Source organism: Martes martes (assembly GCF_963455335.1).
Source record: "Martes martes genome assembly, chromosome: X".
In the NCBI taxonomy this organism is placed as follows: Eukaryota; Metazoa; Chordata; class Mammalia; order Carnivora; family Mustelidae; genus Martes; species Martes martes.
Window position 1 is genome coordinate 13,852,070 of NC_137897.1, and position 124,087 is coordinate 13,976,156.

The 124,087-nt window shown below is 46.4% G+C and overlaps 2 protein-coding genes across 3 annotated transcripts in view; both read right to left on the reverse strand.

Annotated features, from left to right (window-relative positions):
• Positions 1-4,457: 4,457 nt before the first annotated feature.
• On the reverse strand, positions 4,458-80,536 carry PHKA2 (phosphorylase kinase regulatory subunit alpha 2). Of its 2 annotated transcripts, none has more exons than XM_080794724.1 (33): positions 80,008-80,536; positions 55,665-55,823; positions 52,643-52,690; positions 51,573-51,741; positions 49,569-49,651; positions 47,086-47,166; positions 45,857-45,955; positions 43,712-43,858; positions 42,160-42,213; positions 41,438-41,560; positions 38,299-38,394; positions 36,127-36,234; positions 34,267-34,345; positions 30,965-31,099; positions 30,200-30,309; positions 28,912-29,056; positions 28,576-28,654; positions 24,410-24,573; positions 23,448-23,627; positions 19,409-19,497; positions 18,292-18,425; positions 17,723-17,879; positions 16,867-16,946; positions 16,360-16,438; positions 16,124-16,253; positions 15,484-15,585; positions 13,191-13,309; positions 12,181-12,210; positions 10,543-10,596; positions 8,552-8,722; positions 6,433-6,486; positions 5,673-5,873; positions 4,458-5,112 (listed from the first exon to the last, which is right to left on the reverse strand). In XM_080794724.1, the coding sequence occupies exons 1-33, from the start codon at positions 80,083-80,085 to the stop codon at positions 4,942-4,944; spliced, it is 3,708 nt and encodes a 1,235-aa protein (XP_080650850.1). In that variant the 5' UTR covers positions 80,086-80,536; the 3' UTR covers positions 4,458-4,941. The 2 variants fall into 2 exon arrangements, with proteins under 2 accessions (XP_080650850.1, XP_080650851.1); XM_080794725.1 differs by having other exon boundaries at positions 10,503-10,596.
• A 6,354-nt stretch (positions 80,537-86,890) lies between these two features.
• The window catches only part of ADGRG2 (adhesion G protein-coupled receptor G2), a gene marked incomplete at both ends in the record, with an annotated part of 89,068 nt that continues 51,871 nt past the window's right edge, over positions 86,891-124,087 (reverse strand). The window contains 20 exons of the mRNA XM_080794914.1: positions 86,891-87,075; positions 90,597-90,749; positions 92,351-92,452; positions 95,057-95,340; positions 95,892-95,991; positions 99,646-99,914; positions 101,732-101,853; positions 103,550-103,653; positions 103,774-103,819; positions 104,468-104,590; positions 105,384-105,527; positions 106,402-106,558; positions 106,758-106,929; positions 108,652-109,040; positions 115,577-115,643; positions 116,198-116,292; positions 117,576-117,613; positions 118,069-118,108; positions 121,023-121,078; positions 121,926-121,978. Of these exons, the coding sequence (XP_080651040.1) occupies positions 86,891-87,075; positions 90,597-90,749; positions 92,351-92,452; positions 95,057-95,340; positions 95,892-95,991; positions 99,646-99,914; positions 101,732-101,853; positions 103,550-103,653; positions 103,774-103,819; positions 104,468-104,590; positions 105,384-105,527; positions 106,402-106,558; positions 106,758-106,929; positions 108,652-109,040; positions 115,577-115,643; positions 116,198-116,292; positions 117,576-117,613; positions 118,069-118,108; positions 121,023-121,078; positions 121,926-121,978 (2,699 nt within the window). The remainder of the gene's footprint in view (positions 87,076-90,596; positions 90,750-92,350; positions 92,453-95,056; positions 95,341-95,891; positions 95,992-99,645; positions 99,915-101,731; positions 101,854-103,549; positions 103,654-103,773; positions 103,820-104,467; positions 104,591-105,383; positions 105,528-106,401; positions 106,559-106,757; positions 106,930-108,651; positions 109,041-115,576; positions 115,644-116,197; positions 116,293-117,575; positions 117,614-118,068; positions 118,109-121,022; positions 121,079-121,925; positions 121,979-124,087) is intronic.

The following is a 124,087-nucleotide window of genomic DNA, read 5'->3' on the forward strand; positions in this document are numbered from 1 at the left end:
ACCCTCAGAAGACCGTTACTCTAGGGACCCCTCAGAGCCCGTCCTGTGGGCCTCACCTGTTCCCAGTGTATTTCCACGCTCTCCCCTTTACGGTGCACACCCCTGGGCAGCCTCCTGGACTGTTCCCCTGACCACTGCTTCTCATCAGGGAGCTCTTCCCTTCCTCCCCGGGATGAGTCACTACGTTGCCTGCTTGCTTTCCATTGTGCTTTTTTTAAGTTCAAAAAAAGAAATGTGTCAAATTTAAAACTCCGCACAGCACATCTATTTAAAGTGCAGAGGAAGAAGCCTTCGAGCGAGTGCAGAACCCGAAAGCCTCGGCCCTAGTCTTCCCCGAGCTTTCGAAGGTCCCGACTTGAAAGGCGGGACATGCGTGCGGTCCCCTCTGGGCTGGGGACGGGAGCAGCGTCTCTGCAGGGGCAGACAAGGGCAGGCCAAGACTTGCCTGAAGGCGAGCCCCAGGGCAGTTGGACGGTTTGCCGCCTCCGCACCCCTGCCACCCGGTGGACGCGGGGCTGGCGTTCCCCGGGGCGGGAAGCGGCGCAGGCTGAGGCCGGCCAACAGTTGTGGGCGCGCCGGGTGTGTTTGCTGGAAGACGGCCTGGGGCCCGAGATGGGGCAGCGGTCCGAGGGGGCGACAGGAATGGCCCCCGCTCAGTCATCGGATGGCCCCTCCTTTGCCGCTACCCAACTCTTGCCCCTGAACCGCCGCAGAGCAGGGGTGCGCGGAGCAGGGGAGCCCGCTGGCGTCTCAGGAGCAGCGGAGGAAGGGCTGGCACCTTCGGCACTTGCTTCCTTCCCTCTGCTTTCCAGACACAGTCCTGCCAGAGCTGCTGTCTGATAAAACCCTTCCCTCCTCTGCCCTGAGCTACGGCCCCCGTGGCCCTGCTTCCCTCTCCAGCGAACCTCTCCGGGAGACACATTCCCGAGACAGAACTGACAACTGGGGGGCGGTGGGGGCAGAACGGGTAGGTCTGCGCCGGGACTGCCTCCCAGGAGCCGGGCCGGGTCCTTCCGCAGAGGCCTTCACGACTAAGAGGCGTTTCTTCTCATCCCACCCCGCTTGGCCATATTCCTGTGGGCCGAGCCCCGCCGGGCCTGAAGCGGGCCACAAAAACTGCTTTCTGAGCAATTCATGTCTCCGAACAGCTGACATATTGCGATAAGGCAGAGGGAGGCGTCACGTGACTTCAGAGTTCATTGGTTCCGATTATCCCACTCCGTCTGAGAAGGCGTTTTTGCCAAAATTGCACATATGTTCCTTAAAAACACACAGTTGTTTTCTGGTGGAATTATTCCCTCTCCCAAACCGTCAAACACTCGGAGTGTTAGACTCCAGAATAGTCTCTTGCGGTTTCAGTTCTTCTCACGCCTCTGAGAACTCTCCTGGTAACTCAAAGAAGTGGCTTTTCCTAAATGGCTTTGAGGAAGGCAAGGGGGCGCCGGGCTCTAAGAGGCGACAACGTGGCTTTACCGTCCCCTCCCAAGCGGTGGAATCAGTGGCCAAGTCCGGGTGAACAGAAGGCATTCTGGGACTACGCAAAGTGCAGAGACGCACACAACAGATGGCAGGGACTTCAAAAGCATAAGAGTCACCTTGAAAGATAATGGCACCGAGGGAAGGGGTGGGAGGCTTTTGTACCCTCTGACAACAGGGAAGCAGGGAAGACAAAAGCTATTTGCCAGACTTGCGCGTGTGTGTACAGAACTGAGCGATGGTTCTGCTATATCAAGGGAGGCTGAGCCTCCTGTCGTCCTGTCCAGAAATAAATGGCATCACTAAGCTGACAAACTGTTTCTCTGGCCTCCTGATCTTCTGGGTTTTTTTGTTTGTTTTTTAAAAACACAGGGAGCGTTTAAGTTCTATTTAGGCAGCTAATGTATAACAGTCTCCTTCCATTCACTAGGCCCCAGAAAAGTGGCAGAAGCTCTAACGGACCTTTTGACAGATGCCCACCCTGTGAGACACGGGCATGACCTGGAGACCTGTCTGCCTCTGGCCCTTGGCCTGGCTGGGGGCCAAGGCCTGCAGGCCTTGGTGTACCTTTGACGATGGGCAAACTGGGGTGCACAGAGGCTACATCACCCACCCCCAGGTCACAGAGCTGGGCTGGAAGGCCAGTCTGACTCCGAGACAGAACCTTCGTCCTTGCTGCTGGCCTCACCTGGGTCAAAGCCAGGGTGAGCAGCAGGTGGGGCGGCCAACAGATTTTCAAAGGATGTTAAAAGAAATGTTTGTTCCTGGCTCCGAAAAAGAACATGCTACCTCCCAGGCCCAGTAAAGGTCAAAACTGGCCTTTCTGCTCTGTGAAGGACAGAGGGACGAGCAGCAGGGGCCGTGGGCCACGCTCACCTGGCGTGGAAGCCCAGTGGGCCGTGGCTGGGATGGTGGCCGCACGGGGCCTCTGCCATCCCCAAGCATCTGTTCCTCTCTGCGGCGTGGGCCTCAGCTGCTCAGGAAAGGCAGCAAGCCTCCGAAGCCTGTTCTCCTTCTTTGAAGCTGACAGCTTGATGCCTGTGGAAATGCGATACTATTTCAGGATTTCATTTGAAAGAGGCTTCAAAAGAGGGAACCGAAGGCACCGCTGAATTGCTTATTATGGCTCTGCCCCCCGGCCCGCACCTCGGCTGGTGAGCCCCGCCACGGCGTCTGTGGTTTGTGTACCATCCACGGGCAGGTGATGTTCTAAATTAGCATCTGGCTCAATCGGGAGGGCTGTAACTCTTCGGGAGCTTTCTCTCCCAAGAAGCCAGCAGGACTTTCACAGCTTGTGCCTTTGTTACGTTGCCTGCCTTGGAAATGACCCTCCACGAAGTCTAGCCGGTGAAGTGCGTGAGCCTCGTGCCCTGTTAGGCATGTCTTTCGAGACCCCAAAACAAAGGTTATGAAAATGCTACTCTGAAACCAGGCTGGCCGTGCCCACCTCCCTGCCCTGGACCCTCAGAGGCACACGGGCCCAAACATGCCTCCCCGGAAAGACGGGGCACGGACAGGGAGCACTACAGGAGCGCGGGGGAGCGTGGCACCAGGCCAGGCCATGGGCCACGTGGGCAGGAGCCGTGGGCCAGGCCACCCACACGGTCACTGAGCTCCGCGCTGCTGCCCGGGCTCCGGGCGGGCCCCGCCTTCCGGTCCCCGCGACGGCTGGGTCTCTGCTACCGAGTGCGCACAGCTTTTCTCACCAGCCTTCCTGCTGGGCTGAGGCCCTTGAGCGCCGAGTCACACCTCCTGTAGCTTTGTGCTCCCGCCCCTGGCACGGCAAGTGTGCAGCATGTGCTGACATTAATAGGGAAGGGGGAGGGGGGCAGGGAGAAGTCCGTGGGAGCGGAACGGACAGATTCCGGGGTGGCTCTGTATGTAACCACCCCGGGCCTCAGCAAAGAAAGAACTGCGCTTTCAAGAATTACAAACGAGGTCCCCAAGTCGCACGTGCATGGGGCGTGCGCACCACCGAGCCCAGGTTAGGAGCGCTGGGCCGTGTGTTTCTCGACTCTCTCTCCCTGGGGCCCAGCTGAAGAGCGGCTCTCCCACGTCGAGAATAGGGATCAGTACTACGTTTGGACTCTGAGGGGCTCTGGGCACCTCTGTGTCCCCTCAAAGCAGCGATAGTATCAGCTTTCTCCCCCTTCACATAAACCTCTGAGCCAACGATCCCGGGGCCATGTTCCCCACCTCAGAGGCAGTCGTCACAAATCTAACCCGTCACCCTCCAGCAGCTGGAGCTCACCATTTAACCACTGGGGGTGGCTTGTCCCCCAAAGTCTGCCACCGATAGAGACTGGTCCCTGGTGTTGCCCCCCCCCGATCCCCAAAAGGTAAGAATGCCTAGAGAGAAAATTCTGTTCACCAAATACCAGCCAAAGACAGGGAGGCCCTCTCCTACGAGGATCTGCCCTTGCTTGACATTCCAGGCCCCCAGGCACGCCTGCCTTCCAGGGGAAGGGCTCAAGTGGCCAACCCGGCTCTGTGCTAAGACGGAAACCTTGTCTGTGCAACGGCGCGCCACTCGGCTCCCGGGCATCTGGCACCGAGCGCTCCTCATGGAGCCCCCCCACCCCGCCCCAGGTGCGGGAGGAGGTAACGCCCACCCGCAGGTTTGGTCACCGCATGTGGGGGTAGGGGGCCCAGGCCTTCCAGAGAAACTTCCTGCTCCAGTCCCCAAACAACAGTTGGCCCAGCTATAAGGAGAGTTGGCATCTCCCCTGCCTGTGTGTGTGTGTGTGTGTGTGTGTGTGTGTGTGTGCTACATCCAGAAGATGTGGGGGTTTTTTTCTATATAAGGCAGAAGAAATCTCTAATTCATAAGGAGCCAGGATAAAAGCCTTGAGACCACAAGCCAGAGTTAACTGCAAGCAGTTTTCTCAACCTCGGCAAGAGCGGATGCTGTCACACAAAGGTAGCTCTGCCAACAAAACAATAAGAGCCCTAGAAAGCAACAAGGCGCAAGGAAACCAAACTTCCGCAGAAAGACAGAGTTGTTCTATTTGGTAAACAGTTTGGTCCACAGACAGACTATCTCCCGGTAAGACGTTCCCCTCGTCAAGGTCCGTTCCTGCTGCGGGAAGGCTCTTCCCATCTTTAGATGTGTCACTAGCACAGCCGACTGATTGCAGGAACTCTCAGCGAGAGCCAGTTGAAGCTGGCTTCTCCGTTCACGCTGCACTCAAAAGGGACCAGTTTCCAATTCCTCTTCAGACTCCGAGACCAGATGTTGCAGCAAATGTTACAGCGAAGCGAACCTAGACGGTGATCCTGTGGCGCTCCCAGGGGGAGCACAGGACTCCTGCTCGGACAGACACTGGTTTCAGGTCCATTGCTGCCGCCTCCTCCCGGCCAGGGTTTCTGATGGGACATGCTTCTGCATCAACACAGGGGACCCTGGGGAACAGAAGGTTCCCAACGAGGCTAGGGGGCAAGCGACAGTTTCAGGGCACCAAGGCCCTACTGCATCTGGCAGCCTGAATTGGGCAGCAGTTCCTGCAAATGAGAAGCTACTGCCTTCGTTAGGTAGGTCATTGTCCCATAGGCCCCACTTGGAGCACTGTCATAAAAGAAGTGGCAAATGCCTGTGGCTTGGTCTTTGTCCAGGGTGTCCACGGCTCCAATCGACATCTGCAGCAGGAAGACCAAGGCAAAGAATGAACAGACTTCCCTCTCTGGCCCTGGGAGGACCGTATGTGCTAGAAGCCAGCGGGCTTCAGAGAAGGGCTCTAAGCCCAAGGGCAGGAGCCACGAGTGCCCGGAAAGGGACATCCAGCCTCTCCTCTGGGTACTACACTGTGCTCCCGCGTGCCCTCGTCTGCAGCGCATCTCTGACTCCGTAACGAGAGGGCGGCTCCTCCCACCTCAACTCCGGGTGCAGGGTAAGCAGTTGGTTTACCCAGGGCCCCACCCATAGCAAGTCATGTCTGCGCCAAAACCTAGGCCCAAATGAGTCTCTCCATTTCCAAAGATCTTTAGACTTCCCCAGTGGGCACTGTGCCATTTTCTAACCAACCGGTTGACGGTTTTTTTCCCACCATCTGTGATGACATTTTCTTTGAGAATATTCTTTCCTACTGGACACAGAAGCCTCAGCCTTGACAGAGATAGATAGCAGCCCGGCTGCTACCTTGCCTCTGTCCCCACCTCAGCTGGGGGGGCGGTGACAGGGCAGGCCTGGGCATACCCACCTGGTCCTGCAGGAACAGCTGGTTGGCCATCCGCACGATCTGGTCCACGTGGATGATGCCCCCGATGCTGTTCATGTCGGTGTCCGAGAGCAGCGTCAGCACCATGATGGCCTCCACCAGCAGCTGCCGGTACTCGGGCTGCGGCACGCGGTTCAGCACCGACTCCACGTGCACGGCAAACTTGATCTCCTGGGGGGTCATCTGCCAGAGGGACCAATGGAGGGGTCAGGAGGGAGCTGAGGACAGCCGGCCCTGCCCCCAGCATGGGCCGCAGCACCCGCGGCCTCCAGGGCTCGGCCCAAACGCTGCCTCCTTTCTGGCCACATTCTTGATGCCAGCAGCCAGAACCCTCTGGAGCGGGAGGCCGACAACTTCGCGGTGGGGGTGAGTTGGCCTTGTCCTCACTCGATTTACCTACCCCACTAGGCTGGGATATCCAGGGGACAGGGCCCTCTGCTTATTCCTTTCTTCCTCCTCACTCCTGGTGGCATATAGCACCAGGTCTCGGGCGCGGTTAAAAACTCAGTTTGTGAAAGAATGAACGGGGGAAAGGCAAGCGGGAGGCTGACCGCTCTCGGCAGAAGGGGCTGGAGAAGGCTGCATGGGGCTGCAGTGTGTGGGGCGCACAGCTTGGCTCTTAATGGTGCTTTCAAGGGCAAAGGTAAAGCTCTTGACAGTCAGATCTGTGGTGTGGGAAGCGCGCCCTTGCGCACCGCGGGGAGACCCGCCGCAGGTGGGCACCGGGCTTTCCCCATCCTACCTCTCTCGTCGTTGACGACGGCAGCACGTATCCATCGATGGACAGACCGTGGCACTGGAGGCAGAACACAGCACGGTTCGGTCAGACTCCGGAGCCGGGTAAGTGTGCACGCGCGTTCACACACACTCCAGTCACTCGGCCCTGGAAACCTACGCGCGGGCCGCACACGCCAGACTGCTCGCGTTATTTTTAGAGCGCTTGTTCTCACTGCCCACAGGCTGTGTTTTCGATGGAGCGATTCTAGGGAAGCAGCAGGCGGCTTTCAGCTCGCACGCGAACAACGCCCCAGGGAGCTGCTGGGTCCTCTGAAAGCTCCGCATTGCACTTGGCAACCGGGCCCTGGCGGCGGCAAGGCCCCCTTCAGGGCCATATAAAGGGAGATTTTCATGGCTCCTGCTGGCGCAGGGATACTTCTGTGCCTTTGCAGGCGTCTATTTTTGAGATTACTATAATAAGCACCAATCACAAAAGACTCGAGCACATGCACAGACATGCACACGCACACCCTCGTATATAAATATCCAGCGCCGGCTCAACACAAAATGCTGCTTTTTCATAATAAAAGTGTCTTGGTATTGAACCAGGAAAGGTCTGGATGGAAGCGTATGATGCCCCAGGAAGAGTGGGGAGCTTTTCTAGCAAGTCTGTTCTAGTCTAATTCGAATTGGCTGCCTTCTAAATCCCAGCGGTTGGCAGGCCCAGGACAGGGGGGCAGCAAATGCCCACGCCTCCGGAGCAGAGGCGGAGGAAGGAGAAACCGAGGCCCTTGTGGGCTCTGAGGGGGTTGCTGCTCTGTGTGCGCGGACCAGCTGCCTGAGGACAGGGCCCACTCTGACCTCCCTGTCAGCTCAGCGCCGTGAAGGCCTCCGTCCCCACGAAGCGGAGACGCTAAAGCTCCCTAGTGGCCCAGGGGCCACTGCCCCAGCAACCGAGCAGCTGAAACGTGCTGTGCCTTTGGGAAGGGGGTTGTAGTATGTGCTCATTTGGGATGACTTTCCTCTCCTCGCCTATGGTGTAATGAGCTAACAAAAATAGTTTAAAAAAAGAAAAAAACAAACAACAAAACACCAGTCCTCCCCGTGGTTCTTAATTTGCACCGAAGCTTTTAACTGAGCTTTTAACTTTTAACTTTTAACGTGCCTAGGTGCAAGGAAAGACGAGCTGGGGCAGGACCCTGGGGGACACACAAGTGCCCTGGGCGGGGGTGGTGTGCAGAGCAAAGGGGCGTGGCTCCCACCACTGCCCCCTCCTTGGTCATGCACGCGTGCAGCCTCCGCTGTGTTCTGGTGTGTGCAGGGCAGGCTGTGGCTTCTGATGACCTCCACTGATATTTTCATGGCTTCAGGCAGTCCGAGAACTGCAGCCCTGTCAGCTGGCCATAGGCATGGGGGCAGCTGGTGCAATGGAGTGGGGCTGGGGTCCCCATCCTCTAGGAACAGAGGCAGCCCCGGGGAGGTGGGTGTGTGGTTCAGGATACCCGGGGCCTGACATGGGGCCCTGCAGCCCCAGGAGATGTGTGTATCACATTGCTGAATGGTACAGATGCCACCACCAGGCACACGTGGGAGGCTAAGGCCTGGGGGCGCCACTGCAGGTCACCTATGTTGTCATCATAAAGCCTTCCCCGCCTTATCCCATTTTTGTCTATCTTGACTTTTCTATGTTCCTGAAATAGGTCAAAGGTGGTCCCACAGAGCTTGCGCTGCCCCCTGATCTGACATGCTGTGGTTTCAGCTGGCCAGTCTCAGGTGGGACAATCTGCTGCCCAGGGGACACTTGGCAATGTCCAGAGATAGTTTTGGTTGTCACAACTGGGGGGTGAGTGTGGGGGGGCATCCAGTGCATGGAGGCCAGGGATGTTGCCTAATGTCCCACGATGCACAGAAGAGCTCCCACAAAAAAAGAATTACCCGGCCCTGAGTGTCAGCAGGGCCAAATGTCAGAGGGGAAGGAACCCTGCTCTAGGCTGGGGGGCTCCCCAAGCTCAGGGGCCAGGTCCGCTCACTCTGCAGGGGCCACCGTACTTCACAAAGGAAGTAGGGGGGGGTGCCTCATTCCCCTGGGAGGGTGTGTCCCCAGCGACAAGGCTGGTGGAACGCAGTCCAGTGGCCAAGCTTACCTTCTGAAGGATCTTCCACACCTTCTGGTAGAATCCCACAGGGACCCTGTTGATGGCTCCGTCCAGCCTTCTCCTGCGGAGCCACTGGCCCTGGCGCTCCCCCCAGCCAATGTGGTGTCCGCCCGAGTCTGATGATGACGTGCCAGTGGGTGAGGATGGGGTGCTGGACCTCTGCAAGACACAGGGAGCGTGGCCTTCAGAATCCGCAGAGCCGGAACCCCACGGGACTACTGGCCCTCTGGAGGGAGGACTCTGCTGATTCTTCAGAACAGAGACCATAGGCCCAGAAGGAACACAGTTCCTTGACTGGACTCTGGCCATTTCCTACAGCTGGATTCACTCTTTCCTGTACAGGCTGGCTGCTGATCTCCTTTCGTGTACTCCTCCCAGCCCCTAAGAGGTGGTACAACACCAAAGGACCCTGACCTGACCACGGGGAGGCCAAGCAGGCCAGAGTGCAGCCCCTGGGGTCAGACTGTGACTCCCAAGTCAACGCTGCCACATCCACCCAGTCGCTCCAGGCCTCGGCCTCCCCTGTCCAATGGGTCACAGTCATACCTGCTGCGGGGAGCCGTGAGCACTCACTGCAGGAAGACACAGAAAACCCTGAAAGCGCACCTGCCTTGAGGTAAGGGCACACGGGACTCGGCTGTCCCTGCCAAGGCCCTCTGGCATCACCGCACGAGGGAGGCGAGAGCGAGCCCAGGCCAGTAAAGGCCAAAGTGGCCACTTTACTTGCAGGGTGCCCCACAGAGGCAGTGGTCATCTCCCTGTCCTGCAGGTGCCGCAGACAAGGCAACACAGCATATGGGGGGAGGGGGAGCGGGTGGCTTTGGAGGCAAAGAGAAAGAGTAAAGGCTGGGAATCCTTATTTAGTAGCGAGGCCCCTGAGATGACAGTATATTCTCCCCCACCCCCCCCACCCCATCCCTTTGAATCCCTTTGTTTGCCTGTTCTTGGCCCGGGGCTCCACCCTAACCGGCGAGCATGGCAGCCGCTGAGCTGGAACACAGGCTTTGCTGAAGCAGAGGGAGCATGTCATCCCATTCCCTCCTCCTGGCCGGAGGCTGGCCTTATTCTGGCCTTCGGGAGCCAAGCGCTGGGGCAGGGCCAGCACTTCCGCTTCTGGCCTCAGAAGCCAGCAGGCCCGCCCACGACTGCAGATGCAGCGCCCAGAGGCGCCCAGTGGGGGCCTGGAGCTCGGGCCTGAAAGCCGTGCTGGCTTCTGGGGGTGGGGGGGGCGGGGCGGGAGTATGGCAAGGCTCACAGCCTGCTTTCTGCCAGAGGATGGGTTCTTACTTGCCCATCTACAGGGCAGCAGAGGGTAACTGTCATCCTCCTGTGTCATCTTGCCCCGACCTAGCTGGTACCTTCATTTCTCAATGCACAACCTCGAACTTAAAGGTTTAAAAATGAAATCCAAATGGCGAGCACGCTAGCAGGCCGGGAGGCAGTGTTCCCTATGTACTCATTTTGATTTCATCGGATCTTATTTTGAAAAGGCTGTTAGGCTGGGTTATTCCATGGGGCTCATTACTGCCATTTAAATACGGCAACAATTAGATACAAATAAAAGTAATTACAGCAGCACTCATCAATGACTCAGCTGGTTTTCTCCTTCTAGTTTCAAGAGGAAGATTAAGACTCGCTTCTGCAATTAGAATATTTCCTACTCCTCAGGCCAAGCCAGGGTGTCGTGAGTACAAGGTGCTCATCAACACGCGCAGGCCCTGGCTCACCACCACAGCTCAGAAGAAAGGCATAGAACCAGTACCCCGAAGGTTCCAGAAGCTCCTGGACAAAGCTCAAATCAAGAATGTCTCGGCTTTCCTTCTAGACCCTCTTCGTAATGACATTCAAATGAAAACTCTTAAACCTGTTCAAAGCTGTGGGAGTTAGGGATGAGGTGGGTGTACGAGAAGGACAACAAAAGCATTCAGACACCACGAACGCAGAGGCGGTGAGGAGCACGGTCGGGATGCGTGGTTTACCGCGGACTTGGAGGAATGCGCACTGCTGGACATGGCCTGGCTCACAGAAAACAGCTATAAAACAAAGAGAGTCTGCTCAGTCATGTGCAGTGACACCGAAGGACGCACGCAGACAGGAGGAACACAGAACAGCATCAAGAACCCCCGCGGAAAGAAGGCGCAGAGGCGGGCAGGCAGGCAGAAGTTTCCACTCACCATCCAGGCCAAGAGCCCGAGATGCCAGCCAGCGCAGAGCTCAGGGCTCCATGCCACGGGGGACTTTGGAAATTATCTTTCTCGGGAGGATGAAATGTTACCCATTCTAGTCCTAGCAGGAGATGCCTTATCAAGTTAGGACACAATTTATTTTCCAAAGTCCCAGCGACAAAGCATTAATCTTTAAGAGTTGTGAAAATCAGGGCGCCTGGGTGGCTCAGTGGGTTAAAGCCTCTGCCTTCGGCTCAGGTCATGACCCCAGGGTTCTGGGATCGAGCCCCGCATCGGGCTCTGTGCTCAGCGGTGAGCCTGCTTCCCCCGCTCTCTTTCTGCCTGCCTCTCTGCCTGCTTGTGACCTCTGTCAAATAAAAAAATCTTAAAAAAAAAAAAAGTTGTGAAAATCTATAGAAATCAATAAAATACCTGCCCATAACCAGCACTTAGCATCTGGCCCTACTGACATTTAAATAGATATTTATTAAATGAACAGGTAAGAGCAGGCTGATGACCTTTGCCCAAACAAATATTTCCTCATCTAAAAATCTATAACATATCCTTAACTTGCATGGGGATGGTGTCTGGGCACAAACCATGCACCCGTGGGGTTCTCGCAAAAGTGAGTCAAAATGTAAAATGTTAAGGCATCTATAAAATTTTGGAGAGAGAATAATGTATTTCCTTGATGTAAGGGGCCAAATAGAAAACGTGTACTGGCGGAATCTAAACCTAGCAACGTTGATCATTCTGTCCCAGAAGATACAAGGACAGTACTAAATGGAGGCGGGAGCCAGCCATATTCACCCACAGGGAGCCACAGTCGGGGTCTGGTGCCACCGAGTGGCTAGCAAAGGAAGATGTTTGCAAAGTTGGTTCCTGACTTGGAAAGAACCTAAGGTAGCAGCAGAGACAACATGGAGAATGTGCATGTCACTCTCCAAGTCCTCGACGCTCGCTCGCTCAGTCCCAGGGCACTGAATCATGGGGAATGTGCTTCCGACTTTCTGGAGGGAAGCGGAGGAAATGGGTCCCAAAGGTGCCTGGAAAGAACGGTATCCGCACACTGTTTTCCTTCCAGGGTTAAATTCCCCCAGGCAGTGTGGGGACAGGGATAGCGGTATTCTTTCTAGTCATATAATCAATGACCATGTTTTACTTTTCTCTACTTTTCTTTACTTCCCTTCTTTTGCATCGAAACTCCTGGCAAGGCAGAGCCCAGAACCACATCTCACGAAGGCTCTTATTAAACCCCAGAGCTTGATACATGGATTTATGGTAAGGCCACCTCGCCTGCTCTGCCTGCCCGCCACAGCCCGAGAAGTCACCTCCACCCAAGCGGATTTGATGAGCAAAATCACTCTCCATTTTCGCGGCCTTGCTTTCCACATTCAAGCCAGAAAGAAGACAAAGCACACGTGTGAAAGACGGGACAAGACAATGTTTCACCTGGTCATCAGCACTAAATCGCCTAGTCATCTGAAAGTAAAAATACGTCAGGACATAAACAAAAGCCAGTTTCAAATCAAGGATGCCCTATTCCTATCAACCTCTTGGAAATCCAGGAGTGTGCTGGCCCAGCTGCTGGGTATGACCCACGAGCACCTCAGGGACTCAATCTACTGAGTCATCATCTGACACGGCGAAGAGAATCTGAGTACACTCCTCACTCGGGCCTGGTCAGAAGGAAACTCTGCTTCCTCTTACAGACCATGTAAGTTCTAGCCCCGTCCCTGGCAACGAGGACTGAAGAGCTATGGCCTTGAGGTCCTAGGGGGTCACTTCAGAAGGAATTTCTGGGGGCACCTGGGTGGCTCAGTGGGGTGAGCCTCTGCCTTTGGATCAGGTCATGATCCCAGGGTCCTGGGATCGAGCCTCGCATCTGGTTCTCTGCTCAGCAGGGAGCCTGATTCCTCCTCTCTCTCTGCCTGCCTCTCTACCTGCTTGTGATCTCTGTCTGTCAAATAAATAAATAAAATCTTAAAAAAAAAAAAAAAAGAAGGAATTTCTGGTGAGGTAAAAAGTGAACCGAGAAGAGAGACACCAGTGGATGGTGGCCAACCCAGGTATCATGAGCATCCCGTTCTATTTCTACCTTCTTCGTGCTATGTCATCTGAAGGACACGTTTCACAGCGAGATGATTCAGTTACATTTTGCACGACTCTACTTTTGTAATAGCTGTGGCCCTCCACTGAGAAAATGTGGTTCTCGGCAACAGAGACCAACACGGGTAAGGGTGTTTTCTGGAATGTGACCAACACGGGTAAGGGTGTTTTCTGGAATGTTCACAGAATTCTTAGATATCTGGGTAGAGTGTGTTCAGATTTCAGGACAGCAGGGATCGCACATCCTCTACAAAGAGCACCGTGCAGGCCCTGGGTTTCTAGCACTTTCTGAGGTGAGCCCAGGTATGAAAACCACTTCTTTCCCAGCACTGCCACCAAGGGTCCTGTCTTACCTGTTTCATCTCGCTTCTCAGCCTGTTAATGCCACTCCTCTCAGTTTTGGTGACCCCAGTGTGTCCCACTTCATGGATGGAGATGGCGGGGCTGGATGTGGAGGAATGGATAGGTCGCACTGGAGGGGAAACATACACATGGCTCTTAGAAACTACTAGCGTCCACCCTGAGGGAGGAATACATGCCCTGTGCATATTTTTATCCACCTCTAGCTCTCCCACTTGATGAGAAACTCCAGAAGACAGCCTCCTCCACCCCAGCCAGTGCTCTCTTTCCAGCCCCTGGCCCGGCACCTGCTATACAGCCCCAGCCCCAAGGGTGTCGGAGTCAAGGGCTGAAAAGGTGAACATCACTTAATTAAGCAGGACGCAAAAAAACAACAGAGTGGCCATAAAACCCTTTAATGAATTAGTTTTGTTTTTTTTTTATTTCTTCTCCAAAAGCACACCTTCCTTGTAGAAAAGTAAGACCACCCCACTATGGGACCTTGGGGCTGGAGAGGAAGTCCTCGGAGAAGAAGCCAACGGAGGGCTGCAGGCGGAGGAGACCTGGCTGCCCCAGGCCTGGCACGCTCCTGCCGGCACATGAGGGGCGGGGTGGCTCCCGTCAATCACCTCACTTTCAACCTGCTGTGGCAGCCTCCGGACTCGGGGCTGTGTGCGCCCCGCCACTCCCCGCGCACCACTTCTCTGTGCTTGGGCCGTAGCAATCATTCTGAAGGCAGGTGTGATCATGTCACTACACACTTGGAGTCCTTCCAGGCCTACCTCTGCCTTCGGGAGGAAGCCCTCCTGCCGAGTCCCACCTGCCACTCCCGCCCCAGTGCCCCGAGCCCTGCACTCCTGGGCAGCTACACGGGGCTGGTCCCACCTGCCCCCCACCCCCCAGCTCCGCACTCCTGGCCAGCTACACGGTGCTGCACATTGGCACACGCTGCCCCCTCCCAGCCCACCCGCTCCTCTGCAAACCCAGCTCAACGGTCACGTCCTTCAGAGTGGCTTCCCCTGAGTGCCCAGCCTTCCCACCCGGCCCCCACTGAAGCCGCAGAGTGAAGGGTGCCGTCTAGGACAGCGGAGATGACTAAGGAGCCAGCAGATACCGACATTTAAAGGACAGCAGGGAGGAAGGACACCAGGAAGGTAGAGAACAGAAGCCAGAAGCTACAGCGGGGCCTGTATAGGGTGGCCAGAGCTGGAAATAATCTCCAACATCTCAGGCTTTAACCAAAATTCTGAGACTGAGTTTCCTAACTTACAAAAATTGAACAATGACAGAGGACAATTAACAAATGATGTTATGTGTAAGAAGACGGCAATTAGCCTTACTTGCAATTAGACATATTTATAGCTTTCAAGTGACATTACTCTGTTCTCAATTTTGTAAGCATCTATAGCTTTAGATCTAATACCAAAGTTTTCGTAATTATCTGTGTCAAACCCCATATATTATTTTCATGAGCAGGAACACATAAAATATTTATCTTGCATATTTACATTTCAAGGACTGTGCATTTGAATAGAACTGAAAATTACTTTTGGAAAAGGATCTCAAGCACTCCTCCTTCAGGAAAGGAGAAAAGCGACCAAAACACAACTGATTGCATGATGCTGTCTTTGTTTGCTGGCTGGTGTGCACTCTGGGGAAAAAATACGAAGTACCCGATGTCCTTCTTATTAAATAAAAAGAATGACAGCCCACACGGCATTTCTTTGGCTTGATGAAATAAATTTGCCAATGTGTCTGCAAATCATTTCGCTTTATTATGAGGGGAGAAATGATAATTGCTTCAATTATAATTAGGGAGCATTTGAGAACAGAATTCCACCAGGACTCGGGCGATTATACTTCCTAGAACAGCAAACAAGGTTCTGGTACAGATCAGAACAGAGTGAGCAAAATGGAGAGAAGCAGCCTCAGCAAGAAGGTGCTAGAAGTGGCAGGCTCTGCTCGCCTAAACGGCAGTGGGGGTCTGCTTGAGAGTGCTTGGAGCCAAACCAAGGGCAGGGTCACCTCACCCCCTCCTCACACGTGTGCACAAGTGACAGCGGAGGGAGGGAGGGGGCAGGCCGGGGCACAAGCCACACCCACCCGCAACAACAGCACTAGCAGCAGGCTGGTGAGGGGTCACAGAGGCCGACAAGCTGAAATCTGGAACCTAGGACTGTACCTCCCCGTAAAGTAGGAATCTGACCCTCGTAGGTTCTGTCTGCGACCACAGTTTCAGGAGCCCCTGGGCCCTGCCAGCCCGGCCCCCTCTGGTCCCCCAAAATGGTGAACTGAGCATTTACTTACTGCTTCTCTCGACGCCAAACTCTTTTCCACTGAGAATGTGGTGCAGGAGGCTTTTCATGTCGAAAGGGCTGAGGTTCATCAAACTTTCAGAAGCTTCTTCTCCTACAAATACACACCTTTTAAGTGTCTCTGACACAGGGCTGGTGGCACGTAGAGGCAGGTGGGCCTCGGGGAGGCGGTGACAAAGGCCACTGTGGCGGGTCTCCCTGCTCGGGATGCCCTCACTACCAGTTCAGGGCTGAACGGGGCTGCACCTCGGTGATTCTAACCTTCGGTTTCAATACTCGGACACGTAATTTTTCACACTGTGATGATTCCCAGTGTTGGAGCACGTCTCACTGTTCACTTACATCTCTAAATCGGCAGGGTGCCTCCCAGGGGAGGTGCTAGGAAGAGGGGGATGGCCTCTCGCCACAAGGACATACAGTAGGAACTTAGCTACAGACGCAGGGTCCAAGACCCTCGTGCCTCACTCTCCCTGACGCGTGAAAGTCCGCGTCTACATGACAGAACCTGGGAAAGCATGAGCACAAGCAAAGGCCCAGAGCCCTGCTTCCAGAACCCTTGGGCAGGCTCCCCGTGGGGCAGGGCGAGAGGGGCGGGAACCCCCACTCCCAGAGTCCAGTTGTGCACATCGTACCTGAGCAGTTCAGGCTCCGTGCCAGCTCCGTGGCCATCACCTGAATGATCAGTCCGATCCGGAGTCTGAGCATCTCCACGAAGAGGCTGGGCTGCGCCCTGACGTACATGGCCAGGTAGACCACAATCTCCTGAGGCAGACACACGCACGGGCGGCGTTGCAGAGCCTGGTCGCCGGGGGAGACGCCCCTGAGCCTGGAGGAAGACGGCCGCCCCGCCCCTCCCCAGCCCCCGGACCTGTGTGAGGACGGCGATGCTGATGTCCTGCCCACTGGCTTCGTAGATGAGTTTTGTGAGCTCCTCGGGGGGCAGGGGACTAGGAAGAAGCATCAAGACACAAGCACCGTGAGAGATGCCTAGGAGGGGGGCCGCCCTGCCCTCCACAGAAGAGCCTTATTTTCCCGCGGGAGGCTCCCAAGTGACAGGGTTTTTAAGAAGACCCTCTCCCTGCGGCGCCTGGGTGGCTCAGTCGGGTGAGTATCCAACTCTTGATTTCGGCTCAAGTCATGGTCTCGGGGTGGTGGGACTGAGCCTCGTGTAGGGCTCCCTGCTCAGCGCAGAGTCTGCTTGTCCCTCTCCTTCTGCTCCCCGCACCCCCGGCTTGTGCTCTCGCTCTCTCTCAACTAAGCAAATCTTTAAAACAAACAAAAAAAGACCCTCTTCCTGAGTGGTGGATGGCACAGATGCTCTCAACACAGTCCCACGGTGCCCCACCAACGTCAGGTCACCAGGCCGAAGGCTTACGCAGAGATAGTCTTCTCCCGTGGCTCTGGCGGCAGGCCCACCGTGAGCTGCTTCTGGTGTGACAGCAGGTCCGTGCAGGCCTAATCACCAAGGGAAAAGGGTGAGGGCCACGGTGACAGTGGGAGGAGAGGGGGGAAGTTAGCAAAGCCAACAGGGAAGTGTCACTACCAATAAGACCATAAATTTACCTTGACAAACTTTATGACCCACGTTGCCATTTATTTGAAAATTCATGTATAGACCCCAGACTGAGCAACCCGGCAGGGCTGGGGCCCTGTGAGCTCTGTGGCCTGGGCCTGGCCCTGCAGGGCCTGCTAGGGTACTTGGCGCCCACCCAGCAGAGCAAACACACGGCATACTCGCTATTCCACAAGGGGGATGAGCTGCCGAGAGTTCAAAGATGGCAATGTTAAGGGTTCAAGTCTTCAGTTGTCAGTCTCCCCGTTATTCACGTACAACAAACACCTGTCGCCTTAACCGTAACACTGCACTCTAATGTCTTAGAAAGCAGTTCTGGGTTTTGCAGGACCTCGGGGTTAAAACATTAATCACGACTGCACTGCAGATGGGCAGAACTAAGAACGCTGCGTGAAAGGGTTGCCAGAGCATTTTCATTTTATTTCTTGGTAAACCTTCTTCTGCAGCTAAAAAGGAACCAAACTAATCAACTTGAACTTCCTTTCCTTTGTTTGCCCTCCAAGAGCCGTGGGAGGCCAGGAGAGGAGGGCCTGTTCAATCCGTGTTTTTGATAACTGCTTTTCTCTACAAACAGGAGGTGCTCGCTCCAGCTTTACAACAGAAAGAGGGCACGGGGCTGGAAAGGACGCACAGAAGGCCCGAGTGCGCTTGCTCTGACCTCTGCCAGGACCTCCACTTTCTTCCTGAGCAGGCCAGAGATATAGCGGATCAAACCCCACTCCTGGTTCAAGCCAGCTTTCCTGTAGAGCTCGCTGAGGAGGTTGTGAACCGTGACCCCGTGTTGTCCAGAAAGATTTGTGTCCCAGCTGGGGCCCCTGTCGAGAGAGAGAAAACCCCGGAAGTATGGCCTGCAGTGCTTCCAGGCCGGATTCTCTTGCAGCAGAGCTCACTTGGCAGGGAAGGAAATGAATCACCACACATTCCGCCAAGCTCTGGGGGCCCTGCTGGTGCCTCTGAGTCTCATCAAGAGGGTTCCATCTTACCAAAGCATCCCTTCTATTTGAAACAGAAGCCTAACATCAGGAAGCAGTGAGATCCTGGCCTCGCTCAGCCTTCTCATCCCAGGAGGCCAGTGCTAGTAGGCAGAGAAGGGGATAGAAGTCTGTTCGTGGTGATCCTGGATAATCCGGGTGAATCGTGACCTGGTGTGCTGGAAGGCCAAGAAAACTAGAACAAAGAGTCAAGGAGGACGGAGCGAGCTGGGGCTGACGAAGACTGTAAACTTACTTTATTACATACAGAATGTACAGAATGTCCGCTTGTTCCTGGAGGTTCGCACAATCTTTCAGCTGCTCCACGAGCTTCTCGCAGTCCACGTCACCCTGGTCATCTCTGGGCCACTGGAAGTCCTCTTCAGGCGCCTGGCCACACACAAGACAAAAAGCAGGGGAGAGGGGCTGAGCATGTGAACTCACGGAAGACCGGGAAGTAACACCAGCGGTGGCTTGGAACTCTGTCACTGCTGGGCTCCAGGCTCTCGGGGACTCTCCTGTAGCTTCTCATTTATAGGTTTTACTGTTTCTGATCAGAGAATCACTGTGTTACTCGACGTTTGCAAGAGATCAGGCCAAATGGGTTAAAATATGTGTAAGTTTCATTTATGCAAAGTTGAAAAAACAGGTGAAAACCAACCCCTGGTATTAGAACTCAGGCTAGCCGTTCCCACCAGAGTGGAGGGGAGGAGGCCGCTGGGAGAGCACAAAGGCGGTCCCCAACGCCGGTCTCCTGATTCTGCCAGGTCTGCCTTTATATAGTTGGTGCTACAATAAAATATCTTTTTAAAAGCAAACAAACACAAAAAGCATGTAAGCTTTAAATGACCTAGAACTGAGGTTAGGTTGAAAGATTCTCCAGTAGACAATGAATTTTTCTATTCATGTGGGATAAAATTAAGGGAGACTTCTAGAGAAAAGAAATTATGGGAACTGGTGGAGAACACCCTGAGATTTTTTTCTCCTTGGGGATCTCTTTCTAGTTTTGTTCCCTGCTCTGCAAATTGGGGCCTGGCCTTGGCTCGCTGGCACGGATAGGACAGGGCTAGGTAGTGAGCTAGCTTATTTCCTCCAGTGTGACAGACTCTAATGACTGGGCAGAAAGGCCTCTTCCCCCATGCAAAATATAAAGGTTTGCATCAAATGCATTGTGGATACAAACCCAAAGCAGATTGCCAACAACTAAGTGAGGGGGTTCCCATTGAAACCCAGAACTTCCAATCCTCAAAGTCCTAGATATCAAAAAATATGATCTTTCAAGTTCAACCTTGTAAAAGAGTTCTTAGGACTACACCAGCATTGAAAAACGTTACACTTAAAAAAAAAAAAAAAAGTGATTCTAAATACTTTACCTTTTTTAGGAGTGGCTGAGGAGAATCAACAAGATTTAGTGATTTCCGGTGGGCACTCAGAACTTTAGTTGGCAAAGTCATGGGAACAACTAGAAAACAAAAGCGTAAAGAAAGCCCTTCTGAGGAGGAGGAAGGATAAGATACTTCTTTTGAGAGGCACGGGGGCTACTCCTCATCCAATACAAACCAATTGAAGGAACGAGTACTTACTTAGTTTAATTAATTTCAGCAAGAATTTACCATATAGCCACATCAGGTGTTAAATCTGGGAACAAGAACTGAGCAGGATATGGATCTTGTTTAATTTAAGGGGCTGAATTTTGCTTTTCTCTCCTGAAATTCCGGGGAAATGACATAGCATCTAAGGGCTGAAAGGAGCCTTGGAAATGACTGAGGCCGACCTTTGTCTTTCAGATGAGGAGACTGGGAACCAGGGAAGGAAGAGCATGTGAGCAAGGTCACTGGCCTTCTTGTAAGGAAGGCGTCCAGCTCCCAGGAGTCTGGCGTGCATTTCACTCTGCCAGGGCCCCGTGTTGGAGCTTCTGGTGTTTCACCACCTTCGGATGCTGTCATTATCAGTACTTAATCATCAAGCCATCTGTGTCTTCCAGGCTAGATCATAACATCTTGGGAAAATAGGGGGCTTTCAAGAGAGAGATGGGGCATATTTAAAAGGCATTTATAGACCTCCAGGTTATACTAGTTAAGGACACACACATTCTAATTTTACTTTCTCTCAACCCCCCACTAACACGGCAGAAAATAATTTTTAAAAAATTTTAAACATCTGGGGCGCCCAGATGGCTCAGTGGGTTAAAGCCTCTGCCTTCGGTTCAGGTCATGATCCCAGGGTCCTGGGATCGAGCCCCGCATCGGGCTCTCTCTCAGCAAGGAGCCTGCTTCCCCCTCTCTCTCTCTCTGCCTGCCTCTCTGCCTACTTGTAATATCTCTCTCTCTGTCAAATAAATAAATAAAATCTTTTTTAAAAAATTGCAAAAAAAAATTTTAAACATCTTTTAAAGATGTTATTCATTTATTTATTTGAGAGAGAGAGGTAGCGAGATAGAGCATGAGCGGGAGGGAGGAGCAGGCTCCCCGCTGAGCAGGGAGCCTGCCACAAGCTCGATCCCAGGACCCCAGGATCATGACCCAAGGCAGACACTCAATCGACTGAGCCACCCAGCAGCCCCTAATTTTTTTTTTTTTTTAAGACAAATCCTCAAGAATAGGGAAAAGCGGGAGAGAAGACAGTAGTAATGACATTTTGGAAGCGGGGGAAAGCTGATGAATGAAAGATAACGGACTTAGGAGACACAAGGCAACCAAACCCCAAGTCTGCAGTGGGAACAACCAACAGCCGGCCGGATTTAGAGCCGAGAATCCTTAGAAGTCCCGGGAGCTTGCTGCACTATACACCTCTGGAATTGGGGGGTCTGGAAGGGGTATCCAGAAATAAGGAAGACTGGACAGAAGCTGTGAAAGAAGCAGTGAGCTCCCCAGACACCTTCCTCTAACCCACACAACTCGGCCACTGCCTTGCTCCCCTGCGCAGAAGACTAGAAGGCTCTTTGAAGCGGTAAAAGCGAAGGTGGGTCGTGTGGCAGGTCTGAAGGACTGTGGTGGGATAAGAGACTATACAGCTCCAAGCGACCAGAGCCTGACCTGTCAGAAAGGAGATGGCAGAAGAGACTGGAGAGTATCTCTGGGAAGTCCACACGGCCTACACCCGTTAATGCCCCAGGTGCCGCTCCTCCGCCCTGAGACACTGACAGGTGCGAGAGGATAAGCACAGAACACCCCGCATTCCAGGAAAGACTAACGTGGAAGACCGAAACCAAAACAGGAAAAGTTGACTTGGGGGACCTGGAAGCCATTTAGGGAGAAGAAAAACGTAAAAACCAAACGCCAAACCCCTGCTGTTAATATTCTTATAGTTAATTGAATTGCGTGCATGGAACAAGAAGGGATGCAACTCAGAGAACAAAGATTGAAAACATAATAGCCAAAGTACAGAAACTCAACTGAGGGGATGGAACTAAAAGCTGAAGCAATGGCCCTCAGAACAGAGCAAAAGACAGAGAAATGGAAGACCGAAGAGAAACAATAAAGTCTTCTCCAGGAGGTCAACATTGGAATCCATGCATACTAGCAAGAGAGAACAGAGTACATGTAGTCAAGAAATTTTTCAGGGGCGTCTGGGTGGCTCAGTGGGTAAAGCCTCTGCCTTCAGCTCAGGTCATGATCTCAGGGTCCTGGGATCGAGCCCCTCGTCGGGCTCTCTGCTCAGCAGGGAGCCTGCTTCCCCCCTCTCTCTGCCTGCCTCTCTGCCTACTTGGGATCTCTCTCTCTGTCAAATAAATAAGTATAATCTTTTAAAAAAAATTTTCAGAAAAACTTTACAGGACTGAAAAACAAATTCCCAGATTGAATGGGTGCACTGAGCCTCCATGAAATGGAGTGGATGAAAACAGACCGTGGTCCAGGCACATCACTGAAATTTCACAACCTGGGAGCAGAGAAGATCCAAAAAAATTTCAAGGAGAGAAACAGTTTATACTGAAGGAACAAACATCAGAATGGGTTTAGATTTCTCAACAGCAACACTGGTAGCAAAAGGACAGTAAAGCACTGCTTTCAAAATCCTGATGAAAAATTCATTTTCAATCTAGAATTCTCTACCCAAACTCTCAAATGGATATATAGAATATTTGTAGATGTTTTCAGACTCAAAAGGTCTCGACAATTCTTCTCACCATGTACTGTTTCTCAGGAAAGTGCTGGATGTCTTGACCAGAAAAAGAGAGTAAGCTAAGAAACAGGAAAACAGAGACACAGAAAACAGGAGAGCCAACCCAGGAGACAAGAAGTCTCCAGAAACTCTCCAGGATGCTGGTGAGGGAAGATCCCAGGATAAAGTTGACAACCCGGACATGGAGGAAAACAGGCAAAAGGGGCCGTGAACTTCAGAAACAAGCAGGTTGAGGTCTTGGCAGCACTGTGCCTGCCCTTCTGCTACTGTACCAGTTTTTTTTTTTTTTTTTAACCTTTGAAACAGTTCTAGAATGTGTTCCACTATTGCAAAGATTAAAGAGAAGTCCCAGAATGTCAGGTGTGCAACAGGCCTAGAGGACCATCAACTAGACAGAAGGAAACTCGTGGACGCTAAGTATACAGCTGACAGACTCATGGATATGACTAACCCTGTGGACATTTGCATCATGGGCCACTGGGAAGTAGAGAAAGGGGGCAAACCAAAATGAAAAGATAGAGCAACTTTCAATAAAGTTAATAGTATTACTGATTTTTAAAGTTGACTTTAACTTTAGTGTTAACTTCAGAAAAACCAAAAAATAAAAACTGTAGTACAATCACAGGACACTATAATGCTCAGCTGAGAATAATACTTGCATGTACATGATAATACAAAGAGCTAATACGGACTTAATGACACTTTAATACAACGACATCACTAGGTTATGGGACGCAACGTAGAGTAGCGGTGACTGAGGACAGCTGAATCCTCATCCACATAAGAGAAGGCCACCAGACATGGAATAAGGTCGACGCATCCAAAGACAGCAAGATACACAGATTGTTTTTAGAAAAACAGAGATAGGGGCGCCTGGGTGGCTCAGTGGGTTAAGCCTCTGCCTTCAGCTCGGGTCATGATCTCAGGGTCCTGGGATCGAGTCCCGCATCGGGCTCTCTGCTCAGCGGGGAGCCTGCTTCCCCCTCTCTCTCTGCCTGCCTCTCTGCCTACTTGTGATCTCTCTCTCTGTCAAATAAATAAATAAAATATTTAAAAAAAAAAAAAAGAAAAAGAAAAACAGAGATATGTAAACACCAGGAGAAACAACAAAGAGTTGAAAGCGGTTGCCTCTCTGTAGAAGGACTAGGTCAGTGGGGAGGGGAGGGGAGGGGAGGGATGAGGCAGGAAATGTCTACATTTTATTGTCTTCTAGAATCCTGACTTTTAAATTATGCTCATGCATTACTCTGAGAAGTTACTTTAACAGGCAGAGAAGAGTTCATAACGCACATGGAATTTCCAAACCCTTTGCTTTTGCCATCACGGAAAGTATATCCCGAGTGGAGTGGATGGCACTGAAAACATGGCTGTCTTCTGTCTTCTTACAAAGAGGGGGCAGATAGCACTTCAGGGATGTGCTTTGTAGGAGGTGGTTGATATACTGGTCCAGTTCATCTTCGCTTTCTGTAACTGGACAAGCAAGAGAAAGAGCCAGTGAAAACGAGCTGCAGACATGCTGTCAACGTGTCACCGTGACTGCGTGTAGCGCTGATCCTGTAGGCGGCGCTAACGGGCTTCAATGGGGGGACAACATTCTGATACAAATCCCTGCGCCCCCACTGCTGGAGGCTAAAGACATTTACAAAGACAACGTACATGCTTATAAAGTTATTGTTTGGAAGCCCTTCACCCTAGGAAAAGAAAATACAGGTCAAGATAGATACACATCGTACCAAGATGAACTTGAAAGCATATGAAACCCTGAGGGCCAGCAGCAAACATCTGATCTTTTGTTTCAATCGGTCACGAGGGAGCTAAGCACTATGGAATGCCCAGCCCCAATTCCATGTACTGCGCAAAAGTAAAAACCGGTTACTTCAACCCAAAACCTTGCTCAGTTTGAGAAATATTATATACACAGGATTTCATCCCCATTATCCAACCAAACCTAGATGACTCTACCATTCCTTTGAAAATTCAAGCAATGTGTTTTGTCTTCAGAGTATATTTTGTGAAGAATCCTCATTCCTGAAACCCTTCGTCCCTCTAGGTTTAAAAAAAAGCCCCACTTCTGCAGTGTAGATTTATAAACTGGCATTTTATTCATTTTAATAGACGCGAGTTTCCAAAGCCTCTTTTTGTTATGTTAATTACCAATCATTTTCTGTAGGTGAGTCTCCCGGCAATTTTATCACAATGCCAAGGTTTAAATAAATTCAGTGAACCACCTGCAAAGGCATTCCAAGCCATACCTTGATTATAGGTGTCTTCCAAGTACCCTCCCAAATCTGAATCGGGACTGAAGCTCCCTTCGCTGTCATCATCAAACAACTTCTCATCACAGTCTGGATCCAGGAAGGTCAGATATGTGTAGAAAGACGTGGTAAGAAATTCCGAAAGGCTCCCTAATTTTACTCTGCCAAGGAGACACTAGGTTAGAGATACAGGTGCACGTGGACAAACTTCCACTGTGAATCAGAGAGAGACTTTTCAACAACCAGACGGTGCTTCTGCCAGAATTGATAAATAACGTCACTTTGCAGAGCGCCCCACATAAGTAGTTGGCCAAGAAATTAAAACGAAAATTCAATACCAAGTATAAAGTGGGAGCACAGAACATATTAAAAGCTAAAATGAATCATGCTGATTTCTTCCTCCCAAACCCAACACAAACAGAAATCTATTTTACTGAACCAACCAAAGTTTTACAAAACAAATGGAATAAACCACTTTTAACTAGAACCAAATCAAGCCTTGGGGGGGGGGGTTCTGCCCTAAAACAACTGGACCAGAACAAAACCTACCACGCAATATGGTCACCCAAGCACAGGTATATGAGAGGTCTTTAAGAGGAGAGGCAATCTCAAAGGCAAAGTTCTTTCTAGAAGGAATGCAATGGGGCCATCCCCAGACTGGAGCAGGTTCACAGAGTGGCCTTACTACATTTTCGGGCTGGGAAAAGTTCCACTGAAAACCGCAAGCTGGGTTTGGCAATGTGGGGTCCTGGGTTCGGCAATGTGGGGTCCTGGGTTCAGGAAGCACGAGGGAGGGCCACCCTACAGAAAGCCGCCACTGTGCGCTTCTTAAAATGTTAGCTCTGGGGGCGCCTGGGTGGGTCCGTAGGTTAAGCCTCCGACTTTTGATTTCAGCTCAGGTTGGATAGAGCCCCGGGGCAGGCTCAGAGCTCAGGGCAGAGTCTGCTTATCCTTCTCCCTCTGCTCCTCCCTGCATTCACTCACTCTCTCTCTCTCTCAAATAAATAAAATAAGATAAAATAAAATAAAATAAAAAGATAGCTCCGGAGGCAGAAGACAATAGGATCCTCAGAGCTATCAGCATCAGATGAGGGCTCAGTTGAAAAGGCTGAGGAAAACAGTTTAAGGAGCACAGTGAAGCCTGCGATGCAAATGAATTCACGGTGCATGAGCTTCAGTTCGCGAATGGACTACAGCAAGAAACATGGCCTGAGGGAAGGAAAGAAAAGCCTTTCGGTTAATGAGTAAAATCTTTTCCTTCTAGGTTCTAATGATTCTGTTGCCTTGAGACTGGGGACAGGAGGAGGTGAGGGGCGGTGGAGTGTGCAAAAGATGACAATGGAAAGTTTCTCTCTGAAGGAAGTTGAAAGGACAGGTCAAATGTGGGATGGCAGCAATACACAAAGGCTTCTGATAGCAAGCTAGCCCAGGTGGGTCCAGAGGGAAAGTCTGGCAACGGGAGTGAATTCAGCATTTTAAAGGCCTTCAAACCTAAGGAAAAGTCATAATGAGATTCAGTTTTAATTATCAAGAACGTCATAGGAAAGGCAGCCCACGGAGCCTAGGCATTCCTGCTCCTGTCCACGACTCTTCCGGTCACCTGCCATACTCTGTGAACAGGAGGCCCTCCTGATTTTTGTTAAGCCTTCGTCCAGCTCGTCATGGAGATGAGAGCCTGGTTTCCGTGTTCATACAGAGCTCCTGTACCTCTTACTGTGTGGCCCTTGCTCTCTGAGCCTACAGCCCCTTGTCTGTACAACAGGAACACAGGGGCACCTGGATGGCTCAGTGGGTTAAAGCCTCTGCCTTTGGCTCAGGTCATGATCCGGGAGTCCTGGGATCAAGTCCCGCACCGGGCTCTCCGCTCAGCGGGGAGCCTGCTTCCCCCCCTCCCCCCCGCCCCCGCACCTGCCTCTCTGCCTACTTGTGATCTCTGTCTGCCAAATAAATAAATAAAATCCTAAAAAAAAATTAAAAAACAATAAAATATTATCCTTTTCTCCATTCTATATCTTTTAAGAATAATTTCTAAGGAAAGGCCTTTGCAAACATGGCACAAAACTTAGAAGCAATGAGGATAAGTATCAGTCTAACAACATAAAAATCAGAAACCTATACGGCATGAAATGAAGTCAAAAGACAAGTGATACACTGGAAAAAACATTTGCGGTAATAATATGGAAACAGAGGACTAATTTTCATAATATCAAACAGCTCTTACAACCAGTAAGAACAAATGGAAAAATGGAACAAGACACGGACGAAGTTTACACAAAAAAATGTTTAACTGTCAAACGTGAACAAAATTATAAATAAATGCAAAATATTACAACAGAGAGACTGTATTTTCCCAGTAAGATTGCTAAGATTAAAAACATAAGCATAGGGGCACCTGGGTCGCTCAGTGGGTTAAAGCCTCTGCCTTCAGCTCAGGTCATGATCCCAGGGTCCTGGGATCGAGCCCCGCATCGGGCGCTCTGCTTGGCAGGGAGCCTATTTCCTCCTCTCTCTCTGCCTGCCTCTCTGCCTACTTGTGGTCTCTGTCTGTCAAATAAATAAATAAATCTTAAAAAAAAAAAAAAAAAAGGAATACAGCCCACACGACAAAGTGAAGACTCAATCAGACAGTGCAAACCAACACGGGGCACACCACAAGTGAGCCATTAACTACAGACAGTATCCTTTTGGACAATGATTAGATTTCAGTTCAAGAGTTTATTCTGAAAAGCAGTTAATTATGGGCATATGATATTTTCTCTGGGCCGTGATGCCACACACCAGATGGCAGCTTATCCAAACTGGACGTGAAACATACAAAACTGCAGGCCAAGTGCAGTTATGGTGCTAGCCCTAGAAATGTGGATAGCAAATGTGGATGTGGATGCTGGGGACAGTCTCGCGGACGCTCCCAGGAGAAGCTCAGAATGAGAGCCATTCACGTCTGCTGCAAAACCCCCCAGTAAGCTCTGGGAGCGGAGGTGCCAATCCCAGCACTTAGCAGTACAGGAACTCAACTCTGAAGGGTTAAAAAGGCCAGGGACAAAAAACCATACTGCATGGGTCCACTCAGTTGAGACACCTAGAGACAGAAAACACAAGGGCAGCTGCCAGAGGCTGGGGCAAGAACGGGGGAGCTACTGTATAATGGGGAGAAAGTTTCAGTTTTGCAAGATGAAAAGAGTCCTGAAGATTGGTTGCACAACCGTGTGAGTGTACTTAACACCACTGGACTGTACATTTTAAAACGGCCAAGAGGGTAAATTTTATGTTATGAGCATCTTACCGCCACTTTAAAAAACATTACGGTGGCAGCAGGGTCCCTAGGGCGGGAAGACTTGAGAAGGGCTGACTTCAATGCCCAAACACTTAGCAACTGGCATTCTAGCAGGGACCCGCTGGAAGACTACAGGGCCCAGGAAGGGTCATACCTCACGCGTGGCCAGCTTTACTGTGAGGTTCTCTTAGACCCCTTCTCACATATTCCAGGGGATTTGGAGAGATTGGGGCACAGATGCTATTGAGAAAATCTCTGCCTTGTGACAGTCAGAGCGTACAAGAACGGAATCAGTTTTTCTAGGAGGTGAGCCCCCCGTCACTCGAGGTGCTTACCCATATTACCAGGGAGCATCTGGTACCATGGGCCTGCAAACCAGGGTACGTATCGCTCCACTGAGGACGAGGGGCAATGGTGTAGGCAGGCCCATTCAGGCACCCTGCTCTGAGGGCCACCTAAGGAACTTATAAAGTTCTGTGATTTATTCTTCAGGTGACAGCACACGCAAGTCAATCCAAGGAGTGTCTCCGGAGCACCTACCGGATCTAGGCACTGGGTGTTTTCTGCCAGGCCTTTTAACCAGAAACAGATACAGCATCATCCCACACAAGCGATCCCAGAATGCCCCTGCAGACAGACTCGTACATTCACCTCTCTATGCCCCAGGCCTCCTGGCAGCCATAAAAGCTGCACAAACACCCCCTGAAAGCTGCTTTTGATACGATTCCAGCTCCACATGGGTGAATGCGTAAGATTTAACTTCTTTTTTAGTCTAAAGCTCCGCGCTTCTGCGTTAAGCAACTGATATGAAAAGTGGGAGAAGGGCAGCAAAGGACTTTTAAGAAAGGCCACTGATACTTTATAAAAAAAAAAAAAAATCACAAATTACCTGGCTCCCCCAAAATATCCATCCTCTAGTTTTCTAATTGTAGAAAGAACTGCAGAATGAATGTCTGAGCCATCATTTGCTAAGGGAAAAAGGAAAATAAAAAAAAAGACAAGTGAGTTTACTTAATCTGGGAATACTTTTTGGTTTGGGGGGCATGCGTGGAAATGCCTTCCTCAGTACAATCTAATTAAAATACTTATGGAAGACTCCTGAGCTCAGAAACCAATCTGCTAAGAACCCCCTTCAGTACTTGGCTTTGACTCGTTTTAAACATTTTGGAAGGGGCCCAAATCAACAGTGGAACACGAATCAGGAAGATCAAGTTCAGAGACTTACTGAGCATGGTGTGGGTGATGGGGAAGGTGAGCGTGGGTCTGCCTGTCATTCGCCAGCAGGTGCAGAGGTAGGCCAGCTCGATCCTCAGCATCTCCACGATCATCTCATTGTCCAGGGCCAGGTAGAAGTGATGCTGGTCGGTGAACTGCAAGTCAGATCAGGCCCAGTGAAAGGCTGTCTGTCCTCCATTCCCTCGACACAACCCCGGCTGTCATTCACGGCAATGCTAATCCTTGCATTTTGTTCCCAGAGAAGAGGCTCAATCCTGGCTATCATCCTCCTCCATCATGGCGCTCTCCTTGCCATCGGGCAAAAAATCAATCTATCGCCTGCCCAGGAGCCGCAGCTACATTCGCATGGAAGGGAAAGGTGTGCGGCCAGATCTAGTTACAGCTCCTCAGATGAGGATTTAAGCACCTGGCCCAACACTGCTATCCCTGAAAGGAAATCAATAACTCCTTAAATCCTCCTCATTCTAAGGCTGTTGGGCTCAGAGGATTTCCAAGTGAGGGAAGGGAGGGCGCTGGGAGCAGGTGAGACGTGGAGACTGCGTCTACCCGACTGATGGCCTGGTTAATGTGAACTAAAGGCACTACCGCCCGGTGTTGATGAAAATCAAATCGTTCTCCTAGCCTCTGGACTAGGCCACACTCAGCTCTGCTCCAAAATCTGTTACAATGGGAAGTAACACAAGATTAAAGCGAGCAACATGGGGTACTGATCTGGGACCCCATGGATGACAGTGTGCCTGGGTGGTGGGGGGCCGTGCCCACGGTGACAAAGTCAGCCCATAGCTGATCTTTCTAGCTGGCCAAATGGATGGAAAACATTTGGTTTGGGTTCCATGGGGCTACTTCCCTTTGTAAACAAAAACTCTGGAAAAAAGTTCCATAATTGGTATATTTGGGATGCCACCAAGCGGGCCGGGGCCTGAAAATCAGACAGGCTGTGTGCCACAGTGTTCAGACAGACTAAGCAAAGGTGAGAGACTACGGCTACCCGGGCCATGAAGGTGGCAAGCCAAGGGCCAGGTCACTAGCAAATTTGGAAAGCAGTGTGAACTTCTCTACTCCTCGTGACTGGAGGTGATGGCATGCGAAGTCTGCTTCAAGCCACGCCTAGTGAGCATCCACTGGAAGTAAAGAATTGTACCGGGTAATGGGAATCACCCTACCCACTGCTATTTGAACACACGCACACCCTCCTTCTGCCGCATTCACAGCAGTTCACTGAAAGGGAATTTAATCAGAGAATGTGTGTGGCTTTGCTTCTGGCCTGCTCTGCTCACCTGGGGTGTGAAAGTGAAGATTTGGTTCCTAATCACATATAGCTTAGATGTTCCAAGGACGCCAATGTGCCGATAAGGTCGCCCACTCAATTTCATATTCTTATTCCGTCCTATTTGAAAAATAAAAGAGAAATTAGAGATAGAACCAATACGGTAACATGTAATCCAAGCAACTTTGGCTAAGACCGGGCTTATTTTCATTAACCCACTCTAGGGTTTGGTTTTTCTAATACTGTCGATCCTTCTTTAAAATGGGACAAGGAGGAATTAAAAACAAATTCCACCGCCTTCTCTTCATGCATGTGTAGCCAGCACCCAGTTCAACATCTCTATGGAATAAAACTACTGATAGAACTTTATTACTGTTCACTTCTAATTTCATATTGAGCCTACTAGGTTAGATTTTAGAAAAAGAGAACGCCCCTCCCATTTTAATGGGTCAAGGAGCATTTTCTGAGACCACAGATAAAAATCAGAAATGTTATCAAGACACAAAAGGCTGTTCCAATTGTGAATTTTCAAAGAGGGTGCCTTATTTTTACAACAGATCGGGCGAAGGGCGCAGCCCTGCTGGGGCGACATCTAGAAAGCGAGCGTGAGAACGCGCTGTTGTGCGGCTCCTCTTGACCTCCAAGAGGCCAAACCCCGTGCTTTGGTGTCTTGCCCAGCTCTTCCCAATTTATACCTCTCGGTCCCCCTCAGACCCCAAACCTAGAACCAAGATGCCCCCTCGCCAAAACCACCCAACTGTTTCCCCAGACCTACCAAGCTTGGCATATATGTGACTAAGAATCCGGCCCGGCTGGACCCGGATTGGATGAATGTCAGCAATACTCTGGACGTTTACCCCGTGTTTCCTCAGCAAGTCCTGAATGTGGTTGTTTTCAGCCAGAACAGTAACTGCGAACAAGAGTGTAGCATCTGCATTAGACCGTGGCCTTCGCCTCCTCACATGGAGAACACGTGACCGACCGAGCTTTCCTCTGGCCTGTGCCATACACATCAGGATGCTCTCCACACGCTGGGGGGCTTTGAAAATGACAGCAGTTGTCCTACCGCTCTTCCTGGTTCTCTCCACCGCACCTCACCAGCCCGCAAGACGTGTTTTTATTAAGTGCCCTCAATGCACCAGACAGTCTGATAAGAGACTTCTGGAAACGGTCTTCGACAGGTCCTGAGCCAAATTACCCCATCTCAAATGATCTCTTGCCTCCCCGTAGGTGTGCATTTATTCTAAACTGTCTTGTGTTCTTGTTCCTCGGGATGAGAAGCAGAGACAGCTCTGGCTGGGGAGACGTTGGGAGAAGCCGGAGCTCCTGCTCTCAAGGAACCGAAAAGAGCAATACTGTGGTGTGGGGCCGCAGGGGGAGCGCTGACCGAGGGCGGGGGAGGTCGCTCCCTCCAGAGAGAAGGGAAAGCAGGGCTGCTAGAGGGTGCTGGTGCAGCCTGGCCGGGGCCCGAAGCCCGGCACAGGCTCTTGCTGGTGGGGAAGAGCCGCCTGGGAGCCGGGCCCCGCACCCCAAATGGGCTGCCGTGGGCCCCATCTCCAGTGAGTGCAGCTGGCCAGCTGGCTCTCCAGCAGGCAGGGAACTCACATGCCTGGAATGTGGGGGCCTGGGTGGGGACTCCGAGCCCTGCACCTCCTGTACCAGTTCTGCTTTGAATGTGGGTTTTGGTTTTTTTTTTAAGATTTTATTTATGTATTCAACAGAGAAGGAGAGATCACAAGTGGGCAGAAAAGCCAGGCAGAGGGAGGGGGAAGCAGGCTCCCGGCTGAGCAGAGAGCCCGATGCGGGGCTCGATCCCAGGACCCTGAGATCATGACCCGAGCTGAAGGCAGATACTTTAACCCACTGAGCCACCCAGGTGCCCCTTGAATGTGGTTTTTAAGAGAACAACGGTGCTCTGGCAAAGGGCAGGAGTCCTGGGAAGGGGACTGGTGGAGGGGAGTTCTGGCCACAGAGAGCAGGTGGTGGTGCATTCGGCTGCAGGAGAGCCGCGGGGAAGTGCGGGGGTGGTGGGGTGAGGCTAGACAACAGCTCAGTTACTGTTAGTAGCCCACTGAGCCCCATCGTTGTACCTTGAATGTACAATACACATAAGTGCCACGGAGACCTGCAGGTCACCTCATTTATATAGCACGTGATACTTTTTCAAAGTATTTTCACAGCCATGATCTCATCTGAGCTTCACAACAAGGTCCCGTGGGGAAGCCCATCCCAGCAAATGGGAGCATCAGCCACGTAGGGCTGGGTGGGTGGCTTCCCTTCACATCGGTCTCTTCTGAAGCTTCCGACACCACGCAGAGATTAGTGGTCACTCTCTGGACAAGTGACTCTTCTGGAGAAGTGGTTTGCCCGAGACCTGTGAGCCTCTGATCTGATACAGCTGTATGTGGGTAGGTTCCTGGAACTGCACTTCTCCTTCCCCTGGGCCAGACCTTCTTATATTTCCTCTTCTGCTTCTGTTCTAGTCTATCACGCTGAGAAGACACTAGCTGCCGAAGGCCCACCAACGGGGCCCAGCCTGCGCTTGGAAAAGCGGCCTTGGGATTTACGGGCTCGCTGGGCAGTGCGGGTGGCGGGTAAGCGCCCACTGTGGACGGAGTCGGGCTGGGTCACCCCGCCTGGACATCAGCATGGAGTGTGCGCCTCCCACTGTTGGCTCGGGGTCCCTGAACGAGCTGACTTCGAAGCCTCATGTGTAAGATGGGGATGATCATCCTAATGGTCACACTTTCTATCTGGTCAAGCTGTTTTGCCCACTGGGCGCGCCTCTAAGGACCTGGAGCGCAGGACTGACTGGATAATCCCCGCAGGGCCTCCAGCCACATCCCAGGCAGGTGTAGGGGAACGGGTCCATAGTCACGCAGAGAACTGCCTTGCATTTGTTCAGTAATTGTTATTAACCTACTGAGTGGGTGTGTGTCAATCAACACAGAAGCTAGGAGAATGCTACAGGCCTTGTCCTTAAATGTATGGTGTCGGGGCGCTTGGGTGGCTCCGTCGCTTAAGCATCCAGCTCAGGTCATGATCTCGGGGTAGTGAGATCGAGCCCCATGTCGGGCTCCACGCTGGGCATGGAGCCTGCTTAGGATTCTCTCTCTCTGCCGCTCCCCTCCCCCCTCTATAAAAAAGAAACGTACGGTGTAACTGAGAGGCCATAAAGGCACATACACAATGTGCTCTGGTGCCTCAGTTGCTCTATGAGGCACGTGAGCTCCTCAGGAGTCCTCCCCAGGACAGAAGGGAGAGGGGAAGCGGTGAGCGAGGACCTGCACTGAGGGCTTTCCTTGGGCCCATCGCAGTGCATCTCAAGGCCACCTGGCGGGGGCGCGGGGCAGATGATGAAGATCCAGAGGCACAGAGACGTGCAACGGCCAGGCTGGGCAGACCTGGCTCTGCAGCAGCGTCCAGGCTGGCCTCCCCACTCTCCGGAGGGGCTGCCAGTGGGACAGGAGGGGAGGCAGCTGAAAACAGGGGCCTGCAACTCTGGAGAGCAGTCAGACCTCAAAGGAAGGAATGAGTGCAGCCCCACTCGGGTTTTGAGTTTTAGCCACGGTCACGTTCTACTTTTTAAAGAACTGCAGTGAAAAATGGTGCTCAGTGAATCACTGGTGCCCCAAATGCCATCGAGATTTAGATTTGAGAAAACAGATGCTTTGTAGAAAGTAACATTGTGGTTGGGACGAATACTGTTGCCTTTGGGAACTAGTGGGTTATGGAAGGGATGTCACAGAAGCGATAGAAGCTAAAGCACACATCTGTGCTTCTTAAACAGAACAGGAAACCAGGGAATCTTTCGCATTAAAAATAACATTGGCGGGGCGCCTGGGTGGCTCAGTGGGTTAAAGCCTCTGCCTTCGGCTCAGGTCACGATCCCAGGGTCCTGGGATGGAGCCCCGCATCGGGCTCCCTGCTCAGCGGGGTGTCTGCTTCTCCCTCTCCCACTACCCCTGCTTGGGTTCCCTCTCTCACTGTCTCTGACAAATAAATAAACAAAAATCTTTAAAAAAAATAACATTGGCTTTACACAGTTAAATATGAATAGGAAACGTGCTCACAAACCTTGTACTACAACATCAGGTTTGACGGAAGTGGAAAATCTTCTGTTTAAGGGATCGATTTCCCCAGTGGCAAGGAATCCCTAGGAAAAGAGGAGCATTAGCACTGAAAAACACTTAATGAAATTTCACCTTAAACGCAACTTGGAAAATGAAACATTTGGGGGCTCAAAGTATTCAGTATTTTATTCCTTTATGTTTTTCAGGTCAATTGCTTATCTTCTCTAAAACGCAGTACACCATTTAGGTAGCCACTGATAAACGTATTGTGCCTTTGGCACCCAGCTCTCCGGGGCTAGTCACACAGGCCACCATCTCGTGTGACTGAAAAGAACGACGGTGACTCCTCCCTCCTGAGCCCTTACTCTGTGCCGGGTCCTGTGCTGAGCTCCTATACGTACAAGGTCACATTCAGGCCTCCTGATAGGGAGGCACTACCATTAGCATTTTACAGGTGGGGAAACTGAGGTAATGCACTTAAGCTAGGTGGCAGAAAGGGCTGACTGTCCTGAAACACAAAGCTCCCCTCCCTGCTTGCACGGAGTGCTGTTTCAACATGGATCCCCTCACAGCTTCTATGAATGACCGAAGTCCTCAGCGAGCGCCATCAAGGTGCTCTGGGAGTTCTGAGGAGGACTGGGACCTAATGCTGGGAGTGTAGGAAGGTCTTTCCAAGGAAGAGGAGGCAACAGGAGCAGAGTTGTTTGTTCCTCGTCTCACTGACCCAGAAATCAGAGCTGGAAAGAACAGCAGAAATGACTAAGCCCAGCCTCTTTACAGATGAGGAAACTGAGGCTCCCGAGGTCAGGGAGCTAGTCAGAGGCAGAGTTGGCTTTCCAAGAGATAGACATGGTTTTCCCTACTAATAAAGATAGAAGGAGAGGACAGTACCTACTCCCACGGCAATCACAGCCATGAAACAAGTGGCCCACCTCAGAACCCGTAGCTCCTGAGGGCCACTTCCACTGTGACAGCTTTACTTTACTTTACATTGGGAACCCCAATGGTATGGGACTCACGACTCACCCCCCCAACCCTCCCCACTTCTAGAGTCTGGCAGAACACACAGGACTGGGCCAGCCTCACAGGCTGGAGCTCCCAGCAATTCTCCTGGACTCTTTTGTCCATACCTCTCCCCAGGGGCCCAGAGGAGTAAGCTGGGAAGAGCCTCTGAGGACAGATGAACCCATCCGATAACATCACTGACGCATCCTCCACACCCCCACACACCCCCCCAGCCCCCACTGGGGAGGTGGATTCATTTTCAGTTGGCATAAAACCGTTTGCATTTTAAAAACTTAAGCCAGGGGGCAAGAACATGTTTAACAAGAAGAAATGAGTCAGAGGTCCTAGACCTTCCATGTGAGGGTGTTGTGGGCTGAGGGAACATCTGACCCAAAGTTCAACACAGCCAAACCAGCCACTGCCCCTTCACAGAGACAGCACCGTAGAGTCACTCGGCTGCCCGTGGCCAGGACTGTGCCAGCAGTGGCCGGAAGCAGACTTAGCAGCTTCCACAAACCTGGATCTTTCACGCATGTGCTGAGCCTGACTGGGAAGGTTCTAGTCTCCTGCTGACCATCAGCTCAACCTGGTTCCAGCCACAGACCAGGAATACGGGGGTGGGGGTGGGAGGTGATGGGAGCGCTTGGCACACAGCTGACTCTGAAGTGGTTTAGTGTAAACATGGACGCACAAGCCCAGGCGGCAGGCCTCAGAGCCGACCCACTCCAGATGACCGTAAAGCTATGAGATGCCAACGACATTCACAGCCACCCGGGGCAGAGAGCCCCCGTGCTCTTCTGGGGTCTGCTCTACCTCATATCGGATGGTTTCCAGTCTGTGAAGTCCCCAAGTCCCTTACCTCTGCCAACAGCGAGCTGAGGATGTATAGGGACTGACCCCACAGATGGGGCAGCTTCCCCAGAGGGACTCTGTCCACTGTGTGGGGATTCTTATACTCTTCATCAACCTGGCAAAGAGAGAGAAACCCAAAGTCAGGATGTCAGAGAATAAAAATGTCACTGTCTATTGGGGAGCGTGCTGAGGATTTACAAAAGGCCATCCACCCGAGCCTCCAGGCCAGTTCTGCGCAAGAGCTGCGACAGGGAGGCCACAGCACTAAGGCCTTCGTGTGGGGGCCACATGGCTCAACACAGAAGTGGAACTCAGATCCAGGCCTGACTCCAAGCCAGTGCCCTGCCCACAAGCACACAGATGGCAGAAGGCAGAGACAGGCACGTGAAGCCTGCGTCCTTTGAGCACAGCTCTGAGCAACAAGAAGTTTCACAGCTCGTGCTCACACTTGTCTGTATTATGGGTACAGTGATCTAAAACATAACCCTACAGCCACAGCAGGGCACCGCCGGAAGCTAAGTCAGCCGTCTCTCGTCTTGTCCCCAGGGGCTCGTAAACTCTGTGTGCCTACGCAAGAAAATTACCAGAAGGTGGCACTATTTATTGAGGAAAACACTACTGTATGCTCAGACCCCTAATTTTCCCTAAGGGACTCAATAAGCAGGATCCATTGGGGGCTTCTGACTCATCAAGATAAGCTACAATTGTTTTTTGGATGGATGGTGCTGGCTACACATTGTAAAAGTTAGTCTGCAACTTTCTCTGTTGCAAACTCCATGCTGACCTTTCTTTTTTTTTTTTTTTTTTAAATAAACCCTACCCTCATTGTGGGGCTCAAACTCACAAGCCCGAGATCAAGAGTCACTTGCTCTACTGAGTCAGCCGGGTGGTACAATGTTGGTTGGGGGTAACGTTAGTGACTACTTTTTCACTCCGAAAACCAAAGCAATTGAAGAAATCCTTCTCCAAGAGGGAAAAATCACAACACGAGGGGAGTTGTACTCTGCTTGTGGATTAACCAGCGATATTATTAACAGATTGTTGAAATTTGCTGCAGTGGTTAAACGTTAAGAAGAAGTTAAACTCATAAACTGAACAGAATTAAAACATGTCAGTAATCAAACAATCTAATAGGACAACAGTGTGGCAGGAGGGTCTCTAAAATGTTAGAGTTATCTTGGGACATAAGTCTGGCTATCTTTGTGTAGTAAGAGTAGAGAGAAATAGGTTCTTTTTTCCACAGAATCCTGGATGTTTTGCAGTACACAGGACTGCTTTCACAGTCCGACTGCGTGTTAAGGCTAGGTGAAAGTTAAGTAGTGTTAAGAAAGATTAAAAACCTCGAATGAGAAATAGTTGATGCCAAGCACAGAAGGCAAAGTGTCTGGACTGGAAGACAGCTTGGGGCGCCTGGGTGGCTCAGTGGGTTAAGCCTCTGCCTTCAGCTCAGGTCATGATCCCGGGGTCCTGGGATCGAGCCCCACATCGGGCTCTTTGTTCAGCAGGGGGCCTGCTTCTCCCCTCCTTTCTCTGCCTGCCTCTCTGCCTACTTGTGATCTCTGTCTGTCAAATAAATAAATAAAATCTTTAAAAAAAAAAAAAAAAGACGGCTTGACTCTGGCTTCCCCTGACCCATAGGCCAGCTCCTGCCTCCCTGTGGAGGTGCTGGGGTCTCCTCCCAACCCCCACCCCGTACTCCTTATGCCCTGGCAGGTCCCCTAACACACTGGGCCTTGGCAGCACCACTCCCGTGCCTGCCCTCCACGCCCCAGACCCGCTCCTCCACCCCCACTAGCCTGCAACCTCACAGAGGCACAGCTGGCACTATGACCCCTTGGTGCCCCATACCTAGCTTGCTGCTTTGGAAACTACTTCTGAACAAAAAGTGTTAGCTCTGAAAGAGGGATAAAAATCCCAAAAGGGGGCGCCTGGGTGGCTCAGTGGGTTAAAGCCTCTACTTTCGGCTCAGGTCATGATCCCAGGGTCCTGGGATTGAGCCCCGCATCAGGCTCTCTGCTCAGCAGGGAGCCTGCTTCCCTTCCTCTCTCTCTGCCTGCCTCTCTGCCTACTTGTGATCACTGTCTGTCTAACAAATAAATTAAAAATCTTAAAAAAAAAAAAAAATCCCAAAAGGCCAAGTGTGAACCCACTTTGCTCTAGATACGCAGCGCGTGGTTACCTTGTTAGGCGGGATGGCGTACAGTTCTGGCACCAGGTGGATCCCGTTCTTGCCTCTGATTAATATTCCCTCCAGGGCCTCCCGGTACTCCTGCACCTGGAAAACAGCCCCACCCCCACAGCGGGAGAGAGGCGCCGTCAATACCGCCACCCACCGGGAGTGCATCATAGAAAAACACCTCTCTGGGCAAGCAACGGATTATTAGCAGGCCACGGGGTCGAGAAATGAATGAACACCTTCCACTTAAGGAGTGCAGGAGGAACTAGAGCCCCCGCTGACAGCGAAGGTTAGAAGGCGCTGAAGGCACTGGACTTTTCTGTGCTGTCTTTAACTCACAACATCAGTCTTTCACCTTAATGTCTCACATCCGTAAATGTTGTCTCCCTAGCTAGACGATATAAGCTTCTTAGAGTGGAGGCTAGACCTTAAGCGGGGCATTGCGTTTCGACCTGTCATGAGTTTTCCACCTAAAAGGCCCTCAATCAAGCACCTATTGCTCAGGAAACGTTTGCAAAATGCACCTGATGTGAGGAAAAGGAAGTGTGTGTACTATGATCCTGTACCCCAATTCTTAGGACACACCACTCCATATAATAAAAGCTGCTGATGTAAACATTTCCATTCAATTAAAAAGGCAGTGATTAAAAAACAAAACGAAACAAAAAAACCCCTAAGTATGAAAAGGAAACAGACAAAAGATGAAAAACACTTAACCCGCCCCCCCAGCTGTTTAATACATTTCATCTTGGACAGCCTAGTCAAACACCTTCTAGATCTCATTTCCTTTTCTTTTGAAATTTGTGGACAGCAAAATTTCACCAGGGCTGCGTCATTTTTTAAAGGTCATTGGGCAGTAAGTGGAAAAGACAGAATAGGCCTAACAGCAGTAAATTCTGTGAGACCTAGAAAATAAGGACCTAAGCACATTCTTTTTTGTCTTCTCAGCTTTTTTGTTTCTAATAACTGTCAAGTTTCCTCACAATTGAAATTCTAACTCAATCCTTTTGAGACCTTTCAGTTCTGGGATAAAGAGACAGAAAACATAAGACCCAAGATAATTGCTAAAGCATAACAGTAAGAATCAACAATGGGGGAACATCAACATTTCAAGCTTACTACCATGTTGGGGAGGAAGAATTTTCTCTGCCCCTCAAGGTCCTTCTAGCTAGACTAAGAATCAAATTGATATGAGACAGATGAACAGGAGAAAATCGAACTTAGTTCCGTATGTACAGGGAATCCACAGATGGGCTACTCCAAAGACAATGACACACCATGAGGTGGACCTGAGCTCAGGAGAGGGGTGGGGGGCGCAGGACACAAAGGGAAGGAAGAGCATTTGCAGGAAGGTGAGAGGAGATGTTTGGAAAACAAAGGTAGCCCTGCTGTGCACATGGGTTTCTTAAGAGGCATCAGTGTCTGGTGTTGGTAACTCTCTTACTGGTCTAGGCAAGCAGCTGAATGGGGAGGTAAAGGGTATTTCCCAAATGCACTGGGTTTTGATTACTTTTAACTCAAAACAGTGTTCATGCCAAAGTGGCCCATCTTGGGGTGGCCTGCCCTTGACCCCTATAGCCACATTTGAAACCACTCTCAGAACTTCTGAGCAGAGGCAGTTTTTAAAACCAAAATAAACCTTGGATTGCTCATCCCACCCCAGTACATGCGGCCTGAACAGGTTAAGAAAACACTAAAGCATTTGAGTTTGTCACTCATTCACATAGGCTTCACGAGGACGGGTCTGTTCTACTTACCAACGAACGTATGCACAGCAGCAAAGGCTAAAGAAATCTGTTTTGAACAAATAAATGTTGCAGGAACACATCTTTACTCGGCACTTACTATGCACTAGGGACAGGGAATGTATTAGTGAATTGGACAGAGACCACGTCTAGCAGGGTGCTCTGGCAGGGAGGTGGGAGACTAAATACAGCTACAGGGGCCATACTGTGCTAAGTGCCGTGGGACATATAAAAGGGGCATCGATCCAGTGTTTAGAGTCAAAGAAGACTTTCTGAAAGAAGAGACATTACCAGCGAATAAGTGAAGGAGAGAGAGAGAGAGCTGAGGGAGAAAAGCAGGGCCTGGGCACTTGAGAAGAGGAGAGACAGCGTGGCCTGTCCGGAGGGCTGAAAGGGTTTCGGGGCGCTCGCATCACAGAACTCAAGGAAGTAAGTGAACAGAAAGAAATCGGGCCAGATTTTATGAGGTCCTACAAAACAGGAGAAGAGCTCGTACTTCGTACTTCGTCCCAAGGCAAGCAGGAGCCCTTCAAAGCTTTTAAGCGAGGCAGTAGCATAATCTAATTTGCCTTTTAATAAAATGCCCCTGGCAACCTGTATAGAGAAACAGCAGGGATTGAGGCTGGAGGCTGCGAACCCACTAGAATGCTGTTACATTAAATAAGATGTTAGCTGAGCGTACCCTTCTACCAGAACTGAAGACAGCAAAAGCTGAGGCTGTCCTGAAAAAAAAACAAAAACAAAAACAAAAAAAACAACAGAATGACTAAACCTGTCTGTGCTCCACTGTGGTCCCTGATGAACCCCACCTCTTAGTACTCGGGCCTCTGTGCAGTCCCCTCCCCTTGAACGTGGCATGACCCTTTAAGCAATAGAATGCAACAGAAGGGACACTGCCAGCTCAGGGCCTAAAGCTTAAGAATGTTTGGCAGCTCTTACTGTTGCATTCCGGGCCACGAGGACCATCCTGGAAAAGACCTAACTGATCAGACACCACAGTTCTGTGGGAAGCCCAAGCTAGCCACATGGAGGCGAAGCAAGGCCTGGGCCAAGAGCCAAGAGCCCGGGCGAGCTCCCAGCAGAGAGCCAGCATGCAGGGCCAGCCACGAGTGACGCCATGTCGGAAGCCGCTCCTCCAAGCCCCAGTGAACCAGCTGACACCAAGTGAAGCAGAGACCAACTGTCCCTGCTGAGTCCCGCCCAAATTGTAGAATCATGAGCAAATAAACAAAACAGCCATTACCTTAATTCAGAACATTTTGGGAAAACTTGTGGAGCGACAACAGATAACTGAAACGGGGTCCTAAAGTCTTGCGTAACCTTACGCACTAATAACACTCAGGACACGGAGGGAATGAAAATGCTGATTATGAACACCACACCCAGCATGTTCTCACCTGAACGGCGTCACCGGTGAAGACCCCGTCTATTATGAAATACGTCCAGAACACGGGCCACTCACATTCAATGTTTTCAAAGAGCTTGAGTTCCGCAGGGTCATAATGCAATCGGTTTGGGTCCTGGAACCACACAGGAAACCTTCTGAAAGGTGCTGTCAGATTACATATTAACACCACTGTACCCCACCGGGTTCCCCTCGCTTTCTGAATCACTACAGCTCTGCGGCGGCTAGGATTAGGAGTTCACTCTAAGGGAGAGATGCTATGACTGGCAGCTTTCCACAGTAAAATTTTCAAAAAGTCTATCGGAAATGTACACAAGACTCCTTGGTGGTTTACTATATTAAGCTTCCTAGATTGCTAACAAATAAATAGCAATTTGTCTATCGCAGTGCTCAGCAGACCATCTGCTTTGCGGAAATCACTCTATCAGTCACTGTGGCAAAGAAACTCGAGAAGGAGGCCACAGTTGCTCTTGAACACATCGTGAGCCACAGAACTGTTTGTCCTTGTCTACAGGCTGGTTTTAAACCACCAGCTTGCTGTCCTCCTGATGATATTATTCTACCGCCTAACTCTAGCCTTGCTGTCTCCAAAATTAAGATCTCCCCATCCAATATTCTAACATGTAATTTTATAATCAAGAGAGGAGAACACCACAGTGGTGATTTAAATATGAAGCAGTTAAGGAATCATAAGAAACAATATTTAAATACAACCTCTCTTGGGGTTTTATAACCATCTCGAAGGAAGCGACAGCATCCATAACGCCCCTAAGAAGATAAAGAAAAAAAAGTGCATTTGAGGAAAGAGAACAATTTCTTTGTCTTTGTCTTTTTATGTTGGCTCATGTCGGCCATCCACCCCCATTCCCATGAATCTTTGGGTCATGAAACATGTATCAAGTACTCTTCGTTATCAATACAAAAGGTTATTTTTAAGTAATAAGCCAAGTAAATTCAGGGTTGATCAGGGCCGAGAAGGGAACGCCGAAACTTCTGGTGAGAGTATCAGGGCCGGGACAGTAATCACTGAGAGTTCCCAGAGCAACCAGTCCTTCATTCTGACCAGCTGTATCACGTAAGATGCAGAGGGACCCTCACTGCTCCCAGAACCCACCAAGACAGATACTTGAATTGGGCTGCTTCTACCTGAAAGACTGGAAAGCCAAAAGGACATTCCAGACGCCTCACAATTAGGCTCTGGATGCAAAGAAGTAGGGCAGCGAGGTGGAGGCAGGGCAGGGGTGGGGTGGGGTGAGTAGGGCTTCCTCCAGCCTAGGGCTCTCGCTGCTGGTTTCCCTGGGTGTTGAGAAAAGAGGGACAGTGGCACGGAGCTCTCCATCTGCTTCCCTAGTCCCTGGCACGCAGCATCGGGTGTCCATTCCCCAGTTTCTTAAGTGCCTTAGCACAGGCTGCAGAGGCCAGACACGCCCAGCGGCCAGCCCCAGAGAGTTCTGAGAGTCCTTGGGAAGCCCAGCCAAGAACCTGCTCCCCTTTAAACACTTCATTCCCTGCACGACTCCCTGCCTACTGGGACAAGCTAAAAGAGCTTCCTTTTTCTCCACTAAACTGTGAGACAGCTTCTTCGGGGATGTGACTGGAGACCCTTCAATCCCTCTGTATCCAAGGGCGAAAAGCCTTTTTTTACGGAATCTAAGTAGGATCATCAACATGAAGATTGTGGCTCAAGAAACTTACTTTTCTTTTCTTTTTTCTTTTTTTTAAAGAAAACTTACATCTTGATCATTTTACTGAGAAGTTCAGTTGCCTTGGCTATTCAATAAAATTATCAGTTTGGTATATTGTCATAGTTCCTGCATTTCACCTCAGAGCAGGGATTTTTGTAAGCTCAACTGACCTTTGGGATCGCCAAGTCCCCAGACATTGTGTATAAACTTGGAGGATACTGGGACGTGTGTGTTTTTTTCTGGCAGGGACCTTCTAGCTTTCAAGAGATTCTCAGAGAGGTCTATGATCTCTAAAGGGTTAAGAAGCTCTGCTTTAGAAGTACAGAAAGGGTACGAACTGGAGCTCAAAGGTGCCAGCCTGAGTTCAAGCTCTGCTGTCAGGAAAAGAACTAGGGCACTGGATCACTCTGAGACTGTTTTCTCCCCTGTACACTTGGCCTTGGATCCCACACTCCGAGTCCTCTTAGACAAACCAAGCCACTGACCTCATGGAGAACCAAGGCCAGGGTGAGCTGCTCCATGTCATCATGAAAGGGGCACGTAACACCGAGCAGAAGGGCGCTAGCATGAGTAATGCTTACCTGGAGCTTGGAAATAATTTCATTTTTGGTCACATTCACGAGGTTCACATCTTCCACTGCAAAGGCCGGAAAAGAGATAATGGAAAGAAGTCCAGCATCGATCTCCTTAGATGTTGATGCTCTTGGCAGCATGGAGAACAGAATAGACTGAACAAGAAACAAAGAGATGGCTTGAACCTGGGAAGCATGAACCGTTGCATACAGTATCTAGAGACCATGACCTTAGCCCCAAGGAACATTTGAATGAGTCTGCTGATTTTGAGTAGAGCTTTTTCCTACCAGTACAACCCCTACTGGGGGACCTCACCTGCCCAGCCAATGATTCCTGTTCCTTATGGGGGAGGAGAGGGTCAGGGAGGGCACAGTGCTGCCTGGACCCCATGCTGAGAACTGCTGGTCTCCCTCCCTTGGGGGCCTTTTGTTGACTTTCCTGTCTTTTGGACATGCAGGGGAAAAATTAGGGACTACTGAGTCAGCAGGCCAGGGTGTCCTGGCTGTGAAGACAAAGACAGAGGAGCACACACATACATCCAGAGGGCCAGCACAGAGAAATGTCTGACTTCTGTGGAACATGCCTGGGTGATCCAGAACCCATATGAAGGGGTCAACACCAAGAGACCACACGAACACTTGGGCAAAATGGTAGATAACAGAATTACTGTAGTCCCAGAACTCGGGTTACTTAGTGGCACTATAATATAGCCTCAATTACAAGGTGGTTGGATCAGGCACTGTAAACTAAAGGAAGGCGAGTGGTAACTGTGGGAAGGGAAGGCAGCGGACATCGGGATCTAGCGTTACAGACACGGGGCTAGAGCCCTGCAAATGTAAGCGTATTAAATCTCATATAAACGTGGTATACTACATTAATTGATTTTTAGATGTTAAACCAATTTTGCATTCCTAGAATAAATCCCATCTGGTCATGTTAAAAAAATCTTTTTTCCATTTTATAAAGAAGGAATTTGGACACTATGTTCAGTTCACACACGAGGGCTGAGATGCTGACACAGAGACTCCTGTGACAGAACAAGGATTCTAAGCCAGGCTCCGCTGGCTACAGAGCTCACACAGCTTCCACTAGGGACCACGCATTATTAAGGGGCACACCAGCTCGACTCTATTAAACTATGCCCCAAGAAACGGCAGATTTCCCATGAATGACTACTTAATGCGGGAAAATGGAGTGAGCTGCAAAGGGGGTAAAGATGGGGAACGCTTCAGCTTCAGAATAAAGCTTCATTTTCTCAAGCGAACTGACCCCCAAGCCCAGTTCTTTAGCTGCCCTCCCTTAGGCTCTCTGCCTGGAAACTCGCACTCCCTCCAAAAGCTCTCTGCTAACGAGTCCATATGGCTCTCACCCCCGCAACGCTGGCACGGGCTGTGGCACACAGTGGGCCCTCGGTAAGTAAGAGTTTGCTGACTGACTAGCAACAGGGGACCTACCGTCTGCTTGATGGAGTCTCCTAACCTGCAACAAATCCCTGCTTTCTCTGACCTTTATTTCAGGTAGGGTCCACTAATTTGCCATTTCTTCCATCTCAGCTCTCCTCCACTATCCTTTCTGCCCATCTCCACCCCTCCCCAAGTGAACTACTGCTTGCTGGTCCTTCGATTTGGTGGCATCATGAAAGAAACTTGAGAGAAAACCACCTATATGCTCAAAAAGCAGACCAGATTTTGTCTCCAGCCAAACAAGGTTGCTGTGATGGTTGACTTCATATATATACCTCGCCGTCATTGTGTCTCAGGTTTCCATAGTACTTCTCAGCTTACAGAGCACTCCGACAAGCTAAGCTGATTTACTCCGATCCTTATAACTGCCCTGTGTGACAGGAGGGGAAGGTGCCAGTAGGCCCATTTTATGGATGAGGGAACTAAAGCTCAGAGAAGCCAAGTGTCACCAAGCAAGAAAGGTGAGGAGTATGGGATGGTTGGTGGAGCACACAACTCTTGATCTCAGGGTCATGAGTTCAAGCCCCATGTTGGGGTAGAGATTACTTAAAAATAAATCTTAAAAAAAAAAAAAAAGGAAGGAAGGAAGGAAGATAGATAGATAGATAAGGATGTGACCTGGAGCCCACGTCTTCTGCTCTGTCAGTGTCCTTCCCTCCTGTCCAGACTGTGAGAGGCTGGAGCTGTTACCTGGCAGTGTTCGACATCATCAGGCAGGACGTGGATGACAGACTTGCGTCCTCCGTGGGCTCCAAAAAGGTCCAGTTCATCAATTGCCTCAAGAGCTGCCTACAAGCACAGGAATGAATCACTTTTTCTTTCTAGTAAACAAACACTCCCATATCCAGTACTCTTCCTTTCCCACTAAGCAATCTAGCATACATGTTTTCCCAAAGGTGATGAAACACACATCTTTAAAATTCAGCTAAAGTGTCCTATAGACATGTTCTACCCTTATTTTCGGTGGAATCAGGCCCTTCCTACACATTGCTGCTCTTTGCAGAAACAAGAAAGAGAAAATAGACAAACATTTCCCCAAATGAAATCAGTATTTGACCAAAACATAAAATATTAACAAGTCCATAACATTGGCAGGGTTGCGGGGGAGGGCACTAAATTCATGGACAGCTTTTCTTTCATTCACTTATTTGTGTTAATTCTAATGTTAGCATGCCTGCCACTTAAAGAAGGTTAATTCTTCTGGTATTAAGTATGTTTTCTGTCAGCTGGCCTTCACAGAACATATTTCCTGTCGCTCTGAAAATTCTAGCTCTGGAGTCTTTATTCTGAGGATAAACTTCAGTCTTGAGCGGGAGGCAGGAAGGGAGGCATGTGAAATGTCTAGGACAAGAGATGTAAATTGGTGGCTGGGGACTGACTCTGGCCCACAGCTGTGTTCTGTTTGGCCTAAAGAAATTTTTAAAATTGATTTTGAATTGGAATACCTTTAGAGAAAGTTCCCAGTGTCCCCAGTACCCTTCAATATTTTTCTATCTGGCCAGCTTCACTTGTTGACGTTCCTTGCCTGACCTGACCCCCACAGACTTTTGAACTTGTAAGCCTTGCCCTACAAAGCAGTCATATTCTTCGGCCTTCTTTATGACCCAGAAAAGAAGAGTGGACATCACACACCCAGGTGCTCAGACAACAGCAAGACCTTAGACCTGTGAGATATAATGATGGATAATAAGGAAGGAGGGTGCTTAATTTCTGGCTCATGCACATTTCAGAGTAGGAAACCTACATTCTTTACCTATAATCTCAGTCCGGCTGCGGTATACATGCCACTTGAATTTCATACCTGCTGCCAACTTTTGAAAAATATGCTAATCAGATTCAATCCAAACTCCTAAAGATGAGAACCAAATCAAAGCAGTAGAAATGCACAGAAGGAAGAACAAACAGGTCAAGAGCGTCACCTTGGCCATTCCTACAGAGCTTGCATTCAATTCTGGAATGCCCTGATTAGTCTTATCTCCCCGTTCCCACATTCCGTAATCCTGCAGAGGGAATAAAAAAAGGCAGTCATCAGAGCAGGAAAAAGAGGTACAGGAGCAGTGCTATGGAAAAATAATTCCTTTATGTTACCACAGGCGCAAAGAAACATGAATATCTCTTCTCAAAAGTTCCGGAATTCATGGCTTTCTATACTCAGGCATGCTCGCCCTCAGTTTCACTCCATTTGACCTCTGTGCAGAATTTTGCAAGTAAATACTCGAGTGGAACAAAATTGCATGCAAAGACACTCTCAATTTTCTTATTCTTAAAAGTTATCAATTTGTAAGAAACTCCTGATTTGTAGAGAACAAAATGTTTTATCTTCAAATCAAATGAAATGCTGCCCCTGTATTTAACTGATCCCTTTGAACTTGTATCAAATTGTAAGATAGAAAAAAAGAAACTTTAACAAATGTATTCTAACTGCTTGAAGCCAACCAAATCATTTAGTATAATTTAATACCTATTTCTAATATTACTTCTTGGGGGAAAATGCTGAGCAAATAACAGAGGCCAAAATCAAAATTGAGGAACAGAATACTGAACGTTTTTGGTCTCTTAAAACCAATTATTGTGAATTGGCTCAGAACACTCCGTACAAAGGCTGTGATACATGCATGCCTAACTTACAATTCCTATTTTCACTGAAGAAAGGCAAGCGCTGGGTAGTGTTTTGAAATAGTGCTACACGCACTACTGAAAAATTACAAGCCGACAAGAACAGAACCAGTGCCAAAATTTCAGTAATTATTATTTGATCTGCAAAATGAACACTTCTAAAATGTGCAAATTTAGACATAGGCACACCAGAATGACGTTAGACTCTTTTCTGCTGGCATGCCTTGTATCTGAGCCACAGGACTCCAATCAGTGCTCCTCGCATCCGGGCTTTTCCACATTCCAACCCATTCTCTTTCCAAGCCCAGACCGAGTGACTCATCCTCAAACACTGCTCTGATCAGCTCACTCCGCTAGGCAAGAATTTTCCAAAGACAAACTGCTTATCCCCCAGGGGCTCGGGCACCTCCCTGCCGCTGGCCACACCTCCGTTATATGGCCTCCACCCCTGCAGGCCCACAAGCGGACTTTGGTCTCTGCTCAGTCTCCAACTTCCCTCCAGACTCCCTCTCCCCAAGGACCTCTCCCACACTCAGAGCCCATTCCTGCCCATTACTGCTCCCGCTCTTTCCAACCCGGCTCATCCTCCAAGGTCCAACTAAAGTCCCACCCTTTCCACTCCCCTTTGGTTTCTTTAGATTTCGGCCCTACTGGCATTTTGAGCCGGACCATTCTTTGGTGTGGGGCTGTCCAGCGGGATGCCCCACCAACGCTTGCTAGATGCCAGTAGCTCCCTCCCCAGTGTGACAAGCAAAAACCATCTCCAGACATTGCCAAATGTCCCCAGGGAGGGGACGACTGCCCTGTACTGAGAATCGCCTCTTTAGACCTAGGAAGCCCTTGGACCCAACCTGGTCTTCTGCCACCTATTTCTGTAAAGAAGGGCTATCTGGGACTCAGCCATGCTCACACATTCACCTGTTGTCTACCGCTGCCTTTTAGCGACAAGGGTAGAGGTGAGAAGCAACAGAGGCCAAAAAGCTTTTTACTGTTGGGCCCTTTACCGAAAATGTTTGCTGACCCTTGCTTTTTACCATAGTGGCTTTTTTTTTTTTAAACCAAACTCTACCCTTTCTTTACCGCCCTTACAGTCAGCTTTGCACAGATGAGTTGTTCTAGAACAACCAGAAGTGCATGAGGATTCACCCCCTGCAACAGAGAGCAGCCCAGAGGCACTGGGCTTTGTACACATTTACAGCCACCCACACCTGGCCTGGGGCACACATCTGGCCCCAGCCCCTCTGCCTGTGGGCTGCCTGGAGGGGTCCCCCCTGCACTGCAGCTCCTACTAACAAGCTGACCCTGCTGCCCTTCACGCTGATTCCAGCTGGCCTGTGCACCTGCTGTAGGACACATAAGGCGTCTGCCTTCGGCTCAGGTCCTGATCTCAGAGTCCTTGGATGGAGCCCTGTATCGGGCTCGTTGCTCAGCCGGGGGCCTGCTTCTCCCTCTCCCTCTGCCTGCTGCTCCCCCTGCTTGTGTTCTCTCCCTGTCTCTCTCTCTCTCTCTCTCTCTGGCAAATACATAGACAAAAATCTTTTTTCACCAAAAATTTTTTTAAAAGCATAAAGGATTCAAACAGAGCACGTGGTGCCTTCCAAACACATCAACTCCTCCATTGGGTCCCAGGACAAAAATGCGTACTTTGTGTGCAGAGGTGACAATCTTAGAGCTCAAATCTTGCTAACCTTCTGATCAGGCCCAGACAGCCTGGCCATCCAAGACGTGTATGATTTTTATTGTTTTGAACTGGGACACCTGAAAAACTACCAGGTTGGATACTTACAGCAACTTTATATGCAGCTTCTATGTAAAAAACAAGATTCTGTATGAAGGCCACTTCGTCAAGGGTAAAAATAATACGTAAACCTAGTAAAGAGAAACAAACAATGAAGTTATGTTGTGGAGAGAGAGATGTGTGCTGCCAATCCCAGATTATAAATATCCCACTAGGAAAGAAATTCTTGTACCCCTATTTTCATTTTTCTTTTTTTTCTTCCATTTTCATTTATCTTACTAGACATCAAAAATTAAACCTGAAGTAAACTGAAACAGTTAATGTCTAATCTCAGAAAGAGAAAGGAGGGAAGGCAGGCAGGTGTGCCTATGGGTAGAAAAGGCTGAAAGGGGTGTGGGGCCTTCTGCTAGTGTTGGATTTGCACAAAGAAGTTTCCAACAAAGCACAAATTTTAGCCCAGAGCAACCAGATACTGTTCTTATCCTTGAGTGAGCCAAAGGGTAGGTATCCTTCCCCTGTAGCAGACAGGTAAAGTAGAGCCCCCAAGTTCAAGAGAAAGCCCTTGACCTTGTGGGAAGGTGAGCTCCCCAGACCTCCCCAGGGGGGCTACACTGACTCCCTGAAGTAGGTGGTGATCGAAAGAGCTGGATTTTTGCTGGGGCCCTTGAATGTTTAGGTGATTATGGCTAATGTACGTATTTTGAAAGTACAGATTTTTGAGGCTGGTAGGGATATAGTAAGATGGGAACTCTTAGATCAATAGGGGGAGTTTAACTAGTAAACTGTTTTGCAAATGATTTGGTAATATATGTAAGTAGCCTCTGAAGGCTATCCGACAGAAGGAAGCAAGTAGAGATGGGGTCAAAGTTGGTATTTTGGGGCACCTGGGTGGCTGAGTCAGTTAAGCAGCCGACTCTTGATTTCAGCTTGGATCATGACCTTGGGGTCCTGGGATTGAGCCCCACGTCGGGCTCCATGCTCAGCAGGGAGTCTGCTTGAAGATTCTCTCCCTGTCTCGGTCTGCCCGTCTCCCCCAACCTCTCTCTCTCAAGTAAATAAATCTTCAAAAAAAAAAAAAAAGTTGGTATTGCAATATCAGTTACACTAGGGGGAAAAAAGGAATAAAGGAATAGTTTGATTATGGCACATTCATTGACAAAGTCACTAAAATTATATTTATGAGGAGCTTGTAAGATCATGGGGAAAATGCTTAAGTTATAGTGCTATATAACAAAAGCTACTATTTATGTAAACAATATGACCCTAAATTGGGGAAAAAAAAAAAAGACTTAGAGGAGACACATTTAAATGAAAATTGGCAGTGGAATTCTTTTCTATTTTCCAAACTATTTACAGTGAGCTCATCTTAATTTTCATAACTTTTCAAAAAGTTTTTTTTTTTTAATAAATGCCTGGTTTATTCGCAAAGCTATAACAGGATTATTTACTGATTTCTGCCACCTTTAGCGTTTCACAATTGCAGACTGAAATTCATGGGAAGCCCCTAACTCAGAAGGCCAGTGTACTGGACTGGGGATAAGAACTCTGAGATGCAGCAGCTAAATGACCTAATCCCCGGAGACGGTTACAGCAGACCGTCTGGTTAGCAGAAACACACTGTGGTCTGGAGCTCAGGGGGCCTGGTGTCCAAGCTGCCATGGAAGCCAACAGCTTGGGCTGAGGAACAATGTTCACAGTCAGGGAGTTTCTGGCTCACTCCCAGCATGGAGGCTATGGACTGACTGACCACTCTGGGTGGACAGCTGGGTTCTAGAAATTAGGTTGTTTGAAGATGATTCGGGTAAATGAGGATGTGTCTAGAAGAGGGGGTGAGAGGAAAAGGTGAAGGGGCCAGGCCAGCTTTGGGATCAACCAGAGAGATGCTACCAGAGCTGGCCTGACAGGTCAGAGTCAGCGTACATGACATTCTAAAGATGCACGCTTTTTCTTTACAGAAATAACTTATTTTGAATTTGGATCACTGCCTGCCGCTCCCCACCCCCTTCCGGATTGCCACTCCCTGTGCAATGGGCTCCAAGGGCCGGGGCTCACCAGAGGCAGTCATCTGGGCCAGGAACAGGAGGAAGAGGGAGGTGGCATCCACCTGGAGATGGCCCCACTGGTCGTCGCCCACCACGGTGCTGCAGGTGGCAGTGTTGTACTTGGCGTGCAAGCTGTCTTTGGTACTCTGAGTGTGCTTGAACTTCTCCACTTTATCCACCTGAGGGAGAGAGCAGGCCGGCTCCACATGGTTAAGGGGCTCATGGCTGGCACAGGCCTCGTCCGGGGTCCATTTCTTGGTCCTAGACCTCTTAGCCGCTACCTCCAGGAGCCAGAGAGATGGAGGGCAGCACATGTCCAGTAGTGAGCACCACACGGGGCGCTGTGTGGGGGATTCTCCCTGCCCACCCCAGAGATGGCCTAGCGCAGTGGGATTTTAACAAGCTCTGCAGGACAAGGGGTCAAGCCAAAGGGTTTCCTTGTCTGCATAAGCCCAGCAGGAGCTGTGACACCCGGTAGGTGCTCGGCAAGAGAGAGGGGGAGAGAGAGGACTTGTTTAAACTTCAGGGTCCAAAGGAAAAGACCCACTGGGGCTTTAAAGAGTAACCAGGCACATGCTGCTGAAGGGCGGGGCCAGCATCATTCATTTTGGAATCCGTGAGGATCCTGGTATGATGCTCTGTGCATAGTATGAGCTCAGTGAATTATTTTATTTACCCCTGCCTGAAATGCCACGTTTTAAACACTCAAGCATTTTCAACTCAAATGAAAAGAAACCCTTTTATAAACTCAACAGAATAAACAGTACTACACGGCTGTCCGAGAGTGGCTTTTGAAAACAATGATTTCATCTCAATTTTCAAAAAAAGGCATGTTCTCCTTCTATACAAGTAACTCTTCAAAAGAGATTGCAAGAAACAGGGTCCTCGGAGTCTATGGTTCTATAGGAGGATAAGATTAGTGAAGATAATTTTAAAGGACAAAGTAAGCAAAGTGTTCTCAACTTCTCTTCCACTTGAGAAGAAAAGCTCAAAACACTTTAGGAATGTTAGCGGTCACCATGAAAGTGACAGAATACCCACTCAGACGACCTGAAAACACACTTGTCATTTTCTGCCTACCTGTCTCATCATGCACTGGAGAAGACCCCGCATCAGTTTCACCACGTTCTGTGGAAATAAAGTGGGATCAGTGACAGGGCCAGCCTCCCTGCTCCGTGAAAGCCACCGCCTCACCCCACGGCCCGTCAGCCAGGGCTGCCCACAGACCTCCCTGAGAAGGCGCGTCCTGAGCACATACAAGCGTTTGGCCTGTTGAGGTGATCTCCGCTCCCTCACAGAGAACGAAAATCTTGATGCAGTGACTTACCTCAAATAAAGGGGTTGGACCGGATGGTACCTCCGGTTCTGAAATCCAGTGACTCCTCACTGGTATTTTGGCAAGACAATTTTTATAAGCCTGGTACCCTGATGCTAAATTCTGATGTAATTCTTTTTTTTTTTTTTTTTGTTACGCCAAAGATGAATTAAGTCTACCACGCTTGCCCCGAAGTAATGACGCTTCGCCAGAAGAGCCATCTGCGATGCCGTCACAGGACTGTTGAGTAAAGTTCTTACAAAATGCAAGCAGCTGCCACGGTCTCTTAATAATACATATTGCAACCAACTATTGTCATTATCATTATGAATAATAGCCATAGTACTAGGATAATCAGACATTCTGTCTAGGCACTGTACAAAAGCCTTGACCGGGACTGGATTTGGTCTAATTCTTGCAACAACCTTATGAGGTGGGTGTTATTATTACCCCACTTTATAGATGAGGAAGCTGAGGCTGAGAGAGATGAGGCAACGTTGCTAACGTCTGCCAGCAGGCAAGGGGTGGAGCAAGGCCAGAGCCCACAGCCTGGGATCTGACTCCAGAGTTTGAGCTCTTAGTCAATACGCTATACTGCCTCTCACTTCCTCCACAATTCAGACACATCAAAAGGCTGGTCTTAATCCGTCCTGTTAAAAATAATATACAACTAATTCACAAGTGGCTACAGAATGGGATATTCTGTAGGTCGAAGTAGCCCGGCTGAAAGAAGTTCCTTCCCTAGGACCATGAGCATCTCTTCTCTTGTAGAATGTACACGGTCTGCAGGGGAGGAATATAGTGAAAGGCCAAGAAAGTTCATTACCAGAGAAAAATCTGGAATGAATCATCCTTCAGATCCTTCTGCCTTTAAAATCCTAGGATTCTAGAATACAATCTCATTTTAGGACATAAACTCAGGGCACCTGGGGTGGCTCAGTCGTTAAGCGTCTGCCATCGGCTTGGGTCATGATCCTGGGGTCCTGGGATCGAGCCCCGAATCGGGCTCTCTGCTCAGCAGGAAACCTGCTTCTCCCTCTCCCACTCCCCCTGCTTGTGTTCCCTCTCTCGATGTCCATCTCTGTCAAATAAATAAATAAAATATTTCTTTTTTTTTTTTTAAAGAGGATATAAACTCTTCTGAGGCAGAAAATGTTACCTCATAAGGTAGAAATACCAATGTTATAATTAAAATTTTCTATGTGTATAGCACAAATATTTGTCAACCGACTTCCCCTCAAATAAAGTTTCTTTCCATTACAAAGAAGCACAGCAGTTCCCAACTGGGGGTGACATTCCCATCCCCCAGGGGTGGAGGAACATCTTGAGATGTGGGGCTAGAGGCATTTTTATTGTCACCATGATGAAGGTGGGGATTACTGGCATCTAGTGAGTAGGGCCCAGGGAGCCCAAGTATCTCTCAATAAGCGGGACAGTCTCACACAATGAATAACTATACTTCCTACACCACAAAAGCAACAGCAGCCCTGCTGAGGTTCATGGGAAGATCCTGTGTTATCCTCCATAATCAAGGGAAAGGTCCCTCTTTATTATTAACCACACTCAGCACAACAATGTGGCCTGTTCTTGTCTCACTGCTGTCAGTCACAGCACAGCAAATCTAGTCAGCTCTAGCCTGCATCAGGAAACGCGGACAGAGGAGAGGTACCCAGGTACACGGTGTACGCGTGTGCTCGTGTATACGGGCAGGCAAGCTTTACTGTGATTTTGTCTCAAAGGAGGATGGGAAGTTTGATGAACATCCACATTAAATTATTATACTGCTAAAGAATGATTCACTTCCAAATGATTTTTTTTTTTTTTGAATGATTCAAATCCAAACAGTCCTTCCCTTGCTCCCACAGACCGGCTTTCTCTATTAGTTTCTACTGCCGTCAAGGCTCCTGCCACTGCTGCCCACTTTGGCTGCTGTAGCAAGCACTGATTAGGCCCTAAGAACTCTTCCTGGACCTGATAACCCACTGGCTGTGAGGGCCAATGAGGAACATGTGAATCAAACATCAATCCCAGAGGCTCTCATGCTAAGAGAGCTACAGTGTTCTTCGTCAATGCTCCCCACCTCAACGCTCTCACTCAAAATATTCTGAAAATACCTCCTCTGCTCAAGGGCAGACTATTTTCTTACATACTCGGTGATGGCAGATCTTTGTGAGTATGTCGGTTTCTCATTTTGGAAATCAATAAAAGGACTGCGTCACGCCGTATGGTCACATAGGCCTGAATACTGGACAACACCAATGTGGTTCAAAATGAAAGGGCGACTGACTATAAATTCACAAGACTGCTTTGGAATGGTTCCATCTGGAAAGGAATTTCTAAGGGAAATTCCATATTGTTTTAAGCAGTAGCAATACCGTTTGGAGAAATACCCTTTCAACATGACTACTCCAGACTACCGCACTTTGGAATGGATATTTCTGGTGGCTGACTCTTTAAATACAATTGTATTAGTTTATAAGGACATTTTGTATATAAGTAAATATAAAATTGACAGAGGATGTGTGAGAGAAATGTAGCTAGTTAGAAATTTGGATGCTTTCCTTTCCTTTCCTTTCCAGAATTGTGTGGTTTGGTTATTTATTTAAGCAGGGGGAAAAAATCTCAACAAGAACGACCAAGGAGACCACCTAAGTGCCTCCCTAAAATACTCTACAGCAGAAGTGGAGGCGATACCTGTACCGAACTGTGCTGCACAGCTACTTTCGGGCTTTTTTGTTTAAGGAAAAGGCACTGAGCAGCCAAGACATGGCTGCCAGTCAGTGTTACCTGCTCCAGCTCGTAGGCTTTGGCCTTGTCCTCATCACGGTCGGCGTTCTTGCGGTAGGCCATGCCCAGGCCCCACACGGCCAGAATGCTGTAGATGTTATCCCGCACCCAGGCATCCTTCTGCTCATGACTGGCCGACAGCAGCCCTGTGACGGGATTCTATTAGAGAAGAGACACAAAATGACTCGGCACCACCCTCGCCCAGCTCTTGGCAAACGAATGCTCACCCTTTGGGGGCACAATGAGGGCTGGGGTGAAGAGTAGAAATCGGAGTTCTAGTCCCTGCTCTGCCACCAACAGCATGATCTCAGGTGAGAAGGGACATCACTTTTCTGGGCTTTGGTTTCCTCATCTGTATAATGGAAATACTAGACGAGAAAGTCTCTAAGGAATGTTCTAACTCTGATGTTCTTATTCTTTTGCTTTCCAACCACATCTGCTGTTGTGACAAAGAGAAGAAAGAGCAAACAGAAAAAGCCTACAGACCTTCACAGATCTGTGCACTGAAGCCTTAAGTCTTCTTCTGCCTTCGTGTTTCTATACCAGTTGGTGAAGCACTGACCCTGGGAGCAAGAGACCCAGATGCAGGGTCCCACTCCACCAGTCTAGCTCTGTGCGCCAGGGGAAGCCGCCTACCTTAACTGGGCCTCCACCGCCTTGTCTGTGATCCAGACACTTCACGCGCCTGAAAAGGAAGCACTAGGCAAGCGGACATCGGGGGTCCTACTTAGCTACGATATTTAAAAGGACAGCTGAGTCACTAAAAAGCCAGATCTTCACACCAAAAAAGTATACACAATATTCCCGACAGCATTATTCATAATAACCCAAAAGTGGAAACAACCCAAATGCCTATCAACTGATGAATGAACAGAATGTGGTCTATACAAACAACAAAATATTATTCAGCAACAAAAAGAAGAGAAGTGCTAAGATATGCTACAGCACGCATGAGCCTTGCAAACATGATGCGAAGTGAAAAATCTGGTTACAGAGGACTGCATATTGCATGGTTCCATTTATAAGAAATGTCCAGAATAGGCAAATCTGTAGAGATAGAAAGTAGATTAGTGGTTGTCTAGGGCTGGGGTTGGGGGAAGGATGGGAGAAGTGGGGAGTGAGTGATTGTTAACAGGTTTCTTCCTTTCTGGGGGTGATCAAATTGTTCCAAAATTGTGGTGACGGTACACAACTCTGTGAATATATTACCAACCATTACATTGTTTATTTTAAACAGATAAGTTATATGATAAGTAAATTATATCACAATAAAGCTATTTTTCTTAAAAACCAGTGCTAATAAACTCTGTGCCTAGAAATAAAATGGTAAGGTAAAAAAGAGTCACATAAAGATAAAGTCTTGTTGACTTTTCCTGAAAATATGCAAAGAAATATGTACCTAATAAAATACACCTAATAAAATACAGAGCTTTGCCAGCTCAAACAAAATTAATCAAAAGGGTACTTAATTATCTACAAGAAGGCTCATGAAAAAATTTGGGTCCTTTCAAAGTGATATTACCATGGATATTAGGTTAAAAAAAAATTGGTATAGTTTCAAATGGTCCCACATAAGGAAGTAAATATTTGAGTTTCTCCTTTAACTAACCTATGCCCTCTTCAAAAACATCTAAAGCTCAACTGATACTGCCCTCAGGGGCAACAGCATTCTGTATTTTAACACTGTTTCATAGCCAACAATTACAAATCAATCATTTTTTAAAGTCTAGAACTGAAGTCTAGAAATGGCTGAGTGAAGGTACAAGTCTTATTCCAACAGTGGACGACGGGAAAATCACACAGTGATTTGCACCAACAATGTCCAACATAAGCAACTGGAACTGTTCTGAGGCCGGCTGGCTAATCCCAGGACAGCAACTAGTCAGGAGATCCAGGGAAAGAAATCAACCCCTTCCTGGCATACCCATCAACCGTGAGTCCACAAAGACAAACAGCCTTCCAATGACACAGCAGTGACCGCTTACACATAGTGCCAAGTGTGGTTTGGATTATGAAATGTTACTGTCCTCTTAACTGAAAGTTACTTCTTTGATTCTTCAGTTTGGGTTTAACTGTTGAAGTGGATTAGTTTATCCTTACCCAGAGCTAGAATGTCTGAACCCCTCGTTCCACTACAGAGACACAGTCTAGGTGTTTTGGAGATCCCCACATTCAAAACTCCATACTCAAACCGTGTTAACTTGGGGTGCTGCTGCACTCAGTGAAAGAATCCTTACTGTTAATGGAATGAATGTTTGTGTCTCCCCATATTCGTTTTATTTGATTATTATTTTTTAAGTAGGCTCCATGCTTAGCATGGAACATAATGCAGGGCTTGAACTCACGGCCCTGAGATCAAGACCTGAGCTGAGATCAAGAGTGGACAGTTAACTGATTGAGCCACCAGGGTGCCCCTGTCTCCTCCATATTCATACATTGAAATCTAATTCCCAATGTGATGCTATTTGAAGGTGCGGCCTTTGGGAGGCGATTAGGTCATGAGGATACAGTCCTCACAAAGGGGACCTAGTGTCCTTACAGGAGGAGGCCAGAATGCTAGCTTGCTCTCTCTCTGCACGCATGCAAGAAGAAGCCGCCTGTCTACAACCAGAAGAGGGCCCTCACCAGAACCTGACCACGCTGGCCCCCTGATCTCCGACCTCCCAGCCTCCAGAACTGTGGGAAATAAACCTCTGTTGCTTAAGCCCCTGGTCTGTGGTATTTGTTATGGCAGCCGCAGCTAACACTTGCTTCTCTCTTAAAATCTATGAAAAATAATGCGTGGTGCCGGAAGATGTGGGAGGTTCCATTTTGATGTAATTCAGGACACCTGAAAAGAGCACAGACTGGGAGACAGTCTGGCATGAAGGCGGGTCTGCTGTCCCTCCCTCTCAGGCCAAGCCAGTGGTTTTGCCTGCGGGCGCCTCCCCCACCTGGAGCCGGCTTACATGGTGCCGCCTGCCCTCTGGCTCACCGGCTTCCGTGACCCACCCCACAGGTCCATCTCCTTCGAGCTCTAGGTCTTTTACTTGCCTTAGCCATCTAAATGGAGGGGGAACAAAAGGCCTCCGCAGCAGATGCAAATTTTACAAGCTAAACAGAAACAAGCAAACTGTGGACAACAGGAGGCAAGTGGGTAGATCTGCTCAGGCTAAGCCTATGGCCTCAGGATCATTTTAGCCTTCTGCTCCTTCCAGTCTTTTAAAAATATAATCTATTTCTGTGGATGCCCACACATAACCTTCAGTGTATTGTGTTTAAGAGCACAGGTTCTGGAAACAGACGGCTGTGTAAAAAGCTCTACTATCGTCCAGCTGACCTGGAACAAATTACTTCCGTGTCTCTGTCTACCCATCGGGGATTAGAACAGTACCTAGACCTCACAGGGGTGTTTGTGAGAATTACAGGAGTAAACTCAAATCAAGCATTTTGGACTATGTCTAGCACAAATCAGTGCTCGATAACTGCTCACTATATCATCAACCTATTTGAACAGATTTCATTCATGTTACTTTTTTGTATAATTATTTTAGGAAATCAGATAGAGATGGTAGTTAGGGGGAAAAATCTACAAGTTAGCTTAATGTAACCATCATTAGTTTTTTTAGGGGGAATAAAAAAGCCTGGTGCCTTCTTTTATTTTTATAGTAAATACTGCTAGTGAATAGATTTATCCCATTGTTATGTTTGACACAAAAACCCTGGCGACTCTATCTTCTCTAGGTCTTTGCCTTTCCTCTTCTTCAGCCCTGATTTTCGCTCATTCAAATAAATCTTCCCTTTCTGTTTATTTTACTAAACTCTCTATGTGCGCCACCTGAAAAAATAAATCTTGGTGACAAATTCTGTAATAAGTGTCAAGAGCACTCGACAGCCATCTCCTGAGGTGACAGGTGTGGGGCCATGACGGAAGAGGATGGGGCAGATTGCAGACAACTGAGCTACTGGGAGAGCCGTGAGGAGTCAATGGTAGTGGCCCAGTGTGGGCTTAGAGGAGATGGCACAGGCCTGAGCCAGGGGACTCAGCACCCCTGCTGCAAGGGAACTGGCAATGACATCCTTAAACTCGAGGAGACGAGGCCTGAGTCAGAGAAGCCCAACATAAATTGTGTCTCACTGAGGGCAAGGGGCCAAGAGCCGAGCATTCTGTCATTCAGGTTCAGTCGTCTGTCAGCCCCGCCTACCTTCTCCACCACTTCTTCACTTCTAATTTAGAGAAAGTGCCCTTTTTGGCTCCTGTTTATGAGAGAAAGTTCTAGAATACATTGGGCCCAGGGCTTGGCTTCTGTGCTGTGGTAACAAACACCACTAAAATCTTGGTGGCTTATAACAACGAACATTCCTCCTCCACACCTCGTGTCCACCCCTGGTCGGCTGTGCTTCCTCTAAGAACGAGGCTCCTGCAGCAGCCGGTACCCACAGCACTGCCCAGCTCGTGGCAAAGGAGAAGAAACACACGGCAAACCGTGAGCTGCCTCTTCAGGCTGCCAGCCAGAACGGACACATTACTTCTCCCATCTCATCTGTGAAAGCGAGTCTCACAGCTGTTTCTGAGGTCAGCGTGAAACCTGTGAAATCCTCCGCTAAGGATGAGAAGCAAATAATTGTGAACAACTATTATGTGAACAATTATGTTGCCATGATGACCTCACCTGCTAGCCATGGTGGGCTGGGACCCCCATCCTCACAGCCCACCCATAAGTGAATCTGAAGTGATCAGAGTTTAATATGGTAATGAACAACTTGCATTTTGCTTTTTGGCTTAGAAAAAGCTATTATATAAAATGAAATTCCTACTCTTTAGGATGGGGGAAGAGGAAAAAGGAATTGAGATATTAATCAGACAAAACAGACTTCACAGAAAAGAATATTACCAGGGAAATGAAGAAATGTTATAAAAATGATAGGGTCAGCTCACCATGAAGACATAACAATCCTAAATGTGTCTGTACCTAATAAAAAGCTAAGGGATACATACACAGTGGCTAGAATAGAGAGTCCAGAAATAGATCCACACAAATACCACCAATTGGTTTTTGATGAAAGTCTAAAGACAAACAGGGAAAGGACAGCCTTTTTTTTTTTTTTAATGATTTCATTTTTACATAATCTATACACCCAACATGGGGCTCAAACTTACAACCCTGAGATCAAGACTCGCATGCTGTACTGACTGAGAAAGCCAGGTGCCCTGAAGAACAGCCTTTTTTATAAATGGTGTTGGAACACAAAAATATAAAGGGTTATAAGAGAATATTATGAAAAGTTATATGCCAAAAAATTGGATAACCAAGAAGAAATAAATAAATTCCTAGAAGCATACAACTTTTCAGAACTGAATCACACAAATGGAAAGATGCACGATACCCATGGATTGGAAGAATTATTAAGTTAATTAAATTAAATTAATTGTTGAAATGCCCATACTAACCAAAGAATCTACAGATTCAACGTAATCCCTACCAAAACACCAATAGCATTTGGGGTACCAGCGTGGCTCAGTCAATTAAGCATCCTACTCTTAGTTTCGGGCCTAGGTCACAATGTCATGGGTCATGAGATTGAGCCTCACGTTGGCATCCCCAGTCAGCAGGGAGTCTGCTTGAAGATTCTCTCCCTCTCCCCCTTCCCCCACTTGTGCTCGCTTGCCCTCTCTCTCACCCTCAAATAAATAAATCTTTAAAAAAAAAATACCAATAGCATTTTTCACAAAGCTAGAACAAAAAATCCTAAAATTTCTGTAAGAACCACAAAAGACCCCAAAGAGCCAAAGCAATCTTGAGGAAGAAGAACAAAGCTGGAGGTATCACAACCCCAGTTAAGATATACTACAAAGCTACAGTAACGAAAACAATGCAGTATTGGCACAAAAATAGGCACTCTATAACAGAATAGAGAATCCAGAAATAAACCCATGATTATATAGTCAGTTAATCTACAACAAAGGAGGCAAGAATATACAATGCGGAAAAGACAGTCTCTTCAATAAATGGTGCTGGGAAAACTGGACAGCTACATGCAAAAGAATGAAGGTGGGCCACTTTTTTACACCATACACAAAAACTAGCTTGAAACAGATTAAAGACTTACACACAAGACCTGAAACCATAAAACTCCTAAAATAAAACATAGGCTGTAATCACGTGGACACTGACCTTAGCATCATATTTATGGATAGGTCTCCTCAGGCAAGGGAAACAAAAGCAAAAATAAACCATTGGGACTACACCAAAATAAAAAGCTTTTGCACAGTGAAGGAAATCACCAACAAAATAAAAAGACAATTTACTGAATGGGAGAAGATATTTGCAAATAATATATCCAATAAGGGGTTTAATTCCAAAATATATAAAGAACTTATATAACTCAATAACAAAAAAACAAATAATCTGATTTTAAAATGGGAAGAAGATCTAAATAGACATTTTTGTATCCAGAGAAACAGACCAATAGACACATGAAAAATGCTCAACACCACTAATCACCAGGGAAATGCAAATCAAGACCACAATGAGATCACCTTACACCTGTTAGAATGGCTAAAATGAAAAAGACAAGAAATAGCAAGTGTTGTGGAGAAAAGGAAACATCTGTGCACTGTTGGTGGGAATGCAAATTGGTGCAGCCACTGTGGAAAACAGTATTGAGGGTCCTCAAAATATTAAAAATGGAAATAACCTACAATCTAGTAATTCCACTACTAGGTATTTATCCAAAGAAAATGAATACACTTATTAAAAAAGATATCTGCACTCTCATGTTTACTGCAGCATTATCTACAACAGCCAAGACATGAAAGCAATCCAGGTGATTCATCCATTCACTGATAAGTGAATGGGTAAAGAAGATATGGTATATGTATATATGTACAATAGAATACTACTCATCCATAAAAAAAATGATATTGTGCCATTTGTGACAATATTGATGGACCTAGAGGGTATTGTGCTAAGTGAAGTCAGAGACAGAAAGACAAATACGATTTCACTTATGTGTGGAATATATTAAAAAAAAAAAGTAGAAAATAGATTCATAAATACAGAAAACAAAATGGTGGTTGCCAGAGGGGCATGGGCATGGGAGGATGAAACAGGTGGCAGGGATTAAGAGGCACAAACTTCCAGTTACAAAGCAAATAAGTCACAGGGATGAAAAGTACAGCATAGGAAATATAGTCAGCAATACTATAAAAACCTCATATGGCATCAGATGATAACTACACTTATTGTGGTGAGCATTTCATAATGTACATCGTTGTTGAACCATTATACTATACACAAAATATCAATAACTACTCAAATATTACAGCCACTGGAGGAAAGAACAAAAATAATAAAAAGATGTATCTTTTAGGGGCGCCTAGGTGGCTCAGTGGGTTAAAGCCTCTGCCTTCGGCTCAGGTCATGATCCCGGGGTCCTGGGATCGAGTCCCACATCAGGCTCTCTGCTCAGCAGGGAGTCTGCTTCCCTTCCTCTCTCTCTCTGCCTGCCTCTCTGCCTACTTGTGTTCTCTGTCTGTCAAATAAATAAATAAAATCTTTAAAAAAAAAAAGATGTATCTTTTAAAATATTAGGTGAGTAAACAAAAACAGTAAAACTTAGATGTCAAAATAGTTGTTGACATGGTTATAAAACAAGGCAAATACCAAAAGTAATGAGCAAAATAAAAGCTACATAATGGAAAAAATTTAAGAAATGGATGGTGTTAGAACAACTGGACATCCATACGCAAAAATACGAATCTCAATCCAAATCTCACAACTTGTACAAAAGTTAAGTTAAAAGGAATCACAGATCTAAATGTTAAATGGAAACTTATAAAACTTTGGTAAGTAAACATAGAAGAAAAACCTTCATTACCTACAGTCAGGCAGAATTAGCTATGATACTAAAAATACGATCCATAGAAGAAAAATTAAAAATTGGACTTTAGCAAAAGTAAAAACTTTTGCTCTGTGCAGGACACTGTTAAGAGATAAAAAGACAAGCTACAGACTAGGAGAAACTACTTGTGAGTTGCATACTCAGCAAGAGAAATCCAGAATATATGGAGAACTCTCAAAATGCAACAGCAAGAAAACAACCTAATTTAAAAATTGGTAAAAACAAACAAAAAGACTTGGACACTACATCAAAGAGGATATATGATTGACAAATAAGCACATCAAAAGCTCAACATCATTAGCTATTATGTAAATGCAAATTTAAGACCTCTATGAGATACCACTACATACCTATTAAGATGGCTAAAATTAAAAATACTGCCAATACCACATGTTGACAGAGATGGAGAATCACTAGAATCCCCATACATTGCTGGTGGGAATGCAAAAACAGTGCTGCCACTCTAGAAAACACTTTGACGATTTCTAATAAATTTTAACACTTATCCTACAACCCAGCAATTCTGTCCCTGAATATTTACTCTAGAGAAATAAAAAACTCTACATGCATGTGTAAGGCAGCTCAATTCTTACCTTCCAAAAACTGCAAACTCAAATGTCCTTCAATAGGCAAATGGGTAAACACAGTGACATGTCCTTATAATGAACACTATTTGGCAATGAAAAAGAACAAACTATTGACACAGACAGCAACTTGGGTGAATCTCACAGGCCTTATGCTAAATAAAAGAAGCCACTCTTAGAGGTTACATATCACATGATTCCACTCATATGGCATTCTCCAAAAGACAAAACTACAGTGATGGAGAACTGATCAGCGGTTTCCAAGGCTTAGGGGTGGGGAGAGAGTGTGACAAAGGGGTAGCAGGAGGCAGATTTTGGGGGCTTGAAGGGACTGCTTTGTATCTTGATTATGGTTATGGTTACATGACCCTACATGTTTTAAAATTCACAGAACTGTACACTAAATATATAATAAAAGGAAACGTATTATGATTTCTAGCACATTTTTTAAAAAAGTTTTACTGAGATATAATTCATACAACATACACTTTACCCATTTAAAGGATACAATTCAATGGTTTTTGCTATAGTCACATACTAACAGAAACATCAGGGTTAATTTTAGGATATTTTCATCACTCCCAAAAGAAAGCCCCTACCTACCTGTTAAAAGTCATTTCCCATCTGTCTCCAACCCTCAATCCCCCAGGCCTAGGCAACCCTTAATCTACTTTCGGTCCTATAGTTTTGCCTGTTCTGGACATTTTGTATAAATGGACTCATACCATATGTGATATCTTATATGCTCAGGGTCTTTCAATTAGCATAATGTGTTCAAGATCTGTCAGTGTTGTAGATGTAGTAGTACTACATCCCTTCTTATTGCAAATAATACTCCATTGTATAAACATAGTACATTTTGTGTTCTCACTCATTAGTTGATGAACATTTTGGTTGTTTCCACTTTGGGGATATTATAAATAATGCTGCTATGAATATTCCTTTATAAGTTTTTGTGTGGACATGTGTTTTCAGTTCTCTTGGATATATACCTAGGAGTGGAATTTCTGGCTATATGGCAACTCTAAGTGTAACATTTTGAGGAACTGCAAAACTGTTTTCCAAAGAGGCTACACCATTTTAAATTTCCACTGGCAATGTACGAGGATTCCAATATCTCTATATCTTGTCAAAATTTATCTGTTAAATGAAACAAGGCACGACCAGACCGGGAGACAAACCATAAGAGACTCTTCATCTCAGGAAACAAACTGAGAGTTGCTGGAGAGGACAGGAGAGTGGGAGGGTTGGGGGTGCTGGGTCATAGACATTGGGGAGGATATGTGTTGTGGTGAGCGCCGTGTATTGTGTAAGACTGATGAATCATAGACCTGTACCCCTGAAACAAATATATTATTTGTTAATAATAATAAAAAATTTATCTGTCTTTCTCATCGCATTGATCCTAGTAGGTGTGAAACGGTATCTCAATTGTGGTCCTGATTTGCATTTCCTTACCACAGTGATAAGAGCATCTTTTCATGTGCTTATTGGTCATTCTTATATCACTTTTGGAGAAATGTCTATTCAGACACTTTGCCAATTTCTAAATTGTTATTCATTTTTTAATATTGAATTTTAACAGCTCTTTATGTATTCTTGAACCAAGTCTCTTAACATACACGTGGTTTACAATTTTCTCCCATTTTGTAGGTTGTCTTTTCACTTTAATGGTATGGTTTACAGCTCAATAGTCATTTTTTAATAAAGTCCAATTTGTCTATTTTTTTCCTTTTGTCCCTTGTGCTCTTGTTATTGTACTAAGGAGTCTTTGCTTTCCCTAAAGTCAGGAAGACTATTCCTGCGTTTTCTTCTAAGGGTTTTATAGTTTTAGCTCTTACATTTAGGTTTATGATCCATTTTGAATTAATTTTTGTATATGGTACAAGGAAGAGGTCCCTTCATTGCTTTGCATGTGGATATCTAATTGCCCCAGTACTGTTTACTGAAGAGTATTCCTTCTCCATGTAACTGACTTGACACCCTTGTAGAGAATCACCTGACCATAAATGTGGTGGTTTATTTCCAAATCCCCAATTCTGTTCCCTTTTGTTTCACTGAACTGGAGGTCTATAACCTTAGGCCAGCACCTTCTTCATTACTGTTAGCTTCCCCCGCCCACAAAAATTTTATTTATTTATTTGACAGAGACAGTGAGAGAGGCAACACAAGCAGGGGGAGTGGGAGTGGGAGAAGCAGGTTTCCAGCTGAGCCATGACCCGGATTCGGAGCTTGATCCCAGGATGCTGGGATCATGACCTGAGCCGAAGGCAGATGCTTAACTGACCTAGCCACACAGGTGCCCCAAATATATATATATATATATTTCTTAATATAAATCACATCACAACTATATTCTTTCATGTCTGGCTTTTGCTCAGTGTTATGGTTGTGAGATTCAGGGTCCTAGGAACAGGCCCTGCATGGGGCTTTCTGATCAGTAGGGAGTCTGCTTCTCCCTCTCCTTCTGCTTCCCCCCACCCATGCTCTCTATCAAATAAATAAATAAGATCTTTAAAAAAAAAATACTGGTTCCTTCCAATCCATCCTCCACAAAGGAAGGTCACAGAAAGAACTAGAATCTCAAGACTTCACTGCCCTGCTCAGAATGCTCCAATCCTATAAAACAGAATCTGAGTCTCTTAGATTGCCCTACAAGGCTCAGCAGGTATGGGCTGGGCTCTTCCTCTCACATCCAGCCTCACCACCTCACACACACACACACTCCTTAGCCCCTGCCCCAAAACCTGAATTCAAGTTTCCTGCACAGGCTCTGCTCTCACACTTCTGGCCTGGGTGCCCATAGTGCCCTCATGGCAAATGCCTCTCCACATGTTTGCTCCTCTGTGAAGCTTCCCCTATATTCCTATACTTCAGGAGACAGAGGTCAGAGGCTTCCAGCTGACCCATACCCTCAGTCCTTTTTCCTTTAGATTAAGAACGGCTAAGGACACGTCACTGCCTTGCTCAGCTCCAAGAGAGGAAAGTACAACTCAATCATTCAAATGTAACACCTAGAAGAGACTAGGACAAATGCTGAAAATAGAGGATTACTCGCCATCACCCCCCCTCCACCCCTATGTTGGTAAAGCAAAAAACAGAAAGTGGAAAATTCTGTTATAAAAACTCCAAAAACCGTTTAAATTCATTTTTTTGTGCTGTAATTTTATTCTGGAACTACCACTTAAAATATTAAAGGGGATAGGGAAGGGCAATGCCTTGGACTTGAGAGGTTTTGGTACAGTGGGAATTCCAATAACCTTTGTTTTAAAATGATTACACCTGGGGTGCCTGGCTGGCTCAGTCAGCAGAGCATGTGACTCTTTTTTTTTTTTTTTAAAGATTTTATTTATTTGAGATAGAGCGAGAGTGAGCGAGCTCAAACAGGGGGAGCCACAGGCAGAGGGAGAAGCAGACTCCCCATTGAGCAGGGAGCCCCATGTGGGGTTTGATCCCAGGACTCTGGGATCATGACCTGCGCTGAAGGCAGACGCTTAACCGACTCAGCCACTCAGGTGCCCCAGAGCATGTGACTCTTAATCTCCTGGTCATGAGTTCAAGTCCCACACCAGGCGTGGAACCTAGTTAAAATAAAATTTTGTTTTAAATGTTTAAAAACATACTGTGAAGTGTGTAAACCTGGCGATTCACAGACCTGTACCCCTGGGGCTAATTATACATTATATGTTAATAAAAAAATAAAATATTTTAAAAAATAAATGTGAAAAAAATAAAATCAAATGATTATATCTGCAGTTGAGACAACGGGCTGTCACACTTTCTTTTTCCATTAGATTAAAAGATAGATTTTGTATAGTTTGTTATGTAAACCTTGGGCATTCAGAGAATAATGCCAAGACTTAAGCTCCAACATGCAACGGCCATATGCTTTTAACCTAAGGAGACCACAGGTGTGCAACTTTCGAATGATGTCTTCTGCTAAACTCCTGCTTATCTGATTTCCCCCTCTGCATTTACAAATAATGCACAAATTACAACGTGCCCTGGGCCTAGGCCTTTGCACCATTTCATAGGACTGAAGGATGGCTTACAAGGAAACAAAGTGGGTCAGGAGCCAAGTACTGCGGGCATCCGCTTCAATCCAGTTGTTTCCAGTTTCATCCCAGATCCCAGCACTCACCTTAAAACTTCTGAAACTTAACAGAAACCGTGTGGGCCCCTTAGGTACCATCAACTATACAAACCACGTGACCACCGTTTGAAGACATTTTATTTCTTTGCCTCACTTGCCAATCCCAGTTGCGAGGTGGGGGATTACTGAGATGTTAGTCCTTAGCCTGGTGTGGTGAAAACCGACGGAACACAAACTCAGTGGGGTTGCTAGGATCCTCCTGGCCAAGACCTCAAGTCTGAGGTGTCAAGGGATAACTGGCTGCCACACTAGTAATGTCTCCCCCAAACAGAAGAGCTGGGGGCCTCACTGTTTATTTTCAACTCTAAGACTGACTTTTACTCTATTGGGTTCAGAACACCAAAGGACCACACATGTCACTCTGAATCCGGACTCTCACTAGAGGATCTACTAGGAGGCCACCTCACCCTTTGGTGAGGGTGGGGAGGAGGGAGGAGGAGATCCATGAGACTCCTGGAATTTCTGTGAGAGCATTTTTCTCAGGAGACAATAAAACACTCAGCTTTCATCAAATTCTCAAATAGGTTTGTAACTCATTTGATTAGGAACCACTACTCCGCATGTATGTTATAAACATAAATTACGTTCTCCCCACCTACTGTGAGGCAGACGTGATCCTTACTTCACTCTGTGACTTTTACTAATAGAGTGAAATAAATAGCATGTCTGCATCACAGTATTTAAAGAAAGGGCCTATTTAAAATTTCACTGAACAGACAAAAATCAGGAGAATACAAGTTTATTTAGTGTTCACAGCAATCTGGTGTATCTTAAGTATTTCTCTCCATTCCTCTGGCCTGTTTCCATCAAGACACTGCGCTTATCACAGGGCTGTCAGCGCACCAGAAGGATGACCTTGAAAAAGGTCCCCTCAACTCTCTTGGCTGAAGTCTTCAGCTGTAAAAGGAAATGAGGTGATCGAACCAGATGATCTTTTGGATCCCTGCCAAACTTGAATTCTAAATCTCTCCCTTATAGGCATTATTACAGTCCTCTATTTGGAAGTAGAAGATTCAAGGACTTTTTCATTCAATTACTCAAATGTTTCTATCTGGCACTCAAATTTTTAAAAGCTGTCCTGAAAAGGGTACAGCACAAGCCCTCCTCCTGGCAACCAAAAGAGTTGAAGTAGGTGGTGGCAAAAGGCAGGGCACTGAATTGTATCAGGAAGGAAAAAATGTTATCCATTCAGTGGTTGCTTTCTTTAATCAACGCACAGAGCAGACAACCATCTCTCAGCCCTGAAAGGGCTTCGGGATCCTAAGGGATCTGGGGACCACACTCCTGAGAACTGCTACACTACTTCAAAAGCTGGAGTGTATTTTTCCTGTCCACGTGTTAGAAATTCTTACAAGTATATGTCCCTAAGCAAGGAAGAATATTATCTGGGGTGTTTTTAAAGTTCTACACTTAGCTTACTGTACTCAGTCTTCTATAACTTGCTTTTTTCACTCAATTTTAAATCTCTGAGTGCTATCCAATTTGATGCATGTAAGTCTAGGTCACTCATGTTAACTGCTATATAGTATTCCATCGTGTGGCTAGATCTCTGTCCATTCCCAAAGTGATGAACATTTAGATTGTTTTGAATTTTTCTCTTTTACGAACAATGCTTCAACAAATGCCCTTGTACGTGTCTCCTTGGGTAATTTACATGTCTCCAGAGCACATCATTAGTATATAGAACTACATAGGGACCTCCTATGTCATATGATACACATAGCTTCAATTTCACCAATATCTCCCAATTGTTTTCGAAGGTGACTGTACCAGTCAACAGTCTGTAACTTACATTCTATGGCATAGACTATTAGCTAATCACTAACCGAATTTCCTTTTCTTCTTAGGCCTTCAGCTATACTACATTTCCCATTCTCCCTTGCAGTTAGATGTGATCATGTGTTTGAGTTCTAGCCAAAAGAATGTGAATGAAAGTGAAGTACTCAATTTCCATGCCTTGGCCATAAAACTCTCCCATAAACAATCTTCTATACTCTTTCCTGATCCCCCAGCTAGATGTCTACATCCAGGGTGACCTTCCTTAAGAGCTGCATGTTGAAGATGGCAGAGCCACTGGTAGCCCAGATCTCTAGATGACACCCTTAATGACCTGGACACACACACGGCTGTTGCAGGAGTCAGAAATAAACTTCTGTGTTTATTCAGTGAGATTTTGGACTTAGAGCAGCTAGCCTATCCTAACTAATACCTCTTCCCATGAATAGTTTATAAGATTTGCTCCTTTTCCACAACCTTGTCAACACTTAGAATTCTGCTTTGAAACTGCTCCCCAAATGTCAGTCTGAATTTATTGTTTTGATCTGCTTTACTTTCCCAGGTTACTATAGTGAGGTTAAGCCATCATTTCACATGTTTATTAATTTCCTCTTCTATGAACTGCTAGTTTATATTGTAGAATACGATCATAGAAATATAATATATAAAGTTACTATAAATGAGAAAGGGAGTCAACTTGATTAAAGGGAAATAATAAAGTAGGACACTTGGACTGAAAATATTTTTTGGTTATCCTGGCACTTCTCTTTGCTATTAAGAGAAGGAATGAAAAGAGAATATTTACAAACCCAGAAGCTAAAGAGTGATGTCACCTGCTATCTAATCAAATAGAAACAAGCTCTCAAGTCAAATTGAAACTTAAATCCAATCAACTATAAGTGGCTGGTTCTCCAAAGACTCTCAGGATTAAGCCTCTGTATTTGTTATTTATTAATCACCCCAAAACTTCCTCTAAAAATTGAGAACCTAGTTTCAGTACTTTCAGGTTCTCTATGGTATTTACATCTGCAAATATCATCTCCATCCCGCTCATTTTTTTTTAAAGGTCTGTTATGTGGGTCATAATTACAATGCAGAATAGAAGGAGTGAGAGTGGCGACACTTGAGGTCCCTGACTTTAAAGATATGGTTTCTGATCTTTTGCCAATACATTAGTTATTGATTTATATGGGAGATTTATTGATTTATATGAGAAAGGGAGATAGGTAAGGACAAAGGGAGGGACAGAGAGTCCCAAGTAGACCCCGTGCTGAGCACGGAACTGACAATCTTCCAACTCTGAGATCATGACTAGAGCTGAAACCAAGAGCTGGACGTTTAACCAAATGCACCACCCAGGCACCCGTTTGTAGATTTTTTTTAAACATTATGCTTTATCAAGATAATACAAATTCCTAGAATGCCTAGTTTGCCAAGAGGTGTTTTTAAAAAATCATCCTAGATGCTGAATCTTATCAAATGCTTTTCTATACCTATTGAGATGATCACACTATATTTTCTTTTAATTTATTAACATGGTAAATTGCATTAGATTTTCTTATAGTAAATTTCCTTGTATTCCTGGGTAAACTCCACTTGATTATGATGCATTTTTTTATACCTTGCTGGATTCATTTTATTAGTATTTTATTTTGTATTTCACATCAATATTCACACATGAATTTTCTCCACAAATATTATTTATTGTTATATCTTGTTTGCCTACAGTATCTTGGCCATATAAGAGGAGTTATCTCTTATCTGAAACAGTTGAAGGTCAGGGTTATCTGTTAATCCTTCCCTCCCTCTCACCCCACTGTAGTCACTGGGCAAAGCCCCAGCTCCCGTTAAATCCAACTCTTTGCCTACTCTAGGGGTGCACCTGTGCAGCTAACTGGGGCTGGAGAAAAACACAACCGTGCTGATGGAACTCACTGGAAATTAATGGCCCACAGTGCTGTCCAATAATCATATTAAAAATACTTGGTTTCCTTCAGAAGGGAGGACTATTTTATACTCGCTCCTCGCTCTTCAAAACTCCAATAACTCCTATCTGTACTCTCAGCTGATGACTGTGCCTATGTTTCACTGAAAAAGTAGAAACAATCCAAAGAGAATATGGTGCCCATGTACCCCACCTTCCTTCTTGTTTTGATGGATGAACTCTCTGTGTTCCTCTTTAAGGTCACCCACCGCATGCGTGCATGCGACACTCCAGCCCTCTCGCTCACTCTAGGACTTTGCTCCAGTGGTTCTCACTCTGCCTCTGCTCAGTCTTCCTTGGCAGCTGCTCTGGATCTTCGGGATCTTTCCATTTGTGTAAAGCTTCTCTTTGAACATCATCTTTTCTCTGTCTACACTCACTCCTGTGATCTCATGCAGCCTCAGGACCTTTTAAACACCACATAGATACCAACACAACTCCCGGATTTTTCTCTCCAGCTCAGACCTCTCCCTTACGTCAAGATTCAAATATTCAATTGCCCACTTACTGTTTCTACTTGAATGCCTCATGGGCACCTCGAGCTTGATAAAAACTCCTTATCTTTGTCCCCAAATTTCCTCTTCCGCAACCTTCGGCGGCTCAGCAAACGTCAATTCCATCCCACCAGTTGCTCAAGCCAAAACCCAGGAGTCATTCTTGACTTCTCTTTTTTCCACACACCTTAGACACAATCCACGCAATTCTGTCTCTGCAAAATTTCCCCCGGATTCCACCACTCCCAGCGGGCTCTACTGCAACCACCCTTGTCTGAGCGATCATGCTCCAGCTGCAGAAGCTTCCTCGCTGGCCACCCTGCTTTGCCTTGTGACCCCTTACAGACCATATTCTATGAAGGTATCGGAGTGATTCTTTTCCAGCGTTATTCAGAGATCACTCATTTGCTCAAAACCCTCTCAAGGCTTCCCTTCCCACTTAGAAAAAAAGCCAAATTCCTTCACCTTCGAAGATGAATGAATAAATGAGCTTCTGGATGTTCCTCATTCCTTGTCTGTAAACCCACCCTGGACTAGGATTTTTACCTGACTCAACACATTTCTTTAATAGTTACAGGTTGAATTAGGATTTCATTTTTTCTTAACATTGTTAACATGGATCTAGAAAACTGTCCATTTAACATCTCCAAATATGCTGTCAAAAAGTATTTATAGCATTTTTCCATTTTCTCCTAAAACTGTTTATTTGTCCCTCCTCCCCGGCTCCCATCAGTCCTGCCAGAAGTTTATGTATTTATTAGTCTTTTCTAAAAAAGAAATTTTGGGGCACCCAGGTGGCTCAGTTGGTTGGGTGTCTGCCTTTGGCTCTCATCATGACCCCAGAGTCCCAGGATCAAGCCCCGCATCTGGCTCCCTGCTCAGCAGGGAGTCTGCTTCTCCCTCTGCCCCTCCCCCTGCTCATGCTCTCTTGCTCTCTAATAAATAAATCTTTAAAAAAATAAAAACTAAAAAACAGCTTTTGGTTTGCTCAATCCTTATTGTGTTTTGTTTTTTGTTTTTTTTTAAGATTTTATTTATTTATTTGACAGACAGAGATCACAAGTAGGCAGAGAGGCAGGCAGAGAGAGAGGAGGAAGCAGGCTCACCACCGAGCAGAGAGCCCGACGCGGGGCTGGATCCCAGGACTCTGGGATCATGACCAGAGCCGAAGGCAGAGGCCTTAACCCACTGAGCCACCCAGGTGCCCCTATTGTGTGTGTGTGTGTTTTTTTTTTTAAGACTTTATTTATTTGACAGACAGAGATCACAAGTAGGCAGAGAGGCAGGGAGAGAGGGGGGCGGGGGAAGCAGGCTCCCTGCCAAGCAGAGAGCCCGATGCGGGGCTCGATCCAGGAACCTGGAATCATGACCTGAGCTGAAGGCAGAGGCTTTAACCCACGGAGCCACCCAGGTGCCCCCTTATTGTGTTATCTTACACTAACTTTTGCTCCTGTATTATTTCCTTTTTTCTATTTTCTTGGCCGTACTGTTATCCTATTCTCGACGAGTTCCTTAACTTTCAAGTCTTTCTTCTTTTCTGATATTTATTTCAAAACATAAATTTCAAATCCCACGTTAGCTGTATCTCATTTGTATTTGGAATGCTTCTGCTGTCTCTCAGTTCTAGGTATTTCATAATTTCCATTATAATTTCTTCTTAGAGATAAACACACACCCCCCCATGACATATCTATCCATGATCCATAGAGATATATTTAGAAGTGGGCTTAGTAAGATTCCAAACATACTTGGAGATTAAGCAGCTGCTTGTTATTGCTAACTTTCTTGCATTTTGGCAAAAAGTGCGGTGTTCGTGAAGTTGATTCTTCAAATATTTTTGAGACTTTCTCATACCCTAATTTGTCATGAATTTTTAAAAACCTTTGCAAGTTTGAAACAAATACATATTTTCTATTGGTGGGGTGCAGAGTTCTACGTATGTATACTTGATTGAGTTTGTTTCTCATGATGCTCCAATTTTCTATGTCCTAATTATTTCTCTGCTTGATCTATTAGTGTCTTAGGGGAGTATAAAAGTTCTTAATATGATTATGGATTTGTTAACTTCTACAGTTGGGTCAAGTTTTGCTTCAATGATTTTGAAGCCGTTATACTCTGCTGATTTAAAATTGCTTTATTTTCTTGGTGAATTATCCTTTTATCACTTAATAATAACATTTTTTATCCCTAATAATGAATTTTTTAAAATTTCAAGATCTGGGGCGCCTGGGTGGCTCAGTGGTTTAAAGCCTCTGCCTTCCGCTCAGGTCATGATCCCAGGGTCCTGGGATCAAGCCCTGCATTGGGCTCTCTGCTCACTGGGGAGCCTGCTTCCCCTCCTTCTCTCTCTGCCTGCCTCTCTGCCTACTTGTGATCTCTGTCTGTCAAATAAATAAAAAAAAAATCTAATAGAAAAATTATTTCTCTTTAAAAAAAATAAAATAAAATAAAATTTCAAGATCTACTGTTTGACATTAGTATGATCACACCAATTTCTTCTTTAGCATCTGCCTATATCTTGTCTAACTGAACTACAATCAACCTTTGAGGGCACATGGGTGGCTCAGTCAGTTAAGCGTCCGACTCTTGATTTTGGTTTAGGTAATGATCTGAGGGTGGTGAGATTGAGCCTCACCACAGTGTCCACACTCAGTGGGGAGTCTGCCTGGGATTCTCTCCCTCTTCCTCACTTTCTTTCTTCCTCTAAATAAATAAACTATTTAAATCTTAAAAAAAAAAAAAAAAACCAAAACTACATTCAACCTTTGAGTATCCTGTTTAAGGTTGTATCTCTCGCCTTAAAAAAAAAAAAAAAAGAGGGGCGCCTGGGTGGCTCAGTGGGTTAAAGCCTCTGTCTTCGGCTCAGGTCATAATCCCGGGGTCCTGGGATCGAGCCCCGCGTTGGGCTTTCTGCTCAGTGGGGAGCCTGCTTTCTCCTCTCTCTCTCTTCTGCCTGCCTCTCTGCCTGCTTGTGATCTCTGCCTGTCAAATAAATAAATAAAATCTTTAAAAAAAAAAAAAAAAAAAGGTTGAGTCTAACACAGGGCTCAATCTCATGACCCAGAGATCATGACCTAAGCTGAAACCAAGAACCAACTGCTTAACTGTTTTATCTCTTATAAACCACATATATCTTGGGGCACCTGGGTGGCTCAGTTGGTTAAGCGTCCGCCTTCTGCTCAGGTCATGATGCCAGGGTCCTGGGAAGGAGTCCCAGATCTGGCTCCCTGCTCAGTGGAGAGTTGGCTTCTCCCTCCCCCTCTGCCCCGCTTGTGTACAAGCTTTCTCTCTCTCAAATAAAATCAAATTCATAAAAACCACATATATCTTTAAATTTTTTTAAATAATTTCTACTACCGGGGCACCTGGGTGGCTCAGTGGGTTAAAGCCTGTACCTTCGGCTCAGGTCATGATCCCAGGGTTCTGTGATCCAGCCCCACATCGCATCAGGCTCTCTGCTCGGCGGGGAGTCTGTTCCCTTCCCCGAACCCCCCGACCCCCGCCTCTCTGCCTACTTGTGATCTCTGTCAAATAAATAAATAAAATCTTAAAAAAAATAATTTATATTACCTGGCTAATTTAAGCATTTACATTTATTGTGATCACTAATATAATTGTACTTATTTGTATCATCTTTGTTGTTTGTTTTTTTTTTTAACTTCCCTCTCTCCCTAAGCACTCTTTTCCTTCCTTCTCTTGCAGTGATCAAATTTTCTTTATTCCTCCAGCGTTTGAAAAATTATATATTCCTGGGTAGGGGGAGGGTGATGTAGGTGATGGGGATTAGGGAGGGCACCTGTCATGGTGAGCACCAGGTGATGTACGGAAGTGTTGTACCACTGTATTATACACCGAAACTAATATAATAATGTTTTTTTTAAAAAAAGTTACACTTGCAAAAAAAATTTAAGGTTATATATTCCCTTCACGTTCAAGCATTACATAGAAATTCTTGATTTAAAAATGTAATACCTCTCTCTTTCTTATCGTGATAAAGGCCTAAGAATGCTTTAACCCGGTTTCCATTCTTCTGCCATGTTATTTCACGGTATTTAATTTTATCTTTTTTAAACTTACCCCAAATTAGTCTTTCTTATTAATACTACTTGTTCCCTACTCCATCTTTTAATTATCCCATTCTTTTCATTTTAAATTCCATTGGCACTAAATAAGCAATATTTACTTTTCTGCTCCCTTAATTATCTGCTTTTTATACCAAATAATCTGCAGTTATAATTACTGCCTTGATCACCGTTTCTGATCCATATTCTCTTATCACTACTTTGTACTTAACACTTTTGGTTATGAGCTTTCAAACAGAACTGACATTCAAAAAATGTACAAAATTAGTATTATCTGGACCAAAGTAAATCTAGGAATTTTTTTTCAGTAAATAATTATTTGAAGATAATCCCTGGAATGTACAATTATATTCTCTGTAAACACAAAATCATACCTGCAAAAGGACCCTTTTCATAAACATAGCTCTTTTCTTCTTTGTCTTTAAGATTTAATTAATATTTAGTAGCAAATATATTTGACAAATGACTAATGAAAAAATTGTTCCCTTGCACAGGTACAGGAAAAGGAATTAGTTTGACACCCTATTGCCTCAAACTGAAGAATAATTAGGAGTTTGACATATTTAACACTGAATGATTTCTAACAAGTGAAATCAATTTAAGAAGCAAATCAGGGGCACCTGGGCGGCTCAGTCAGTTAAGCATCTGACTTGCGCTCAGGTCATGATCTCAGGGTCCTGGGATGGAGCCCCTTGCGCTCTGCTGGCTCCCTGCTCAGCAGCGGGGAGTCTGTTTGTCCCTCTCCCTCTACCCTTCTCCCCACTCATGCTCATGCTCCCCCATCTCTCTCAAATAAATAATCTTTAAAAAATAAAAATAAAAAGCAAATCAGAAACAGTTCAGAGCTTGTACCAGTTGACACTGAAAAATGCCTCATAAACATCTGCATATATCTACGGGAAATGGGGAGATAGAGCATAAATTTTAGAAACCACTAGCCCAGCTCGTTCATTCTTTATGGTAAAATATGCATTAAGTGGCTTATTTGTTTTTAGAGTGGTTAGGTGACCTCAGAAAGATGAGATGCTAAATAGATTAATGATCTACAACTGTGAAGACTAGCTGTTGGGGCAGGATGGGCGGGGGTGGGGGCTAGGAGCGCCCGCCTGCGAATGCAGACTCATGGGATTTCCCAGCAGAATTGTACCTGGAGGACTCTGGTTAGCCACAAGCATAAAGAGGACAAATACCAGAGCTTCTCACCAACTACCCCCAAAATAAATACCACTAAAGGCTGAAACACCTTTTTTTTCTTTTTTAATCATTAAAATGTTGGAGAGGAAAGTCCAACACTGCAAATTTGCTTTAATAAGACTGTTCTTTTGCTCCTGAGAGAAGGCAAGCCTGGATCAATGGCTGGGTCATTAGGATGGCTCAGAGCCTGCTGGAAGTATTTTATCAACAAGGGCTTCACAGTACCTTTCATGTGCCAGGAACACTGCTTAACACAAAAGGAACAAAACTGATGAGGCCTCTGTGCTTAAGGATCTCACTGCATCGATGCAGAGACAGAATTACGTTGATAGACCGAAAAGCAATTAGTAGTTCTACCAAGGCCTTCAGGAAAGGGAGTAACATGGCCCACGGTGGTGAGGTGAGGACATGTGGCCTAGGTTTTTGTGGCCTATATTAAAGTCATAACACCACCAATAGCGCTGTTTACTGATTGCCTACTGGATGCCAGGCAACGTACTAGGCACTAATTTTTTCTTCACAATACCTCTGTGGAGGTAGGTGTTATTGTCCCCATTTTACAGATGAGGCCATGGACTTAAGAGAGGTTGAGTAAATGCTAATAGGTCATTCAAGGTAGAGCTGGGTACACAAACACAGGTGTGACACAAGAACCAAGCTTCATCAGCTCTCCTTACAGACACTTCCCTCACAGTAAGGCAGGGAAAAACCTTCCAACTTCAATTTTAAAACAGTCTGTAGATGTGATTATAATACATACTCCAGTCAGGAAGGCAAAAATTAACCACCATTTGCCCGCCTAACTCTTTAATTCTCAACTTAATGTCATCTCTTCCAGGACTCCATCCCTGCTCCCCAAACTGGGTTAAGCTCCCCAAGTAAGGACCATAGTCCTTCATGTGCAATTTTAAAAGCCAATAAGTTCTGAAAATCTAAAGTGTTTTCGTAAGTTTGCAGCAAGCTTGGTGACAAAAGGGTGACCTGAACTGACGTGAGGCTATTGTAAGTCTTTACTTTTCCTACTTGGTGTGAATATTCACATTCGGATGTGAAAAAAATGTGTTTGATTAAGGGATGCTGCCCACTGCAGTTATTACAGAATACATATGCATATTACACCTTTCGAAAATCCAAACATTTCTGCCTTGCACACCACACCTGGCCCCAAAGAGCTCAGACAAAAGACTCCGGAACTATACCCTACGCATAAATCTCATTGCACTACAAGCATTTATTTTTCCTTGTAAGCCCAGCTCCTGACAGAGTGTCTAGCATATAATAGGTACACAATAAATATTTCATGAATGAGGAAATAAGACTGAGAAATTGGCTAAGAAGGGAAAATGGTCAGTGGCCTGGGGATGACAATGGTTCTCGACATGTAGGCTGAGCCTCTAACTATGGAATGCCACTCTTTCTCGGACAGGGAGGTCCTATTAATAGTTGCTGCTGATTGAGGGAAAGGGACACAGCCGCTGTCTTCATTAGGAATAAAAATAGTCCAGTGGTCTTACATGATGGGCCTACATAGAACTTTAGCCCAGTAATACAGAACAGCAGGCATATTCGTACCTCAGACCACATGGGTAGTCTCACAGGTCCCCCCTTGAACTTGGGGACAGAAGACCTGCATTTGGCTCTGACCCTGCTACATGCCCTAACCTTTTTGGCCTGTAGTTTCCTCATCTGTAAAGTATCAACCAGAGTAATCCCTAACGGCCCTCGCACGTGGGTCTCTAACAAGGTAACTTACGGGAGGGGCAAGAACAGTTGCCCCACACTCTGGAGGAGCAGGATGCAAACCTCAGGAGGTTCTTCACTCCTGTCTACCGCCCTGGCAGTCCGGAGTTCACCGTCTTCGTCGTTCTGTCCATCCTATACACACCTCCTCTCTCGACCCCCCCCCCCCAAAAAAAACAGTCAATGCAAAAAGGCGCATTTTTGTACCCAGGACACCGGGCGGGGGGGGGGCTCTTAGAACCCCAACAAAGGTCAGAGAATTGTGTGAAGGGCCGCACAGCCCTTCGGTCCCCTGAAAGAGAATGGGGTGGAATGGGGATGGGGGCAATCACTGGCCGGCAAGCACCGGATTTAAAAAAGAAAACCTCCTAAATGCGAAATCTCAGGACCGGGAGGGGATTGGGTAGGGGAACGAGTGCTACGAGAGGACAGCTCGGGTGGTCCTTCCTTACCTGGTAGCACAGGATGGTTTGCTGGACCAGCCGCGCGTAGCCATCCAAGCGGACCCCGGAATTGCTCCTGCTCCTCATCTCCGCGTGCTGCGGGGGCCGCAGCGCCCGACGGGCCGTGCAGAGGTGGGACGCCCGAAACTGCGGCCGCCGAGCGGGCCTCGTTCCCAAACACTACAGCCTGGGTTAGTTCTTGGGACAGTGCCCGGCGGTGGGCGGTCGAGACTTTTTAAAATGAAAGAACCAAAGTATGATTGGAAAGCAAGCCAACCAGAGTTTCACTCCTCTGCAAAGCGCGGGGGCGGCGATGAGGGCGGGCGCTAAGGCGGACCCTCCCCGGACCAGGCCGGTCGCGCTCTCCACACCCGTTGGTCCCGGACAGCCCTGCGGAAGACGCAGGGAACTAGGTTCAGGACGTGAGACAACGAGGAGCCCCGCGGGCCTTTTACGTCTTCGAGCAGTCTGGAGGGGCCCCGGGGCGGGCCGCCAGCGCTAGCCTACCCGCCGGCCGCAGCCCACTTGCCGCTCCGCCCCCGGGCCCCGCCCCCGCCGCGGAACCCAACCCTCCGAGTCGCGGCTCGAGGGGGAAAAAAAAGGGGGTGGCCCACAGGAGTAGCGGACTATTTTGTTCCGGGCGGGAACAAATTGCCTCCCTGAGCCCCTTATCTCCCCGCCGGCGGGCGACCCCAGGGGAGGCTAGGGAAACAGGCCCTTCCGCGGTGACCACCTGGACGCCCTGGGCCCGCCCCAGGCCCCACCTCTAGGCCCGCCTCCGGCTCCACCCCGCCGCGGAGCGGAACCCGCGGAGCCGGGCCTGAGGAACAAGGTTAGGGGAACGCTTCGCCGGAGGCGCACAACGCCCCTAATACGGTCGCTTGTGGCCACGCCCCGTCCTGGGAGGAGCTCACAGTCGCATCCGCGACCCCGCCTTCCAGCCCCGCCCCCGCAGCGGAGCGGAGCCCGCGGAATCGGGGAGATGAAAGACGGGTACCAGGGTTCCTCCCCGAGTTGCCGGGAGGCCCGGGGAATGGGCAGTCAACCTCACGGGAGGCGGGAGAAGTTGGCCCCCCGACCGCGGCCACCTGGGCTGGATCATAATTATCTATCTGACCGCGTCTCCCCCGCAGTTTCCACCACTGAGCGCAAGCCGAGTAGTGTGGCCCCTCAGGGAAGGAAAGGGGGCACACCCCCTTCCCCCTTTCGCTTCCTGTAGTTCCTGTCCCTGATCACCGTTCTGGAAGTCAGGCCTGCAGTCCACCTCCTACAGGCCTACAGTAGCGTGAAATTGGCATTTTCGTAGCGGCTGATTACCTGCAGTTCAGTCTTTGACCCAGTGTTCATTTTCCAACAAAATCTGTTCCACTGGACAGCTCGGCTAATGTAATTTTCAGAAGCCCTCTGCTAGTCTCCATGGATTTACTGTAAGCTTGACCAAGTAGGCCACTCCTCCTCTTCGCCTATCTGAAGCCTATCCTTTTTTTTTTTTTTTTTTTTTAAGATTTTATTTATTTATTTGACAGAATGAGCCAGGGGGAAAGGCAGAGAAAGAGGGAGAAGCAGACTCCTCGCTAAGCAGGGAGTCCCTTGCAGGGGCTCCATCCAGGAATCCTGTGATCATGACCTGAGCTGAAGGCAGCCGCTTAACCGTCTGAGCGGCCCAGGCACCCCTGAAGCCTATCCTTTAAGGGTCAACTCAGTTCCCCCCTCCTAGAAGCCCTCACTATTCTCTGAATTGCCATCTAATTTCTTTGTAAGAACTTAGGTTTTGGAGTCAGTGCAAATTAAATTCAAATTCCGGTTCTGCCATTGACAAGTGTGAGCTTCAGCATTGCCACTGCAGCAGTTTGAAATTCACGTTCTCATCTGTAAAATGGGGATAATACCACCTACTTCCAAGGGCGGCTAACATCAAGGGGACGAATGTAAAGCACTGAGCACCATGCCTAGCTCATAGAAAAGTATTTCATAGATCATAGCTATTTTCATCTGTCATTTGACAATGTATTTCCATGTGTTATTTTTGTTTTCAGATGAGGCATGCTTTTGTAACTGGATTCTAAGATACTCATTCAAACAGCCTTTTGAGGGGTGCCTGGGTAGCTTGGTTGGTTTAGGGCTGAGGCTTGGTTTTCACTCCAGTGGTTATCTCAGGGTGGTAAGATCCAGCCCCCCCCCCCGCCCCGCCCCCTAGGGCTCAGAGCTCAGCATGAAGTCTGTTTAGGATGGTCTCTCCCTCCCCCTCCTGCCCCCAACCATAAATAAAAATCTTGAAAGTCTTGGGGCGCCTAGGTAGCTCAGTTGGTTAAGCATCTGCCTTTGGCTCAGGTTGTGATCCCAAGGTCCTGGGATCAGCCCCATGTGGGGCCCTCTGCTTCTCCCTCTCCCTCTGCCTGCTTGTGCTCTCTCAAATAAATAAACTAAAAAAAAAAAAAAAAAAAAGTCTTTGAAATCTCCTGCCATGTCTGGAGCAGTGTTGAGCATGTAGTTGTAGTTCAGTGTTGACTGAAGGAAAGAAAATGAGTCCTGCTAACTGGGTCCCCTTAACTGAATTCACTTTAGAAATTCCATATCATAAATCTGTCACTCAACTATAGCACCCAAACCCACATCATGTCACATACTTTTTTCTTACTATTGACTCTTAAATTATTCAGCAATCTGTGTGATGTGCCTCCATGCAGAATTTGTAAGAGTCGAGGGGTAAATAAAATTAGACATTAAGTTATCACCATTGAATCTCTTTTGGACTCAGAGTATGTACTCTTGCTAGAATTCATATGTTGTGCATAGAAAAGCCGGAATGGGATCATTTCTTCATTACTGTTTTTGTTCACACGGAGTGCTTCTTCAAGAGTCCATTTTGCAGCCATAGGGGGAAATGATGGATAACCTTTGCTCATTACCTGGCATTTCCATCCAGTATAGAAACATTTTCCATTTATCCCATTCTTAGTAAATTCTTCTATGCACGCATATGTCCCTTTTGATGAATACCTAGCCTACATTCTTAAGCTTTGGTCTATGCTTTTTAAAAAAAAAAAAAAAAAAGATTTTTATTTATTTATTTGACAGACAGAGATCACAAGCAGGCAGAGAGGCAGGCAGAGAGAGAAGGAGGGGAAGCAGGCTCCCTGCTGAGCAGAGAGCCCGATGCGGGGCTCGATCCCAGGACCCTGGGATCATGACCTGAGCCGAAGGCAGAGGCTTTAACCCACTGAGCCACCCAGACGCCCCAAGCTTTGGTCTATGCTTTAATGAATATTATCGTATCAGCTACAGTTTTCCATAAGCTTGAAATTCAAGGATAAAACCAAGAAAGAAAGCTACTACTTTTTAGCTTTTAAATTTCCATGCATATTTTGGACCATAAGCTGCGCTATATAAACAACAGTCTCCTATCGTAGTATCCCTATGTCCGTAAGATGCAAAATTTCCATCTCTTGGTTTCTGTATCCATGAACCCTTTCTCTGGCTGTGATCCAATAGACAGAAACCTGTCTCCAAGTCATGTCTCAAATATTTGTCAAGAATCAGATATGGAACATGATGGGGGTAAGTTCTTCTTTCTGAAGCTGATTCATGATCTTTGTAGATATGAAAGCCCAAAAGTGGACTCTAGGGTCCACACAGGACTTCTCTGACCTCATCCAGAGGGTCTGCCTCATTGTCCTGCCATTGCGGTTCAGGTCTACGAAGTTCCCAGAGAGCCCCATGTCAGCAGACCAAGGTAGAAACTACCTAGGGTTTCTTCTGGAAGGCTCAAATTTTTGACCCTAAGGAAGAGCACCCCATCTTTGACACAAAGGAGAGGGTCCATTCTGAATGAATTTTCTGAAAAGAGCCAATGTACTGAATTTCATTATTTCTATGACAAATCTTTTTTGACTGGCAATCATCTTTATTGTAGTATTTTAAAGAATGTACGATTTGTCTCTGTTCCAGATTCCTGTAGCTAGTTTGAGACTAATAGGTAAAGAGTAGAAACACCAGGGAGTGTAAGATTTCTTCTCAGTGAAGAATATACAGGCATATTTAAAAGAATATATTCTGGAAGAATGTATTCAATTTTTGTCTGCCCCAACATTTTGATGCTGTACCTAGAGAAAAGAAAAAAAGAATCTACTGACAAGAATTCTGCCCATTCAAGATTATGTTTTTATGTCCACCCAGTGTTTCCTTTTTCCTGTCCTTTAGACTCTAACCGCATCAGTTGAAACTGAGGCACAGACAAACTGAACAGTCCCTAAAACGCCGTTATGGAGAAAAGAATGTTAACACACTAGTCCATTCAGAAAACTGTTCATTTAGTAAAGTAGCCCTTTGTCAAAATGGCCTTCAAACTAACCTCCTTTCTAGATGACTTCATTAGATACAACCCAGTATCCCAAAGGAAGCCATTTCACCATTTTTGCTGAGACTAGTCCTGATGCTGCTCCCAGAAGTTAAGAGCTACTCTGTGGGATTAATGATTGCAGTGTGTTTGGGGGAAAAACTTCTCAAATGTTCTGAGGAAATTCTTCTTCAAATACTGGTCACTGCTGTGACGTGCCTTGCCTCCTCAGACTAGCACTTCTGTCTCCTTCATTGGAGTCTCAGATTGTGAGACCAATTTTAAACTCAAAGAAGGCTGTTTCTCAGGAACATTCTCTCTATCCTGCCCCTTATCCATGTGAAGGAAAAAAAGAGACAAGAGAATTTGGCTTAAGGACCACAGCCAAACACAAAACATAAGAGGGAAAATGAGGGGGCGTGGACAAAATCTAAAGAACACTGGCCACTGGGCATCCTCTGGCGTACGCTTCGATTACATCCTCTCCCGGAGATTCAGTCTCTGAGATCTCACGCCCAAATCTCAGGTATCTCACCACCTTCCTCAACAATTTAATCTTCAACATCTTTGAGGCAGTGGAGCATGACAGGAGAGACTGCTCAAAGAACCTTTTATGGAATCAAGGCCAGCTTCCCCCAGCTGGGGCTCCCCCAGAAGCCCCAAATCCTGTCTTCCCCTTCTCGAAATCCTACTGCTCAATGCTGAGGATGCAGAGACATGGAGGGAGGATGCAAATCCGGGGCTGCGAAGGCCGATGGCAACATGTGTTAACAAGGGAGGCCTGAAAGACTGTACGGGAAAAATGAAGAAGAGACCTCAGAAACGGATCCCATGGGGAGGAACCTTGTTCTAGCCTCACAGTCACTGTGTGTCTGCTCTTTGCCAGAAGATGTTCCCGTCGCGTTCCTCTGTGTCAGGCCACTCACACGCCACGCCGCCAGGGAAGATCACGGTCGCCTTCTCTCAGTGAAAGCTTTCAAACTCAAAGGACTGAACTACAAATTTATTTTGGCGATCTTAACATTTTTGTCGATTTTGACATAAATACAAGACAATTAAATAAATCAGAGAAGAAGTATCGCAAAGGCAAATCAGCACTCACAGAGGTGTATTACATTATTACTGTGGTTAGCTGGGGCTACGACCTTCCCTTGAAATATATGCAAGGGAACTGTAGTGAAAGACCTAACTACAGGGTTTTGCAAGGTTCCTCATCAGGACACACCCGAGGCATAGCTCAGGCACCTATAGGCGGGAAGCACGAGAAACCCTCCGTAACTAGGAGCAATTAGGGTTTGATACATATGGAAACGACAGCATTGCAGGATAGTTCACGCTCCCAACAGCTGCTCCCCCTTGTCACACTATACATTCTTTAAGACTCGACACTTTTTAAAGAATAATCATAAGTCTGGCTGGGCCAAAGTGTACCAGTCATGACAACTAAAGTACTATGCAGTTGCCTTTTAAAGAACAGCAATAGGATTTTTTTTTCCCCTCATCTACCTCTCCTTTAAAAGGGAATCAATCCTACTCTCCTCCCCTTGTCTGAAAGGCTCTGGGGATGTGAGAAGTGGCAGTGTACGGATCTCCTCCACATTCACAATTTTCCTGACAGATGGTCTAGATTATGGTTCCATCCCTCTCTGTGGCCAAGGTACTAGGTGAAACATCTTGGTCCGGGTTCCATAATGTGCTGACTAGGGATGAGGTCAGGAGATGGGCACTGGGATTGGCTGCCACGTTTGTTGTACATGTGGTGCCCTGCACAAGGGTGCACCCAAGAGGATACGTGGGGCTAAAATATGGCCCCCACTTTGTCTGCCAAACCATGAGCGCTTGGGGCTGTGTCTGCCCGGGGGCGGGGGGCACATTTTTCCAACTTGCTCAAAGGCACTAATGAGCTAATTGCGGCACTGACTGCGCATGTTTTTCCCGGCCAGGCTGGCACCATCATTTCTTGATTTCAGTGAAGCTTCTGTATTTCACATCCCATATAATCTCCAAAAGGAGCGTTAGAATTCACTGAACCAGCAAGGATTTTCTGAATTATCACATTAGACACAATAACACAACCACGATTCTACAAAGAAATTAATTTACACAGTAGAAAATAAATACAAGAAATGTAGAAGATCTTTGACATGGGGGTCACTAGAATTTAGCTTATTTACAACAAAGGCATGCACAACTGAACTCACCAACAGGCTGAAGTCAACAGTTGCTTTATCGGACCTTATCATAGACGACTCGGCCTCTTTAGAATACGGCTAGAAATGAACTACTTTGATTTTAAATGAGTCTTATTCTTACTGTATCGTTTAAACCCGACCTTCTTTTAAAATGAAGGTTAAACACCAGATGGCAAATGTCTAAAAACCATGGATAATGTCTTGGGTTTCCTCTTCCAATAACCATTGCCCTCAATTAGCATATGTTCCTCCAGAGGTTGCTGAGTATAAAATTAGTTGATTTTCACACATCTCACATTGTGTAAAAGGTAAAATGGGACCTTTTCACACACGTCACATCATGCTTTGTTTTTAGAAAAAGGAATCACATTTGCTCAATAAAGTGTAAACTTCCCCGCTTTGAAGTCCTTCTGAGAGCGATACGGCTTTTACCGTTGCAAGCATCTTCTTTCTCAGTAAACATGTGCTGTTTTCCAGTGAAATCATGAAGGCACACATCTCCATTCTGAACACTGAAAGAAACACCATTCTTCTCCGTTGAAGCGTTCCCTATAGAAGGAAAAACAAATCTGGTGTCACAAAGTATCCACAAAAACCAATTAAAAAATAAACACAGTTAAATCTCTTTGCTCAGAAGTAGGCACATGTAGTACGTGTTTTCTTTTTTAGATATATAATACTATATTATATAGAAACTGAGAATGTGTCAGAAACCTGTTCTCTATGGCAATTTTTTTTTTAATGAAATGGTCAAGTATGAAGGAAAATAATATATTTGATGGGAAAAGGCCAATTTCCTAACTCTGGTTAATCATATTATCAAGAAGTAGCTTCTGAATAGCATGACCTAATATAATATTCTGGTCTCCCCCAAAAGATTAAGGTTAACAGAGATCCCACATGTCCCCTTATGAAGTTCTTGGTTCCTTAAGATTCCTATAAAATAGGGTGCCCGGGTGGCTCAGTTGGTTAAGCAACTGCCTTCAGCTCAGGTCATGATCCCGGGGTCCCAGGATCAAGTCCCGCATTGGGCTCCCAGCTCCACAGGGAGTCTGCTTCTCCCTCTCACCTTCTCCTCACTCACGCTCTCTCTCACTGTCTCTCTCTCTCTCAAATAAATAAATAAAATCTTAAAAAAAAAAAGATTCCTTTCAAATAAAACTTTGTACCAGAGAAACTGAGGGCAAAAATAGTCATGGGCAAGACAAAACTAGCTCAGGTAGACTAAATCAGCCCCTCTGACTAAATCAGGTCAGGACCGATTCCCACGAGGAAACGACCAATTTATTACAACCTCAGAGTCCAAGCCAGGGTGCAGCTGGACATTCTAGAGACATCGTAGTTTTGACCTGGGCCTCCCACACGGCAAGCAGGCCCTCGACTGTTTACGTGCGGGCAGCGCGAAACCATAGCTGCTGAGACCCTCCGGCTACTTGGCACTACCCTCCTGAACATTATCCTACTAGAAGAAAATGTAGGAAACCAAATACCGGGACGCCTGGGTGGTGTAGTCAGTTGAGTGACTGACTCCTGGTTTCGGCTCAGGCCGTGATCTAAGGGTTCTGAGATCGAGTCCCATGTCAGACTCCATGCTCAGTGCAACTGCTTGAGATTCTCTCTCCTTCTGGCTCTGTCCCTTCCACTTGTACGCTCTCCCTATCTCTAAAATAAGTAAATAAATCTTAAAAACAGAAAGCTGAATAAGAAGCCCATTTTTTAGTTCATGCTATAATCATCACAATAATGACTAACAGTGTTGACAACTGTGTAAGTATTATCTCATTACATTACACGCTGAGTGCTTTTCTTATCCCCATTCCACAGACAATGAAACTAAGGTTTCAGAAATCAAGTGTTTTATAAAAGGTTTTGTGTGGCTCAGAACTGATGGAGTCAACAACATGTGACATTTCTTTCAAAATGTGAGCTTGTGGACGCCCCCCCCCCCGCCACCGTGCAGAATGAGATAGCTGCTCACGCATAATCAGATAGGCGGCATTCGCACAAACTAGGTGATGGATATGGTCAACACAGCCCAAATAGGGCGTGTGACCATCTGAGGCCAGCGGTCCAACTTTAGGCATTTTGGTCTGAGGACATTTTGGTGCAGGGACAATCTGACCTGGTGAAATAAACCATTAAGCTTCCACCTTCTTTTTTGGAGTGGCCCATCCCATCCCTCATCCATCGCAGATCCTGGTGTGCAGCCCAAGGAGTCAGGGATGCCCGTTCCGGTGGCGAAAAATCTACCCCCACCCTCACTGTCGGCCACCAAAAACAGCTGTGTCAAATCAGCCATGTCAAACAGCTGCACAAAAATGTGTTGTTTCCGTCAAATCGGATTGCCTGAAATATGGCAACACAGGCTAGGCAAGTGAGGCTTCATCTGTGAGTTGTTTCTAGAATATGGAAAACTCTGGCTTTAAGAGCTCCAAACATTTCTGTCCAAGCCAACAGGTTTTCCAACATGTTGTGATTGCAAGGATTCACGATGGCTTACCTCACACCTCTGATTTCTCGGCTTTGAACTTGCTTTTTCACGCTAACTTACCAGCCAGTCTTAATCACTACTGCCTCTGCTCTCTTTACTTACGCTGAGTCATTCCCCACAGAGCATTCCCCACAGAGCCATTTGTCCTAGAACCCAGAGCTCTTACCCTGACAACTGCAGTAAGGAGCTAAGGCCAAATGGTAGGTGTTTTTCATCTTCTACAATAGTGGTTCTCAGTGAAGGGGAGGGGGGTGATTTTACCCCTCAGGGGACATTTCACAATGTCTGAAGACATTTTTGGTTGTCACAACTGGAGGTGAGGGAGCAGGTACTCCTGGTATCTGGTGGGTGGAAACCAGGGATGTTGCTAAACGTCCCCAACCCCAAACCACATGGGACAGGCTCCCCCCTCCCAAAACCCAACAGTTACCTAGCTCCAAATGTCAACTGTGCCAAGGTTGAGAAACCTCGACTTAAGAGGCTAGAATGCTCTTTGTACTTCTATTGTACTTCTAAAATTCTCTATAAACCAGCAGGACCTCCCATCTTTAGATTAGAATATAATTAAAATAATTAAATTAAATTTAATTAATTAAATAAATAATATCCTAACACAATGAATAAAGGCAAATTCTCCAGGGAAGGCGAAAGTATATGAGCAGAAATAGACGTTTTTATGAAAATGCAAAAGATGTATTAAGAAGCCAAAGACGAATGAAGTACATAAGCCTTTATGAGTAATGGACAGCCCCAGTGTATGAAAGAAAGAAAATGTAACGGAAGTTTCAGCTAGAAATGTCAGAATTAGTATAAGGAGGCGTTGCAGCAAAAATCTATTCATATACTGGTGACACACATGGTCCCCGGAACTGGCCACAATTCATTCTGGCAGTGTTTGATACATTAATGGGGATCTGGGCACTGCCACAAGGCAGCCATGCTGTGGAAAAGAATCGACAAACATGACAAGCAAAAAATAGGAAGGTTTAAAAGTATTGAAAATATGTATGATTACAGATGTACTATAAAAATCAATATGGTCTTGGGCACCTGGGTGGCTCAGTGGGTTAAGCCTCTGCCTTCAGCTCGGGTCATGATCTCAGGGTCCTGGGATTGAGCCCCGCATCGGGCTCTCTGCTCAGCGGGGAGCCTGCTTCCTCCTCTCTCTCTGCCTGCCTCTCTGCCTATTTGTGATCTCTCTCTGTCAAATAAATAAATGAAATCTTAAAAAAAAAAATCAATATGGTCTTAACTATTTTCAGTACAGCTTATACAGCAGGAGCACAGCACTGAGGTTTCTGGGCAGTCCTTAAATTAGGGTTTGCAACATGAAACATTTTAGGTCATCATTAAGTCCCATCATGAAAAACTAAACCTTAAAAAAACTGCTTTTCTGGTATTTGCTCTCAACTGAATACATCTGAGTTAGTAAACTTTCTGTTCCGTAAGGGAGCCACATTTCGATCCAATCGTCATAGGTACTTTTTCTCTTTGCTTAGCAAAAAATGCCTCGAAAGGAGAAAACTACTTTAATAAAACAAACACTGGCTTGAGAAGTACTACGTTGAGGGATACGTACCGTTCCCGCTCACAAGGCCGGAGCAATCGGTATTGACCAGCAGCGTGGTGGAGTGCGTGGAGTTACTGTTTGACTGTAAGGAATTTGAAGAGCTGGACACTCCTTGGTTTACAGTTTGCTTCTTTAAACCATTAGTAGCAGTTTTACTCCAGTCTACAGCAGAATAAGCATTTCAGAGAAATAGGGCGGAATGTTGAAGCTCAAATGCAAGAGACAGATCATGGTGGAACTCGTTCTCGCAATGGATCTCACTTCCAGATCTCACTCCCTCTTCTTACAAAGGAGTCACACACTTCACTAGTTGCTGTGATCAAATGTGTGTGCATGTAAGACTATTTACCTTTTTGTCCTCTAAAGGACCACCTAGTTAAAAGTAGCCTACATTCTCTTGAACTAAAGGCCACGCTGATTTGATTGTGTCTATAGATACCCACTGAATTAGGCACTGCCCCAGAGCTGAGGACGGTCTTACGAAGAACACAGGATTAGAGGCGCCTGGGTGGCTCAGTGGGTTAAAGCCTCTGCCTTCAGCTCAGGTCATGATCTCAGGGTCCTGGGATCGAGCCCTGCATCGGGCTCTCTGCTCAGCGGGGAGCCTGCTTCCCCCTCTCTCTGCCTGCCTCTCTGCCTACTTGTCATCTGTCTGTCAAATAAATAAATAAAATCTTTAAAAAAAAGAAGAAGAACACAAGATGGGGCTCCTGCCTGGCTCAGGGGGTTAAGCATCTGCCTTTAGCTTGGGTCATGATCCCAGGGTTCTGGGACGGAGTCCTGCATCAGGCTCCCTGCTCAGTGGGGAGTCTGCTTCTCCCTCTCCCTGTACAGCTTGCCCTGTGTGTGTGCTCTGACTCTCTCTCTCTCTCCAAAGAATAAATAAAATCTTAAAAAAACAAAACAAAACAAAACACAAAACCACTGTGTTGTGCTGACGGGTGGCTCTTATATGACTTAACAGGACCAGACTATATGTACTGCCATTTTCTGAGGGCAGATCTCTTGCCAACGGGCCTCTGCCGTACGGTAAAGGTGGTATTCATGTAAAAGGAATTTATGTTTTCAAACAGTACTTCAGTTTTCTTATCTTCTTGAAAAGGAGCCATTTGCTCTGCAACACAGGGCACGCCTGAAAATAACTTCAAAATAACCAAGGTATGCTAAAACTCCTACACGACGTCTGGCCCACTAACAAATTAAGCAACAGACAACCAGGACCTGTGGAAAAAACATTTGAGCCAAAGGCTTTTTTTTTTTCTCTTTTTAAATAAGAAACTAATATGTTTTATTAAAGAATTATAGAATTCTTTTAATGCTTTTAAGTCCAGTTCGTTTACATATAGTGCACTATTAGTTTCAGGGGCACGCCACAGTGACTCAGCCCTTCCACACGTGCTGAGAGCTCACCACGGACACGTGCCCTCCAGAGTCCCCATCACCTGTTTCACCCCCTCCCCCCACCCGCAGACTGAGCCAAGGCTTACCAAGTTCTGAAGGGAAATAGGACAAATGACTTCGGACAAACGGAAAACCTGAGCTCAAAAGGAAAAATTGACCTCTTGTTTCATTCCCTATTGTTCACAAAATTCCCAGATTATAAGCAATTATTTTTTAATTCACCACGGCTTTTTCCCCTAATGTTCACAATTGGAATCCATTCATTGATTTCCTGATCTGACAGCCCTTTGGCATGGATTGCTTTAGATCTTAACTTATGTCTTTTCCTCAAGATTTAAGAGGAGAAAAAGGTCAGTCTTTACCAGAATTTTCAGCCAGCCGTAACTTTCCACAACAAAGATACCGCCTCCACTGCTTTCTGACATTCTCTTTCGCTACGCAGTAAAAGATGAATATGAAAAATCCTATGGAGGAAAAACAAACAAACCAACCTGTGACGTAATTCCAGACTGAGACCTGAATGTCATGAGCTTCCTTTGCACAAAAGATAAAATCTTTGGCAGCTGTAGGCAAAGTGAAATTTTGCAAATTGGAAAAAAAAAAAAAGTCCAAAGCCTTTAGAAAGTCTGCTATTGAAAGGCACCCTGAAGGGATTCTCTTTGTAAGATAAAAAATACTTATGAGAGGAACGATAACTCCCTGTTTCCAAAATTCAACTGTCTCTCCTCTCATATCCCATCCTGGGCATTCCCGATCTTTCCAAGTACAAGTCCTCCACTCCCCGCAGGATGCCAGCTCAGACCTAGGCTCCTCCTTCTCACGCTTCCGTATTTATGACCCGTCTTCATGCCCTGTCAAGTGCCACATCCTCCTTGGTCTCGAAGCCCCGGCTCCTCTTCTCCAACCGTCGGCAGAGTCCTTTGCCTGGGCCCTTCCCTCTTCCTCCCAAGCCCGGTGCCCCACAGTGATGTCCTTGTCTGCCTTCCAGCCTCCCTCTAATCTGTTCAAGGAAATTCTCCACTGGTGTCCCGGCCACAAAGAGAGCAACACTACAGACGTGAAGAAGGACTCGGGTTCTGCCTCCTCACCCACCTTCTTCCTGGTCCCCGCGACACAGGGCCCCAGGCTGCTACCACGTCTCAAGGCTTTTGCCCATAAAGATTTGCCGAATGAATGGACGACTTCTGAATTCTCCCTCTCCTGAACCCCCAATCGATCTTGTAAAATCTTCCTTTTAAGTGCAGGTTTCCTTCCAGTACACTACACGTGCCCATCCTGAAACCTGCCATCTTGACTACTGCTCACCCCTGTTTATCGGCCACCCTTGGGCAGCCCCCGTTGGCTGCATAAGAGGAGAAATGGCAGGTATGAGAGGGATCCAGATGGGCCTACCTAAGTCCCAACTCAGAACCTACACTCAGCTTTCCTTAACCCCCAAACCCAGTGAATTAGGCTTCAGTTCCCTTTTGTAAATGAAGGGACTCGTTCCTTTCATCTAGTCCTATTCTAATGAGAAGACATTCTGGGGGAAATGGAGACGGAGAGGCAGGATCGGTTTCCACAACAAATATGAGCATAGGTACCTTGCTTTTGCGTTTGTGATTAGTGTGATTTGGGCATATTTCTTTTTCTCTTTTAGCATGCCATTATGGCAAATAAAACTTTCCTGTTTAATACTATGTAGTATAACACCTGGATATACTAATTCAGGAACCGATACGTTGTGAGTTAAAATTAACAGGGGCGCCTGGGTGGTTCAGTCAGTTAAGCGTCAACTCTTGATTTTGGCTCAGGTCTTGATCTCAGGATCCGGTGATCGAACAACGCATCGTGCTCTACTCCTCTCCTCTCCCTCCTCTCCCTCTGCCTCGGCCCCTCCTCTCTCTCTCTCTCTCTCAAATAATAAAGAAATAAATCTCTAAATACACAAAATCTTTTTTTAAAAAAATCTAACAGGGGCGCCTGGGTGGCTCAGTGGGTTAAAGCCTCTGCCTTCGGCTCAGGTCATGATCCCAGGGTCCTGGGATCGAGCCCCGCATCGGGTTCTCTGCTCAGCAGGGAACCTGCTTCCTCCTCTCTCTCTGCCTACTTGCCATCTTTGTCTGTCAATAAATACATAAAATCTTAAAAAAAATAATAAAATAAAATAAAATAAAAAAATCTAACAAACCATGTAACCAACAAGTATATATATATATTTTTTTTTTTTAAAGATTTTTTATTTATTTATTAGAGAGAGAGAGAGAGAGCGCGCGAGCGCACAGGCAGACAGAGTGGCAAGCAGAGGCAGAGGGTAAAGCAGGCTCCCTGCCCAGCAAGGAGCCCGATGCGGGACTCGATCCCAGGACGCTGGGATCATGACCTGAGCCGAAGGCAGCCGCTTAACCAACTGAGCCACCCAGGCGTCCCAACCAACAAGTATATTAAGTGGCTTCCTCCAAATTAGGCATTTGAATTCAATCTCAGCTTGGGATTTCTTTGAAAACCGGCAAAACCATCTACTGCCGGAAAGAACTGCTGGGAGGGCGGGGAGGACCCTGTGGGAGCTAAAAGCAACAGGAAGGAAAAGATGAAACTGGGAGACCAGGATGAATGGAAAGGCATCCCAGCAGATTTGGAATAAAAGGAAACCAAGGGACATGAATTATCGTTATTGTTATGTAAACCTATTAGCCTGCTTAGCATTTAATGCCCAAGTACCTCCACTGAAAATTAATTAGAGCTGACAAGTCTTTTATAATGATCTGAAACAGTTAATAAGAGTCGCTGGGCCGGGCTGTGGCCACTTGGCTCTATCTTTTGACTTCACCTTTCTCATTGTCTTCACATCAAACAGACCTAGAAGGCAGGCACAGCCAGAAGTCACTGGGACATTTATGGTTATGGAGGAGGAGGAAAAAAGTACCCGTTTCTTTCAAGGATCTCCAAGCCCCCTTTTTCAGAGATGAATCTGTTTTCAACAAGGAAGTCTTAAGCTCCGAAATTAGTCACTTCACAGATACTCTAACTCTTAGACATTTTTAGCTCGACTGGGATCATTCATGCCCGGTTGGCGCTGTAGAACTCACCTTGTAAGGTGTTAAAGATGGCGAAGAGATACATGAAAGTGACGTTAACTGGTCCCCAGGCAAAGAAGGCAAAACCCCAAGTAATGCCCAGTAAAAATGTAAGGCCGGCAACGCTCCTGAGGTCTTGAATACTGGTTTTCCGCTGGGCTCCCAGTTGTTTCTTCTTTTTAATTCGACAGAGCTGAACCAGGACCACAATGAACATGCTGACATTCAGCAAAAATATCACACAGAAATATCCCACAACTGTAATATAGAATACAGCATTGCTGTTGATCCAGCAACTGGAATTTGGGGGGAAAAACAATGGGGAACATATTACAGTGCTGAAATATGGTTCAAAATGATACAATGAATCTTTATCGTTTTACTGAGACATCTCCTAAAAGTATAAGAGAAAAAAAAGATAAAACTGGCTGCCCTCCAACAACCACTTAAAGCTCAAAGGAAAAAAAAAAAGAAAACCACTAGGAGTTTATTTTAGGATGCTTGGTGATTAGAAGTATTTAAAAACTATTCTTTGGAAACATTCAGGATTTTACCCCCTTTAAATCTTAGCAACTCTATCCATGAGTCTTTACTAATAAAATATAGCTGGTATTTCCTTTTTATCAGAGGCTTAGAAAAGTACTTTCAAAATACTTCCAATTCGTTATTTTATACTTAAGTAGGAGCGTGGCATTTCTGACTAGCTTATCTCATTACACACATAACTGAGAAGACTGGATTTTATTAGGATGAGAGTCGGAGTCGATATGCTGATTACATACTCCACTTTCTTGGAGAATTCTGTTTTCCAGTTCACTTAACATTCCTTCAGGGGCTTTGTACTCACAAGTCATCGGGTGAGCCATTGGGGAATTTCCCATAGGATCCGAGGCCATAGTTATTCGGGGATATAGCCAAGACGATGGTCACGACCACAGCTGGTACCCCTGGGAGACGGGAAAACATCAGTCACACGGAGTTCTAGTAACCAAGGTGGTGAAAAGAAAGACTGGAGATCACGTTCTATTTTCTTCAGGTAGCAGACTGGTGAGCTGTTCGGCAAACCCTGCTTCTCCTTCCCCTTGGCACGCGGCTGGACCTCTCCCAGCCTGCTTTGCAGCTTGGTGTATGTGGCCACGTGACCAGGTTGTGGCCATTGGGATATTGACAGAAGTGATCTGCTCTACCTCTATGCTTGTCCCACAGAAACTTCCTATATGAGATGCTCCACTCTTACTTCTCTCAAATTCACGGCAACTTCGGAAGCCCTGTCCTGAGGCAGAGTTTCCAATAGCTTGGATCCTGACTAACCTCGAGACCACAGACCTCTCTGGTCCTGCTATGCTAACTGGACCGTGCGTGAGAAATTATCTTCTTCTGAGGTTTTGTTTTGGTTTTTTTGGTCAGCTACAGCAGCTAGAGTTACCCTTAACTTACACACATCTGGAAGGTAATTTTGAGGCTCAAGTGGCCAGCAAAGTGAAGGACTCAAAAATGTAAACAACAGAGTAGGGTTATCAGCCACTCCTGGCAAATCTTCCATTATGAACCCCAAATCCTCCACTGATTACCTGGAACCCACTGATGGACTGGGGGAGCAGACCCAGTTGATCTGGGGGTGCTGACTGCCACCATACTGGCTCTTTCAAGGGCTTACTGGTGCTTCCAACGAAGCAGCAGCACAATGAGAAGGCTCTCCCCAGTTTAAAATGGCATTTGGTTGGGAAGGAGTCCCTCTCACCCCTTATCCTGTCACCCTTCAGCCGACTCCATGCAGACAGCTCACACTCTGGGCACAAAGACCAGCCTGACAGCCAATCTCAAGTCTCTGGTAAATAAAAAACAATTCCTCCTCTTAAGTTGCAGAGCCTGGTACAGTGTAACCTAAAATTTCATTGAATTCTTTTGTATTTGTACCTTACAGAGACACTAATACATGATGACTTCCTAAGTGAAACACTTTCCTAAAAATAAAATATTGGGGTTGTGCAGCTTGTCCAGGACCGAGAATGTGGCCGTTTGGTATTCCACAAAGACTGAATCCATGCCCACTGTCAGAAGCAGTGATTAATTTTTCTAGGAAGAGGCGACTCATCTGTCTGGAAAGGTGTTCTGTTATTCTTGACGGAGATATTGTGGAGACCAAGAAAAACAAGGCTGTACCCACCTCAAGTCTAGCCTTGACATAAGTGCAGCCATCTTAGCCCCGGCAGCCATCTTAGGTCTCTGTGACCAGTAAATGACCCCTGGTTCCAGAAAGACTGACCAAAGGTTTTAAAAACAAAACGCCATGTCAAAACCCAATTAGGAGCAGGATAGCCTAACGAAGTAACAAAACATGTGAGAAATAGGATAGCTTAACGCTGTGATATGTCACAAGGACATAGGGCTGGGGTGGTGGCCCCATCACCTACTGCCAAGTCCCCCCCTACTCTGTACACCTCTACTCTGTCTTTAAAAACTCTGACTGTAATCTGGTTCGGGGTCCAAGTCCCTACTCCGCTGTGTCGGGTATACTTGGGCCCAACCGTAAGCTTGCTGAATAAACCCTCATGTGATTGCATCGGTGCTTGGCTCCTTGGTGGTCTCTCAGACACGAAAACTCGAAAACTCGGGCGTAACAATATAATGACAGGTGGGTGACAAGGGTGGTAAAGGGTCTGCGGTACTGCTGTGTAGAGAATAGCCGAAGGAGTATTTAGCCTGAAAAAGAAGACAAGGAGGGATGGCGGCTCTAATTCAGTGGAAAGGATATGCATGAGAAATCAGAAAGCCAGGCGGGGCTGCTCTCAAACTGTGTGAATTGGGTAAATCACATCATCGCTTTAAGCCGGTTTCCTTACCTGGTGTTAGCAATGAACTGCCTTGTGGTAACCTCACCGGCTTGTCTTTCGCGGGGTTACTTGTATGAAAATACATGGAAAAACAGGGCATTTTGCACAGTGTTATATATTACTTGTAGATTATCTAAAGGGCTCTTTGGCAGAGAGGCGTCAGCTTATTATTTTTTTGCCTTACAAAGCAAAAACAAGACCACTGGGTGAGTGCCGCTGGAGAGCCAAGTGAACTTAGTGGGAAATCAAAGCTGTAGGGCTTTAGAAAATGGTTATTGGCTGCTTCGTAAGGTATTAAAAACCAGACAACAGACCTAGAATTGAGTCACTTATGGTAAGCCCCAGGTCATGAAACTGAGACTTAATTACGATTTCAGCTCTCCCAGAAATGGAATCTTAAACCGGGAATCACATTATTAGCACTAGTTAGGTAATCTGCCTGATGGACACTTCAGTCATCCCCTAAAGGAAAGGAACCTGGACATAACGAACTCGCTTTTTTGCCTAGCAGAACTTGCTTATTCCTCTTTCCTTTTGCCTATCAACATCTTTCCTTTTGTACAACTCCTTTTTTTTAAAAAAAGATTTTATTTATTTATCTTATTTGTTTGACAGAGATCACAAATCGGCAGAGAGTCATGCAAAGAGAGAAGAGGAAGCAGGCTCCCTGCTGAGCAAAGACACCCCCCACCATGCGGGGTTCGATCCCAGGACCCTGGGATCATGACCTGAGCCAAAGGCAGAGGCTTTAACCCACTGAGCCACCCAGGCGCCCCTGTACAGCTCCTTTCTATCTGCTAGACTGGATGCTGCTGATTCATGAATTCCCTGAATAGAGCCAATAAGATCTTTAAAATTTAGTCAGTTGAATTTTTTTCTTTTTTTTTAACAAAGATAATGAGCTCCCTAATAACAGAAGTGTTCAAGGACAGGTTAGATTACCTTTAGTAGAAGAAGTCCAGTCAGACTGATGAGGCTCCTACATTTGGTAGGGAGCTGATGGAGGAATCTTCAAGATACGTGAAGTGTCTAAGACTTTGTGACCTACCACCAACTGTTGACTTGATCTGAAAATTGTGTCAGTATGGCAGTGAAATTACATTAGGTCTCACCTGTATGTTCATCTCACTCTGCCCTCCTGAGCACAGTGTCGTGAGCGTGTGTGATATCTGGGAAATCTAGATCAGAGTGAGGTCAGCTGCAAAGCTGGGGACAGAGAGCTTGCTTGACCTGACTATCACCAAGCTCACTTCTTCAAATTAGTAAGCATCTTCTGTGTGCCAGCCCTCACTCTAGTTACTAGAGATACAGACAGTATTCATAGCCCTAACCTCAAAGAGTTTTACGTCCATAATCAATATACAGGTATTCTAGAAAGAGACCAGACAAGGTCGGGGCGCCTGGGTGGCGTAGGAGGTGAAGCGTCCAAATCTTGGTTTTGGCTCAGATCGTGACAGGGTTATGACATCGAGCCCCACACTGGGCTCCGCACTCAGCACAGAGTCTGCTCAAGGTTCTCTCTCCCTCTGCCCACCCCTCTAAAACAAATAAATAAATCCTTAAAAAAAAAAAAAAAGAAAAAAAGAGAGAGAGACTGGACAAAGTTGCCCTTTGGGCAGTGCACCATGTAAGGACAGACAATACAGCTGTTTAAGAAACCTGCTAAGTATGACCTGCTTTACCATCGTCTCTACCTGATGAAAAACCAGAACAGCGGAGCAAGGGCTTTGGAAAGCCCAGGCCATGTGCAAGCCAAATTATACATACCCCAACCAACAATGCAGAATTTGAGGATATATTTCCGGATATAAGTATTAAACACTTTCACAAGGGCCAGGTACATATGGAATGCTTCCAGGCCCATCCAGGTGAATGAGACCAACAGAAAATAGTGCAGAAATACAGCCACGGAGATGCAGAGGCCTCGCATGTCATACAGAGCTATCCACGAGTCCAAGAGGAACACCAGGTTCAGCAGGAGCAGAGCCGCGCACAGCTGGATGAGGATTTTGGAAGGGTAATCCCTCCGTAGCTTTCTAAAAGGAGAGGACAAGAAAAGAATTAGCACCGCAATCTGACAAGCCTTACGTGAGCACATCTAAGAAATGTATTTGTGTGGGCGCCCGGGTGGCTCAGCGGGTTAGGCCTCTGCCTTAGGCTCGGGTCATGATCTCAGGGTCCTTGGATCGAGTCCCGCATTAGGCTCTCTGCTCAGCGGGGAGCCTGCTTCCCCCTCTCTCTCTGCTTGCGTCTCTGCCTACTTGTGATCTCTTTCCGTCTGTCAAATAAATAAATAAAATCTTAAATAAATAAATAAATAAAATAAGAAACCCCTTTTTAAAAAAAAAAAAAAAGAAAGAAATGTATTTGTGTTCTTTGGTCAATGTCTATATGCCTCAATTTCTTCCCTGTGTGTGTCCCGGTGGGGCTGGGGGCAGGCATTAAAAATCAGCAACCCGAACAGCAACAAAGGAAAACTCGAAACAGAGTATCTGCTGTCCTAACAATATGGAAAATCTCTATTCACAGTTCTGGGAAACCTTTTACATGCTGACGGCTGACCTGTCCTTTTAAGTAATTTGTACTGCAATCGACCGAGCGCCCACCCTCATTTCTCCCAAATGACTTTGAGATGCACTGCTGTTGCTTCTCCTACAGCAGGCTCCTAATTTCAGATCTCAAAACTAAGCCAGATCCCCTATTATGCTATTAGTTAAAATGAGATCATGGAGAGAAGAGTTTAAACTATAGCTAAATGAAAGAGGCAGAGGAAATCAGAGAGAACTGATGACATGTGCATGTCTATGTGCGAGAAATTGGACCTGGTGAAATCATTCTGAGTCATGGCTGGCCTGATGGTCATTTAGTCTCGTTAATCATATTTCCAAAGGTCCACTAGAAGATCTGTTGTTACAGCTGGACCCTAAGTTTGGCACTGCAAGTAAATTTCTACATTTCCTAAGCAGTGTCCAAAATCTAAACCCCAGAACTTACACACTCCTTAATTTAGTTAATGTAATGAAAGTGCCTATTTTCTTTTTTTCCCAACAGAATTTGTTGGAACCCGCCCCCCCATACCCCCCACACCCCAAAATGACCAAAGGGACCCTTCACGTAAGCCAAGAAGGAGATGCCATTATTTGTAATGCATTCTGGTTGGGCTTACAAAACTGCACTCATGAAATAAAATCTTTTTCAGGGAGGTCTCGTGCTTCTTCTTCTTCTTCTTCATCCCCATACCTGCTACTGTTTTGAATCTTTTGTTTGCTCAGTGTAACTCAGAAACTCAGTAACTTAGAGAGCTCTTATGCTGTACGCAAAGCTATGGTCTATCATCAGATCAGACGCTCTTGAGTTTCAAGGTCTGCCTCCATCTTTCATTTTCCACCTAATGTCGGCTAGGCAGCAGGCATCATTCTAGGGTAAAAAGATGATTAAGACAGAACCTCTGGGACGCCTGGGTGGCTCAGTGGGTTAAAGCCTCTGCCTTCGGCTCAGATCATGATCCCAGGGTCCTGGGATCGAGCCCCACATCAGGCTCTCCGCTCAGTGGGGAGCCTGCTTCTCCCTCTCCCTCTGCCTGCCTGTCTGCCTACTTGTGATCTCTGTCTGTCAAATAAATAAATAAAATCTTTAAAAAAAAAAAGACACAACCTCTGCCTTCAGTAAGTGTACAAACTAGTAGAAGGAAGTGAGCATTTTAACCAAAAAGTCCCATGAAGTTTCACATACAAGTGGCACCACTGGATGGTATATATGATAATGTAGGCCAAAGAGCACACGTAATTAATACATTTTGGCAGTGAAATGGGTACTGCATCCTACAACCCAAGTGTCCGGTGTGGATACTCACTCAAAGGCTAAGTAGGTTACCAGTGTAACTGACAGAAAAATTGATGAAAGCCCACAACCAATATAGGTGATAAACGTCAGAGCCATCATCTGAGAAGGTGGCAAGGATGTCCGAGATAGATCCTGCAAAATAAAACACTGCTTTCAAGACCAAATATTTTCAATACATCAAAGAGCTATGGTTTACATTTATTATTGTAATCCTGCAAAATAAAACACTGCTTTCAAGACCAAATATTTTCAATACATCAAAGAGCTATGGTTTACATTTATTATGGTTTACATTTATTATTATTTATTATTATTACATTTATTATTATCCAATAATAATAATATTATTATTATTATTAGAGTGTTCGAAGTGCCCATCCATAGTTTAGTCAACAAACCTACAAGGTAGACCCAATTATTATCATCACATAAAGATCGTGAAACCGCGGCCCAGAGAGGGTCGATAATTTGCCCAAGGGCACCCAAGTATGAAATGGAGGAGCTGGGACCCAAATTCTGGTCTGGTGGACTCCAAAGCCCATGTACGTGATAGGTACAGGCGGTTTCGTTCCGCTTCCCGTCTTTCCCAGAGCAGCCACCCGACCAGCCTCCTTGGCCAGCTGGGGAGCTGTCAGTGTTGGGAAGAGAATCTGTCTGGTCAGTGAGGCGGAGGCATTACGATGCACTGGAAAAGCACTGGGCTAGGAGCCTAAAGACCCGAATTTGGCTTCAGATTCTTCCACTTCTTGGTTCTATGACTAGGACACTGGCCAACCAAATAGTCTTAATTCCAACTTCCTAAAATAACAGTAACAACACCCCATTCCACCTGTCTCGTAGGACTGTTGGAGAGATTACATAAGAAAACTGATGACAGAGCATTTTATGAAAAAAAATTTTTTTTAAAAGATTTTGTTTATTTGACAGAGACACAGCAAGCAAGGGAACATAAGCAGGGGGAGTGGGAGAGGGAGAAGCAGGCTTCCTGCCAAACAGGGAGCCGGATGCGGGGCTCAATCCCGGGACCCTGGGATCATGACTGGAGCCAAAGGCAGATGCTTAATGACTGAGCCACCCAGGCGCCCTTTATGAAAATTTTAAAAAGTGTGCAGTGCCTGGGTGGCTCAGTTGGTGAAGCGTCTGCCTTTGGCTCTGGTCATGATCTCAGGGTCTTAGATCCAGTCCTGTGTCAGGCTCCCTGCTGGGCAGGGAGTCTGCTTCTCCCTCTCCTGCCCGCTCCTGCTCTCTCTCTTTCTCTCTCTCTCTCAAATAAATAAATAAATAAAATCTTAAAAAAAAAAAAAAAAAGGAGGGTTTAAAGGGCAAGGCAAACTAAACAATTTTTCTTACCCATTTTAATCTGAATCCCCTAGGCCCTGTTATTTAAAAGAGGAAAATTTATGTGTAAAAATAGACTGGCGTGGGGGGGGGGGCATTCCACTGTCAAATACTTTCTTTCTTTTTCTTTTCTTAAAGATTTTATTTATTTGAGAGAGAGACAGAGAGAAAGAGAGCACAAGCAGGGGGAGCCACAGAGGGAGAAGCAGGGTCCCCGCTGAGCAGGGAGGCTGACACGGGGCTCGATCCCAGGACCCTGGGATCATGACCTGACCTGAGAGCAGACGCTAAACCGACTGAGCCATCCCAGCACCCCAAGTATTATCTTTCAAGTGCATTTGCTCACAGGAAGAGTAATTTCATTGTTCTGTAAGTTTGCTACAATATCCTATCTGCTGATCAAATTCATCCATCACATTAGACATCATGTTGGGACGCGCAGCTGCCCCACAGACCCAGAGTCAAAGGCCATGTAGCGTGGGGTTATTACCAGTAAGACGCCAAAGCTCGTAAGGTGGCTGCACGTACAGATGGTTTCATTCCGCTTCCTGTCTTTCACAGAGCAGCCATCCGACGACCAGCCTCCTCGGCCACCTGGTGGTATTGGGAAGAGTATCTGTCCCGTCAGCGAGGCCACAGTCTCAGTGATCGCCCCTTCCTCCTCTTCTCCACCCCTGCCCACTCGAGACTGAAAAAGGTACAACTGGTACCTACCATTTCTGCCCAAGTCCCAAAATACACATCTCACGGTTAAGTCATCCTGCCGTGGGAAGATAAGTGACAAATAATCAATTCATGGAACTGAAAAAACTGAAAAGCAACTGAAAAAACAATATGAAATTTTCAAATTTCAGAATCTCATTCTTGATATTTGGAGAATTCTTATTTTATTCTAGTCCCTAGCAGCAAGTGAGTCCCACAAAGGTCAGCACTCCTTAAACTCAGCCGTTGTGCACAGGAACCACCTTGAGGCCTTGCTGAAATGCACGTTCTGATTCTGGGGATCAGCGTGGGACCTCAAAGTGGGCATTTCTCACAAGCGCCCAGCTAATGCCGAAGGTACAGGCCTGCAGACCAGACTTTGAGTAGTATGGTCACAGATACTGCTCAACCTGAACGGAAGTGAGAGATGTTTTCTCTTTGGGGGTGAGAATCAGACCTGTAGCCGCAGATCTCAATGCACTAAACTGGACAGTAGCTAGCTTTTGCGCTGCACCTTCTTGGAAATTAGGTGATCAGTTATCAGGCACACTAAAATCCAGTAAGGCAACCCTATGATCCTAGCCTCAGACGCTGCCTTAACCGAGTGTGAGGTTCCGCTCGATCTCCTTCTTTCAGGCCAAGTCTGACAGACGTGGTTTGCGCAAGCGCATCTGGTCCAAGGAGAGACCAGACGGGCCTCCCGCACCTGGCTTGGGGTGATGTGCTTTAAGGTGACCGTCACGTTTCTTGCCAAGTTCTTGACCGTCAGGTTTGCCACGCTGGACGATATGACGTAGCTGATCAGAGAGAGGTTCTCCAGGGCAGGGTCCTAGCACACCAAAGAATCAACAAGATGGCTTTTAGAGCACGAAGGGACCCTAAAGAACAGTAAGTTCACACGGTTGATTTTATAATCTAGGTGAGAAATTGAAATTGAGGGTCAAGGAGTAACCCTTGGGAAAGTCCCTTTACTCCTTGGTGGGCCCACGATTAGAAACAGAGCCTGCTCCGCCATACCGTGCTCTAACTACTGACGGAAATTTCACAGACCGACAGAACAGGACCTCAGGAACTGTCAAGAGAATCGAACAGGAAGCTGCTTAAACTGTGTGTTCTCGAGCAAGTTAAGCTCTCTGCACTTCCTTGCCCTCATCTGCAAAATTGGCATAGTGGTTGAATCGTTCCTCCCTCACACGGTCGTTGGGAGGATTAAAGTTAACATTTCTGAGTGCAGAGTAGCAGGCTAACGTTAGTTATCGTTATTTATCCTTAGGTCCTGTTTAAAAGCAAACTGGAAGGGCACCTGGGTGATGGCGGGTGGTTAAGCATCCTGGTTTCCGGTCAAGTCATGATCTCAGAGTCAGGAGATCGAGCCCTGTGTCGGACTCTGTGCTCAGCAGGGAGTCTGCTGAGAGTTTCTCTCTCCTCCCCCCTCAGCCACTCCCCACTGCACGCTCTCTCTCTAATAGATAAATAACCCTGAGATAAATAAATCAAAATAAGCTGCAGAATGCCATAAATAAATCAAAATAAACTGCCGCTTTCATGGAGAATGAAAAGAAATGAAACCGCCCGCCTCCAAAATAAAACCTAAACCCAAAAGCAGTTAGCATTAACCTTACCTGAAACAGGGCAGGTGTTTCAAAGAAGTTAAACTGAACCCTGGAAGCGAGCTCCACATCATTAGCTGGTAAATTACTCATCAGTGATGATGGCAGCCTAATAACACCAATACTGTTCTCAGGAGGCCGGGTTTCCAGAGAAACCTGAAAATCAAATAAGAGATAATAAAAATGCCGGGGGCTAGTATAATGAATAGATGGAAAATGTAAGGACTAATTGAGGAGGAGGATCCTGTAAAGGCATTTATTTGTGGCAACCTCTGTCAAATCGGTTGTTGTCTCTCTGATTGCTATTAAACTGGAGAGGATGACAAGTCCTCAGAGCAGGAAAGGGAACATTTTAAAGATATACAGAAACCATCGGAAAGTGTAGGATGCTCTGTGTCAATTATAGCTCAACAAAACTGGGGCTGGGACGGGGGGGGCGGCGGTGGGCAGTGCTGAAAACTGTAACTGCACACACACCAACTGGCCGCCTGTTAGGGCAAAGTCTTCGTAGAACCGCATGCACTAAACTTGAAAAGGGAAAACTATACAAATTAAGTTAAAAGGCAAAAGGAGCAAGACTTGGTCTGACTTGGGCATTTCCAGCCCCTAATCCCTCTAATAGGTGGATATAAAACGCTAGAAGCAGGATTGATACTCAGCTCCGCTACTGACACCAGTGCCGTCCAAATGCTTGTTAAAATATTGAAATGGTCTGATAAGTAGCTGATGTCCCTGCTCTCTTGCAACTGCCCAGAACGCTCTACTGGAAACTTCTCCCCACCTGAGCCTTCCTGCAAAACTTCCATAATCTAGGTGCTAGAAGGTTAACACTGGGCCCAAGGACCTCTCAGATCCTGCTTCAGCCAAGACCAATGTTCTGTTTCTGATTCTGCGGTGCCGCACCATTCTAGATGTTAAATATTTTGAGTATCACCCCTGACTATAAGCAGTAATTGCCTCCAGCACGAAGTACATGGAGGCTACAATCATAGACAAGAAAAGGGTTTTTTCACAAAGGATTGGGATGTACCTGTAGATTTGCAGGGTCTTGGGCAGCGAAGGTAGTTGTGTCGAAATTACTAGCATTCACTCTGACCACAGCCAGAGCCAAGGAAGGGGAGGTAAGAGTTATGGTCTTGGTGGAAAAATTCAGCTGTAAGCCAATGTCATCCACTATTTTTAGCAATCTGTAAAGACAAGTGGTTCAAATTCAACACTCCCACTTTGTCTTCCCCACTCGAAGCAGAATATGCAGTAGCAATGTAACAAAACATTATGAACCTTTTCTGTGGGAGAAAAATACTTGGTTGTAATTAATCCTGATAAGAAGTATCATTGTCATTAGAGGGTCCCCTCTCCTGAGCACATCAGTTTGCTAATACCTACCTCTGGGCCAGAGGAGCCAGCAAGGCAGGTGGGGAATGAAGGAGTTTGCTGACATGGTTTATCATTTCTCCCGCGAGGTTAGGCTCCAAGCTACCCAAGGACAGAGCCTTTTCCATCTGGGACACTTGACTCTCAAGATCAGAATCACTGATGCTGCTGGTATAAACCGTTTCTGCGACAGAGAAGCCAAATCATTTTATGAACACGTACTGGAAAAATCACTAATAAAGAAACACGACAGACTCCACGACTCCTAGGTATTTGCCCCAGGGAAAGAAAAACATATCTCAAGAAGACTTGTTTGTGAATGTTTATAGAGGCTTTTCATTATACCCCCAAGCTGGAAACAACCCAAGTGTCCATCAACTGAAGAATGGATAGGGGTGCCTGGGTAGCTCAGTGGGTTAAAGCCTCTGCCCTCGGCTCAGGTCATGATCCCAGGGTCCTGGGATCGAGCCCCGCATCGGGCTCTCTGCTCAGCAGGGAGCTTGCTTCCTCCTCTCTCTCTGCCTGCCTCTCCGCCTCTTGTGATCTCTATCAAATAAATAAATAAAATCTTTAAAAAAAAAAAAAAAGAATGGATAAACAAACTGCGATTCCTCTGTACAATGGACTGTTACTCAGTAATTAAAAGGTGGGAGACACTGATAATTGAAACAATGTGGACAGATCTCCAATTCTCCAATATATTATGTCAACTGAAAGCAGCCAGACCCAAAGGCTGCATATTATATGATTCTCTTCATAACACATTTTAGAAAAATCAAAAGTATAGGAAAACAAAATAGATCAGTCAGTGGTGGCCAGGGGCTGGGGGTAGTGGATAGGAGTTGACTACAAAGGAACATGAAGGAACTTTGGGGGTGGTGAAAATGTTATGTATCATGATGGTGGCTGAGCGGGTCTGGGTGTTTAATCCAACCTTGTGGAACTATAAAAATTTCATCTATCCACAGATCTGGATGAGTTTTATTGTATGTAAACTATACTTCAAGAAACCCAACGGAGGCACCTAGGTAGCTCAGTCTAGAAGAGCATGAGAGGGGCACTTGGATAGCTCAGTGGGTTAAGCCTCTGCCTTCATCTCAGGTCATGATCTCAGGGTCCTGGGATCGAGCCCCGCATCGGGCTCTCCGCTCAGCGGGGAGCCTGCTTCCCCCTTTCTCTCTGGCTGCCTCTCTGCCTACTTGTGATCTCTGTCTCTCTCTCTCTGTCAAATAAATAAATAAAATATTTAAAAACTTAAATTAAAAATTAAAAAAAAAAATAAAAGAGCATGCGAGTCTTGATCTCAGGGTCACGAGTTCAAACCCCACATTGGATGTAGAGATTATGTAAAAATAAAATCTTAAATAATACAGGGGCGCCTGGGTGGCTCAGTGGGTTAAAGCCTCCGCCTTCGGCTTAGGTCAGGATCCCGGGGTCCTGGGATCGAGCCCCGCATCAGGCTCCCTGCTCAGTGGGAAGCCTGCTTCTCTCTCTCTCTCTCTCCCACTCCCCCTGCTTGTGTTCCCTCCCTCGCTGTCTGTCAGATAAGTAAATAAAATCTTTAAAAATAAATAAATAAAGTTCAAAATTTTCCTCTTCAGAATGTTGGAAACAGTGACCTCATAACTTTTGTGGAAGAAACAAACCTGTAAACTAACTCACCTCGATAAAATGGGGTATGTTTGCCCCAGAGCTATTTCTCCACTCTCTTGCTCAAAACAATGAAACTCAGCCATATCTATGTTCTGTGAATGTCTGGAGGAAAGCTCTCAAAATCAAGCAGACATCATAAAAAGAAAGGGTCAACCCGGTCTTATTACAGGTATCTTGATTCGGCAGGCTAGCTCCTGCCTTTCCGGAAGCCAGATTGTAACAAACAGCAGCAGCCTGGCTCCGCCATACTTACCTGTCTTGTCAGGAGGTGGGGTGGCCGTGATGACATCCACAGGGGCAGACGCGGTGGGAGAGGAAAGTGAGGATTTCACAGGTGGCAGTGTGTGGGAAAGATCAGTTTGGGGCGTAGGGGAAGAGATAGTTCCAGAACTGGGGGGCGTATCAATGGCAGAGCTCGAAGCTAGGGGAGCTGAAGGCTGGGGAGAAGGAAGGTGAATCACTCGTGTTGGAGAAGGAGGGCTCTGGGTTACAGGTGGGTGATTTAGAGGTTCAGGAAAAGAGAAGGCACTGGAGACCTGGGACAGAATGGTGGCCTGAGGAACAACAGGGATGGAATTGCTAGAAGAAAACGGTGAGCCATCTGGATGACCAGCAAGACATACAACGGGATCCTGCAGGTCACTAAAGGAAAGAATCAGAGAGAGGCACATGAGAGACAGAAGAGTGAGAGGCTGATCTCCTCTAGCAACCATCTGACACCACCAAGGTGACTTGGCTTTGCCAGGGACCTGCCACTCCCAGCCTCTGCCCTGCATACTTTCTGTGCCCTTGCCACTGGCCCCCTGCCCCTGCCCGCTTCCTCCACTTCCTCCCTGAGAGAGGAATTAGCCCGGAGGGATGCTGTTTTAGGAATTTCCAGTTCTGGATGACTCATTCACCACTGCTCTCAGGCTCTTATCCTTTATTACTTAACACTCAGTTGAAGAGATCTTGTAACAACACTTCTATGTGCTTCTGGGGCAGGGGAGCTCTCACATGCTATTACCAACCTAGCTGATGTTCATGTATTAGGAACCTGTCTTAGGGTTTGTTTTTTTTTTCTAGATTTTACAAAATGTATTCTCAAAAAAATAGAATCACACACCCAAACTGTTCTAAATATACTGGAAAGTTTTCTAAAAACTAGGAGCCTCGGTGGCTCAGTCAGTTAGGGGTCTGTCTTCTGCTCCGCTCACGATCCCAGGGTCCTGGGATCGAGCCCTGCATCAGGCTCCCTGCTCAGCAGGGAGCCTGCTTCTCCCTCTCCCCCTCGCTGTTCCCCCTGCTTGCGCTTTCTGTCAAATAAATAAATAAATAAGTTTTCTAAAAACTTAAATACCAAAATATCACTTTCCTTGACTATTTGAATCAACATTAATAAAACTGACTCATCATTTTTAGAACAATTGAGTTTACTTTGAAGTGAAAGCGTCTCCATTTCAAAACCGTATCTGTCCATAATAAATTCACAAACTCTTTTGTCAACTCAGTATTAACACAGGGTACAAAAGGGTATGGCATAAATTAAAAAGCCAGCTCCAAATTTACCAATAACCATAAAATGTTTTTCAGATTTTTCCCGTAGTTTTTGCAAAGTACATAATTTTGTCGATTACACTTACAATCTTCTGTGTATTGACCCATATTAGAAAAATGTGCAAAAATAATTATTATTGATTTGGATAATGGACTTTTTTATTTCAGCAAATTCTCACACTGGTCCTAGTGAGTCACAAGTAAGCCTTTCTTTGCCATGAAACCTCTAATTTAGCTCACTCACATGCAGTGTGATATTGGCTGGGATAGGTAAATCATGCTGCCTTTTTTTTTTCCTTTGACCTACTGATTTTCGTTTCAAGAAAATCTTGAACTGAAGTTAATAATACATAAACTTTTATGAAGCCGATGAACAGAGGAATCTGTCTGAATTGATCTTATACCACTATAGCACAGCATGAGGCTAACTGGCACATAGTGAGTGGCCAGGAAAGGTTCGATGAATAAAAAATGGATTAAGGGGGCGCCGGGGTGGCTCAGTCGTTAAGTGTCTGCCTTTGGCTCAGGTCATGATCCCAGGGTCCCTGGAACGAGCCTACATCTGGCTCCCTGCTCCGTGGGAAGCCTGCTTCTCCCTCTTCCACTCCCCCTGCTTGTGTTTCCTCTCCACTGTCTCTCTCTCTCTGTCAAATAAATAAATAAAAAATCTTGAAAAACAAAAAAACCAAGAATTAAGCAGGGGCCGTAGGGGTCCGCAGCTTATAAATCAGCTATGCCTCAGTATCGCTTTAGCTCAGTGGTTCTCAACTTAGGCCATGCATGAGAAAACCCAGGCGACTTTTAAAAAATAGACAGAGATTTCCGTGGCCGACTCCTCAGCGGTTGCTTCAGCTGGTCTTGGTGCAGGGCTGAGGCCCTCAGGCCCATTTATTTTCATGGTATGCAAGGTTGAGAAGAACTCATATACTCCCCAGATCCACCAGTCCTGGGGGGTGGGGGGAGGTAAGAGCAACCAGAGGGGGGCCACAAACTATTACCTAGGGAAGCCTCTGACGGGTCCAGTTTTAGGTGGTGACTTAAGAGCACCCACTAGAACGTGTCCTCAGAGCTTCTCTGGGGTGAGAGGAGGCAGGGATACGGTGTTGAGGAACCCGAGGCGGGTCGTACCCGTAACAAGAAATGCTGGCTCGGTCTAGTCTGGCCCAACACCCTCAGGAGGCTTCTCAACACAGCCTGAGGTTAAGGGGGACAGTGTGGACGAAAGGGCGCCAGACAGACACAGAACTGATGAGTCGAGAAGCCTTGGCTGAGGCTCCGGCTCTCATTAGTCCTCTAGGCGACCCACCCCAGTTCCCTGAGACTCCGTTCTCTGAACCGTGTACTGCAGCAACTCACTGGGCCAAGTCACGGCAAAGGTGCTTTGCAAAGTATAAATGACATTTTCTTCTTATGTCTGGGGGTCTGCAGCAACCCAATCCCCCAGCATGAGCGTTCCCATTCACCGGGCTCTGCCAGGAAGAGGCTACCCTCTCTCTCTGATGCTCTTGGCACTTGGGCTACTCGGAGCCCTGGCTCCGTGGAGAGAGGCACACCGGGAGGGGCAGAACGGCAGCGGGCAATGCCCACTACACATTAGGAACCTCAGAGCGCCGCAGCCCCGGGGCGGGGCTCCCATCCCCAGCCCACTGGGATGGACTCTCGGGGGGGGGGGGGGGGCTGCAGGTATCCGTGTTTGCCGCAACACGCTTCTCCTCCAACGTGCAGCCTCCATTCGATAGACTGTGCTCGTCCTGAAGAATTCTTACACGTCTACACCCATATCGTCACCACCCAGATCAAAAGAGAGCACTTCCAGCACCCAGGAAGGCCACCCTGACACATCAGCAGGTTTTAAAAGGGCCCAAAGTGGCTCAGTCAGTTAAATGTCTGCTTTACACTCAGGTCGTGATCTCGGGGTCCTTGGCTTGAGCCCCACGACAGGTTCCCTACTCAGAGGGGGGTCTGCTTCTCCCTCTCCCTCTGCCCCACCCCCTGCTTGTGCGCTTGCTCTCAAATAAATAAAATCTTTTTAAAAAATAAAAAATGGGGAGCCTGGGTGGCTCAATTGGCTAAGCGTCTGCCTTCAGCTCAGGGCATGATCTCTGGGTTGTGAGATCAAGGCCTGCATCAGACTCTGTGTTCAGCAGGGAGTCTGCTTCTCCCTCTCTGCTCCCCTCCCCCCACCCCTCGTGCTCTCAGTCGCTCTCAAAAAAAAAAAAAAAAAAATCAACCCACCGAGGAATCCTGAAAAAAATCTACAAACCTGGGCTATACCCCAGACCAATAACATCACCATTTCTGAGAGTGGAAGGCAGGCAGGGGCGTTTTTAAAACTCCTCGAATGATTCCAATGTGCATCCAGGGCTGAGAAGCACTGCTCTGTGGGCTAGACCCCGCTAAGCAAAGTTAGGTCCCCGACGCAGCAGCACTGGCTTCACCTGGGGACTTGTTAGAAATGCAGCATCTCAGGTCTTTCCCAGACCTCCTGGGTCAGAATTTTAACAAGATCCTCTGTGAGTGACATGCACAGTAACTCTGAGAAGCACTGACAGGGCTTCACTTCCTCCTTTTCCAGAGGAGGAACCGGAGGCTTATTTCTACGGATAAAGAAGCAACAGCTGGATACACAGCGAGCTGAGGACAGAGCCCTAGCCGGACAATGAGCTCATGCTCTGCCCCCTTCTCTGCGTCCTGCGGCTTCTTCCTCACAGCAGTTTGTATATGTGCTGCCGAAGCGAGCACTCCTCACAGCAGTTTGAATGGACAACCCCCAGCGCTCTGTGGGGCTGCCTCAAAAGAGCTATGATTTCTGCATCTGATCTGGTACTTCTAGAAATTCCACCTCTCAGATGGGCCTCAACCCTCCAGCTTCATGGTGCATTTTAAGCTAAAACTTACATATTCTTTAGTTTTTATTACAGAAAGTGCTATAAATCCTAAACTAGAGTCCTTTAGCTATTCCTTGAGTCCAATGTTTTACTATATCCCAGAAATACAGCCCACACAGGGCAGACAGGCTACAGTTAGCCTTTTGTTCCCATATGAAAAGCTTTACATGGAAAAATGTATGTACTTGGGGTGCCTGGGTGGCTCAGCGGGTTAAAGCCTCTGCCTTCGGCTCAGGTCACGGTCCGAGGGTCCTGGGATCGAGCCCTGCATCGGGCTCTCTGCTCAGCGGGGAGCCTGCTTCCTCCTCTCTCTCTGCCTGCCTGTCTGCCTACTTGTGATCTCTCTCTCTGTCAAATAAATAAATCAAATCTTTAAAAAAAAAATGTATGTCCTTTTGTTCAAATACAAATTTTACCCAATTGTAAGAAAGCACAGAAAACGCTACAAAGAAAAAAAAAAGGAATAGTAAGCAAAATATCACCCATGATGACAGTAGGCAGGCCAGTCACTGGGAACCCCTGTGACTATTTTCATTTATTCACTTCCGAGTTTTTTCTGTGTATATTTGTATACACCTGTGATCAGATCACCCATGACTTTGGGGTCATCTGCCTCCCAGCTTCCCTCCATCGCAGGGCTGAGTTTAAGGCAGTCATTGTCAACACTGGTTGCACATTAGAATCACCCAGGGGCCTTTTAAAACCCTTGATACCTGGACTGTGTTCCAGACCAATTACATCAGAATCGCTGAGGGTGGGAGACTGGAAATCAGGATTTTCAAAAAATTCTTCAATGGAATTAATTTGAGGCTTATAGAAACCCTGCAAAAATAACACAGAGTTCCTTATACCCCTCACTCAGCTTCCCTTGATGTTAAAATCTAATGTCTGGAATTGGAACCAAATAGCTATCAACGTTTAACATATTCCAAAGATGGCATCTCAAATCACTGAGAAAAAGACAGACTTTTTAATAAATGGTGCAGGACCCCTGGCTAGACATTTTGGAAAGGAAAGAAAGAAAGAAACCAAATAAATACTAGAAAAACTCAAGGGTGAATTCCCCTATAACCTGGGCATTGGAAAAGGCTTTCTAACAAAGACTTCAAATCCAGAGGCAGTAAAAGAAAAGACTGGCAAATTTAACTACAATTTTTTTTTAAGATTTTATTTATTTATTTGACAGACAGAGATCACAAGTAGGCAAAGAGGCAGGCAGAGAGAAGCTCCATGCTGAGCAGAGCCTGATGCGGGGCTCGATCCCAGGACTCCGGGACCATGACCTGAGCCGAAGGCAGAGGCTTTAACCCACCGAGCCACCCAGCCACCCCTAACTACAATTTTTTTTAAAAGATTTTATTTATTCATTTGAGCACAAGCAGGGACAGTGGCAGGCAGACAGAGGAAGAGGCAGAAGCAGGCTCCCCGCCAAGCTGAGAGCTTGGGGTGCAGGGCTGGATCCCAAGAGCCCAAGATCATGACCTGAATGGGAGGCAGATGCTTTACCAACTAAACCACCAGGCAGGAGCCCCTTAACTACATTTTTTAAAAAATTTAATTCGCGTGACAAAAACATGAAATCAAAAGATAACTGACAAACTGGGAGAAAATATTTGCAACATATACCACAAAGGGTTAATATCCCCACTATAAAAAGGACTCTTAAAAACTGATCAGGTGATCAGGGGCACCTGGGTGGTGCGGTGGGTTATAAACATTCATTCCCGCTTTTGGCTCAGGTCAGGATCTTAGGGTCGTGAGATGGGGTCCTATGTTGGGCTTTGTGCTCAGTGGGAATCTGCCAGATGTTCTCTCTCTCTCTGCTCCTCCACCTGCTCTCTCTCTATCAAATAAATAAAATCTTAAAAAAAAAATCAGGGGTGCCTGGGTGGCTCAGTGGGCTAAAACCTCTGCCTTTGGCTCAGGTCATGATCCCAAGGGTCCTGGGATCGAGCCCCACATCACGTTCCCCACGCCACGGGAAGACCGCTTCTCCCTCTCCCTCTGCCAGCTGCTCTGCCTACTTATGTGCACTCTTTCTCTATCAAATAAATAAATAAAATCTTAAAAAAAAAAAGATATCTAGTAGAGAAAGTCGGAAAGACATGAACTCACAATTAACAAGAAAGATACAAAAATGACCCCCAAATACATAAAAAATGTTCAAACAGTCCTCATAAGAGAAGTGCAAATTAAAAATTAAAACACCACTGAGATGCCCTTTCTCAACTACCACACTGGAAGAATTTAAAAATATGATGACATTCACTTGGTGAGGCTGGAAGGTTGGAGGGAGGTGGCCAGAATATCTGTAATACTCCCCAGGAGATTCTGATGGGCAACCAAGACTGCAAACCATTATTTCAAAGTAATGGTCCAAGTGGAAACTTGATACAACAAAAAACTGCATCTCCCAGGGCGCCTGGGTGGCTCAGTGGGTTAAGCCTCTGCCTTTGGCTCAGGTCATGATCTCAGGGTCCTGGGATCGAGCCCCGCATCAGGCTCTCTGCTCGGCAGGGAGCCTGCTTTCCTCTCTCTCTCTGCCTGCCCCTCTGCCTCCTTGCAATCTCCATCTCTCTGTCAAATAAATAAATAAATAAATTTTCAAAAAACTGCATTTCCCTAAAATTGAAAGCCCTTCTTCATGGTCAAAATTCCAAAATTCCTTAGCCAACACGGCGATTAAATATTATTATCGTTATTATTATTATCATTATCACTTTTAGGAAAAAGGTCAGCCTGTTTGCTACATACCACTGCAGTTTTCCTAACTCTTCCGGCGAGGAAGGGCATGGTATCCTGACAGAACAGCAGCACTGTTCTGGAGACAGCAGTAAAAGAAAGAAGAAAATACATGGTCAAGAACAAGGCAAGGCAGAAGCTCAGATCCATCAAGTATTATGGTTTCTGTAGTGGCTGCATTTTATAAAGCCTTTGTCTAAAACAGGTAATTAAAAAAAAAAACCCTGGATACTATTATATTGATAATCATACATATACATAACAGCTGCTCAAAAATAATTATTGAGTGAACAATTTGGGGGAGGTTCTATGCATGCAATAGCGATTACTCTTCAGCAGCTCCTAAGAATACCGAAGTAAACACATCCAGCAGCAATGCATCAAACACTCCAGATAGAAGTCCCTCTCTCTCAGTAGGGTTTTTTCCCTATCTTATTTTCAAATACAGTATACTGAAACTTTACTGAGAAGGTGGGGGGGAGAATCACCTTTTAGAGCTCACTAAAAACTGTCCAAGAGTCAAAACGGAAAGCTATCACATACCTAAATTTATTTATTATATTTTCAGTTTTAAGAAGAACACATTAAAGTCATGTGAAAAAGAACACAGCAATAAAGATAGAGACAACTTACCCATCGGATGAATCTTTGCTCTTTTCAAAGCAACCATTACAGCACATATGTTCATTGTTTTATTCATTTTTATTGTGAATGTACAGTTTAATGTGCTGTGAAGAGAAATGTAGATAATTGGAATGTTACTAAACTGGAAATCTACCTACAGATTTGTAAATGCTTTTTCAAACTTGGGAATGAGGAAAGGAGACACTGATGCTGTGAACTTGGAGTGACACCCCAATGAGCTTGTGAACACCCACGACTTTGAGCATGAGACATTTATAGAGGTTTACAGTCACAGAGGTTGCAAACCAGAGACCCTGTGACCACGCACAACTGCTGATTCATTTTGCCTGCAGGAACTAGGAACTGGCAGGGGTGCAACTTGTTTGCAAAGACAAGCATCTTAACATATAGAGTCTTACCCCTGGCTGGCTACTTGCCTATTATCTATCAGTGTTTGAATTTCCCTCATGACAGCCCTGTCACATACCAGCCTGGATGAACATCGAGGTCTCTTAAATCCAAAACCTCTCTGGCAATTCAGTCTAGATCATCTGATAACTAGCAATTTAAGACATTATCGCTTATTTTTTTTCTTTAGTCTTGATTTACGCAAAAAAAAAAAAAAAAGTTAATGTTGCAAATAACCAAAAGTGGTAAAGTGGTAAGTGACATGAACTCTCTCTCTCTCTCTCTCTCTCTCTCTATATATATATATATATATATAAAACTGTAGATTGAATCTAGGAATTGCCATTATCTGTACCAATGAACAGCTCGATGAGCAGAAACTGTCACTTTCTGGGACCTGTGCTATCATAGAACGCTCGGAATTCAGGTGACGACATTACTGACCCATGTGAGCCATTAGCTTATGCAGCCAGGACAGCCGATGGACACAATGTAAATGATCATCTGTGCAACCTCAAATAATTGTCCAGCAATCTCTGATTCACCCCTGCACCTCTTTTTAATTTCTTCTCTTCCCCTGCATTCCCGTCTTTTCCTCCCTTCTCTCCTTCTCCCAAGCACCATATTACGTTCCTCCTTCTCTGTCTCGCCTTCACCAGACTGGACCACTGGGAGTCATTTCTTGGTTATACTGGTGGTCCTTGGGGCTAAGGATACTGACAGTCCTTAGCATCACAGCACCAGAGGCAAATGGCCCAATCCCACCCACCCCTCTGCAATCCACAAAGAAATGGGAAGATGCATGTGACAGAGCGATGAGTGTTTCAGAGACCAAAAACATATATCCAAAATGTATGAATGTGTATGTATTTATTTTTTTAATATTATTTATTTTAGGGGAACACATTTAAAACCCCTGAATACCTTATTTCTCATGAGTAGCGAAATAATATGGATAAAAGTATTAAAAATGACTGACCTTTGGGCCTCTGCTGTGGCACACACAGTAAAATAAGTCTGGGGGAAAAAAAATATATATATATAGGTTCCTTTGACAGTTGCAAATGTCAGACAAAACAACCCAGCACTTATCACAGCCTCACAGAATCTTAGAATCACAATAACCCCTAGGGATCATCCAATTCACATTGCTATCGGATGAGCTACTAGGGCAAACAAGGTTTGCATGCATCCTGCTACAGTCAAGAACTCACTACCACACAAGGGAGCTCATTCTGGGGCCCTCGTTTTAGGAAACTTTCCCTGTAACATCCACCCATGGTTATTTCCAGCTCTGATTCTGGATCCATCCAGTTCGGATTTCTGGGGCAATGGAATTAGTCTAGTCAATCTTTCTCTATGACAGATTTGGGGAAGCTTGAATACATTTCTCCTCAGGAACGCAGAACCCCATGCTTTCCCCCAAACAGAAACAGTAATGATAAACAAGGCATAGGATGTACTCTGATTACCTCACTTAAGGTTTGCAGGATTTTGTTTAGCTCTGATCGTCTGTTAATAAAACGAGAGAAATTGACATGAAGCAGATCACTGGTGACGTTAAATTCAAAACAAGTTAGATTTTTAGCAATTAAATTAAGCCTATGGTATTTACTGTTTCCAGTGTTCACTTTAAAGAAACACTGGGTATACTAAGAGATTCCTATGAGAGAAAAATAAATTATTTATATGACAAGGGAAACTAACCAGACAGAAGCTGAATCAGTTCTAGCCAACAGCAAGATATAAATTATGGTTGAACGATCTTGTTATTCATTAGGCTCCTGCAACCCCAGGCAGCTTCTGGCAGAGGGCCCAAGGGAGAGCCAGCCCAAGGCGAAATTTCTGAGAGGGGCTCACCACTCACTGTGGGGCCCTGCACCCCTGATTTCTTCCTCAGTCTCTCTCCACCTGACCCCACCAGCCTTTAGCACTCTCCAGCCCCCATTCCCCTCCTCATCACTCCTCTTCCAGAATCTCCCTCATTCCTTTCCTCCAATCCCTCTCAAACAACACCTTTATTTCTTCAATGTGGAAGAGTTTCACGAGAGGTTAGGATAAAAGAGACCTAGTTAAAGAATTCATTCTAGGAGTGCCTGGGTGGCTCGGTAAGTTAAGCGTCTACCTTCAACCAGGGTCATGATTTTGGGGTCCTGGGACGGGCTGTGTCAGGCTTCCTGCTCAGGGGTGAGCCTGCTTCTCCCTCCCTCTGCCCTTCTCTCTCAAATAAATGAAGAGGAAGAAGAGGAGGAGGAGGAGGAGGAGAGGGGAAAGGAGGAGGGGGAGGAGAATTCACTCTAAGGCAACCATTCTCAACTGGGGGTGGGGGTGGGGGTGGAATCAGACTCTGCCCCGCAGAGGACATTAGGCAATATCTGGAGATGTTTTTGATTGTCACAGTTGGGGGCTGGGTGTTACTGGCACCTAGTGGGTAGAGGTCAGGGATCTGTTACAGATCCTACAGGGCAAATACAGCCCCACATACTAGAAGACTATCAGGTCCAAAATGGCAATAGTGCCAAGGCTAAGAAACCCAGTTCCAAGGAATGGGCAATAGTTCTAGGTGGTTCCAGGGAAGGTTGCCACGACTGTGGCAACAGTAAGTAGTCAGCTAGCTTTTCTATCTGGCAGGAGCCGCTCCTCCTTAACTGTGCTCAGAGGCTACCTTTCCGGGCCTCTCCCTTGTCCCTGGGTTCAAGTCCATCCACTCTGCCTGCTCTATATTTAGATACGTAGAACATCCTTTGGTGCCCTAGACATCACATTCATTTTAGGGATTGTACTGTATCATTATTTGTTTGCATCCTAGGTCTATCCTACCAGACTCTAGACTCCTGGTTCTAAAAACTGGCCTCGGGCTGGAACCACCAGGGAGCATTCAAAAGTACCAACTTCTGTGTCCCAGCCCCCCAGTACTGATCTAATTGTTATAGTGTGCCTGGACATCAGGATTTTTAAAAGCTCCCCCAGGCGATTTTAATATGCAGCCAGGGTAGAGAACCGTTGTTCTAGAACAGTTTTCCATCCTGAGAGTTGGGTTTATCCCAAAGGCCAAACACATAGTAGGTGCCCAACAAATGCTTTGTGGCTTTAAATGAATTCCTCTGTATTTCAAGTCTAATAATTCAGATGAATTGTAAATATGCAAATTTGTGTTCTATTTATAAATTTTTGAGTTTAAAAAAATGTATCCTGGGGCACCTGGGTGGCTCAGTCAATTAAGTGTCTCCCTTCAGCTCAGGTCACGATCCTGGAGTCCAGCACCAGGCTTTCTGCTCAGTGGGGAGTCTGCTTCTCCCTCTGATCCTCCTCCTTCTCATGCTTGTTCTCTCTCTCTCTCTCTCTCTCTCACTCTTTCTCTCTCTCAAATAAATAAAATCTTTTTTTAAAGTTTAAAAAATTAAAGAATGTATCTTATCCACATTGTTTCCCATCTAAAGTTTAAGATACTTCTAGGACATTGATATTTTCTGCTTTTTATTTCATACATATACTTCGAATAGCTAGGAAAGCTACATTTTTATTAGGAGTTCAAAAAATAGGAATAAAGGACAGAAACACCACTCCTGTCCATCCCAGTTCTCACTAGTTTAACCGCTGCTCCACATTCAGGGGAGCCCTATAGATGTCTGATAGCCCCCAGATGGAGTGCGAAAGCTCCCCTCTATCCCCACACCGCTAACCCAGGGGAAGCAGCCAGGTCAAGACGCTAATTGAAAGGACGACCCTTAAAAGAGCGTTCTGTTTTATTTGGCTTTGTTTCGTGTTGTTTTGTTTTTGACCTAGTTCAATGTCATCACAGATACTCCCCGGACCTTTCGGATTTAGTTCAAAATTTGATGCAAACTTCAGTTGAGGGGTAGTAGCGAGGCTGAGAGCAGGTGGATTTTATCTCCGATGCTGCTTCTGAGCACGGGGCTGAAGACATGATGCTTCTGCTCCCAGGGATGCTCAGGTAAGACTGACTCTGGGCCCAGACTGACACTTTGACCTCGTGTCTGACTGGGAGCACCTGTATTTGTACTGTATTTCTCACTGTCCATGCTTGAACCTGGAAGCTGGTACCTACTTCTCGAAGACCTCTCTCTGACTTTTGAATGACTGAGGCTTCATGAAAGCACGAACAAAGGGAACACACAGCATCCCACCTTGAACTCCTCTTCCAACCTTTCTACCAAATCATATCAAAGCTCAAATACCAATTCAAACTGACCTCGTAACGTATCTACGGAGCATCAAGGAGAAGAGCCTCACGGGGCTATTTGATGATGGGTGACTACCGTCTATTTGCTAAGAAGTCAAGAACCAATTCTTTATAAGCTTTGGGTCTATTTCCCCTTCTCAGTTTCCAAAAGTAAAGACCACTCAACAAGCATCTTTCCGTGGCTGATGTCTTAACTTTTAAATCAAGCAGCAGATTACTCACCTCGATTCCCTTAGAGACAGGATGCCCAATAAGGTGCCATTAGCCGCATATTGATTCTGTTAGGGGTACAAAATCATTAAGAATATAACAAATACTGTTGTGGGTGTTTTTTTTTTTTTTTACACTCTCTAACAAGAAGTTGTTCTTCAGTTTCGTTGGCCATCCAAAGAAATACACCCCAAAACATGCTAACCGAAGACCAAATCCTATCGACTGAGCTGGTTTCTGTTTTTATATTTCTTTTAAAAAAATATTCTGAATCAGCAAGTCTAATGTGCTCACTGATTTCATTGTTCCAAGGGCTCCCCCAAAAGAATACATTAAAGCTCTCCACATTAAAAGGTCCCAGACGTAAGTAAGGATCCCAGTGTAAAGAGGGAACTTGGTAGCAGACTCCACTGCATTTCTAGCACCTTCTTCCTCACCTGGTGCATAGTGGGTGCTCAGGAAATAGTCACTAAAAGAACAAACCACATTTGGCTGGGATCCTCTGACCCAATCTAGGTCATGGGAAGACTGATACTACTGCCTCTAAATCCCCCGTGGGCTAGAACAGGATCAGATTCATAAGACTCCTCTTAGATTCAATATATTTCTTATTGCCAGAAGTTTCTAATATAATTTACAAATTTTTTTAAAGGCAATAAGATTCCATCATATAAACATTCAGCAGCAAGCTTAGTGAAAACTGAAATATGCTTATTAACAAAGTACTGTGATTATTATGAAGTCAAACCCTCTTGACAAAGCTAGTGATTCAACAACACATGTTTTTATTTAAATTTGGTCCTAAAAGTAAATATGCCAAATACCACGAATAATCTGAACCTTAAACAAATCTTTAAATGCACAAGAACTTGTTTTTTAAAATTACAATTAAAAAAAAAATCTTTTAAAACCTACCTGGGTACCATTGCTTTCTTCATATGGAAACATTATTTCACCTCTAAAGAATGCTAAAAATAAATTTGCAAACAAAATTTAAGACTTGCATCCTTAGAGCTTAAGGATTAATATAACACAGGAAAAGATTATCAGATTAATAATGAATAATCAAACTAATAAAATAAATGGTTTCATCAAATTCTCCGCAGTTACTCACATTTACTGTCTTTTCTGTCAGAACTGTACTCAATGACCATCAGTACAATTTTCAGAAAATGTGAACAATAAATTCTATGTGGGAATGTGGAAAGAGAAAAACCTTGTCTCCTGGTCAAGAAATTTTAATCCTACATGCTGCTCAGCAGAGCCTCGTTTCCCATAAAGATGCTAACTTGGGGAACTAGCTCTAACATACAAAATATTTTGGGGGGTACCGGGGTGACTCAGTCAGTTAAGGATCTGCTTTTAGCTCAGGTTCATGATCCCAGGGTCCTGGGATCGAGCCCTGTACCCGGGCTCCCTGCTCGGCAGGGAACCTGCTTCTCCCTCTCCCTCTCCCCCTGCTTGTGCTCGTGCTGTTTGTCTTCTCTCAAATGAATAAAATAAAATCTTTAAAAAATAATCTTTTGGGGTTTTCTGGTTGTAGTTACATACAAAAAGGAGGGAGAGAAAAAGTGTTTCTCAGAAATTAAGCAGCCATATAACAGTCTAGTTATTCCTTGTCATTTGACTTTGGTTTTTTTTTTTTTAAGATTTATTTATTTATTTGACAGAGAGAGACACAGCGAGAGAGGGAACACAAGCAGGAGTGTGTGAGGGAGAAGCAGGCTTCCTGCTGAGCAGGGAGCCCGATGCGGGGCTCGATCCCAGCACCCAGGGGTCATGACCTGAGCCAAAGGCAGACGCTTAAACGGATAAGCCACCCTAGGCGCCCCTTTATCTTCTTTTTAAAAATAGAGCTACCGGGACGCCTGGGTGGCTCAGTTGGTTGAGCAGCTGCTTTCGGCTCGGGTCATGATCCCGGCGTCCTGGGATCGAGTCCCACATCGGGCTCCTTGCTCCGCGGGGAGCCTGCTTCTCCCTCTGCCTCTGCCTACCACTCTGTCTGCCTGTGCTCGCTCGCTCTCTCTCTAACAAATAAATAAATTTAAAAAAAAAAAAAAATAGAGCTACCAAGTGCAATCTCTCCCCAAGAACAAACTTAAGATTTTGCTTTTGAAACCTGAATAGTATGCAGGGAAAATCCTTTCTTCAGTTGAACAACTCATTGTGTCTTTCGTCCCAGAAATGTCAGAAAACTCTGTTCTTAAAATGCGCACTTTGGGAAAATACAGAACTCAATTTCAGTCAACCTGTTTCCTACAGAGTATACTTGGAGGGGCTCCGAGTCGATCAAAAAAAAAGAAAGAAAGAAAGAAAGAAAGAAAATAGAGACTGCTTAACAGAAGTACACTGTGTGCACTTCATAATCTACAGACACAGAAAACCGGCCTCTTGAGCAGAAGGCAAAGAGGTCATACGAACTAGGGCAGGTGTCAGCCATTTTTCTGGTATCCGATCAGATATTTAAGGTTTTGTGGGCCATACATTCTGTCAGAACTACTCAACTTTGCAGTTGTAGCATGAGAGACGCCAAACAATATGTACACGAATGACATGGCTATGTCCCAATAAAACTTTATTTACAAAAACAGGTGGCAGGCATTATTTAGACTATGGGCAGTCGTTTGTCAACTCCTGAGCTGGAGGCTTAAATGCCTTCTCAGCCATCTCTTATAGCAACCCAAAGTACCACTGATGCCCACGGCCAAGAACCCAATGGTCCACTTCCACTTAAACCAGCCGACAAAGCCACTGGCCAGTAACTAACAGGATTTATCTCTTTTAGCAACTTCCCTACTGAGAATCTCAACTTTGGCGTATTGATACCGAAATCTCAATTAATGCAGCATACAATTATTAAAAGTAAAGATACTTGATATATGCATAGAATTACTTCTAAATTTGGGGGGGGAAAAACCCTTAGCTACTAAAATGTATTTAGTGAGTGCATGCTGACACCCACGGTTTCTCTCCCTCACCCCCCTTAGTTCTCCAAGTTCATCCTTCAGTCCTTGTGGAATGCACGCTGAATTTCATAAATGTGCTGGGAGCCCAGAGGTAGCAGAGCAACTGGGAAG

What these genes read in the sequence shown, in the direction of transcription:
- PHKA2 (XM_080794724.1), bottom strand. Translation starts at nt 80,085, where the DNA reads ATGAGGAGCAGGAGCAATTCCGGGGTCCGCTTGGATGGCTACGCGCGG. An exon ending in TCCAGTGCATGATGAGACAG is followed by an intron (nt 51,742 to 52,642) that starts GTAGGCAGAAAA and finishes TCTCTCCCTCAG; the next exon opens with GTGGATAAAGTGGAGAAGTT. An exon ending in TGTGGAAGATCCTTCAGAAG is followed by an intron (nt 6,487 to 8,551) that starts GTAAGCTTGGCC and finishes TTCTGCCTCCAG; the next exon opens with TGCCACGGTCTGTCCATCGA.